This window comes from Artemia sp. Qi Xiang Cuo, chromosome 10, assembly GCF_049724085.1.
Source record: "Artemia sp. Qi Xiang Cuo chromosome 10, ASM4972408v1, whole genome shotgun sequence".
Taxonomy (NCBI): domain Eukaryota; kingdom Metazoa; phylum Arthropoda; class Branchiopoda; order Anostraca; family Artemiidae; genus Artemia; species Artemia sp. Qi Xiang Cuo.
In genome coordinates this window covers 26,983,523-27,100,440 of record NC_142803.1, presented here as the reverse complement: position 1 = coordinate 27,100,440, position 116,918 = coordinate 26,983,523, and the positions used below count along the sequence as shown (strand labels likewise).

The 116,918-nt window shown below is 35.0% G+C and overlaps 1 protein-coding gene across 1 annotated transcript; it reads left to right on the top strand.

Annotated features, from left to right (window-relative positions):
* Positions 1 to 42,772: 42,772 nt before the first annotated feature.
* On the top strand, positions 42,773 to 100,668 carry alpha-Catr (alpha-catenin related). The gene is made up of 7 exons (XM_089095740.1): positions 42,773 to 42,799; positions 44,344 to 44,511; positions 46,134 to 46,388; positions 74,990 to 75,244; positions 81,073 to 81,232; positions 94,019 to 94,140; positions 100,594 to 100,668. The coding sequence occupies exons 1-7, from the start codon at positions 42,773 to 42,775 to the stop codon at positions 100,666 to 100,668; spliced, it is 1,062 nt and encodes a 353-aa protein (XP_088951866.1).
* Positions 100,669 to 116,918: the final 16,250 nt, after the last annotated feature.

The following is a 116,918-nucleotide window of genomic DNA, read 5'->3' as shown; positions in this document are numbered from 1 at the left end:
AAAAAAACGAAAAGATTTAAAGTATTATTTTCTTTTTGTTTGAAAAGACTATGAAACAGTTCGTGGTAATGGACTGTAAGTAAGGAGCGACCCGGCTCAATGGCAACCGAAACTCTAAAAAATGGAATTTGATGCTAATAGATACATCAAAAGAATCAGATTGTAATGCTGATTTCGAATATATAAGTTTCATCAAGTTTTGTCTTACCCATCAAAAGTTACGCTCCTGAAAACATTTGGCTGATTTTAGAAAAACTCTTAGGGGGGAAAGACCCCCTAAGAGTTTGCCTTTCTCACAACTCGACTTTACACAGCAAGACTTTAGCGTAAAGAGCGAGGCGTTGAGGAGGGGACAGCCCCTTTTCACAACAGGACTTTAGCGTAAAGAGCGAGGCGTTGAGGAGGGGACAGCCCCTTTCATATACGGAATAATTTCTGTTCGTTTTAGGTTTTAACGTCGTTCCTTACTTTCAGTTATAAAAACTTGTTTTTTTTATTTAATGCCAATATAAAACGAACATAAATTAATTAAAAAAAACTTTTTCCACAAAATAAGTTTTTCAAAGAAGATTAAAGAACTCGATTAAACAAAAAATTAGCAAAAATCAAATCAAATTATCTATCAAGCGTGAAATTACCACAAATCAGCATTGATAAATAAATGAAACACAAAACGAATAGAAATTACAATAAATAACGGAGTCAAACTCAAAACGAGCAAAAATTAACATAAGTTGGGCTCAAAACCTCTATGCCTTCCCAAGGCCTGAATATAATTTGCACTTTACCGAAAAAAATACAAATGAATGTGCATTGTCAGTTTAATATACATATACTGATATTTAGTTATAAAAATGTTAATATTATTTGATTTATCGAAGTTATAAAAGTAAAAATATTTATATTTTTTCAGTAAAGTGCAAATTATGTTCTGGCCTTGGGAAGGTATAGAGATTTGAGCCCAACTTATGTTAATTTCTGCTCGTTTTGAGTTTGGCTCGGTTATTTATTGTAATTTCTGTTCGTTTTGGGTTTCATTTATTTATGGATGCATTTAGTTATGGATGTTTAATGGAGTTCTTTACTTTTCTTTGAAAATCTTATTTTGTGGAAAGAGTTTTTAATTAATCCATACACAAATTTGATTTCCCATGTTATTTGTTGTTAAAGGGGAGCTGCAAACCTCCAGCTAAGGGTTTTGTCAATGACGATTTCTTGTACTTTTAATTTCATTTGGACAACACTTAAAAGAGGTTTCATGTTTTTTTTCAAAACCCAGATTACAGATTACTCTTCAGTTTAATCTAAATAAAAATTGATATTACCAAATTATGCTATGTGGAAAATGTTTGTCACTAAACAGTTTCTATAGAAACACTTTTTTTTTTTTTTCTGTCATTATGGCCTGTGATTCACTCTTCACTATGTTGCCATTACTGCTACAACAATGATTCTTTACAGTCAGCTGCCGTTAGTCACTTCTACTTGTAGCAGAGTAACAACACCTTCTTTGTCAAGTAGATTGTTGTAGATTAGTTGGAATCCCTGTCAGCGCTGGACAGTCAAACTCTACGCATCGCTTACGCAGTAAAAAAAAGGAGACACGTCTGTGCTACCCGTGTAAAAATGAGAGGTTCCATATTTTTCAAGGAGGGGGACTGTATGCCTCCTGTGAAGGATGTTCACAGTGAAAATTGCTTGTACTTTTTATTTCAACAGGACATTATTTTAGAGGTATTTCAGGATTTTTTAAAAATATTCTCGTAGTTACAAATTACTCGTTAGTTAAAAAAAAAAAAAAAAAAAAAAAAAAAAAAAAAAAAAAAAAAAAAAAAATTGCCAGAATAGTGTTATATGGGAATACTTGTCATTAAACAGTTTTTGCAACTGTCGTCAGGTGAAACCCATCACATCAATTTGTCACATCAATTGGAACTTTATTGTGTTTCCAGATAAGAACTGAACCTTTTGTGAAGTATACATTCTTATCTATTGTCAGAAGTTTTTCAGAAGATGAAGTAATGGAGCAACAGTAAGTGGAACCTTGTAGTATCTGGGACAACATATTTTCAGGTATTTCAGGCCATGGTGGCAGCTGGCAAACTCCCCTTTTTTAATGCGAATTTATACAGCGTGACTGTAGTTTACTAGTTTCAACGTCCAATGTCCAAAACCCGTAAGAAGCTCAGAGAACCTAATGTTATTAGATCCGGCTGCAAATAACTGTTCAGAGCAAACTTATCGGAACTTACGTACCTTACGTATCGTAAACTTATCGTACAAGGTATTGAAATGAGGTTGCATCCTTCTATACATTAAATAATAAAAACATGTTTTTTAAACAGAAAGTAAGGAGCGAGATTAAAACTTAAAACGAACAGAAATTATTCCGTATATGAAGGGGGTTGCCTCCACCTCAAGACTTCGCTCTTTACGCTAAAGTCTTTTAGCACTTTTGAAAAAAAGCTTCTCGTTGTTCCAATTAAACAACATAGTGCTTGAGAAATCGTTCTTGAAGAATTGGGAGAAAATTCGCAAGTTACGTATATTTATTACTAATAAAAACGTTTGGCACCCTCCCCCACGATCAAAATTTTGAGAAAGCCATTTAGCAAAAAAAGTAAAATTAATATGCTCGTTTTAATTATTCATATACGGTTAGCTAATTTCAAAACCTGCATTAATTTAAAACCGTTCAGAAACTAAATAAAAAAAAACAAATTTTTAAATAGAAAGTAAGGAGCGAGATAAAAACTTAAAACGAACAGAAATTATTCCGTATATGAAGGGGGTTGCCTCCACCTCAAGACTTCGCTCTTTACGCTAAAGTCTTTTAGCACTTTTGAAAAAAAGCTTCTCGTTGTTCCAATTAAACAACATAGTGTTTGAGAAATCGTTCTTAAAGAATTAGGAGAAAATTTAAACTTTAGCGTAAAGAGCGAGGTGTAAAGGAGGAGGCAGCCCCCTTCATATACGGAATAATTTCTGTTCATTTTAAGTTTTGATATCGCTCCTTACTTTCTGCTAAAAAAAACTTATTTTTTTTTATTTAATTTCTGAACGTTATTTAATTCATGCAGGTTTCGAAATTAGATAACTGTATATGAATAATTAAAACCAAATTTGTATGGTAATTTTACTTTCTTTTGAACTAAATGGCTCTCTCAAAATTTTTATCGTACGAATTTGAGAAAAAAAGGGCGGGGGAGGGTGCCTAACGTTTTTATTAGTAATAAATATACGTAACTTACGAATTTTCTCCCAATTCTTTAAGAAAGATTTCTGAAACACTATCTTCGTTTAATTTGAACAATGAGAAGTTTTTTTCATTATAATACTGAATCAGCATTATAAGCCCATTCTTTTGACATAAACTAAATAAAAAAAAAAGTTTTTTTTTAACTGAAAGTAAGGAACGACGTTAAAACTTAAAACGAACAGAAATTATTCCGTATATGAAAGGGGCTGTCCTCTCCTCAACGCCTCGCTCTTTACGCTAAAGTTTTTTATTGTTTAAACAAAATAGAGTTGTGAGAAAGTCAAACTTTAGCTTAAAGAGCGAGGGTTGGGGAAGGGACAGCCCCTTTCATATGTGGAATAATTTCTGTTCGTTTTAAGTTTTAACGTCGTTCCATACTTTCAGTTAAAAAAAACTTGTTTTTTTTATTTAATTTTTGAACATTTTTGAATTAATGCAGGTTTTGATTTTGGCTCACTGTACATGAATAATTAAAACAATATTTGAATATTGATTTTACTTTTATTTGGTTAAATGGCTTTCTCGAAACTTGTTTAATTTAATTTAGGAACGTTTTTATAATTAATAAATATACGTAGCTTACGAATTAACTTATGTAACGAACTTCTATATTCATATATATTAATACGTATATTAGGGGTTTGCCCCCTAGTTAATACTTTGCTGTTTAAGCTAAAGTTCAAATTTTGTTCCAATTTTCTTAAAAGGACCCCTTAATCACAAAGGCCGTTAATTAGAATGAATAGCTCCTTTGAAATTACCAAAAGATCTTTAGCTTAAAGAGCGAGGCATTGACTAGGGGGTGAATCCATCATATACGTAATATTTTCTGTTGGTTTTAAGTTTTGATGTTGCTCCTTACTTTCAGTTGAAAACCTGTTTTTTTTATCTAATTTCTGATCTTTTTTTAAATGATGCTGGGAAATCCGGCACCCCCTTCATAGCAATTTCCCTTCCCCTATGAAAACTTCCTTCATGGAAAGATCCTCCCACATAACCCACGACCCCCCCACTACCAGAAAAAATCCCCCTGAAAACGTCTGTATACTTCCCAATAACCAATACTATATGTTAACATTAGTAGTGGGGCCATAAGGCTTTCTGTGACATCCCTAGGGACTACTCTTTTCTTCTATAGGTTCAAGAAGAATGTTTAACGGTGATTTCCTCTTTTGGCGACAAGGTGTCGCAATTTTAGGCAACATTCCCGCCCTTGGCAAGAGTTAAAAGGTTAGGTGACACACCACCTTTATTTTTCTGTGACATTACCTCCCTTTTCCATTAAATTTCTACGGCATGCCCTCTGACGTCACGACACACCTGTGCTTTTGGAAGTGGACTAGTCAACATCGAAAAATGTTTTACACATGTCCATTATGCTTGTATACTTTGGACAGCTGGTCATCCTGCGAGAATTGTACTTCTGCTGATGACTGTAATGAAAACGGTAAATCATACAATTCGTGTAAATTGCATAGAGGACGTGCATTGCAAATTACACGATTCAACTAATGTTTCGAGGAGATTTGTTAGTTTCATAATCGAGGATTTCTATGTTCCAATAGCCACTTTGACAAATACGACAAACGGGAAGATACTAGCCTTGGTATGCCCGTAAAAATTCTTAAGCTTGAGTTCAGTTTATTTTTAAGAGACTGGTATCGTCGTGGCTTTAAATTAATTTGGGAAGAAGAACCTGGTCTATGCTTCAATTGCTGGAATAATAAATGAGTCTGGTTTTTACGACATCGCTGTAAAGATATTGGCTACTTTGATTATTAACCTACAGACTTTTACTTGTCTGTTACAAAAAGTGATTCTTCATATGAAAGTTTTGTGTGTGACATTGCTTTAAATAAGCAAATTGAAACACGTGAATTTTATAATATGAATCAAAATAGTAATATTAATTTTATAAAGAGATATAATAAAAATGAAGCTACCCTGCATTGTAGAAAATCTAACCCTGACTTTGCACGTCAAGACGAACGCAAGTTGAATCCTGAGGAGCTACCACCACTTACCGTTTCAGATGACTATCTATACGTAGAAGAAGAAATCTGTAGAACACACTGTTTTGTATACAAATTTTATTAATAAAAAAATTTACATACATTTCAAAAGCTTTTCACTTTTAGGGCACCGAAATTTATATTATAGTGGTAAGAAAGAGTATTTTCAACTAGATAGTCGTTCAATCGAGGATTGTCACCATTAATCTTGATAAATTCCATGTAAGTATGTCCAAGACTTCGAAATTTACAATATAATAGGGCGTGAAAACCACAGCCTTTCGTTGATAGATCTTGTATCCCCTTCCGATATTGAATAATAGATTTTCCGCTCTGCCCAAGAAAATTTGTAATAGGAGGTGTGTAGAATGTATACGGCCAGCCAAGGGGATCAAAAAATTCTATACTGCTTCTTGACTGAAAGATGCATAGCCAGTGCCCCGTCTTTATACTGGATGGACTGCTATTAACAATGATATGGGTATTTTCAACATTTTGAATATGCTCCAGGAAATCTGAAGGTATGCGATAGGATTTATATTTGGATATGTAAAGGTCCATGTTAAATACATCAATTCTTTGTTCCGTCTTCAAGGTGCCAAGTCTAATATAACACTGTCGTCAGGAGTAATTTCCCAAAAGGTTTGAAATTTATTAAGTGAGAATAATGCGATGCTTTCCACCAATGGTTTTGCAAAGTTACACTCTATCTCCAGATTTCATGTCCGGGAAATACTCATTTCTTGGATACCGAAACTATTCAATACAGTGATACCATACTTATCTGCAAGCATTTCTTCACTTGCACTATATTTGAATAATTGAAATTCTTGATCAGGGGATTGAATTATCAGTACATAGAGAGTCCTATGAGATTCATCAAAGAACCAATTGTAGAGTGGGATTCCATTTACTTTACATACAAGGGATGAAAGTCCAAATAATTTGAATATATGCGGGGAATCTGTCCATGATCCAACAGCATTAGCACTTTTTACAAAGGCCAATACCAATTTTGAAGGAATTTCGCCATTGATAAATGATGAATCGGTATAGGTACGCGTACCTGTAGCAACATGACGCTGATTTGTGATTGTATAAGGAACGAACACTTTGATATTATTTTCAGAAGTTCTTAATTTTCCAGCTGCCGATACAACGAAACTCGTAATTTGTTGTATCCGTATATATATTAGTGCCGACGTGAGAAAGACTGTCACATTGTGTGCTGTTTTCAATATTTTTTGCATAATATAATTGTACGGTGCGAGTTGTAGTTTTATATCACTATTTACATTGGGAGGCAACCATTAAGGTATATTAAACATATCATGATTAGTTTCCCCACTAAATGTAAATCTTTAGTTGTCGCCTCTCTAGAATATTGATAGTATCAGTATTAGTTTTGTATTCATATCCAATTGTCATACCTCTCTACTGCTTATAGGACATAGGTGTCATCAACATGAATTGCATATAACTTGAATAATTTGAAAGATTATTTCTACTGCTCACCAAAGTTCCATTTATATAGACGCTTATTTGTCGAAATAAATCATGTAGTACACAATTTTCGTAGGATATCCCCTCGGCGGCATTTGGTATTTCATTGTTCGGTTTCTTAACAACGATATTTAAATCTATAAATGTCGAATTCAAATCGATAAAGTAATCTTCATTAGAGTAAATTTGAAAATAAACATTTTCAGAGAGCGGTTGTTGCGGATAAAATGGTTCGTAATATCCATGTTATACACTGACATCTACATTTTTCGCATTGAAAAAACTTAGAGATGAGTTGACTGAAGGATAAGATTATTTGTGTGGTAGATATGTCATCTTAGGAAAAGAAATCCTTTTTGGGTCTTTTTACTTTCTTTGATGCTTTACGCTTCCCGGCTGACTTGAGACTGATGAGTGAAGAGGTCTTTCCTTTCCTTTTTAAACCTTTTCCCCTCTGTTTCAATCGCTTGCCGAGGAATTTTTGTTCGACCAGAGATTTTGCGAAACACTTTCTTGAATATCTTTCCCAGAGAATCATGTAATGTAGAGGACGCATAATCTGCTGCAACCGGTGCAATATATTTCTAGCCAAGGGTAGTGTAGAGCGAAAAAGCTTAGCAAACCAACTGCCGAGACCGTACCCGAATATTGACAAACGACCCCTATAATAGTCCATTCCATGTCCCAACTGGCTTGGTCCAAGACTAGCAACATAGCAATCAATATCAGGACCTACAAACTGAGTTCTATTAGCCATTTCTCTGAATGGGTAAGAAATGACATGTAATCACGGCCAAACCCTTTTTTATTGCGAGAAGATCACCCAATTCGCTTCTTAATGTTAACTGACTGAGCCCAAATACGAAGTGTTGACTAAAACGTATTGAAAGTGCTTTATATTATAATGGTGAATGTGTTCACTAGAGTTTTTTCGTTCAAGAATACGTAGGAGGGGGTCATTGTTATTACCGACTCTTCATCTGTCAACAAAGGATGCATAAAGAAATAAACAACTGTCCGAAGAGAAGACGGGTCTATAGTCTGCATAGATAACATTGTCAATGCCACTGAAATTTTCTGTCTTAATAATACGATTTTTAAAACCGAGAACCTCACGTAAATTCTTATTGAGGAATATTTTTTTCATTCTCAAATGGATTGGTAATATAAATTCTCCTTTGTTCCATAGAATAATTGAATTGAAAGGCACCATTTTACGAGCGGAAATTTTTTGTCGATAGAACGACAAAACTCATGCATATTATTGTATTCCCTGTAGGGTATGGTAGCAATAGGGTAATCATTAGAGTAAAAATTGCCATTGCACCTTTATTACTGAATTCAAAAGGTCGTATTTTATGTCATATGTATGATCCCTTCTTAGGATATCATATGTATTTTTAAGAAAACAATCGACAAGAGCAACTTCATACCTTCCCTCAAATTTAATAGCTGGGGAAAGTTTTGTCCAAATATCGCTCGTTTTATTCAAATCGTCACATAGATGATCAGAAACATTGGACATGAATGTTACCTAAACACCTTCATACATTATGAATGTCTATAACGGGTATCCACGATTCAAAATCAGAGTTGTATCCTAGCCATGCATAAAGAAATATACAACTGTCCGAAGAGAAGGCGGGTGCATAGTCTGCATAGATAACATAGTCATTGCCACTGACATTATCTGTCTTAATAACACGATTGTTAAAACCGAGAACCTCACGTAAATTCTCATTGAGGAAAATTCTTTCATTCTCAAATGGATTGGTAGTATAAATTCTCCTTTGTTCCATAGAATAATTGAATTGAAAGGCACCATTTTTACGAGCGGAAATTTTTTTGTTGATAGCACGACACAGCTCATGCATATCATTGTATTCTGTGTAGGGTATGGTAGCAAGAGGGTAATCATTAGAGTCAAAAGTTGCCATTGCACCTTCATCACCGAAATCAAAAGGTCGTATTTTTATGTCATATGTATGATCCTTTCTTAGGATTAAATAAAAAAACAAGTTTTTTAAACTGAAAGTAAGGAGCGACATTAAAACTTAAAACGAACAGAAATTATTCCGTATATGAAAGGGGCTGTCCCCTCCTCAACGCCTTGATCTTTACGCTAAAGTTTTTTATTGTTTTAAAAAATAAAGTTGTGAGACAGAGTCAAACTAAACTTGATGAAACTTATATATTTAAAATAAACATTAAAATCTGTTTCTTTTGATGTATCTATTGGTATCAGAATCCCGTTTTTTAGAGTTTTGGTTACCATTGAGCCGGGTCGCTCCTTACTTACAGCTTGTTACAACGAACTGTTGTATTTATTGACATCAAAATTCTGCTTTTTAAGGTTTTGATTACTATTGAGCCGTATGCCTTGTTTTTTTATTGTTTTTATTACGTATATGTTATTCCGTATATGAGGGGGTCGCCCCCTAGTTAATACCTCGCTCTTTAAGCTTAAGTTCGAATTTTGTTTGAATCACAAACTACTGAATCACAAAGGCCGTATAATTAGAATAGATAGCTCTTTTCAAAGTACTAAAAAAAAAACTTTAGCGTAAAGTGCGAGGTATTGACTACACACTAGGTATGGACCTCATATACGTAATGATTTCTGTTTGGTTTAAGTTTTAATATTGCTCCTTACTTTCACTTGAAAAAACTTGTTTTTTTTATTTAATTTCCGAACATTTTTTAAATACTGCTGGGAAATCCGGCGCCCCATTCATAAAAATGCCCCTTCCCCCAAGAAAAAACCATCCATGGAAAGATACTTCCACGTAAACCCTTCCTCCGACCCACCCCCCACCAGAAAAAAATCCCTCCTGAAAGCGTTTGTATACTTTTCAATAACCAATACTATATGTAAACAATGGGTGAAGTTCATAACTTGCAGCCCTTCCCCTGGGAGCTGTGGGGATTAAGTCATCCTCAAAGACAAATTTATTATATTTTAGACTATGCTGAACAAAATCGCTATCTCAAAATTTTGATTGTGTGACTTCGGGAAAAACATGAGCATGGGAGGGGGCCAAGTTGCCCTCCAATTTTCTTGGTAACTTAAAAAGGGCACTAGAACTTGTAACTTCCGTTCGAATGAGCCCTATCACGATATTCTAGGATTACTGGATTGATACGATCACCCCTGAGAAAAAAACAACAAAAAACAAACAAAAAAATAAACATGCATCCGTAATCTTTCTTCTGTCCAAAAATACAAAATTCCACATTTTTTGCAGATAGGAGCTTGAAACATCTACAGTAGGGATTTCTGTTACGCTGAATCTGATAGTTTGATTTTCATTAAGATTCTATGATTTTTAGGGGGTGTTCCCCCTTTTTTCGAAAAGAAGGTAAATTTTTCAGGCTCGTAACTTTTGATGGGTAGAACGAAACTTGATGAAACTTATATCTTTTAAATCAGCATAAAAATCCACTTCTTTTGATGTATCTACTGGTATCAAAATTCCATTTTTTAGGGTTTCGGTTACTATTGAGCCGGGTCGCTCCTAACTTACAGTTCGTTACCACGAACTGTTTGATATTCTCAAACAATTATAAACTTAATTTCTGTTGCAAAAATTCGGGTCTTTTGCACTTTGATTTTTTTTTTTATTATTTAGAACGTACAGTTTTTGCTTAGCGGTAACAAGAAGGGTGCTTTGGTGTGTAGAACGGTTAGAATTTTAGATGACGGAATGTTTTTAAATTAAAGCGTAAAAACTATAGATATTATAGAAAAATTAATCAAATTTTTGAATTTGGCGAGCAATTTGCGCTAGGGTGACTTTTTCAAGCTAAAGACAAGCCAGGTTTTTTTTTTAAGAAAATGGAAAAACTATAAAACTTTTAGAAATTATTCAGATAGGGAAAAATATTTCGAGAAGGAATTTAAAGTCAACATTAAAATTCCAATGAAAACCACTTATTTCTTGTCATTAAATCTGTTCACGATCGTAGAGCTTAATCTGTTCACTGTTCACGTGTAACAGTGAACAGTTACACGTGAAGATTAACAGTGAACATTAAATCGGTTCACTGTTCACGTGTAACAGTGAACAGTTACACGCGAAACATTAACAGTGAACATTAAATCTTTTCACTGTTCACGTGTAATTTTCAAAAAGCCAGTATAATTTTAAGTTTCAAAATTCTTAAACTAGCAAAAAAATAAAATCAAAATAACCAACTTAAAGACTGATGAGACAAAAGGTGAAAATTTTGAGAATGAAGCTGTCTATCAGTTACAAATTAGAAATTAGTTTAGCTGAAAAAAAACCGCTTCTGGTGATAGCACCAGCAAAATGCTGGTGGGAGTATGTATGAACTTCTGGATAAGTCCAGACATAATGGAATAACGGTCTCCCTACCTGTGAAAGCATCTGGTTGACTGGACAATAAATTGCTGTTAAGCTTTTTTTTTCATTAGAAAAAAGTCAAGCTGATCGTTTCTGTTTCGTATTTTTACAATCACAGAAGCCAGCTTTAGTGTTTTATCTTTGCATTCTGTTAAAGTTTAAATTTAGACTTAAAAAATTATCGTCTCAACATAAACGCTCAACAAATTTTAAAAAAGGAGTTTTTTGGCTAAAGCTAAGAAAGGGTTGTACAATGGGAACAAAGTTTAAATTTTTACGACTTGGCTGGAGTTCTTCATTTTTATTAAGTTATACCTCCATTTGAAGAATGGCATCAAATAGAAGTGGAGAGAGAGGGCCCTGAATTTTATCTCCCCGTCCCCCAGGTTCCCAAAATACCTTTTTTTGCAATTTCATTCGAAAATGGCTTTTTTGTATTTCCATTGATAAAAATTAAAAAAATTGCGCCCTAGATTTTGAAAAATATATTTTTGCCTCTCCCTCCTACATTTCTGTGAAATAACGCCACTGAGTCACAAAGCTTCTCTTTGGGGCCCAATCCCTATAATTAGCGCTTCAGAGGGTTACTTTTGCACTTGATCTCCCCTCTCAGTTCGGGCCTTTTTTTTTCCCAGTGTGTCTCCACTTATCTTTAATCATATTCCTTTTGTTTTATTTCTTCTATGTCATAATTTGGCAAGACAGTTTTGCTTAAATAAAGAACATAAATAAAATTTCCATAATAAATTGCTGACACTTCTGGTGTATTTAAACCAGAAGTATTCCTCTATTACATCCGTTATATTTTCCATTAAAGAAATAAAGCTCCTAACATCTTAGTCGCCCATTCCAAAGCCCCTTTACAATAACATCCCGACAAAGATTCAAAAGCTAATGTAATTTAGTAGGACGTGTTGTCTAGAATATGAGGTCATAAAATACAAATTATGAAACTTTTCACGTTTATGATTATAATTTTCAAACCTATTGTCATTCTTTTCACGATGTTTAAGAATAGCGTTGTATAATTTATACGATTTGAAAAGTTACTGTGACTCATTTTTAGGGGGTAGGAAAAAAAACACTCGGAAAATAAATGAATATATATTATATCTGTATTTAATTTGATGTCTACTTAGTACAAGGGCTAAATGAAGCCTCAAGGCATGCGAGTATTTATCATAATAGATATTATATACAATCAATGTGCTTCACTGAAAGACGACGAATTTTATATCACCTTAGGCAGATAGAAAATATGGAACTTTAAATCATGTCATTGCAATCTAAAGTTACCTTTAATAAAATTTTTGTAGTAAGGTAGTACCAAAGATAGTCAACCCAATCAAGTTAATTTCTGAGCAGAAACATCTCTAAATCTAAGCAATTTAATTGGCTAGTCCTTAGCAGCTAATCCGATAACAGGGGTCACCTGCAAAAAACCGTAGCTTTTGCATAGTTCGGTAAAAATTAACCGTCGAGCAGAGAAAAAAGGATATGTTGTCATTATCAGAAAGTTTAATATTAAGATTACGGCTTAGTGCTGCCTTAACATTGATTTTTATCTAAGCTGCGTCTGATAAAAGATTCCTGATCATTAGATTCTGATCAAAATAAATTGTTTCATTAGCTCTTGGTGAAATTATTTCTTTTGGTCTTACCTTATAGCCGTATCTTCGACAAAAAAAAGAAGAAAAAATCTATTAGAATTCCTATTTATATGATTAATTAAACAATTCTTACATAGCAAGGGCGGATCCAGGACTTTTTTTTAGGGTGGGGGGCCAAATAGGTTGATCCGATAAACTTGCGTTAGGATTGAGTTTGATTAAGGTGAAATTGGGCTAATTAAGAAAATTACACTACATTAGATTACGTTAGGGGGTGCCCCCTTATCCCCGATGGATCCGCCACTGTTACATAGATTACAAAGATCCTGTTTCGTTTTGTTATGAAGCTTTATTTGTTGTATTTGGGGGTTGTAGTCTTAGATGCATTTATTCTCCCTTTATAGGGGAGATAAACTCTGGCCCTAAGGTAATTGAACTTTGGTAGCGTGCCTTAGGCTATGACCGAACTAATGAGGCGTACCGACTGGGGATGTTCGAGAGGCTAAAAATAGATCGTAGACAGTTTGTCTAAAATACAATACTTTTATTCATTTACCATATAATAAAATCGGATATATTCTGGCTACTGGGACTGGCTGTCCCAAGTAGCCCACAAGTCTCAATAAAACAACAATAAAATACAAATAAGATACTTAGACACTTACGATTATAAGACAAAGTCCAAGGTATTTCTAATGAGAAAACAAACGGGCAGAGGTTCACCCGGCAAGTCAAAAAGTCTGCCTTCAGTCCCAAAAATCGGGGTATATATATGAAAAACCTAACCACGTCCTTCCGGTAAATTGACGCATTTAGCCAGGACATTGGTTATTGAGCAAGTTCCCTCCAAGCCCACGCATTCCACGATTTGTATCCTTATCTTAAAAAGTGGTATTTTGAAAACTTTATATTTGCGTCATATATATTTTTACTAATTTAATAATTAACTAAAGTAAAAAGCTTTACCATAGTTTTGTTACTAGCATAAACTATATTGCTAATACTGTACTGGAATCGGAGATTTGTACCGTTAGATAACCGACTTATAATTAAACTCTTCCACTTCTTAAAGAAATCATGGTTCATTCGCCTTTGATTAATTAAAAAAAGCTTTTTCCACAAAATGAGCTTTCAAAGAAAAGAAAAGAACTCCATTAAACAAAAAATTAGCAAAAATAAAATCAAATAATCTACCAAGCGTGAAACTACCACAAATCAGCATCGATAAATAAATGAAACCCAAAACGAACAGAAATTACAATAAATAACCGAGTCAAACTCAAAATGAGCAGAAATTAACATAAGTTGGGCTCAAAACCATTATACCTTCCCAAAGCCAGAACATAATTTGTACTTTACTGAAAAAAATATAAATATTTTTACTTTTATAACTTTAATAAATCAAATAATATTAACATTTTGATTACTAAATATCAGTATGTGTATATGAAACTGACAATACACATTCATTTGTATTTTTTTCAGTAAAGTACAAATTATGTTCTGCCTTTGGAAGGCATAGGGGTTTTGAGCCCAACTTATGTTAATTTCTGCTCGTTTTGAGTTTGACTGGGCTATTTATTTTAATTTCTGTTCCTTTTGGGTTTCATTTATTTATCGATGCTGATTTGTGGTAGTTTCACGCTTGGTAGATTATTTGACGTTAAATTTGCTCATTTTTTGTTTAATGGGGTTCTTTACTTTTCTTTGAAAAACTTATTTTGTGGAAAAAGTTTTTTTTTATTAATTTCTTTTTTTTATATTGACATAGTCTTTTCAGAGAAAAAGAAAATAACCCTTTGAATATTTTCGTTTTTTTAAAACTTATTGGTTCGGCTCGCTATTAACTCGATGGAAAAAATATTCCAGCAATTTTTAATAACTTACGTCCTCTTAAAAATCTGGATACGAATAGTGGCGTTTATCATAATTTCATACCTCCTCTAGTTGCTTAGAAAAGGTCCACTTGACGACATGCGCAAAAAAATATGTCTACCTCATTTGATTGCCTGAGCATACATACACTCTTTCTATTTGGTTAAATTCTAAGAGTAGCCCCGAAGGTTTGAACATAATACCCTCAGTCGTTCTTGGGATACTGCTGAGATGCCTTATTGGGAATTAGCATTAACACAGTGCATTTTGATTTAATCTTAAGGCAACATTTAGTTTTTAAACATAAAGGCAAATGCGATGGTGGGCGTGGGAGGGGGATTAGCTTCCCTTCAATCACTTTCAACTATTAAAAAGGGCATCAGCCCCTTCTATTTTCAATCGAATGCGCCCTTTTCGAAGTTCCTAAGACAACTCCTTCGATACGAAGTGCCCTAGTTTAAACAGCAAAAAAAAAAAAAAAAAAAAAAAATAATAAATTATGCCCACATCCATCTTTACTATAAGAATGTCAAGCTTTCCAATCACTTTCGACTATTAAAAACACCACTAGGCCTTTCGATTGCCAATCAAATGAGCCTTTTTTGAGTTTCTACGACAGAGCTTTCTATAAACACCTTATATGCCCCCAGTGCATAAATTACAACCCTCTCCATAAGGGCTGTGAGGGTGATTGTCATCCTCTAAGACATAATTTCCAGAACTTTCAACTACGTTAAACAAAATGGCTACCTCAAAATTTTGATTAGATGTGTTTGGGAAAATGGTGGGCGTAAGAGTTGGTCGCTCTCCAATCACATTCAACTATTAAAAAGGCACTAACCCTTTCAATCTCAAATTAAATGAGCCCTTTCGAAGTTTCTACGGCAACACTTTCAATAAAAACCTTACATGCCCCAAGGGCATAACTTGCAACCCTTGCCCTGAGTGCTGGGGGCTTTCATCCTCAAATACCTAATTTCCAGAACTTTCTACTACGTCGAACAAATTGGCTACTTCAAATTTGTGATTGGACGTGTTTAGGGGAATGGTGGGCATGAGAAGGGGGCTAATTACCCTCCAATCACTTTCGACTATCAAAAAGGGCACTAGTCCTCTCCATTTCCAATTGAATGAGCTCTTTTTGAAGTTTTTACGACAACTCTATCTATAACACCTTATATGCCCCCAGGGCATAACTTACAACCTTTACCTTGGGGGCTCTGGGGGGTTTGTCATCCTTAAATTAATAACTTCCAGAACTTTCAACTACGTTGATCAAAATGGCTATCTCTAAACTTTGATTGAATGTGTTTGGGGAAATGGTGGGCGTGAAATGGGGGTTAATTACTGTCCACTCACTTCCAATCAAATGAGCCCTTTTTGAAATTTGGCAACAGGGCATAACTTACAACCCTTGAACTGAGGGCTCTGATGGGGTTATCATCCTAAAAGACATAATTTCCAGAACTTTCGACTACGTTGAACAAAATGAATATCTCACAATTTTGATTGGATGTGTTTGGAGAAATGCTGGGCGTGAGAGGGGGGTTAGTTGCCCTTCAATCACTTTCAACTATTAAATGGCACTAGCCCTTTTAATATTCAATTGAATGAGCCCTTTTTGAAGTTTCTACAAAATCGCTTTCTGTAAAAACCTTATATGCCCCCAGGGTATAACTTACAACCCTTGCCCTGAGGGATATTGGGGGGAGGGGGAGGGGTTGTAATCCTTAAAGACGTAATTTCCAAAACTTTCAACAACGTTGAATAAAATGGCTATCTAAAACTTTTGATTGGATTTGTTTGGGAAAGAGGTGGGCGTGAGAGGGGGTTAGTTGCCCTAAAATCACTTTCGGTTATTAAAAAGGGCACTAGCCCTTTGAATTTCGAATCGAATAAGCCCTTTTTCAAGTTTCAACGACAAAGATTTCAATAAAAACTTATATGCCTCCAGGTCATAACTTATATCCCTTGCCCTGAAGACTGTGGGAGGAGTGTCAACTACGTTGAACAAAATGGCTATCTTAAAATTTTGATTGGATGTGTTTTGGGAAAAAGTGGGCGTAAGAGGGGGTTAGTTACCCTCCAATCACTTTCGACTATTAAAAAGTCTACTAGCCCCTTGAACTTCCAATTGAATTAGCCTTTTTTGAAGTTTCTATGACAAAACTTTCTATAAAAACCTTATATGCCCCCAGGGCATAACTTACAACCCTTGCCCTGAGGGCTGTGGGGGAGTGTCCTCCTCAAAAACATAATTTCTATCTGGAAATCAACTACGCTGAACAAACTGGCTATCTAAAAATTTTGATTGGATGTGTTTGGGGAAAAGGTGGGCGTGAGAGGGGGTTAGTTGCCCTCAAATCACTTTTGACTATTAAAAAGGACACTAGACCTTTGAATTTTCAATCAAATGAGCCTTTTTTCAAGTTTCTGTTCAAGACAATGATTTCAATAAAAAATTATTATATTCCCCCGGGGCATAACTTATAACCCTTGCTCTGAAGACTGTGTTGGAATTGTCTTGCTCAAAGGTATTATTTCCTGAACTTTAAACTGCGTGGAACAAAATGGCTATTTAAAATTTTTGATTGGATGTGTTTGGGGAAATGGTGGGCGTGGAAGGGCTGTTAGTTGCCTTCCAATCAATTTTGACTATTAAAAAGGGCACTACCCATTTCAATTTTCAATCGAATGAGCACTTTTTTGAAGTTTCTACGAAAACGCGTTCTATAAAAACCTTATTTGTCCCCAGGCCATAACTTACAACCCTTGTCCTGAGGCCTTTGGGGGGGGGGGGGGTATCATCCCCAAAGACCTAATTTCCAGAACTTTCATCTACGGTGAACAAAATGGCTATCTTAAAACTTTGGTTGGATGTGTTTGGGGAAAAGGTGGGCGTGAGAGGGGGATTAGTTGCCCGCCAATCACTTTCGACTATTAAAAAGGGCACTAGCCCTTTGAATTTAAAATCGAATGAGCCTGCTTTTGAAGTTTTTACGACAACGCTCTCTATAAAATCCTTACATGTCCCCTGGGCGTAACTTACAACCCTTGCCCTGAGGGCTAGGGGGAGTGTCCTCCTCAAAAACATAATTTCTATCTCAAACTTTTGATTGGATGTGTTTCGGGAAATGGTGGGTGTGGAAGAGGTTAAAGTAGCTTCCAATCACATTCGACTATTAAAAAGGGCACAAGCCACCCAATTTCCTTTTGGATGAGCCCTTTTCAAAGTTTCTACGACAACTTCTTCGATACGAAGTGCCCTGGTTTAAAGGAAAGAAAATGATAAATAATACCTTGCGACAACATCGTTCTTATATGCCCTCAGGACATAACTTAAAACTCTTGTCCTGAGGGCTGTGGGGGAGTGACCTCCTCAAAAATATATTTTCTATCTGGAAATCAACCACGCTGAACAAAATGGCTATCTCAAAATTTTGATTGGATGTGCTTAAGGAAATGGTGGGCCTGGAAGGGGTGCTAGCTGCCTTTCAGTCACTGTCAATTCTTAAAAAGGGCACTAGCCACTCCAATTTCCCATCGAATGAGCCCTTTTCGAAGTTTCTACGACAAATCCTTCGATACAAAGTGCCCTGGTATGAAAGAAGAAAAAAACAATAATAATACATTGTGCCAACATCGTTCTCTACTTAGACAGCGCGATTGCGCTGCCTATATGCCTATACCCCTTTTGACAACAAATTATTATATTTAATATTATAACCCAATTTGGAGACATTTTTATAAGATTTTAGATATCAATATTACCAATAACAGATAAATTACGTGTTGAATGTCACTTTCGTGCAGAAATTTTGCAACTGGCATTAAAACACCTCTGAGATATCCACCGAAACCACTTTCTAAGCTATTTTCAAAGGGAGGACCGGCAGAGAAATCTATATTCAATCAACATTTGATCCAACTTATCTGCATTGTCAAGCCTTCTGATAACTTTCCGACTATTAAAAAGGGCACTAACCCTTCCAATTTCCAATCGAATGAGCCTTCTTTGAGTTTCTACGACAACGCTTTCTATAAACACCTTATATGCCCCCAGGGTATAAATTATATCCCTTGCCCTTAGGGCTTTGAGGGGGTTGTCTTGCTCAAAGACCTAATTTCCAAAACTTTCAACTAAGTTCAACAAAACGGCTGTCTAAAAATTTATATCGGATGTGTTTGGGGAAATGTCAGGCGCGAGTTAAATGCCCTCCAATCACTTTCAATTATTAAAAAGGGCACTAGCCCTTTTTCATTTTCAATAGAAGGAGGTCTTTTTGAAGTTTCTACGACAACGCTTTCTATAAAAAACCTTATATGCCCCAGGGGATAACTTACGACCTTTTCCCTCAGGGCTGTTAGTGGGTTGTCATCCTCAAAGACATAATTTCCGGTTGTTTCAACTACGTTGAACAAAATGGTTCTACGAAGTTTCTACGAAAACGCGTTCTATAAAAACCTTATTTGTCCCCAGGCCATAACTTACAACCCTTGTCCTCAGGCCTTTGGGGGGGGTGTCATCCTCAAAGACCTAATTTCCAGAACTTTCAATTACGTTGAACAAAATGGCTATCTTAAAATTTTGATTGGATATGTTTTGAGAAAAGGTGGGCGTGAGAGGGGGTTACTTGCCTTCCAATAACTTTCGACTATTAAAAAGGGCACTAGCCGTTTTAATTTCCAATCGAATGATTCCTTTTTGAATTTTCTACGACAATGTTTTTTATAAAAAAAAACCCTGTGGACTTCAGAGGGAGTGTCATCCTCAACAATATAATTTCCGGACCTCTCAACTACTTTGAACGAAATGGCTATCTCAAAATTTTGATTAGATATGTTTTGATAAATGGTGGGCGAGGAAGGGGTGTTAATTACCTTCCAATCACTCTCAACTATTTAAAAGGGCACTAGCCATTTCAATTTCCAATCAAATGAGCCCTTTTTGAAGGTTCTACAGCAATGCTTTCTATAAAAACCTTGTAAGCCCCCAGGGCATAACTTACAACCCTTGCCCTGAGGGCTGTGGGGGGTTGCCATCCTCAAAGACCTAATTTCCAGAACTTTCAACTACGTTGAACAAAATGGTTGTCTCAAAATTTTGATTGGATGTGTTTGGGGAAAAGATGGGAGTGAGAGGAGGGTTAGTTGTTCTCCAATTCCGTTCGACTATTAAAAAGGGCACTAGCCCTTTGAATTTCCAATCGAATGAGCCTTTTTTGAAGTTTCTACGACCCCCAGGGCATAACTTAAAATTCTTCCCCTGAGGGCTGTGGGGGATTGTCCTCCTCAATAACATAATTTCTATCTGGAAATCAACTATGCTGAAGAAAATGGCTATCTCAAAATTTTGATTGGATGTGTTTGGGGAAATGGTGGGCGTGGAAGAGGTATTAGCTTCCTCCCAATCACTTTTGACTATTAGAAAGGGCACTAGCCACTCCAATTTCCAATCGAATGAGCCCTTTTCGAAGTTTCTACGACAACTCCTTCGATACGAAGTGCCCAGGTATGGAAGAAGAAAAAAAATAATACATTGTGCCAATATCGATCTTTACTTAGGCAGCGCGATTGCGCTGCCTATGATACCATTTTTGACAACACAATTATTATATTTAATGTTATAACCCAATTTGGAGGTATTTTTATAAGATTTTAGATATCAATATTACCAATAACAGATAAATTACGCGTTGAATTTCACTCTCGTGCAGAAATTTTGCATCTGGCTTTAATACACTCTCTGAGATGTCTACCGAAACAGCTTTCTAAGCTGTTTTCAAAGGTAAGACTGGCAGAGCAATCTACATTCAATCAACGTTTGATCCTACTTATCTACATTGCCTGACTCCCTCTATGCCCCTGCCCCATCATAGTCACATCTATCGTTAAAAAAAAACAAATATCATGAATGACACGCCAATTTTCTTGATTTTAGCGTCCCACTTGTACTTAAAAAGCAAAAAATTAAAATTGCAAGAAATTAGTTTAAAGAGTTTGCACTAACAGCAGTTTGTGTCCAACTGTTCGCTACTATTTCTAATGCCCGTGCCACATCATAGTCACATCTATCGATAAAGAAAGCCAAATATCATGAATGACATGTTAATTTTCTTGAATTTAACGTCACCCTTGTATTTTATTGAATAAAAAAACAAGTTTTTTAAACTTAAAGTAAGGAGCGACATTAAAACTTAAAACGAACAGAAATTGTTCCGTATATGGAAGGGGCTTTCCCCTCCTCAACGCCTCGCTCTTTACGCTAAAGTTTTTATTGTTTTAAAAAATAAAGTTTTGAGACAGAGTCAAACTTTAGCGTACAGAGCGAGGCGTTGAGGAGGGGAAAGCCCCTTCCATATACGGAACAATTTCTGTTCGTTTTAAGTTTTAATGTCGCTCCTTACTTTCAGTTTAAAAAACTTGTTTTTTTTATTTAATTTGTGAACATTTTTTAATTAATGCAGGTTTTGATTTTGGCTCACCGTGCATGAATAATTAAAACGAAATTTGCATATTAATTTTACTTTTATTTGGTTAAATGGCTTTCTCGAAACTTGTTTAATTTTATTTACAAACGTTTTTATTAGTAATAAATATACGTAACTTACAAATTAACTTACGTAACAAACTTCTATATTCATATATTTTTAATACGAATATTAGGGGGTTTGCCCCCTAGTCAATACCTTGGTCTTTAAGCTAAAGTTCGAATTTTGTTCCAATTCTTTAAATATGACCCTTTAATCACAAAGGCCGTTAATTAGAATAAATAGCTTTTTTGAAAACACTAAAAAAACTATAGCGTAAAGAGTGAGGTATTGACTTGGGGGAGAACCCCCTCATATACGTAATAATTTTGTTCATTTTAAGTTCTAATGTTGCTTCTTACTTTCAGTTGAAAAAACTTGTTTTTTTAAAATTTAATTTCTGATCGTATTTTAAATAATGCTTGGAAATCCGGAGCCCCCTTCATAGAAATGTCTCTTACCCCAAAGAAACATCCTCCACGGAAAGATTCTCCCGAGTAACCCCCTCTTTCAGCCCCCCCCCCTACCAGAAAAAATTCTTCCTGAAAATGTCTGTACACTTCCCAATAACTAATACAATATGTAAGCAATGGGCGAAGTTCATATCTTGCAGCCCTTCCCCCGGGAACTGTGGGCGATTAAGTCATCCTAAAAGACATATTTAATAGATTTTCGACTATGCTGAACAAAATGGCTATCTAAAAATTTTGATCGAGTGGCTTTGGGAATAAATGAGCGTGGGAAGGGGACTAGTTGCCCTCCATTTTTTTGGTCACTTAGAAAGGGCAATAGAACTTTTAATTTTTATTCCAATGAGCCCTCCTACAATATTCTAGGACCTTTGGGTCAATACGATTATCCCTGGGGAAAACAAAAAAAAAACAAATAAACACGCACTCGCGATCTTTCTTCTGGTAAAAAATGCAAAATTCCACACTTTTGTAGATAGGAGCTTGAAACCTCTACAGTAGGGTTCTCTAATACATTGAATATGATGGTGTGATTTTCATTAAGTTTCTATATGTTTTAGTGGGTCTTTCCCCCTTTTCTCGAAAATCAGCCAAATTTTCTCAGGCGCGTAACTTTTGATGGGTAAGATTAAACTTGATGAAACTTATATATTTGAAATTGGAATTAAAATCTGATTCTTTTGATGTATCTATTGGTATCAAAATTCCGTCTTTAGTGTTTCGGTTACCATTGAGCCGGGTCGCTATTTACTTACAGTTCGTTACCACGAATTTTTCGAAAAGCGAAAAATTAAAATAGCAAGAAATTAGTTTAAAGAGGATGCTCCAACAGCAATTTATGTCCAACTGTTCCCTAATAATGCTATGTCTTATTAACTTTTGCCAGATTCCTCTCCCAGATAGAAAAACCGCTGTTCTAAGTTACCATCTTTTCTAGTTTCAAAAAGTATGCCTTAAACGTTGACTCTGATTGGTCAGTCAAGAAATTTATGCTTGAAAGTTGAACAATGTTCAACTCGAGACATTACGAACGGCGAACGTAAAAACGGCGTGCGTAATTTTGATTTTATCGACAAGTGTGACTATAATGTGGCACGGGCATAAGTATTCTTAACTTTTGTCAGATTCCTCTTCCAGATGGAAAAGCCGCTGGCCTAAGTTTCCATCTTTTCTAGTTTTAAAAAGTGTGCCTTAAGCGCTGACTCTGATTGGTCAGTCAAGAAATTCATGCTTGAAAGTTGAACAATGTTCAACTCAAGAAATTACGACACGGCGAACGTAATTGGCGCTGTTGTCCGCGTAATTTTGATTTTATCGACAAGTGTAACTATAATGTGCTACGGGCATTAGTATAAATTGACAACCCGTTTTTATCAGTAATGTTAGAAGTATGAGTTCAGATACACCCTTTAAGCATGACAGTGACGCATTGCTGATGGTTACGATTCACAAAAACGAAAAAAAGTGTTCATACACACAAGAAGATTTTCAATTAAAATTTGACCTATTTTTATAAGAATTAAGTCAATGTTTTACACAGATCGTTTGGATGTATTAGATCTTTTTTTATTTAATAGTGAGTAACGTTAACGTTTTTTATCAGTTTTCTAGTCAAGTTTAGAGAGAAAAACAATCGATTGTTCTTCTGGTTAGCATCATTTGAATTGTCTCTTTTAAATGTTTTCTTGATCTGGCTAGGACACTAATTGAATCATAAAATAAACTCATTTCGAGCCCTTATCTCATTTTTATTAAGAGGAGAAAAATTTTACCAGGATTAAAAAAAAAAAAATCACACAAGACACAGATTATTTCAATTTCGTCCTTTGGAATATAAAACACGGTTTTGTGTTTTTGCTCTATGGCCCCCGATCTAGGTTTTTTTTGTTTGTTTAATTTCTCGCGGTAATTTGACTGAACATCTTATATAATCAGAGAGATAGTCGTGTTGAGGGACCTTGTGTCTCCCTTAAAAAATACTTGTTGCCCATGCAGCTAGAGTTATATGAGCATCTTCGCATTTACTCTTCGTTATTTGTGCCTGACATTTGTGTTTTGTCACAGGTGAACAAGGCCGTATCCAAGGGTAGGTGTTTGAACTCCTTTCTCGCCTGAAATGTTTGTCCGATCGTAAAAACGTAACAAAATGGATATGAAATATTTTTGAATGGCTTTAAATAAATTTTCTTTGCACCCCCCCCCACAAAATAACCTTTTGTAACCCCCCCCCCCCAGGAAATAAATCCTGGATACAGCCCTGCAGGTGGAGTATCACAATAATAGAAAAACTGTGTAAAACCAGAAAAAATATAATTAAGAGACAAAGGTGTCCATATTTGATTGTACTGGCAGTTACTTAGATATATTACGCTCAGTCAATCATTTTAGTGTATAAAGATTTTTCTATACAAATATAAATTTTTAATCGTGGCATTTTTTTTTATGTACGAGGAAATTTCTGATAAAAAGTTGAAATAATACAGCTAACTATTGGTTTGAATATTACTCATCATCTCGCCAAGAAAATATATAGCCGCTTTACCATATTTATTCCAGCCCTCAACAGCTGCTCAACGGCAGAACGAAGTCGGTCGCATAAACAAAGAATCGACTCTCGATGCTCATGGCTGGTGTAAGCGCTGTCTGTAAAGTCCTGTGTTCTTTCTGATACAGCTTCAACAGCTTCGTTCAATTCTGTCTTGACAAGGCGTCCCAACCAATGTAAGTCTTGTCATTTCAACGATATCGTCCAGCTGCTGCAAGGCCCCAGAAGCAGTAGCCGTAGCATCCCAGTCTTCCTGTAATGATTCCGACTTATTTGCTAGATTTGATCAAGTTATAACTTTCTCATTTAATACATTCTAATTCTACATTAAATATGAATACAGTATTGGATTTAAATAGCGAGTCATTATAAGTGATACACTCAGTCATTCCCTCCAGTTCCACGGTATGTGTTGATTTATATCCCTGATTTTACTTAAACACTGACATACAGATTGCTTTATGTTGTTTAATTATTTCTTAATTTTCCTTGGCATGTTAGTTAAAAAAGCTTGACAATGATTTGACACGTTCTTGTTTTTTAATCTAAGGTAGTAGAATACAATCAGAAGTTTGGGGAAAAAGTAACCAAGTGTGAATACTCGGTTTCTGCCGGAAAGGAAAAAATCCTTGGTACGCATGTCCTTCAAAAATCTGTTGCTTTCTGCATACCATGCCTTCAAAACGTTTTATTTAGAGGGGGTATTGATGTTTGCACATGTTTTATTTATGTTGTATAGCAAGAGTAGCTTTAGTATATAAAGATAGGATAAAATCAGGGCACCCAAGATCAGCTGGATACAAGGTATCTTTTGGGACTTCTTGGTCCCAAACGGACTTGATGTTTTTAGGCCTCTTGGAGCTGACCAAGTTAAGAATTTTAGACGGAGTTAGATGGTAAAAGTGTGTTCGAAATTGCGATGGCCTCTGGCTAAAAAATTCAGCATGTTTGAACAATTAGTAATGTTTATTTTGATGAGATTTGAACGTTTTAAACGCTCATTTTAAACGCTTTTATTTAACTTTGTCTGTTTAGTTAGATGATCAAATCTTCAACGACTCAACGTTCAAAGATCCAGTACAGAGAAATTCAAATACCTGTTTACAAGTATTTCATTTATCATATAAAATGTCATGACCAGTTCGGAGTTGCTAACAGTCGCAATTTGGTGATCTTTGGTTTGCACTGTCGTATAAGTGACTCTTGTATGTATGAAAAGAGTGTCTAAAGAAAAAGGTGATATAATATACATATATATATATATATATATATATATATATATATATATATATATATATATATATATATATATATATATATATATATATATATATATATATATATATATATATATATATATATATATATATATATATATATATATATATATATATATATATATATATATATATATATATATATATATATATGTGTGTGTGTGTTGTTCAGAATGTCCGAAATTCGTGAATGGAATATATTTTTTTTCTCCTTGTATTTACTCAGCGTTGCCAGTCAACTTTTTCAGTTTAATGCAAGGTTTGGTGATGACAGATTAGGTTACATTAGATTAGGTTTGGTTAAGTTCGGCTAGGTAAGGTTGAGTTAGGTTTTAACCCATTTCTGATATTTATAACCAAATTTAACCTAACCTTATCTAACGTAACCTCAAATTAACACACCCTATCCTAACGCTAACTTTTACCGTTATAGCTTGCGTAAGACTGTACATTTTGGACGTTCACCGGTGAATGTCGACATTAACCAGATTTCGGACATTCACGGTAACATACATTGATATTTTATTCTGTAAAATTCAGACGATACTTCTAACTTTTGGAATAGCTATAAAATTCAGTTACCTCTTTAGCAATTTGATTTATATGAGTTTTTGAGTTCATTCCATCAACAACTCCAAGAACTCCTTCTTGCACAACGTAGTGAATGAGATCAATTGCCCGCCGCATTTGGCAAAAAACGGCATCCCGATTTTCCCTGGCTGAATTGCAATCAGGATGTCTAAGACAAGTCTAGAAAATAAATATCAGGGTCAATGAAATAATAGAAAATTCACTCTTTAGTTATCAACAACCATAAATCACGTCAAATGCAATTTTTCCTGTTAAAGGAAACAATGTTAGTAATTCAGTAGCAATTTTTTATCCTGACAGATGCATCCATTGTTCCCTGTCCGCAAGAAATACAATAATAGGCAAAGCGATTCAGTGGCAACATTAGCCTTTCGGAACCACATGCTTTGGAATACTTTGCGCTGCTAGGGCAAGTATGTTTTAAATGAGTAAAACTTGCAATTTTCTTGTGAATCAGTGAAATATAACTTTATGCAACAAAATTAAATAAGAAAAACAAGTTTTTTTTCAACTGAAAGTAATTTACAACATTAAAACTTAAAACCAACAGAAATTATCACGTATATTAGGGGGTTGCCTCCTCAGCACCTTAATCTTTACGCTAAGGTTTGACTTTTTGTTCCTATTATCTAAGAATAACTATTCAAAAAATAAGTTTTTTGAATAAAACTTTTTTTAAAAGTTTTAAATAAACTTTTGCGTTAAGAGACAGGTATTGAGGAGGGGCAACCCCCTCATATACGTAATGATTTCTGGGTTTTGATGTTGCTCCTTACTTTCAGTTGAAAAAATTGTTTTTATTATGTAATTTCTGGTCGCTTTTTAAACAAACCAGGAAATCCAGCTCACCCTCCATGGAAAATTCCCTACCCCTACGACAATTCCACAATGGAAAGATCCTCCCGCATAATCCCCCCACTAGAAAAATCCCCAGAAAATTATCTGTATCTGTAAATATCAAGATAAAGTATTATTTGAAGCTATCAAAGTTTCCCACATGTTGCTTCATTACTTTATCTCAGCTTGCCCGCTGAACTGTCTTTATTAATTAATTGATTATTTCTAATCAAATTTTATTTAATTACAGAGAAATCACCTATTCACATATGTATTCTGTAACCCCCAAGGAATAAGACATTTAGAATAAACAAGACAATTGGTTATTTTATGTCTTTAAATGTTTTATTTATCATTTTTGTAAGCAATTGTGCCTACAAGATGAAAGAGCTTTTTTAAATTTTGCTTTCTTCTGAATAATTTCTGAATAAAATTACTTTTAGTGTCTACTAATGTGCAACTTCTGAATTACTGACATTCTAGCACCAAATTATTTGATTGAATGCGAAATTTAAATATTGACAAGAAAAGCCTTTACAAATCAGAGATGAAAGACCCCAAAAAAATATTTTTTTCGTTCAAATGCCCATTTTTTTTTTGTAATTTAAGAGGTGGGTTAAAAAACCTACCTCTTCGCCTCTCAGTGACGACAAATTTTTAAATTCAAAATACATCTAAGTTTAACTTTAAACGTCACCTACTCTTTTATTAAACAGTAGCCGAACTGGACACACTTCAGGTCACCATATACTACCAAAAACCATCCAATAAAAAAAAAAAAAAAAAAAAAAAAAAAAAAATTGCCATGCCCGTGGAAAAGGGCGTCCTCCCCGAACAGGAAGCAATTCATACGGTGGCTATTTCTTACCATACCAAATGCCATACAAATGTCCATTTGAACATATTTTCCTTGTTATAGCCTACACATAAATTAAATAAAAACAAAAAATAAATGAGCTTTGTGAAATATAAAGTTTTTCCACCAGATTGTTGCTATAATATTATAACCAAAAACAAAATTGTATTTTCTTCGTCCGAATTGAAATGAAAATCCGTCCCCTCCTACCAACTCAAGTGTGTTGAAATATCACAGTAAAATTAAGATCAATAATAACTACTCAGAGGTGTAAAAGATGTTACGATGCCTGTACATTCATTTAATATTTTCGACAATGCAATAGTTTGAATTGTTCAGGATACAAAATATTTAATACAATATTACATTCTAAACACTCTTCTTAGAGCTAGGTCAGTTTTCCAAGCTACCTTTGAAGAGATATGAAAAGTAATTTCTTTGTTTTTATTTATTGTTGGATGAAAATTGCATTAATGCTAATGGTCTAAACAAACTACTACTGATACTTTGTGAAAAAATACGGTTCAAGAGTACATAAAAATAATATATTATGGTGGTTGTGTATTATTATGGTACACACTCGAGAAGTGAAGTTAGGTTAACCCTGACAAAATATACAAAAATACGATGGAAATACAGCATTTTAGTTAGAAAATTATGAAAACTACAAAGAATTTTGGTAGGGGACACAGAACACATATTAAATATTTAACCTAACCTGACCCAACCAAAATACCATCTCTATTTATTGAATATTTAAAAAGATGTTTTTATTTTTTAAAAAAGATTTAATTTCATTAAATCTACAACGTAGAATTCAACTGAGCCTGAGCTAATTTTCTTCAACTACTGACAAGTATAAGCCGGTTATTGTCTGATCTGTAGAACAAAATTCTCGAGTGGGTATCATATAATACACAAGTACCTATATTATTTATTACTATAAATACTCATATGTCTGGATTTTCAATAGCTTACAACCAGTTAAAAACATACTTTTCGCACCATATCCTACCAGACTGAAATTTAAGACATTTGAATTGACAAAAAGAAGCAGTCAAAAGCCAAATAAATTTACTCCGTAGTATAAACAGCCAGAGGTACCAATAAGCGAAAATGTAGGGGGAGTAGTAGGATACTGATTTTTTTAAATGAGGATACAAAAGAAAGCATTTTTAAATAAAATACACCAAAAATAAGTATTTTTCACAATCCGGGGGGGGGGGTGATTCAGCTCCCCACCGAAAAGAAATTGGTACCTCTTTAAAAATCAGAGAAAATACAAAGAAAATACTTCACTAAGCGAAAAATTAAGCAAGAAAAAATATGATATAATAATATCATAAATATAATAATAAATAGTACGTCGGCTTGTTGTTTTTACGTATATTTGTTAAAGACATTTAAAAGACAACGAAATTCCCCTCCCAGGACTCTAAAGAATACTCTTCTTTAGAATAATATAATATATAATACAATATAGAATAATATAAGAATATAATAATAAAATAAATATAATAATAAATAGTACGTCGGCTTGTTGTTCTTACGTATAATTGTTAAAGAAATTTGAAAGACAACGAAATTCTCCTCTCTGGACTCTAAAGAATACTCTTCTGCAGAAAAATATAATATAATAATATAATAAATATAATAATAAATAGTACGTTAGCTTGTTGTCTTTACGTTTATTTGTTAAAAAAAATTTAAAAGACAACGAAACTCCCCTCCTGGGACTCTAAAGAATACTCTTTTGCAAGAAAAATAAGCAAGAAAAATATAATATAATAATATAATATAATAAATATAATAATAAATAGTACGTCGGCTTGTTGTTTTTACGTATATTTGTTAAATAAATTTAAAAGACAACGAAATTCCTCTCCCTGGACTCTAAAGAATACTCTTCCTTAGAATAATATAATACAATATAGAATAATATAATAATAAAATAAATATAATAATAAATAGTACGTCAGCTTGTTGTTTTTACGTATATTTGTTAAAGAAATTTAAAAAAGAACGAAATTCCCCTCCCTGAACTCTAAAGAATACTCTTCTTTAGAATAATATAATATATAATATAATATTGTTATAGAATAATATAATAATATAATAAATATATTAATAAATAGTACGTCAGCTAGTTGTTTTTACGTATATTTGTTAACGAAATTTAAAAAAACAACGAAATTCCCCTCCCTGGACTCTAAAGAATACTCTTCTTTTGAATAATATAATATATAATACAATATAGAATAATATAAGAATATAATAATAAAATAAATATAATAATAAATAGTACGTCGGCTTGTTGTTTTTACGTATAATTGTTAAAGAAATTTGAAAGACAACGAAATTCCCGTCCCTGGACTCTAAAGTATACTCTTCTGCAGAAAAAATATAATATAATAATATAATAAATATAATAATAAATAGTACGTTAGCTTGTTGTCTTTACGTATATTTGTTTAAAAAATTTGAAAGACAACGAAACTCCCCTCCTGGGACTCTAAAGAATACTCTTTTGCAAGAATAATAAGCAAGAAAAAAATATAATATAATAATATAATATAATAAATATAATAATAAATAGTACGTCGGCTTGTTGTTTTTACGTATATTTGTTAAAGAAATTTAAAAGACAACGAAATTCCTCTCCCTGGACTCTAAAGAATACTCTTCTTTAGAATAATATAATACAATATAGAATAATATAATAATAAAATAAATATAATAATAAATAGTACGTCAGCTTGTTGTTTTTACGTATATTTGTTAAAGAAATTTAAAAAAGAACGAAATTCCCTCCCTGAACTCTAAAGAATATTCTTCTTTAGAATAATATAATATATAATATAATATTGTTATAGAATAATATAATAATATAATAAATATATTAATAAATAAAGTACGTCAGCTAGTTGTTTTTACGTATATTTGTTAACGAAATTTAAAAAAACAACGAAATTCCCCTCCCTGGACTCTAAAGAATACTCTTCTTTAGAATAATATAATATATAATACAATATAGAATAATATAAGAATATAATAATAAAATAAATATAATAATAAATAGTACGTCGGCTTGTTGTTTTTACGTATAATTGTTAAAGAAATTTGAAAGACAACGAAATTCCCGTCCCTGGACTCTAAAGTATACTCTTCTGCAGAAAAATATAATATAATAATATAATAAATATAATAATAAATAGTACGTTAGTAGAGAGGGGTCTTATACTCGTGACATTACCACGTGGTGTATGGTTTTCTCACTGAGAATTAAAAAACAGGAATTTTCTCACTTGAAAAAACATGAACTTTGTCACATTTATTGTTGTCAAAATAAATTATTTTCTTTTTTATTTTTTTCTCAGTTATAATTAAAAAAAATTAACTTTCTCACTTGGAAAACAATAAACCACGTGGTCATGTCTCGAGTAGCACCTGTGAACTTGATTTACATAATCGCTAGGGGAAATTATTGATTCACGAAGAGGGAATTAGGAAACATTAAGGCTTCTTTAATCTTTATGCCTGTCACGAGTAGCACCTGTGAACTTGATTTACATAATCAGCTAGGGGAAATTATTGATTCACGAAGGGGAGAATTAAGAAACATTAAGGCTTCTTTAATCTTAGGTCTGAGGGATAAACGTTCTTTAGGTCAGAGAGAAAAATTAATATTCTATTTTCAAATAGGGCTTCATTGATCTTTAGTATCAGGAATCATAATTGACATCACTTGTTATCTTGGAATTATGCGGGAGTCTAAAGAGATAGAAATTCTATTTTTAAATACGGCTTCACGGAGCTTTAAGTCGGAGAGGTAAATTGATATTCTATCGAAACCCTAATAGTTTAGCTAGGAAAATTTATGAGATGAAGAGATTAACGTAGGAAAGGATTTCCTAGAAATTTGAAATGCGTTAGCGCAGAGATGCCATACAAAAGGAACACGCTGAAATTACGTTTAGAGATTATTTGGGCGAAACCGTTTTATCCATTTTATGGGATTATTTTCAGCGAAACCGTTAGAGACATTTTGAAAGAAGATTTTAGAAAGGGTTTTAGAAGAGGTTTTGAGTGTGGTCGTTATAATACACAAGTTCCATTTGAACAGTGTTGTGAGGTCCTCTACCCCAACCCCAAAGGATTCCGATCCCCCACCACAACCCCGAAGGAAGCCCCCGGTACTCAAAGGCCCCCCAAGCTCCCATAGAGCCCCAACCCCCCAAACGCCCTCCTCAGACCCTCAAAGACCCTCCTCTGGTCCTCAAGGGCCCCCGGACCCCCAAAGGGTACCCCCAGACCCCAAAGGGCACCCCGGACCACAAAGGGCACCCCGGACCCCAAAGGCCCTCCCCGGTCCTCAAAGGGCCCCCCCTGGCCCCAAAGGGCCCCCTCCCTCTTCCTCCCTCCTCCCCTCCTCCTCCTCCTCCTCCTCCTCCTCCTCCCCTCCCTCCTCCCTCCTCCTCCCACCTCCCCTCCCTCATCCCTCCTCCTCCTCCTCCCACCTCCCCCCTCCCCTCCCCTATTTTTTATACTTTTTTTGTGCATTGAGACACAGAAGGGACATCCCTCCCCCAAGGGTCCCCCAAACACCCTCCCCGGGCCCCACCCCAAAGAGTTCCCCTCTCCATTTTTTTTAATACTTTTTTATGGCTTGATTATATCTTTTCTGAACAAGTTCCATTCATAATGTCATTCCTAAACCCATTTTCCAACCTCAAAGAGTCCCCTCCCCAATTTGTAAATACTTTCTTGAATTTTTTAACATGGTATTTTTTTAACTTTTTTACGTATCTTAAAATGACATGAAATATGCTTACGGTTCTACCAATCATACTCTGCGCTTGTTCATGGACACGACGTGGCTTTCCCACTGGTACTCTATGGCAGGTTATCGACACTACCTAGTTTATTGCATGCATTAAATCAGTATTTTTTACGCAGTGGAAGGATAAACACACAATTCATATCTGTCAAAAAGTGAGGATGAATTATTCGACGAACGTATGTGCACATGAAAAAATCATTGTCGTATTGAATGCTGACAAGGAGAAATACCTGAACTATGAAACGAGTGTAATCGGAAACACTCTTGGAAATGGATGCATGCGTTGTCATGACAGCGAGAAGTTAGATTTCTTTGGAGCACCCAAGAATTTCAATCGTGTAAACGGTGGATATTCAAGAGTATCATTACCAGAGAAATTAGTGCTCAAAGAGAATGCAAACTTAAAAATAATTGTCGATGATCGGGGACAACTCCTTGCTACGGCTTCTGGTAACACATTACCTGTTGATAAATCCTATCATCCTCTTTCCGGTATTAGTATTTTAAAGAGAACAAGAAGAAGACAAGCATACTCCTGCACCAACATCATAAATCATATCTTGTCAATGTGTCAAAACTGCCAGCTATGTAAAAATAATGTGACAATAGACAGTGAAATCGCAGGCAGAATAAAAAGGACATTAGCAGACAATATCATCAATGAATATAAAGATGAATTGACGGAAAGTGAAGCGCAAGTGTACTAATAATGTGTAATAATTTATTTAACGTATTTTTATATTAATATTCTACATGTAATCATTTCATTAAAAATATTTTATGCATTATTTTGTTAAGTGTTCATTATTTTTAGGGTTTGGCAGAAATTTAACGTTCAGAATATCTAGTAAAAAGTTCAGAGATGAAAGAAAAAGAATTTTTAGAGAGAGATGCTACTATCAGACTCAATTTTTAACTGAAGATAAAAAAGTTCAAGTTCTCGTCGGAATTTTATCAAAGAAAACAATTCATTTCTAATTTCTACAGAGAAAATAAAAATCTGCCACTACAGTTCTCTTTTTCACAAAGACATACAGAAATTTCAAGTTCAATTCTAAATTTTCGGTGGAAGATGGAATAAGTAATACCATACTTGTGAATATTTTCCCGGAATATATAAAAGCTCTAGTTCAATTTAAAATTTTTTCAACGAAGAGAAGAAAAATTCAAGTTCTCTACTGAACTTTACCACAGACCACGCATCAAGTTTAATGTCCACAGAGAAAAAAAAACTCGTCCACGTCATTTCTTTATTTCACACAGACGTGCAGAAATTTAAAGTTCAATTCTAATTTTTTGGTGTCAGATAGGAAAAGTTATACTATGATTTTGATTATTTTCTATGAAGGTAAAAAGTTATAGTTCATTTTTAAATTTTATCAACGAAGTGAAGAAAAGTTCAAGTTCTCTTTGGAATTTTACCAAAGAACACACTTTAATCCTAATTTCTCCAGAGAAATCTAAAATCTTCCACTTCAGTTTTTTATTTCACAAAGAGATAAAGAAATTTAAAGTACAATTCTAATTTTTCGGTTGGAAGATAGAAAAAGTAATACCATACTTATGAATATTCTCAAGGAAGATAAAAAGTTCTAATTCAATTTTAAATTTCCTCAACAAAGTGAAGAAAAATTCCAGTTCTCTTCTGAATTTTACCAAAGAACGCACTTCAATTCTAATTTTTTCAGAGAAAACAAAAATCTTCCACTTCAGTTCTTTATTTCACAAAGACATAAAGAAATTTAAAGTTCTATTCTAATTTTTCGGTGGAAGATAGGAAAAACAATACCCTACTTGTGAATATTTTCACGGAAGATAAAAATTTCTAGTTCAATTTGAAAAATTTTCTCAACGAAGTCAAGGAAAGTTCAAGTTCTCTTCGGAATTTTACCAAAGAACACGCTACAATTCTAATTTCTCCAGAGAAACAAAAATCTTTCACTTCAGTTCTTTATTTCACAAAGACATAAAGAAATTTAAAGTTCTATTCTAATTTTTCGGTTGGAAGATGGAAAAAGTAATACCCTACTTGTGAATATTTTCATGGAAGATAAAAAGTTCTAATTCAATTTTAAATTTTCTCAACAAAGTTAAGAAAAAGTCCAGTTATCGTCTGAATTTTACTAATTACGTCACTTAAATTATCAGTTCAACATTGAAATCAAAACTAGAAAAATCAATTTATTTATAAAAAAAATGACAATATTCCTTTACTGAGAATTAATAATTTTTCTGTTTGATATATTAAATTATCGAAAGTAAGCGTGAATAATTTAAAGGACGATAAAAAAGTTATAGGTAATGTTTTAATTTTCTAAAAGAAGTCAATTACAGTTCAAGTTCTCTTCTGAATTTTACCAAGAACACGCTACAATTCTTAATTTCTCCAGAGAAAACAAAAATCTTTCACTTCAGTTCTTTATTTCACAAAGACATAAAGAAATTTAAAGTTCTATTCTAATTTTTCGGTTGGAAGATAGAAAAAGTAATACCATACTTGTGAATATTTTCATGGAAGATAAAAAGTTCTAGTTCAATTTAAAATTTTCTCAGCGAAGTCAAGAAAATTCAAGTTCTCTTCTGAATTTTACCAAAGAACAAACTTCAATTCTAATTTCGCCAGAGAAAACAAAAATCTTCACAACTTAGAGACTTGTTTATCTTCCATGAAAATATTCATAAGTATGGTATTGCTTTTTCTATCTTCCACCGAAAAATTCAGAATTGACTTAAATTTCTTTATGTCTTTGTGAAATAAACAACTCAAGTGGAAGATTTTTGTTTTCTCTGGCGAAATTAGAATTGAAGTGTGTTCTTTGGTAAAATTCCGAAGAGAACTTGAATTTTCCTTGACTTCGTTGAAAAATTTTAAATTGAACTAGAACTTTTTATCTTCCATGAAAATATTCACAAGTACGGTATTACTTTTCCTATCTTCCACCGAAAAATTAGAATAGAACTTTAAATTTCTTTATGTCTTTGTGAAATAAAGAACTCGAAGTGGAAGATTTTTGTTTTCTCTGGCGAAATTAGAATTGAAGTGTGTTCTTTGGTAAAATTCAGAAGAGAACTGGAATTTTCCTTGACTTCGTTGAGAAAATTTTAAATTGAACTAGAACTTTTATCTTCCATGAAAATATTCACAAGTACGGTATTACTTTTTCTATCTTCCACCGAAAAATTTAGAATAGAACTTTAAATTTCTTTATGTCTTTGTGAAATAAAGAACTGAAGTGGAAGATTTTTGTTTTCACTGTCGAAATTAGAATTGAAGTGCGTTCTTTGGTAAAATTCAGAAGAGAACTGGAATTTTTCTTCACTTTGTTGAGAAAATTTTAAATTGAATTAGAACTTTTATCTTCCATGAAAATATTCACAAGTATGGTATTACTTTTTCTATCTTCCAACCGAAAAATTAGAATAGAACTTTAAATTTCTTTATGTCTTTGTGAAATAAAGAACTGAAGTGAAAGATTTTTGTTTTCTCTGGAGAAATTAGAATTGTAGCGTGTTCTTTGGTAAAATTCCGAAGAGAATTTGAACTTTCCTTGACTTCATTGAGAAAATTTTAAATTGAACTAGAACTTTTTATCTTCAGTGAAAATATTCACAAGTAGGGTATTGCTTTTCCTATCTACCACCGAAGAATTAGAATAGAACTTTAAATTTCTTTATGTCTTTGTGAAATAAAGAACTGAAGTGGAAGATTTTTGTTTTCTCTGTCGAAATTAGAATTGAAGTGCGTTCTTTGGTAAAATTCAGAAGAGAACTGGAATTTTTCTTCACTTTGTTGAGAAAATTTTAAATTGAATTAGAACTTTTTATCTTCCATGAAAATATTAATAATTATGGTATTACTTTTTCTATCGTACAACCGAAAAATTAGAATTGTACTTTAAATTTCTTTATCCCTTTGTGAAATAAAGAACTGAAGTGGAAGATTTTAGCTTTCTCTGGAGAACTTAGGATTAAAGTGTGTTCTTTGGTAAAATTCAGAAGAGAACTTGAACTTTCCTTGACTTCGTTGAGAAAATTTTAAATTGAACTAGAACTTTTTATCTTCATAGAAAATAATCAAAATCATAGCATAACTTTTCCTATCTGACACTGAAAAATTAGAATTGAACTTTAAATTTCTTTATGTCTTTGTGAAATAAAGAACTGAAGTGGAAGATTTTTTTTTTCTCTGTTGAAATTAGAATTGAAGCGTGTTCTTTGGTAAATTTCAGAAGAGAACTTGAACTTTTCTTCAATTCGTTGAGAAAATTTTAAATTGAACTAGAACTTTTTATCTTCCATGAAAATATTCACAAGTATGGTATTACTTTTTCTATCTTCCACCGAAAAATTTAGAATTGAACTTTAAATTTCTTTATGTCTCTGTGAAATAAAGAACTGAAGTGGAAGATTTTTATTTTATCTGTAGAAATTAGAAATGAATTGTGTTCTTTGATAAAATTCCGACGTGAACTTGAACTTTTTTATCTTCCGTGAAAAATTGAGTCTGCTAGTAGCATCTCTATCTCTAAAAATTCTTTTTCTTTCATCTCTGACCTTTTTAATAGATATTCTGAACGTTAACGTTCTGTCAAACTCTAAAAATAATGAACACTTAACAAAATAATGCATAAAATATTTTTAATGAAATAATGACATGTAGAATATTAATATAAAAATACGTTAAATACATTATTACACATTATTAGTACACTTGCGCGTCACTTTCCGTCAATTCATCTTTATATTCATTGATGATATTGTCTGCTAATGTCCTTTTTATTCTGCCTGCGATTTCACTGTCTATTGTCACATTATTTTTACATAGATGGCAGTTTTGACACATTGACAAGATATGATTTATGATGTTGGTGCAGGAGTATGCTTGTCTTCTTCTTGTTCTCTTTAAAATACTAATACCGGAAAGAGGATGATAGGATTTATCAACAGGTAATGTGTTACCAGAAGCCGTAGCAGGGAGTTGTCCCCGATCATCGACAATTATTTTTAAGTTTGCATTCTCTTTGAGCACTAATTTCTCTGGTAATGATACTCTTGAATATCCACAGTTTACACGATTGAAATTCTTGGGTACTCCAAAGAAATCTAACTTCTCGCTGTCATGACAACGCATTCATACATTTCAAAGAGTGTTACCGATTGCACTCGTTTCATAGTTCAGGTATTTCTCCTTGTCAGCATTCAATACGACAATGATTTTTTCATGTGCACATACGTTCGTCGAATAATTCATCCTCACTTTTTTACAGATATGAATTGTGTGTTTATCCTTCCACTGCGTAAAAAATACTGATTTAATGCATGCAATAAACTAGGTAGTGTCGATAACCTGCCATGGAGTACCAGTGGGACAAGCCACGTCGTGTCCATGAACAAGCGCAGAGTATGATTGGTAGAGCCGTAACCATATTTCATGTCATTTTAAGATACGTAAAAAAGTTAAAAAAATACCATGTTAAAAAATTCAAGAAAGTATTTACAAATTGGGGAGGGGACTCTTTGAGGTCGGAAAATGGGTTTAGGAATGACATTATGAATAGAACTTGTTCAGAAAAGATATAATCAAGCCATAAAAAAGTATTAAAAAAAAATGGAGAGGGGAACTCTTTGGGGGGGGGGGCCCGGGGAGGGTGTTTGGGGGACCCTTGGGGGAGGGATGTCCCTTCTGTGTCTCAATGCACAAAAAAAGTATAAAAAATAGGGGAGGGGAGGGGGAGGTGGGAGGAGGAGGAGGAGGGATGAGGGGAGGGGAGGTGGGAGGAGGAGGAGGAGGAGGAGGAGGAGGAGGAGGAGGAGGGGAGGGGAAGGGGGAGGAGGGAGGAAGAGGGAGGGGGGCCCTTGGGGGCCAGTGGGGGCCCTTTGAGGACCGGGGGAGGGCCTTTGGGGTCCGGGGTGCCCTTTGTGGTCCGGGGTGCCCTTTGGGGTCCGGGGTACCCTTTGGGGGTCCGGGGGCCCTTTGAGGACCAGAGGAGGGTCTTTGAGGGTCTGAGGAGGGCGTTTGGGGGTTGGGGCTCTATGGGAGCTTGGGGGCCTTTGAGTACCGGGGGCTTCCTTCGGGGTTGTGGTGGGGGATCGGAATCCTTTGGGGTTGGGGTAGAGGACCTCACAACACTGTTCAAATGGAACTTGTGTATTATAACGACCACACTCAAAACCTCTTCTAAAACCCTTTCTAAAATCTTCTTTCAAAATGTCTCTAACGGTTTCGCCGAAATAATCCCATAAAATGGATAAAACCGTTTCGCCCAAATAATCCCTAAACGTAATTTCAGCGTGTTCCTTTTGTATGGCATCTCATGCGCTAACGCATTTCAAATTTCTAGGAAACCCTTTCCTACGTTAATCTCTTCATCTCATAAATTTTCCTAGCTAAACTATTAGGGTTTCGTTAGAATATCAATTTACCTCTCCGACTTAAAGCTCCGTGAAGCCGTATTTAAAAATAGAATTTCTATCTCTTTAGACTCCCGCATAATTCCAAGATAACAAGTGATGTCAATTATGATTCCTGACACTAAAGATCAATGAAGCCCTATTTGAAAATAGAATATTAATTTTTCTCTCTGACCTAAAGAACGTTTATCCCTCAGACCTAAGATTAAAGAAGCCTTAATGTTTCTTAATTCTCCCCTTCGTGAATCAATAATTTCCACTAGCGATTATGTAAATCAATTTCACAGGTGCTACTCGTGACAGGCCTAAAGATTAAAGAAGCCTTAATGTTTCCTAATTCCCTCTTCGTGAATCAATAACTTCCCCTAGCGATTATGTAAATCAAGTTTACAGGTGCTACTCGTGACAGGACCACGTGGTTTATGGTTTTCCAAGTGAGAAAGTTCCTGTTTTTTCATTCTCACTGAGAAAACCATAAAACAGACATGAATTCGCTTGTTGACATCCATAAATGTGACAAAATTCATGTTTTTCCAAGTGAGAAAATTCCTGTTTTTTCATTCTCACTGAGAAAACCATAAACCACGTGGTCATGTCACGAGTATAAGACCCTCTCTACTAACGTACTATTTATTATTATATTTATTATATTATTATATTATATTTTTCTGCAGAAGAGTATACTTTAGAGTCCAGGGACAGGAATTTCGTTGTCTTTCAAATTTCTTTAACAATTATACGTAAAAACAACAAGCCGACGTACTATTTATTATTATATTTATTTTATTATTATATTCTTATATTATTCTATATTGTATTATATATTATATTATTCTAAAGAAGAGTATTCTTTAGAGTCCAGGGAGGGGAATTTCGTTGTTTTTAAATTTCGTTAACAAATATACGTAAAAACAACTAGCTGACGTACTATTTATTAATATATTTATTATATTATTATATTATTCTATAACAATATTATATTATATATTATATTATTCTAAAGAAGAATATTCTTTAGAGTTCAGGGAGGGGAATTTCGTTCTTTTTTAAATTTCTTTAACAAATATACGTAAAAACAACAAGCTGACGTACTATTTATTATTATATTTATTTTATTATTATATTATTCTATATTGTATTATATTATTCTAAAGAAGAGTATTCTTTAGAGTCCAGGGAGAGGAATTTCGTTGTCTTTTAAATTTCTTTAACAAATATACGTAAAAACAACAAGCCGACGTACTATTTATTATTATATTTATTATATTATATTATTATATTATATTTTTTCTTGCTTATTATTCTTGCAAAAGAGTATTCCTTTAGAGTCCCAGGAGGGAGTTTCGTTGTCTTTCAAATTTTTTAAACAAATATACGTAAAGACAACAAGCTAACGTACTATTTATTATTATATTTATTATATTATTATATTATATTTTTCTGCAGAAGAGTATACTTTAGAGTCCAGGGACGGGAATTTCGTTGTCTTTCAAATTTCTTTAACAATTATACGTAAAAACAACAAGCCGACGTACTATTTATTATTATATTTATTTTATTATTATATTCTTATATTATTCTATATTGTATTATATATTATATTATTCTAAAGAAGAGTATTCTTCAGATTCCAGGGAGGGGAATTTCGTTGTTTTTTCAATTTCTTTAACAAATATACGTAAAAACAACTAGCTGACGTACTATTTATTAATATATTTATTATATTATTATATTATTCTATAACAATATTATATTATATATTATATTATTCTAAAGAAGAGTATTCTTTAGAGTTCAGGGAGGGGAATTTCGTTCTTTTTTTAAATTTCTTTAACAAATATACGTAAAAACAACAAGCTGACGTACTATTTATTATTATATTTATTTTATTATTATATTATTCTATATTGTATTATATTATTCTAAGGAAGAGTATTCTTTAGAGTCCAGGGAGAGGAATTTCGTTGTCTTTTAAATTTCTTTAACAAATATACGTAAAAACAACAAGCCGACGTACTATTTATTATTATATTTATTATATTATATTATTATATTATATTTTTCTTGCTTATTATTCTTGCAAAAGAGTATTCTTTAGAGTCCCAGGAGGGAGTTTCGTTGTCTTTCAAATTTTTTTAAACAAATAAACGTAAAGACAACAAGCTAACGTACTATTTATTATTATATTTATTATATTATTATATTATATTTTTCTGCAGAAGAGTATACTTTAGAGTCCAGAGACGGAGAATTTCGTTGTCTTTCAAATTTCTTTAACAATTATACGTAAGAACAACAAGCCGACGTACTATTTATTATTATATTTATTTTATTATTATATTCTTATATTATTCTATATTGTATTATATATTATATTATTCTAAAGAAGAGTATTCTTTAGAGTCCAGGGAGGAATTTCGTTGTCTTTTAAATTTCTTTAACAAATATACGTAAAAACAACAAGCCGACGTACTATTTATTATTATATTTATGATATTATTATATCATATTTTTCTTGCTTAATTTTTCGCTTAGTGAAGTATTTTCTTTGTATTTTCTCTGATTTTTAAAGAGGTACCAATTTCTTTTCGGTGGGGAGCTGAATCACCCCCCCCCCCGGATTGTGAAAAATACTTATTTTTGGCGTATTTTATTTAAAAATGCTTTCTTTTGTATCCTCATTTAAAAAAATCAGTATCCTACTACTCCCCCTACATTTTCGCTTATTGGTACCTCTGGCTGTTTATACTACGGAGTAAATTTATTTGGCTTTTGACTGCTTCTTTTTGTCAATTCAAATGTCTTAAATTTCAGTCTGGTAGGATATGGTGCGAAAAGTATGTTTTTAACTGGTTGTAAGCTATTGAAAATCCAGACATATGAGTATTTATAGTAATAAATAATATAGGTACTTGTGTATTATATGATACCCACTCGAGAATTTTGTTCTACAGATCAGACAATAACCGGCTTATACTTGTCAGTAGTTGAAGAAAATTAGCTCAGGCTCAGTTGAATTCTACGTTGTAGATTTAATGAAATTAAATCTTTTTTAAAAAATAAAAACATCTTTTTAAATATTCAATAAATAGAGATGGTATTTTGGTTGGGTCAGGTTAGGTTAAATATTTAATATGTGTTCTGTGTCCCCTACCAAAATTCTTTGTAGTTTTCATAATTTTCTAACTAAAATGCTGTATTTCCATCGTATTTTTGTATATTTTGTCAGGGTTAACCTAACTTCACTTCTCGAGTGTGTACCATATAATACACAACCACCATAATATATTATTTTTATGTACTCTTGAACCGTATTTTTCACAAAGTATCAGTAGTAGTTTGTTTAGACCATTAGCATTAATGCAATTTTCATCCAACAATAAATAAAAACAAAGAAATTACTTTTCATATCTCTTCAAAGGTAGCTTGGAAAACTGACCTAGCTCTAAGAAGAGTGTTTAGAATGTAATATTGTATTAAATATTTTGTATCCTGAACAATTCAAACTATTGCATTGTCGAAAATATTAAATGAATGTACAGGCATCGTAACATCTTTACACCTCTGAGTAGTTATTATTGATCTTAATTTTACTGTGATATTTCAACACACTTGAGTTGGTAGGAGGGGACGGATTTTCATTTCAATTCGGACGAAGAAAATACAATTTTGTTTTTGGTTATAATATTATAGCAACAATCTGGTGGAAAAACTTTATATTTCACAAAGCTCATTTATTTTTTTGTTTTTATTTAATTTATGTGTAGGCTATAACAAGGAAAATATGTTCAAATGGACATTTGTATGGCATTTGGTATGGTAAGAAATAGCCACCGTATGAATTGCTTCCTGTTCGGGGAGGACGCCCTTTTCCACGGGCATGGCAATTTTTTTTTTTTTTTTTTTTTTTTTTTCTATTGGATGGTTTTTGGTAGTATATGGTGACTTGAAGTGTGTCCAGTTCGGCTACTATTTAATAAAAAGAGTAGGTGACGTCTAAAGTTAAACTTAGATGTATTTTGAATTTAAAATTTGTCGTCACTGAGAGGCGAAGAGGTAGGTTTTTTAACCCACCTCTTAAATTACAAAAAAAAAATGGGCATTTGAACGAAAAAAATATTTTTTTGGGGTCTTTCATCTCTGATTTGTAAAGGCTTTTCTTGTCAATATTTAAATTTCGCATTCAATCAAATAATTTGGTGCTAGAATGTCAGTAATTCAGAAGTTGCACATTAGTAGACACTAAAAGTAATTTTATTCAGAAATTATTCAGAAGAAAGCAAAATTTAAAAAGCTCTTTCATCTTGTAGGCACAATTGCTTACAAAAATGATAAATAAAACATTTAAAGACATAAAATAACCAATTGTCTTGTTTATTCTAAATGTCTTATTCCTTGGGGGTTACAGAATACATATGTGAATAGGTGATTTCTCTGTAATTAAATAAAATTTGATTAGAAATAATCAATTAATTAATAAAGACAGTTCAGCGGGCAAGCTGAGATAAAGTAATGAAGCAACATGTGGGAAACTTTGATAGCTTCAAATAATACTTTATCTTGATATTTACAGATACAGATAATTTTCTGGGGATTTTTCTAGTGGGGGGATTATGCGGGAGGATCTTTCCATTGTGGAATTGTCGTAGGGGTAGGGAATTTTCCATGGAGGGTGAGCTGGATTTCCTGGTTTGTTTAAAAAGCGACCAGAAATTACATAATAAAAACAATTTTTTCAACTGAAAGTAAGGAGCAACATCAAAACCCAGAAATCATTACGTATATGAGGGGGTTGCCCCTCCTCAATACCTGTCTCTTAACGCAAAAGTTTATTTAAAACTTTTAAAAAAGTTTTATTCAAAAAACTTATTTTTTGAATAGTTATTCTTAGATAATAGGAACAAAAAGTCAAACCTTAGCGTAAAGATTAAGGTGCTGAGGAGGCAACCCCCTAATATACGTGATAATTTCTGTTGGTTTTAAGTTTTAATGTTGTAAATTACTTTCAGTTTAAAAAAAACTTGTTTTTCTTATTTAATTTTGTTGCATAAAGTTATATTTCACTGATTCACAAGAAAATTGCAAGTTTTACTCATTTAAAACATACTTGCCCTAGCAGCGCAAAGTATTCCAAAGCATGTGGTTCCGAAAGGCTAATGTTGCCACTGAATCGCTTTGCCTATTATTGTATTTCTTGCGGACAGGGAACAATGGATGCATCTGTCAGGATAAAAAATTGCTACTGAATTACTAACATTGTTTCCTTTAACAGAGAAAAATTGCATTTGACGTGATTTATGGTTGTTGATAACTAAAGAAGTGAATTTTCTATTATTTCATTGACCCTGATATTTATTTTCTAGACTTGTCTTAGACATCCTGATTGCAATTCAGCCAGGGAAAATCGGGATGCCGTTTTTTGCCAAATGCGGCGGGCAATTGATCTCATTCACTACGTTGTGCAAGAAGGAGTTCTTGGAGTTGTTGATGGAATGAACTCAAAAACTCATATAAATCAAATTGCTAAAGAGGTAACTGAATTTTATAGCTATTCCAAAAGTTAGAAGTATCGTCTGAATTTTACAGAATAAAATATCAATGTATGTTACCGTGAATGTCCGAAATCTGGTTAATGTCGACATTCACCGGTGAACGTCCAAAATGTACAGTCTTACGCAAGCTATAACGGTAAAAGTTAGCGTTAGGATAGGGTGTGTTAATTTAGGTTACGTTAGATAAGGTTAGGTTAAATTTGGTTATAAATATCAGAAATGGGTTAAAACCTAACTCAACCTTACCTAGCCGAACTTAACCAAACCTAATCTAATGTAACCTAATCTGTCATCACCAAACCTTGCATTAAACTGAAAAAGTTGACTGGCAACGCTGAGTAAATACAAGGAGAAAAAAAAATATATTCCATTCACGAATTTCGGACATTCTGAACAACACACACACACATATATATATATATATATATATATATATATATATATATATATATATATATATATATATATATATATATATATATATATATATATATATATATATATATATATATATATATATATATATATATATATATATATATATATATATATATATATAATATATATATATATATATATATATATATATATATATATATGTATATATATGTATATCACGTTTTTCTTTAGACACTCTTTTCATACATACAAGAGTCACTTATACGACAGTGCAAACCAAAGATCACCAAATTGCGACTGTTAGCAACTCCGAACTGGTCATGACATTTTATATGATAAATGAAATACTTGTAAACAGGTATTTGAATTTCTCTGTACTGGATCTTTGAACGTTGAGTCGTTGAAGATTTGATCATCTAACTAAACAGACAAAGTTAAATAAAAGCGTTTAAAATGAGCGTTTAAAACGTTCAAATCTCATCAAAATAAACATTACTAATTGTTCAAACATGCTGAATTTTTTAGCCAGAGGCCATCGCAATTTCGAACACACTTTTACCATCTAACTCCGTCTAAAATTCTTAACTTGGTCAGCTCCAAGAGGCCTAAAAACATCAAGTCCGTTTGGGACCAAGAAGTCCCAAAAGATACCTTGTATCCAGCTGATCTTGGGTGCCCTGATTTTATCCTATCTTTATATACTAAAGCTACTCTTGCTATACAACATAAATAAAACATGTGCAAACATCAATACCCCCTCTAAATAAAACGTTTTGAAGGCATGGTATGCAGAAAGCAACAGATTTTTGAAGGACATGCGTACCAAGGATTTTTTCCTTTCCGGCAGAAACCGAGTATTCACACTTGGTTACTTTTTCCCCAAACTTCTGATTGTATTCTACTACCTTAGATTAAAAAACAAGAACGTGTCAAATCATTGTCAAGCTTTTTTAACTAACATGCCAAGGAAAATTAAGAAATAATTAAACAACATAAAGCAATCTGTATGTCAGTGTTTAAGTAAAATCAGGGATATAAATCAACACATACCGTGGAACTGGAGGGAATGACTGAGTGTATCACTTATAATGACTCGCTATTTAAATCCAATACTGTATTCATATTTAATGTAGAATTAGAATGTATTAAATGAGAAAGTTATAACTTGATCAAATCTAGCAAATAAGTCGGAATCATTACAGGAAGACTGGGATGCTACGGCTACTGCTTCTGGGGCCTTGCAGCAGCTGGACGATATCGTTGAAATGACAAGACTTACATTGGTTGGGACGCCTTGTCAAGACAGATTGAACGAAGCTGTTGAAGCTGTATCAGAAAGAACACAGGACTTTACAGACAGCGCTTACACCAGCCATGAGCATCGAGAGTCGATTCTTTGTTTATGCGACCGACTTCGTTCTGCCGTTGAGCAGCTGTTGAGGGCTGGAATAAATATGGTAAAGCGGCTATATATTTTCTTGGCGAGATGATGAGTAATATTCAAACCAATAGTTAGCTGTATTATTTCAACTTTTTATCAGAAATTTCCTCGTACATAAAAAAAAATGCCACGATTAAAAATTTATATTTGTATAGAAAAATCTTTATACACTAAAATGATTGACTGAGCGTAATATATCTAAGTAACTGCCAGTACAATCAAATATGGACACCTTTGTCTCTTAATTATATTTTTTCTGGTTTTACACAGTTTTTCTATTATTGTGATACTCCACCTGCAGGGCTGTATCCAGGATTTATTTCCTGGGGGGGGGGGTTACAAAAGGTTATTTTGTGGGGGGGGGGGTGCAAAGAAAATTTATTTAAAGCCATTCAAAAATATTTCATATCCATTTTGTTACGTTTTTACGATCGGACAAACATTTCAGGCGAGAAAGGAGTTCAAACACCTACCCCCTTGGATACGGCCTTGTTCACCTGTGACAAAACACAAATGTCAGGCACAAATAACGAAGAGTAAATGCGAAGATGCTCATATAACTCTAGCTGCATGGGCAACAAGTATTTTTTAAGGGAGACACAAGGTCCCTCAACACGACTATCTCTCTGATTATATAAGATGTTCAGTCAAATTACCGCGAGAAATTAAACAAACAAAAAAACCTAGATCGGGGGCCATAGAGCAAAAACACAAAACCGTGTTTTATATTCAAAGGACGAAATTGAAATAATCTGTGTCTTGTGTGATTTTTTTTTTTTTTAATCCTGGTAAAATTTTTCTCCTCTTAATAAAAATGAGATAAGGGCTCGAAATGAGTTTATTTATGATTCAATTAGTGTCCTAGCCAGATCAAGAAAACATTTAAAAGAGACAATTCAAATGATGCTAACCAGAAGAACAATCGATTGTTTTTCTCTCTAAACTTGACTAGAAAACTGATAAAAAACGTTAACGTTACTCACTATTAAATAAAAAAAAGATCTAATACATCCAAACGATCTGTGTAAAACATTGACTTAATTCTTATAAAAATAGGTCAAATTTTAATTGAAAATCTTCTTGTGTGTATGAACACTTTTTTCGTTTTGTGAATCGTAACCATCAGCAATGCGTCACTGTCATGCTTAAAGGGTGTATCTGAACTCATACTTCTAACATTACTGATAAAAACGGGTTGTCAATTTATACTAATGCCCGTAGCACATTATAGTTACACTTGTCGATAAAATCAAAATTACGCGGACAACAGCGCCAATTACGTTCGCCGGTCGTAATTTCTTGAGTTGAACATTGTTCAACTTTCAAGCATGAATTTCTTGACTGACCAATCAGAGTCAGCGCTTAAGGCACACTTTTTAAAACTAGAAAAGATGGAAACTTAGGCCAGCGGCTTTTCCATCTGGAAGAGGAATCTGACAAAAGTTAAGAATACTTATGCCCGTGCCACATTATAGTCACACTTGTCGATAAAATCAAAATTACGCACGCCGTTTTTACGCTCGCCGTTCGTAATGTCTCGAGTTGAACATTATTCAAGTTTCAAGCATAAATTTCTTGACTGACCAATCAGAGTCAACGTTTAAGGCATACTTTTTGAAACTAGAAAAGATGGTAACTTAGAACAGTGGTTTTTCTATCTGGGAGAGGAATCTGGCAAAAGTTAATAAGACATAGCATTATTAGGGAACAGTTGGACATAAATTGCTGTTGGAGCATCCTCTTTAAACTAATTTCTTGCTATTTTAATTTTTCGCTTTTCGAAAAATTCGTGGTAACGAACTGTAAGTAAATAGCGACCCGGCTCAATGGTAACCGAAACACTAAAAAACGGAATTTTGATACCAATAGATACATCAAAAGAATCAGATTTTAATTCTAATTTCAAATATATAAGTTTCATCAAGTTTAATCTTACCCATCAAAAGTTACGCGCCTGAGAAAATTTGGCTGATTTTCGAGAAAAGGGGGAAAGACCCACTAAAAAATATAGAAACTTAATGAAAATCACACCATCATATTCAGTGCATCAGAGAACCCTACTGTAGAGGTTTCAAGCTCCTATCTACAAAAATGTGGAATTTTGCATTTTTTGCCAGAAGAAAGATCACGGGTGCGTGTTTATTTGTTTTTTTTTTTCTTTTTTCCAGGGGTGATCGTATTGACCCAAGGGACCTAGAATATTGTAGGAGGGCTCATTGGAACAGAAATTAAAAGTTTTAGTGCCCTTTTGAAGTGACCAAAAAAATTGGAGGGCAACTAGGCCCCCTCCCACGGTAATTTTTTCCCCAAAGTCACCCGATCAAAATTTTGAGATAGCCATTTTGTTAAGCATAGTCGAAAATCTAATAAATATGTCTTTTACGATGACTTAATCCCCCACAGCTCCCAGGGGAAGGGCTGCAAGTTATGAACTTTGCCCATTGCTTACATATTGTATTGGTTATTGGGAAGTGTACAGACATTTTCAGGAAGAATTTTTTCTGGTAGGGGGGGCTGAAAGAGGGGGTTATTCGGGAGAATCTTTCCGTGGAGGATGCTTCTTTGGGGTAAGGGACATTTCTATGAAGGGGGCTCCGGATTTCCAAGCATTATTTAAAATACGATCAGAAATTAAATTTTAAAAAAACAAGTTTTTTCAACTGAAAGTAAGAAGCAACATTAGAACTTAAAATGAACAAAAATTATTACGTATATGAGGGGGTTCTCCCCCAAGTCAATACCTCGCTCTTTGCGCTATAGTTTTTTTTAGTGCTTTCAAAAGGGCTATCTATTCTAATTAACGGCCTTTGTGATTAAGGGGTCATTTTTAAAGAATTGGAACAAAATTTGAACTTTAGCTTAAAGAGCTAGGTATTGAATAGGGGGCAAAACCCCTAATATATGTATTAAAAAATCCATGAATATAGAAGTTCGTTACGTAAGTTAAGTTGTAATTTTCGTATATTTATTTCTAATAAAAACGTTTGTAATTAAAATTCAATAAGTTCCGAGAAAGCCATTTAACCAAATAAAAGTAAAATTAATATGCAAATTTCGTTTTAATTATTCATGCACGGTGAGCCAAAATCAAAACCTGCATTAATTAAAAAATGTTCACAAATTAAATAAAAAAAACAAGTTTTTTAAACTGAAAGTAAGGAGCGACATTAAAACTTAAAACGAACAGAAATTGTTCCGTATATGGAAGGGGCTTTCCCCTCCTCAACGCCTCGCTCTGTACGCTAAAGTTTGACTCTGTCTCAAAACTTTATTTTTTAAAACAATAAAAAACTTTAGCGTAAAGAGCGAGGCGTTGAGGAGGGGAAAGCCCCTTCCATATACGGAACAATTTCTGTTCGTTTTAAGTTTTAATGTCGCTCCTTACTTTAAGTTTAAAAAACTTGTTTTTTTTTATTCAATAAAATACAAGGGTGACGTTAAATTCAAGAAAATTAACATGTCATTCATGATATTTGGCTTTCTTTATCGATAGATGTGACTATGATGTGGCACGGGCATTAGAAATAGTAGCGAACAGTTGGACACAAACTGCTGTTAGTGCAAACTCTTTAAACTAGTTTCTTGCAATTTTAATTTTTTGCTTTTTAAGTACAAGTGGGACGCTAAAATCAAGAAAATTGGCGTGTCATTCATGATATTTGTTTTTTTTTAACGATAGATGTGACTATGATGGGGCAGGGGCATAGAGGGAGTCAGGCAATGTAGATAAGTAGGATCAAACGTTGATTGAATGTAGATTGCTCTGCCAGTCTTACCTTTGAAAACAGCTTAGAAAGCTGTTTCGGTAGACATCTCAGAGGTGTATTAAAGCCAGATGCAAAATTTCTGCACGAGAGTGAAATTCAACGCGTAATTTATCTGTTATTGGTAATATTGATATCTAAAATCTTATAAAAATACCTCCAAATTGGGTTATAACATTAAATATAATAATTGTGTTGTCAAAAATGGTATCATAGGCAGCGCAATCGCGCTGCCTAAGTAAAGAACGATATTGGCACAATGTATTATTTTTTTTTCTTCTTCCATACCAGGGCATTTCGTATCGAAGGAGTTGTCGTAGAAACTTCGAAAAGGGCTCATTCGATTGGAAATTGGAATGGCTAGTGCCCTTTCTAATAGTCAAAAGTGATTAGAAGGAAGCTAACACCCCTTCCACGCCCACCATTTCCCCAAACACATCCAATCAAAATTTTGAGATAGCCATTTTCTTCAGCATAGTTGATTTCCAGATAGAAATTATGTTATTGAGGAGGACAATCCCCCACAGCCCTCAGGGGAAGAATTTTAAGTTATGCCCTGGGGTCGTAGAAACTTCAAAAAAGGCTCATTCGATTGGAAATTCAAAGGGCTAGTGCCCTTTTTAATAGTCGAACGGAATTGGAGAACAACTAACCCTCCTCTCACTCCCATCTTTTCCCCAAACACATCCAATCAAAATTTTGAGACAACCATTTTGTTCAACGTAGTTGAAAGTTCTGGAAATTAGGTCTTTGAGGATGACCACCCCCCACAGTCTTCAGGGCAAGGGTTATAAGTTATGCCATGGGGGCTTACAAGGTTTTTATAGAAAGCATTGCTGTAGAACCTTCAAAAAGGGCTCATTTGATTGGAAATTGAAATGGCTAGTGCCCTTTTAAATAGTTGAGAGTGATTGGAAGGTAATTAACACCCCTTCCTCGCCCACCATTTATCAAAACATATCTAATCAAAATTTTGAGATAGCCATTTCGTTCAAAGTAGTTGAGAGGTCCGGAAATTATATTGTTGAGGATGACACTCCCTCTGAAGTCCACAGGGTAAGGGTGGTAAGTTATGCCCTGGGGGCATAACTATACAAGTTTTTTTTTTATAAAAAACATTGTCGTAGAAAATTCAAACAGGAATCATTCGATTGGAAATTGAAACGGCTAGTGCCCTTTTTAATAGTCGAAAGTTATTGGAGGGCAAGTAACCCCCTCTCATGCCCACCATTTCGCCAAACACATCCAATCAAAATTTTGAGATAGCCATTTTGTTCAACGTAGTTGAAAGTTCTGGAAATTAGGTCTTTGAGGATGACACCCCCCCCCCCCAAGGCCTGTGGACAAGGGGTGTAAGTTATGGCCGGGGGACAAATAAGGTTTTTATAGAACGCGTTTTCGTAGAAACTTCGTAGAACCATTTTGTTCAACGTAGTTGAAACAACCGGAAATTATGTCTTTGAGGATGACAACCCACTAACAGCCCTGAGGGAAAAGGTCGTAAGTTATGCCCTGGGGCATATAAGGTTTTTATAGAAAGCGTTGTCGTAGAAACTTCAAAAAGACCTCCTTCTATTGAAAATGAAAAAGGGCTAGTGCCTTTTTTAATAGTTGAAAGTAATTGGAGAGCAATTAACGCCCCTCTCACGCCCACCATTTTCCCAACACATCCAATCAAAATTTTTAGACAGTCATTTTGTTTAACGCAGTTTAAAGTTCTGGAAACTGGGTCTTTGAGGATGACAACCCCCTCACTTCCCTCAAGGCAAGGGTTATAATTTATCCCCTGGGGTCATATAAGGTGTTTATAGAAAGGGTTGTCGTAGAAACGCAAAGAAGGCTCATTCGATTGGAAATTGGAAGGGTTAGTGCCCTTTTTAATAGTCGGAAAGTTATCAGAAGGCTTGACAATGCAGATAAGTTGGATCAAATGTTGATTGAATATAGATTTCTCTGCCGGTCCTCCCTTTGAAAATAGCTTAGAAAGTGGTTTCGGTGGATATCTCAGAGGTGTTTTAATGCCAGTTGCAAAATTTCTGCACGAAAGTGACATTCAACACGTAATTTATCTGTTATTGGTAATATTGATATCTAAAATCTTATAAAAATGTCTCCAAATTGGGTTATAATATTAAATATAATAATTTGTTGTCAAAAGGGGTATAGGCATATAGGCAGCGCAATCGCGCTGTCTAAGTAGAGAACGATGTTGGCACAATGTATTATTATTGTTTTTTTTTCTTCTTTCATACCAGGGCACTTTGTATCGAAGGATTTGTCGTAGAAACTTCGAAAAGGGCTCATTCGATGGGAAATTGGAGTGGCTAGTGCCCTTTTTAAGAATTGACAGTGACTGAAAGGCAGCTAGCACCCCTTCCACGCCCACAATTTCCTTAAACACGTCCAATCAAAATTTTGAGATGGCCATTTTGATCAGCGTAGTTGATTTTCAGATAGAAAATATATTTTGAGGAGGTCACTCCCCCCCAACCCTCAGGACAAGAGTTTTAAGTTATGTCCTGAGGGCATATAAGAACGATGTTGTCGCAAGGTATTATTTATCATTTTCTTTCCTTTAAACCAGGGCACTTCGTATCGAAGAAGTTGTCGTAGAAACTTTGAAAAGGGCTCATCCAAAAGGAAATTGGGTGGCTTGTGCCCTTTTTAATAGTCGAATGTGATTGGAAGCTACTTTAACCTCTTCCACACCCACCATTTCCCGAAACACATCCAATCAAAAGTTTGAGATAGAAATTATGTTTTTGAGGAGGACACTCCCCCTAGCCCTCAGGGCAAGGGTTGTAAGTTACGCCCAGGGGACATGTAAGGATTTTATAGAGAGCGTTGTCGTAAAAACTTCAAAAGCAGGCTCATTCGATTTTAAATTCAAAGGGCTAGTGCCCTTTTTAATAGTCGAAAGTGATTGGCGGGCAACTAATCCCCCTCTCACGCCCACCTTTTCCCCAAACACATCCAACCAAAGTTTTAAGATAGCCATTTTGTTCAACGTAGATGAAAGTTCTGGAAATTAGGTCTTTGGGGATGATACCCCCCCCCCCAAGGCCTCAGGACCAGGGTTGTAAGTTATGGCCTGGGGACAAATAAGGTTTTTATAGAACGCGTTTTCGTAGAAACTTCAAAAAAGTGCTCATTCGATTGGAAATTGAAATGGCTAGTGCCCTTTTTAATGGTCAAAAGTGATTGGAAGGCAACTAGCACCCCTTCCACGCCTACCATTTCCCCAAACACATCCAATCAAAATTTTGAAATAGCCATTTTGTTCCACGCAGTTTAAAGTTCAGGAAATTATACCTTTGAGCAAGACAATTCCAACACAGTCTTCAGAGCAAGGGTTATAAGTTATGCCCCGGGGGAATATAATAATTTTTTATTGAAATCATTGTCTTGAACAGAAACTTGAAAAAAGGCTCATTTGATTGAAAATTCAAAGGTCTAGTGTCCTTTTTAATAGTCAAAAGTGATTTGAGGGCAACTAACCCCCTCTCACGCCCACCTTTTCCCCAAACACATCCAATCAAAATTTTTAGATAGCCAGTTTTTTCAGCGTAGTTGATTTCCGGATAGAAATTATGTTTTTGAGGAGGATACTCCCCCACAGCCCTCAGGACAATGGTTGTAAATTATTACATGGGGGCATATAAGGTTTTTATAGAAAGTTTTGTCATAGAAACTTCAAAAAAGGCTAATTCAATTGGAAGTTCAAGGGGCTAGTAGACTTTTTAATAGTCGAAAGTGATTGGAGGGTAACTAACCCCCCTCTTACGCCCACTTTTTCCCAAAACACATCCAATCAAAATTTTAAGATAGCCATTTTGTTCAACGTAGTTGACACTCCTCCCACAGTCTTCAGGGCAAGGGATATAAGTTATGACCTGGAGGCATATAAGTTTTTATTGAAATCTTTGTCGTTGAAACTTGAAAAAGGGCTTATTCGATTCGAAATTCAAAGGGCTAGTGCCCTTTTTAATAACCGAAAGTGATTTTAGGGCAACTAACCCCCTCTCACGCCCACCTCTTTCCCAAACAAATCCAATCAAAAGTTTTAGATAGCCATTTTATTCAACGTTGTTGAAAGTTTTGGAAATTACGTCTTTAAGGATTACAACCCCTCCCCCTCCCCCCAAAATCCCTCAGGGCAAGGGTTGTAAGTTATACCCTGGGGGCATATAAGGTTTTTACAGAAAGCGATTTTGTAGAAACTTCAAAAAGGGCTCATTCAATTGAATATTAAAAGGGCTAGTGCCATTTAATAGTTGAAAGTGATTGAAGGGCAACTAATCCCCCTCTCACGCCCACCATTTCCCCAAACACATCCAATCAAACTTTTGAGATATACATTTAGTTCAACGTAGTCGAAAGTTCTGGAAATTATGTCTTTTAGGATGATAACCCCATCAGAGCCCTCAGTTCAAGGGTTGTAAGTTATGCCCTGTTGCCAAATTTCAAAAAGGGCTCATTTGATTGGAAGTGAGTGGACAGTAATTAACCCCCATTTCACGCCCACCATTTCCCCAAACACATTCAATCAAAGTTTAGAGATAGCCATTTTGATCAACGTAGTTGAAAGTTCTGGAAGTTATTAATTTAAGGATGACAAACCCCCCAGAGCCCCCAAGGTAAAGGTTGTAAGTTATGCCCTGGGGGCATATAAGGTGTTATAGATAGAGTTGTCGTAAAAACTTCAAAAAGAGCTCATTCAATTGGAAATGGAGAGGACTAGTGCCCTTTTTAATAGTTAAAAGTGATTGGATGGTAACTAACGTCCCTCTCACGCCCACCATTCCCCCAAACACATCCAATCAAAATTTTCAGATAGCCATTTTGTTCAAAGTAGCAAACGGTTCTGAAAATTAGGTCTTTGAGGATGACAACCCCCCAGCCCTCGGGGCAAGGGTTGTAAGTTATGCCCTGGGGGCGTATAAGGTTTTTATTAAAAGTGTTGTCGTAGAAACTTCAAAAGGGCTCATTTAATTTGAGATTGAAAGGGTTAGTGCCTTTTTAATAGTTGAATGTGATTGGAGAGCGACCAACTCTTACGCCCACCATTTTCCCAAACACATCTAATCAAAATTTTGAGGTAGCCATTTTGTTTAACGTAGTTGAAAGTTCTGGAAATTATGTCTTAGAGGATGACAATCACCCTCACAGCCCTTATGGAGAGGGTTGTAATTTATGCACTGGGGGCATATAAGGTGTTTATAGAAAGCTCTGTCGTAGAAACTCAAAAAAGGCTCATTTGATTGGCAATCGAAAGGCCTAGTGGTGTTTTTAATAGTCGAAAGTGATTGGAAAGCTTGACATTCTTATAGTAAAGATGGATGTGGGCATAATTTATTATTATTTTTTTTTTTTTTTTTTTTTTTGCTGTTTAAACTAGGGCACTTCGTATCGAAGGAGTTGTCGTAGGAACTTCGAAAAGGGCGCATTCGATGGAAAATATAAAGGGCTGATACCCTTTTTAATAGTTGAAAGTGATTGAAGGGAAGCTAATCCCCCTCCCACGCCCACCCTCGCATTTGCCTTTATGTTTAAAACCTAAATGTTGCCTTAAGATTAAATCAAAATGCACTGTATTAGTGCTAATTCCCAATAAGGCATCTCAGCAGTATCCCAAGAACGACTGAGGGTATTATGTTCAAACCTTCGGGGCTACTCTTAGAATTTAACCACATCAAAATAGCGTGAGTGTATCCAAGCTATCAAAGAAAGTAAACAGATTTTTTTGCGAATGGTATCAAGTTTTCCATTTCAGGTCAACTAGAGGAGGTATGAAACTAAATTAAACCCTACTATTTGTGTCCAGATTTTTGAATGGGTGTATTTTGGTAAAAATTGCTGAAAATTTTTCTCCAGTATACAAATACCAGGCCAAACTATAAAGTCTTAAAAAAAAAGATTTAAAGCATTATTTTCTTTTTCCCTGAAATGACTGTCAATATAAAACGAATAGAAATAAATTAAAAAAAAACTTTTTCCACAAAATAAGTTTTTCAAAGGAAATTAAAGAACTCCATTAAACAAAAAATAAGCAAATTTAACGTAAAATAATCTACCAAGCGTGAAACTACCACAAATCAGCATCGATAAATAAATGAAACCCAAAACGAAGAGAAATTACAATAAATAACTGAGTCAAACTCAAAACGAGCAGAAATTAACATAAGTTGGGCTCAAAACCCCTATGCCTTCCAAAGGCAGAACATAATTTGTACTTTACTGAAAAAAATACAAATGAATGTGTATTGTCAGTTTCATATACACATACTGATATTTAGTAATCAAAATGTTAATATTATTTGATTTATTAAAGTTATAAAAGTAAAAATATTTATATTTTTTTCAGTAAAGTACAAATTATGTTCTGGCTTTGGGAAGGTATAATGGTTTTGAGCCCAACTTATGTTAATTTCTGCTCATTTTGAGTTTGACTCGGTTATTTATTGTAATTTCTGTTCGATTTGGGTTTCATTTATTTATCTATGCTGATTTGTGGTAGTTTCACGCTTGGTAGATTATTTGATTTTATTTTTGCTAATTTTTTGTTTAATGGAGTTCTTTTCTTTTCTTTGAAAGCTCATTTTGTGGAAAAAGCTTTTTTTTAATTAATCAAAGGCGAATGAACCATGATTTCTTTAAGAAGTGGAAGAGTTTAATTATAAGTCGGTTATCTAACGGTACAAATCTCCGATTCCAGTACAGTATTAGCAATATAGTTTATGCTAGTAACAAAACTATGGTAAAGCTTTCTAATTTAGTTAATTATTAAATTAGTAAAAATATATATGATGCAAATATAAAGTTTTCAAAATACCACTTTTTAAGATAAGGATACAAATCGTGGAATGTGTGGGCTTGGAGGGAACTTGCTCAATAACCAATTTCCTGGCTAAATGCGTCAATTTACCGGAAGAATGTGGTTAGGTTTTTCATATATATACCCCGCTTTTTGGGACTGAAGGCAGACTTTTTGACTTGCCGGGTGAACCTCTGCCCGTTTGTTTTCTCATTAGAAATACCTTGGACTTTGTCTTATAATCGTAAGTGTCTAAGTATCTTATTTATATTTTATTGTTGATTTATTGAGACTTGTGGGCTACTTGGGACAGCCAGTCCCAGTAGCCAGAATATATCCGATTTTATTATATGGTAAATGAATAAAAGTATTGTATTTTAGACGAACTCTCTACGATCTATTTTTTGCCTCTCGAACATCCCCAGTCGGTACGCCTCATTAGTTTGGTCATAGCCTAAGGCACGCTACCAAAGTTCAATTACCTTAGGGCCAGAGTTTATCTCCCCTATAAAGGGAGAATAAAGGCATCTAAGACTACAACCCCCAAATACACCAAATAAAGCTTCATAACAAAACGAAACAGGATCTTTGTAATCTATGTAACAGTGGCGGATCCATCGGGGATAAGGGGGCACCCCCCCTAACGTAATCTAATGTAGTGTAATTTTCTTAATTAGCCCAATTTCACCTTAATCAAACTCAATCCTAACGCAAGTTTATCGGATCAACCTATTTGGCCCCCCACCCTAAAAAAAAGTCCTGGATCCGCCCTTGCTATGTAAGAATTGTTTAATTAATCATATAAATAGGAATTCTAATAGATTTTTTCTTCTTTTTTTTGTCGAAGATACGGCTATAAGGTAAGACCAAAAGAAATAATTTCACCAAGAGCTAATGAAACAATTTATTTTGATCAGAATCTAATGATCAGGAATCTTTTATCAGACGCAGCTTAGATAAAAATCAATGTTAAGGCAGCACTAAGCCGTAATCTTAATATTAAACTTTCTGATAATGACAACATATCCTTTTTTCTCTGCTCGACGGTTAATTTTTACCGAACTATGCAAAAGCTACGGTTTTTTGCAGGTGACCCCTGTTATCGGATTAGCTGCTAAGGACTAGCCAATTAAATTGCTTAGATTTAGAGATGTTTCTGCTCAGAAATTAACTTGATTGGGTTGACTATCTTTGGTACTACCTTACTACAAAAATTTTATTAAAGGTAACTTTAGATTGCAATGACATGATTTAAAGTTCCATATTTTCTATCTGCCTAAGGTGATATAAAATTCGTCGTCTTTCAGTGAAGCACATTGATTGTATATAATATCTATTATGATAAATACTCGGATGCCTTGAGGCTTCATTTAGCCCTTGTACTAAGTAGACATCAAATTAAATACAGATATAATATATATTCATTTATTTTCCGAGTGTTTTTTTTTCCTACCCCCTAAAAATGAGTCACAGTAACTTTTCAAATCGTATAAATTATACAACGCTATTCTTAAACATCGTGAAAAGAATGACAATAGGTTTGAAAATTATAATCATAAACGTGAAAAGTTTCATAATTTGTATTTTATGACCTCATATTCTAGACAACACGTCCTACTAAATTACATTAGCTTTTGAATCTTTGTCGGGATGTTATTGTAAAGGGGCTTTGGAATGGGCGACTAAGATGTTAGGAGCTTTATTTCTTTAATGGAAAATATAACGGATGTAATAGAGGAATACTTCTGGTTTAAATACACCAGAAGTGTCAGCAATTTATTATGGAAATTTTATTTATGTTCTTTATTTAAGCAAAACTGTCTTGCCAAATTATGACATAGAAGAAATAAAACAAAAGGAATATGATTAAAGATAAGTGGAGACACACTGGGAAAAAAAAAGGCCCGAACTGAGAGGGGAGATCAAGTGCAAAAGTAACCCTCTGAAGCGCTAATTATAGGGATTGGGCCCCAAAGAGAAGCTTTGTGACTCAGTGGCGTTATTTCACAGAAATGTAGGAGGGGAGAGGCAAAAATATATTTTTCAAAATCTAGGGCGCAATTTTTTTAATTTTTATCAATGGAAATACAAAAAAGCCATTTTCGAATGAAATTGCAAAAAAAGGTATTTTGGGAACCTGGGGGACGGGGAGATAAAATTCAGGGCCCTCTCTCTCCACTTCTATTTGATGCCATTCTTCAAATGGAGGTATAACTTAATAAAAATGAAGAACTCCAGCCAAGTCGTAAAAATTTAAACTTTGTTCCCATTGTACAACCCTTTCTTAGCTTTAGCCAAAAAACTCCTTTTTTTAAAATTTGTTGAGCGTTTATGTTGAGACGATAATTTTTTAAGTCTAAATTTAAACTTTAACAGAATGCAAAGATAAAACACTAAAGCTGGCTTCTGTGATTGTAAAAATACGAAACAGAAACGATCAGCTTGACTTTTTTCTAATGAAAAAAAAAAGCTTAACAGCAATTTATTGTCCAGTCAACCAGATGCTTTCACAGGTAGGGAGACCGTTATTCCATTATGTCTGGACTTATCCAGAAGTTCATACATACTCCCACCAGCATTTTGCTGGTGCTATCACCAGAAGCGGTTTTTTTTCAGCTAAACTAATTTCTAATTTGTAACTGATAGACAGCTTCATTCTCAAAATTTTCACCTTTTGTCTCATCAGTCTTTAAGTTGGTTATTTTGATTTTATTTTTTTGCTAGTTTAAGAATTTTGAAACTTAAAATTATACTGGCTTTTTGAAAATTACACGTGAACAGTGAAAAGATTTAATGTTCACTGTTAATGTTTCGCGTGTAACTGTTCACTGTTACACGTGAACAGTGAACCGATTTAATGTTCACTGTTAATCTTCACGTGTAACTGTTCACTGTTACACGTGAACAGTGAACAGATTAAGCTCTACGATCGTGAACAGATTTAATGACAAGAAATAAGTGGTTTTCATTGGAATTTTAATGTTGACTTTAAATTCCTTCTCGAAATATTTTTCCCTATCTGAATAATTTCTAAAAGTTTTATAGTTTTTCCATTTTCTTAAAAAAAAACCTGGCTTGTCTTTAGCTTGAAAAAGTCACCCTAGCGCAAATTGCTCGCCAAATTCAAAAATTTGATTAATTTTTCTATAATATCTATAGTTTTTACGCTTTAATTTAAAAACATTCCGTCATCTAAAATTCTAACCGTTCTACACACCAAAGCACCCTTCTTGTTACCGCTAAGCAAAAACTGTACGTTCTAAATAATAAAAAAAAAAAATCAAAGTGCAAAAGACCCGAATTTTTGCAACAGAAATTAAGTTTATAATTGTTTGAGAATATCAAACAGTTCGTGGTAACGAACTGTAAGTAAGGAGCGACCCGGCTCAATAGTAACCGAAACTCTAAAAATGGAATTTTGATACCAGTAGATACATCAAAAGAAGTGGATTTTTATGCTGATTTAAAAGATATAAGTTTCATCAAGTTTCGTTCTACCCATCAAAAGTTACGAGCCTGAAAAATTTACCTTCTTTTCGAAAAAAGGGGGAACACCCCCTAAAAATCATAGAATCTTAATGAAAATCAAACTATCAGATTCAGCGTAACAGAAATCCCTACTGTAGATGTTTCAAGCTCCTATCTGCAAAAAATGTGGAATTTTGTATTTTTGGACAGAAGAAAGATTACGGATGCATGTTTATTTTTTTGTTTGTTTTTTGTTGTTTTTTTCTCAGGGGTGATCGTATCAATCCAGTAATCCTAGAATATCGTGATAGGGCTCATTCGAACGGAAGTTACAAGTTCTAGTGCCCTTTTTAAGTTACCAAGAAAATTGGAGGGCAACTTGGCCCCCTCCCATGCTCATGTTTTTCCCGAAGTCACACAATCAAAATTTTGAGATAGCGATTTTGTTCAGCATAGTCTAAAATATAATAAATTTGTCTTTGAGGATGACTTAATCCCCCACAGCTCCCAGGGGACGGGCTGCAAGTTATGAACTTCACCCATTGTTTACATATAGTATTGGTTATTGAAAAGTATACAAACGCTTTCAGGAGGGATTTTTTTCTGGTGGGGGGTGGGTCGGAGGAAGGGTTTACGTGGGAGTATCTTTCCATGGATGGTTTTTTCTTGGGGGAAGGGGCATTTTTATGAATGGGGCGCCGGATTTCCCAGCATTATTTAAAAAATGTTCGGAAATTAAATAAAAAACAAGTTTTTTCAAGTGAAAGTAAGGAGCAACATTAAAACTTAAAGCAAACAGAAATCATTACGTATATGAGGTCCATACCTAGTGTGTAGTCAATACCTCGCACTTTACGCTAAAGTTTTTTTTTTAGTACTTTGAAAAGAGCTATCTATTCTAATTATACGGCCTTTGTGATTCAGTAGTTTGTGATTCAAACAAAATTCGAACTTAAGCTTAAAGAGCGAGGTATTAACTAGGGGGCGACCCCCTCATATACGGAATAACATATACGTAATAAAAACAATAAAAAAACAAGGCATACGGCTCAATAGTAATCAAAACCTTAAAAAGCAGAATTTTGATGTCAATAAATACAACAGTTCGTTGTAACAAGCTGTAAGTAAGGAGCGACCCGGCTCAATGGTAACCAAAACTCTAAAAAACGGGATTCTGATACCAATAGATACATCAAAAGAAACAGATTTTAATGTTTATTTTAAATATATAAGTTTCATCAAGTTTAGTTTGACTCTGTCTCACAACTTTATTTTTTAAAACAATAAAAAACTTTAGCGTAAAGATCAAGGCGTTGAGGAGGGGACAGCCCCTTTCATATACGGAATAATTTCTGTTCGTTTTAAGTTTTAATGTCGCTCCTTACTTTCAGTTTAAAAAACTTGTTTTTTTTATTTAATCCTAAGAAAGGATCATACATATGACATAAAAATACGACTTTTTCAATTCGGTGATGAAGGTGCAATGGCAACTTTTGACTCTAATGATTACCCTATTGCTACCATACCCTACACAGAATACAATAATATGCATGAGCTGTGTCGTGCTATCAACAAAAAAATTCAGTTCTTAAAAATGGTGCCTTTCAATTCAATTATTCTATGGAACAGAAGGAGAATTTATGCTACCAATCCATTTGAGAATGAAAGAATTTTCCTCAATGAGAATTTACGTGAGGTTCTCGGTTTTAAGAATCATATTATTAAGACAGAAAATTTCAGTGGCATTGACTATGTTATCTATGCAGACTATGCAGCCACCTTCTCTTCGGACAGTTGTATATTTCTTTATGCATGGCTAGGATACAACTCTGATTTTGAATCGTGGATACCCGTTATAGACATTCATAATGTATGAAGGTGTTTAGGTAACATTCATGTCCAATGTTTCTGATCATCTATGTGACGATTTGAATAAAACGAGCGATATTTGGACAAAACTTTCCCCAGCTATTAAATTTGAGGGAAGGTATGAAGTTGCTCTTGTCGATTGTTTTCTTAAAAATACATATGATATCCTAAGAAGGGATCATACATATGACATAAAATACGACCTTTTGAATTCAGTAATAAAGGTGCAATGGCAATTTTTACTCTAATGATTACCCTATTGCTACCATACCCTACAGGGAATACAATAATATGCATGAGTTTTGTCGTTCTATCGACAAAAAATTTCCGCTCGTAAAATGGTGCCTTTCAATTCAATTATTCTATGGAACAAAGGAGAATTTATATTACCAATCGATTTCAGAATGAAAGAATTTTCCTCAAAGAGAATTTAAGTGAGGTTCTCGGTTTTAAAAATCGTATTATTAAGACAGAAAATTTCAGTGGCATTGACAATGTTATCTATGCAGACTATAGACCCGTCTTCTCTTCGGACAGTTGTAAATTTCTTTATGCATCCTTTGTCGAGAGATCGAGAATTGGTAAAAACAGTGTCCCCCTGTTGTTTGTTCTTGAACGAAAAAACTCTAATTAACAAATTCACCACTACAATATAAAGCCCCTTCAATACGTTCCAGTCAACACTTCGTATTTGAAGCTCTGTCAGTTAAAATTAAGAAGTGAATTGGGTCATCCTCTCGCAATAACAAAGGGTTTGGCCGTGATTACATGTCATTTTTAACCCATTCAGTGAAATAGCTAATATAACTCAGTTTGTATGTCCTGATATTGATTGCTATGTTGCTACTCTTGGACCAAACCAGTTTGGTCATGGAATGGACTATTATTGGGGTCGTTCGTCAATGTCCGGGTACGGTCTCGGCAGTTGGTTTGTTAAGTTTTTTCGCTCTGCACTACCCTTGGCTAGAAATATATTGCACCGGTTGCAGCAGATTATGCGTCCTCTACATTACATGATTCTCTGGGAAAGATATTCAAGAAAGTGTTTCGCAAAATCTCTGGTCGAACGCACAATTCCTCGGCAAGCGATTGAAACAGAGGGGAAAAGGTTTAAAAAGGAAAGGAAAGACCTCTTCACTCATCAGTCTCAAGTCAGCCGGGAAGCGTAAAGCATCAAAGAAAGTAAAAAGACCCAAAAAGGATTTCTTTTCCCAAGATGACATATCTACCACATAAATATTCTCATTCTTCAGTCACCTCATCTCTAAATCTTTTCCATGCGGAAAATGTAGATGTCAGTGTATAACATGGATACTATGAACAATTTTACCCGCAGCAACCGCTCTCTGAAAATGTTTATTTTCAAATTTACTCTAATGAAGATTACTTTATCGATTTGAATTCGACATTTATAGATTTAAATATCGTTGTTAAGAAACCGAACAATGAAATACCAAATGCCGCCGAGGGGATATCCTACGAAAATTGTGTACTACATGATTTATTTCGACAAATAAGCGTCTATATAAATGGAACTTTGGTGAGCAGTAGAAATAATCTTTCAAATTATTCAAGTTATATGCAATTCATGTTGATGACACCTATGTCCTATAAGCAGTTGAGAGGTATGACAATTGGATATGAATACAAAACTAATACTGATACTACCAATATTCTAGAGAGGCGACAACTAAAGATTTACATTTAGTGGGGAAACTAATCATGATATGTTTAATATATCTCAATGGTTGCCACCTAATATAAAGATTGATATAAAACTACAACTTGCACCGTCCAATTATATTATACAAAAAGTACTGGACACTGAACCTGATGTAACAGTCTCTCTCACCTCGGCAATACTTCATATACAAAAACAACAATTTATGAGTTCTGTGGCTTTGACAATTGAAAAATTAAGAGCCACTGAAAACAATATCAAATTGCTCGTGTCTCAGACTATCACGAATCACCGTCATATTGCTAAAGGTATGCGTACCTATACCGATTCATCATTTATCAAAGGCGAAATCCCTTCAAAATTGGTATTGGCCTTTGTAAAAAGTGCTAATGCTGTTGGATCATGGACAGATTCCCCGCATATATTCAAATTATTTGGACTTTCATCCCTTGTATGTAAAGTAAATGGAATCCCACTCTACAATTTGTTCTTTGATAAATCCCATAGGACCCTATATGAAATGATAATGCAATCCCCAGATCAAAATTCACAGTTTTTCAAAAAGGGTATAAGTGAAGAAATGTTTTCGAAAACGCATGGCATCATTGTATAGATTGGTCTGGTACCCAAGATATGAGTATTGTCCGGACGGGACATGTAGGGACAGAGTGTAACTTTGCCAAACCGTTGGAGGAAAGCATTGCATTAATCTTACTAAATAAATTTAAAACCTATTCGGAAATTACTCCTGACGACAGTGTTATATTAGACTTGGCACCTTGAAGACGGAACAAAGAATTGATGTATTTAACATGGACCTTTACATATCCAAATATAAATCCTATTGCATATCTTCAGATCTCCTAGAGCAGATTCAACATGTTAACAATACCCATATTATTTTTAATAGCACTTCATCGAGTATACAAACAGGGCACTGACTATGCATATTTCAGACAAGAAGCAGTAAAGAATTTTTCGATCCGCTTGGCTGACCGTATACATTCTACACACCTCATATTAAAAAATTTTTTGAGCAGAGTGGAAAATCTATTATTCAAAATCTGAAGCGGGTACAAGATCTATCAACGAAAAGCTGCGGTTTTCATGCCCTATTATATTTTAATTTTCGAAGTCGTGGACATACTTATATGGAATTTATCAAGATTTATGGCGACAATCCTCGATTGAACGACTTTCTAGTTGAAAATACTCTTTCCTACCTCTAAAATGTAAATTTCGGTGCCTTAAAAGTGAAATGCTTTAAAAATGTATGCAAATTTATTTATTAATAAAATTTGTATACAAAACAGTATGTCCTTTCAGATTTCTTCTTCTACGCATAGGTAATCATCAGAAACGGTAAGTGGTGGCAGCTCCTTAGGATTTAACTTGTGTTCGTCTTGACGTGCAAAGTCAGGGTCACATGTTCTACAATATAGGGTAACTTCATTTTTATTCAATCTCTTTGTAAATTCAATAATACTATTTGGATTCATATGATAAAATTTACGTTTTTCAACTTGCTTATTTAAAGAAATAACACATACAAATGATTATCTAAAAAATTACTTTCTGTTACAGCCGAATGAAAGTCTTTAAGTTTATAATCAAAAAGTATCCAGTATCTTAGCAGCAATGTCATAGAAAAAGGACTCTTTTATTGTTCCAGCAATTAATGCGTAGATCAGGTTCCTCTTCCCAAAATAATTTAAAGCCACGACGATACCAGTCTCGTAAAAATAAACTGAACTCACGTTTAGGGTTTTTCGCAATCAAGCCAGGATAAGTATTTTCCCATTGATCGCATTTATCATATTGACAATTGGAGCATAAGAATCCTCTACTATGCGAGTCACAAATCTCTTCAAGACATGAATCACAGCCTTTAATTTGCACTTCATATTCTCTATGCAATTCAAATCAATTGCATAATTTAACCTTTCCATTATACTCATCAGCAAAGCTGCAATTCTCACAGGATGATCAACTGCCAAGTGTATACAGGTGTAATGGATGTGTAAAACATTTTTCGATGTTGACTAGTCCACTTCCAAAAGCACAGGTGTGTCGTGACGTCAGAGGGCATGCCGTAGAAATTTAATGGAAAAGGAGGTAATGTCACAGAAAAATAAAGGTGGTGTGTCACCTAACCTTTTAACTCTTGCCAAGGGCGGGAATGTTGCCTAAAATTGCGACACCTTGTCGCCAAAAGAGGAAATCACCGTTAAACATTCTTCTTGAACCTATAGAAGAAAAGAGTAGTCCCTAGGGATGTCACAGAAAGCCTTATGGCCCCACTACTAATGTTAACATATAGTATTGGTTATTGGGAAGTATACAGACGTTTTCAGAGGGGATTTTTTCTGGTAGTGGGGGGGTCGTGGGTTATGTGGGAGGATCTTTCCATGAAGGAAGTTTTCATAGGGGAAGGGAAATTGCTATGAAGGGGGTGCCGGACTTTCCAGCATTATTTATAAAACGATCAGAAATTAAATAAAAAAAAGGTTTTCAACTGAAAGTAAGGAGCAACATCAAAACTTAAAACCAACAGAAAATATTACGTATATGATGGATTCACCCCCTAGTCAATGCCTCGCTCTTTAAGCTAAAGATCTTTTGGTAATTTCATAGGAGCTATTCATTCTAATTAACGGCCTTTGTGATTAAGGGGTCCTTTTAAGAAAATTGGAACAAAATTTGAACTTTAGCTTAAACAGCAAAGTATTAACTAGGGGGCAAACCCCCTAATATACGTATTAATATATATGAATATAGAAGTTCGTTACATAAGTTAATTCGTAAGCTACGTATATTTATTAATAATAAAAACGTTCCTAAATTAAATTAAACAAGTTTCGAGAAAGCCATTTAACCAAATAAAAGTAAAATCAATATTCAAATATTGTTTTAATTATTCATGTATGGTGAGCCAAAATCAAAACCTGCATTAATTCAAAAATGTTCAAAAATTAAATAAAAAAAACAAGTTTTTTTTAACTGAAAGTAAGGAACGACGTTAAAACTTAAAACGAACAGAAATTATTCCACATATGAAAGGGGCTGTCCCTTCCCCAACCCTCGCTCTTTAAGCTAAAGTTTGACTTTCTCACAACTCTATTTTTTTCAAACAATGAAAAACTTCAGCGTAAAGAGCGAGGCGTTGAGGAGAGGACAGCCCCTTTCATATACGGAATAATTTCTGTTCGTTTTAAGTTTTAACGTCGTTCCTTACTTTCAGTTAAACAAAAACTTGTTTTTTTATTTAGTTTATGTCAAAAGAATGGGCTTATAATGCTGATTCAGTATTATAATGAAAAAAACTTCTCATTGTTCAAATTAAACGAAGATAGTGTTTCAGAAATCTTTCTTAAAGAATTGGGAGAAAATTCGTAAGTTACGTATATTTATTACTAATAAAAACGTTAGGCACCCTCCCCCACCCTTTTTTCTCAAATTCGTACGATCAAAATTTTGAGAAAGCCATTTAGCAAAAAAAAGTAAAATTACTATGCAAATTTCGTTTTAATTATTCATATACGGTTAGCTAATTTCAAAACCTGCATTAATTCAAAAACGTTCAGAAACTAAATAAAAAAAAATAAGTTTTTTTTAGCAGAAAGTAAGGAGCGATATCAAAACTTAAAACGAACAGAAATTATTCCGTATATGAAGGGGGCTGCCTCCTCCTTTACACCTCGCTCTTTACGCTAAAGTTTAAATTTTCTCCTAATTCTTTAAGAACGATTTCTCAAACACTATGTTGTTTAATTGGAACAACGAGAAGCTTTTTTTCAAAAGTGCTAAAAGACTTTAGCGTAAAGAGCGAAGTCTTGAGGTGGAGGCAACCCCCTTCATATACGGAATAATTTCTGTTCGTTTTAAGTTTTTATCTCGCTCCTTACTTTCTATTTAAAAAATTTGTTTTTTTTTATTTAGTTTCTGAACGGTTTTAAATTAATGCAGGTTTTGAAATTAGCTAACCGTATATGAATAATTAAAACGAGCATATTAATTTTACTTTTTTTGCTAAATGGCTTTCTCAAAATTTTGATCGTGGGGGAGGGTGCCAAACGTTTTTATTAGTAATAAATATACGTAACTTGCGAATTTTCTCCCAATTCTTCAAGAACGATTTCTCAAGCACTATGTTGTTTAATTGGAACAACGAGAAGCTTTTTTTCAAAAGTGCTAAAAGACTTTAGCGTAAAGAGCGAAGTCTTAAGGAGGAGTCAATCCTCCTCAAATACGTAATAATTTCTGTTCGCTTTAAGTTTTAATCTCGCTCCTTACTTTCTGTTTAAAAAACATGTTTTTATTATTTAATGTATAGAAGGATGCAACCTCATTTCAATACCTTGTACGATAAGTTTACGATACGTAAGGTACGTAAGTTCCGATAAGTTTGCTCTGAACAGTTATTTGCAGCCGGATCTAATAACATTAGGTTCTCTGAGCTTCTTACGGGTTTTGGACATTGGACGTTGAAACTAGTAAACTACAGTCACGCTGTATAAATTCGCATTAAAAAAGGGAGTTTGCCAGCTGCCACCATGGCCTGAAATACCTGAAAATATGTTGTCCCAGATACTACAAGGTTCCACTTACTGTTGCTCCATTACTTCATCTTCTGAAAAACTTCTGACAATAGATAAGAATGTATACTTCACAAAAGGTTCAGTTCTTATCTGGAAACACAATAAAGTTCCAATTGATGTGACAAATTGATGTGATGGGTTTCACCTGACGACAGTTGCAAAAACTGTTTAATGACAAGTATTCCCATATAACACTATTCTGGCAATTTTTTTTTTTTTTTTTTTTTTTTTTTTTTTTTTTTTTTTTTTTTTTAACTAACGAGTAATTTGTAACTACGAGAATATTTTTAAAAAATCCTGAAATACCTCTAAAATAATGTCCTGTTGAAATAAAAAGTACAAGCAATTTTCACTGTGAACATCCTTCACAGGAGGCATACAGTCCCCCTCCTTGAAAAATATGGAACCTCTCATTTTTACACGGGTAGCACAGACGTGTCTCCTTTTTTTTACTGCGTAAGCGATGCGTAGAGTTTGACTGTCCAGCGCTGACAGGGGATTCCAACTAATCTACAACAATCTACTTGACAAAGAAGGTGTTGTTACTCTGCTACAAGTAGAAGTGACTAACGGCAGCTGACTGTAAAGAATCATTGTTGTAGCAGTAATGGCAACATAGTGAAGAGTGAATCACAGGCCATAATGACAGAAAAAAAAAAAAAAGTGTTTCTATAGAAACTGTTTAGTGACAAACATTTTCCACATAGCATAATTTGGTAATATCAATTTTTATTTAGATTAAACTGAAGAGTAATCTGTAATCTGGGTTTTGAAAAAAAAACATGAAACCTCTTTTAAGTGTTGTCCAAATGAAATTAAAAGTACAAGAAATCGTCATTGACAAAACCCTTAGCTGGAGGTTTGCAGCTCCCCTTTAACAACAAATAACATGGGAAATCAAATTTGTGTATGGATTAATTAAAAAACTCTTTCCACAAAATAAGATTTTCAAAGAAAAGTAAAGAACTCCATTAAACATCCATAACTAAATGCATCCATAAATAAATGAAACCCAAAACGAACAGAAATTACAATAAATAACCGAGCCAAACTCAAAACGAGCAGAAATTAACATAAGTTGGGCTCAAATCCCCTATACCTTCCCAAGGCCAGAACATAATTTGCACTTTACTGAAAAAATATAAATATTTTTACTTTTATAACTTCGATAAATCAAATAATATTAACATTTTTATAACTAAATATCAGTATATGTATATTAAACTGACAATGCACATTCATTTGTATTTTTTTCGGTAAAGTGCAAATTATATTCAGGCCTTGGGAAGGCATAGAGGTTTTGAGCCCAACTTATGTTAATTTTTGCTCGTTTTGAGTTTGACTCCGTTATTTATTGTAATTTCTATTCGTTTTGTGTTTCATTTATTTATCAATGCTGATTTGTGGTAATTTCACGCTTGATAGATAATTTGATTTGATTTTTGCTAATTTTTTGTTTAATCGAGTTCTTTAATCTTCTTTGAAAAACTTATTTTGTGGAAAAAGTTTTTTTTAATTAATTTCTGTTCGTTTTATATTGGCATTAAATAAAAAAAACAAGTTTTTATAACTGAAAGTAAGGAACGACGTTAAAACCTAAAACGAACAGAAATTATTCCGTATATGAAAGGGGCTGTCCCCTCCTCAACGCCTCGCTCTTTACGCTAAAGTCCTGTTGTGAAAAGGGGCTGTCCCCTCCTCAACGCCTCGCTCTTTACGCTAAAGTCTTGCTGTGTAAAGTCGAGTTGTGAGAAAGGCAAACTCTTAGGGGGTCTTTCCCCCCTAAGAGTTTTTCTAAAATCAGCCAAATGTTTTCAGGAGCGTAACTTTTGATGGGTAAGACAAAACTTGATGAAACTTATATATTCGAAATCAGCATTACAATCTGATTCTTTTGATGTATCTATTAGCATCAAATTCCATTTTTTAGAGTTTCGGTTGCCATTGAGCCGGGTCGCTCCTTACTTACAGTCCATTACCACGAACTGTTTCATAGTCTTTTCAAACAAAAAGAAAATAATACTTTAAATCTTTTCGTTTTTTTATAAATTTATAGTTTGGCCTGCTATATGTATGCTGGAGAAAATTTTTCAGCAATTTTTAACAACATACACCCTCTTAAAAATCTGGACACAAAAAGTAGTGTTTAATTTAGTTTCAGACCTCCTCTAGTTGGCCTGAAATGGAAAACTTGATACCATTCGCAAACAAAAAATCTGTTTACTTTCTTTGATAGCTTGAATAAACTTACGCTATTTTGATTTGGATAAATTTTAAGAGCAGAAGCAGCCCCGAAAGTTTGAACATAATATCCACAGTCGTTCTTGAGATACTGCTGAGATGCCTTATTGGGAATTAGCATTAACAAAGTGCATTTTGATTTAATATTATGGCAACATTTAGTTTACTTAAACTCAAATAGGAGGATAAGCGTGGGAGGGGGATTAGTTTCCCTCTAATCACTTTCGACTATTAAAAAGGGCGTCAGCCCTTTCTATTTTCGATCGAAATAGCCCTTTTCGAAGATCCTACGACAACTCCTTCGATACAAAGTGCCCTGGTCTAAATAACAACACACAATATTACATTATACCCACATTGATTTTATTATAAAAATGTCAAGTCTTCCAATCACTTTTGACTATTAAAAAGGGCACTAGACCTTTCGATTTCCGATCGAATGAGCCCTTTTTGAGTTTCTGTGACAACACTTCCCATAAAAACTTTATATGCCCCTAGGGAATAAATTACAACCCTTACCCTAAGGGCTGTGAGGGTGGTTGGCATCCTCTAAGACCTAATTTCCAGAACTTTTCAACTACGTTAAACAAAATGGCTATGTCAAAATGTTGATTGACTGTGTCTGGGAAAATGGTGGGCGTGAGAGGGGCGTTAGTCTTTCTCCAATGACTTTAAACTATTAAAAACGGCACTAGCCCTTTCAATTTCCAATCAAATGAGCCCTTTTGAAGTTTCTACGACAACGATTTCAATAAAAACCTTACATGACCCAGGGAATAACTTACAACCCTCGCCCTGAGGGCTGAATGGATGGACGGGGGTTGTCATTCTTAAAGACCTAATTTACAGAACTTTCTACTACGTTGAACAAAATGGCTATCTGAAAATTTTGATTGGATGTGTTTGGGGGAATGGTGGGCATCAGAGGGGGGTTAGTTACCCTCCAATCACTTTTCAACTATTAAAAGGGGCACTAGCCCTCTAAATTTCCAAGTGAATAAGCCCCTTTTGAAGTTTCTACGACAACTCTATCAATAAAAACCTTATATGCCCCCAGGGCATAACTTACAACCTTTGCCTTGGGGACTCTGGAGGGTTTGTCATCCTTAAGTACATAATTTCCAGAATTTTCAACTACGTTGAACAAAATGGATATCTCTAAACTTTGATTGAATGTGTTTGGGGAAATGGTGGGCGTGAGAGGGGGGTTAATTACTCTCCACTCACTTTCGACTATTAAAAAGGGCAATTTCAATTTCCAACCAAATGAGCCCCTTTTGAAATTTCTGCAACAACTTTCTATATAAACCTTATATGCCCCCAGGGCATTACTTACAACCCTTGCAGTGAGGGCTCTGATTGGGTTATCATCCTAGAAGACCTAATTTCCAGAACTTTCGACTATGTTGAACAAAATTGATATCTCAAAAGTTGATTTGGATGTGTTTGGGGAAATGGTGGGTTCAAGAAAGAATCTAGTTGCATTTTAATTACTTTCAACCATTAAAAGGGCACAAGCCCTTCCAATTTTTAATGAAATGAGCCCTTTTGTTATTTTGGCATCCTAGCTTTCTATAAAAACCTTGCACACCCCCACCGCATAACTTACAGCCCTTGCCCTGAGGTTTTTTTGGGGGGGATGGGTTGTCGTCCTTAAAGATCTAATTTCCAAAACTTTCAACTACGTTGAATAAAATGGCTATCTAAAAATTTTGATTGGATGTGTTTGGGAGACAGGTGGGTATTAGAGGGGTTTAGTTGCCCTCAAATCACTTTCGAATATTAAAAAGGGCACTAGCCCTTTGAATTTTCAATCAAATGAGCCCTTTTTCAAGTTTCTACGACAGATTTCATTAAAAACCTTATATGCCCCCAGGGTATAACTTATAACCCTTGCCCTGAAGACTGTGGGTTGAGTGTCCTGCTCAAAGGTTTAATTTCTTGAACTTTAGACTACGTGGAACCAAATGGCTATTTAAAAATTTTGATTGGATCTGTTTGGGGAAATGGGGGGCGTGAAAGGGGTGTTAGTTGTCTTCCAATCGCTTTCGACCATTAAAAAGAGCACTAGCCACTTCAATTTCCAATCGAATGAGCTCTTTTTTAAGTTTCTAGGACGACACGTTCTATAAGAACCTTATATACCCCGAGGGCATAACTTATAACCCTTGCCCTGAGAACTGAGGGGGGGTGTCCTCCCCAAAAATATTATTTCTATCTGGAAATCCACAACACTGAACAAAATGGCTATCTAAAAATTTTGATTGGATGTTTTTGGGGAAAATGTGGGCGAGAGAGGGGGGCTAGTGGCCCTCAAATCACTTTCGACTATTAAAAAGGGCACTAGAACTTTGAATTTCCAATCGAATGAGCCCTTTTTCAAGTTTCTACGACAAAGATTTCAATAAAACTTTTATGTCCCCAGAGCATAACTTATAACCCTTACCCTTAAGACTGTGGGGGAAGTGTCCTGCTCAAATGTATAATTTTCTGGACTTTAAACTGCGCAGAGCAAAATGGCTGTCTAATAATTTTGATTGGATGTGTTTGGGGAAATGTCGGGCGTGGAAGGTGTGTTAGGTGCCTTCCAATCACTTTCGACTATAAAAAAGGACACAAGCCATTTCAATTTCTAATCGACGCGTTCTAAAAAACTTTATATGGCCCCAGGGCATAGCTTACAACCCTTGTCCTGAGGGTTATGAGGGGATTGTCATCTTCAAAGACCTAATTTACAGAACTTAAAACTACGTTGAATAAAATGGCTATTTCAAAATTTTGTTTGGATGTGTTTGGGGACCCTTGCCCTGAAGGCTGTGGGGGAGTGTCCTCCTCAAAAAAAAAAATTATTTGGAAATCAGCTACGCTGAACAAAATAGCTATCTTGAAATTTTGCTTTGATGTGTTTGGGGGAATGATGGGTGTGGAGTGGGTTAGTTGCCCTCCAATCACTTTTGACTACTAAAAAGGGCACTAGCTCTTTGAACTTCCAATCGTATGAGTCTTCTTTGAAGTTTCTACGACAAAGCCTTCTATAAAAACCTTATATGCCTCAAGGTCATAACTTACATTCCTTGCCCAGAGGGCCGTGGGGGAGTGTCCTCCTGAAAAACATAATTTCTATCTGGAAATCAACTACGCTGAACAAAAGGGTTATCTGAAAATTTTGATTGGATGTGTTTGGGGAAATGGTTGGCATGTAAGGGGTGTTAGCCTTCCAATCACTTTCGACTATTAAAAAGGGCACAAGCCACTCCAATTTCCAATTGAATGAGCCCTATTCGAAGTTTTTTTCGACATCTTCTTCGATACGAAGTGCCCTGCTCTAAAGGAAAAAAAAAATTATACATTGTGCCAACATCGTTCTTATATGCCCTCAGGGCATAACTTAAAACCCTTGCCCTGGGGGTTTTGGGGGACTGTCCTCCTAAAAAACATATTTTCTATCTGGGAATCAACTACGCTGAAAAAATGGCTATCTCAAAATTTTGATTGGATGTGTTTGGGGGAATGATGGGCGTGGAGGGAGGGCTAGTTGCCCTCCAATCACTTTTGATTATTAAAAAGGGCACTAGCCACTCCAATTTCCAATCGAATGAGCCCTTTTCGAAGTTTCTACGGCAAGTCCTTCTGTAAAAACCTTACATATCCCCATACAAAACTTAATACCCTTGCCCCGAGGGTTGTGGTGGAGTGTCCTCCTCAAAAACATATTTTCTATCTGGAAATCAACTATGCTGAACAAAATAGCTATCTCAAAATTTTTATTGGATGTGTTTGGGGAATGATAGAAGTGGGGAGGGGGGCTAGTTGCCCTCCAATCACTTTCGATTATTAAAAAGGGCACTAGCCACTCCAATTTCCAATCGAAGGAGCCCTTTTTGAAGTTTCTACGACAAGTCCTTCAATACGAAGTGCCAGGTATGGAGAAAGAAGAAAAAAAAATAATACATTGTGCCCACATCGTTCTTTACTTAGGCAGCGCTATCGCGCCGCCTATGATAGCTCTTTTTTCTAGTGAGAGAGTCGTGTGGGCAGTGTACTTGATTATTTGTAAAATTTGCTGATTTTTTTACAATTACTCAAACGGGTTGCTTAAATTAGAAGATATAATCAATACAAAAAATTTTACGAGAATAAGACTCAGGTATCACAAATATCAATACTCTTCTTTTATTTAAGGAAAGGCAACAAAATGAGCCTACTTCACCATCTGAAGAGCTGGAACTGTCAATACGTAATGTCTTGGATATTTCCCGTGATCTTCGACTAGAACTTCAAAAGACCTCATTGGATCAAGTCAGTGACTTACTAAAACTGTTTAAAGACACAAGTGATCTCATTGCATCTGTGAAAAATGCAGCAATGGCTGTCGATTCAGATCGACTAGAAGAAGCATCCATGTGGTTCCAAGAGCATGTTGACCATGTTCAAGAGGTAGGGAACGTAAAAGAGTAAGGATTTGTTGGAGGGTTATAAGTAAGTCTGTATCCAGGGGGATTAAGCGGTTTGATTCCCCCCCCCTCCCCTCCCGAAATTTTTGTCCAATTCGCAAAATTATCAAATTTTTTATACTTTTTTAAAAGTCTTTTGGTACCCCCCCCCCCCCGAAAAAAAATTCTTGGATAACCGCCTTGGTGATAAGGAATGCTAATTGGCGAGATTATAGTGTCCTTGTATATAGTTTTTTGTTGACAGCAACGAGTGCTTTTTTGATTAGATTTTAATTGAAGCAATCTAAATAGCTTTGAAATATAAAGCACTGTATACCCTATCAAGATCTATATAGATTAGCTATACAATTTAGGTGATTCTTGGTGATCTTATGGTTTTTGGTTATAGAGTTTATGTTATCCTGTCACTCAACTATTCATTCCAGGATTGAAATCCTATTAATCGTTGACGGATTTTTGAGCCTGGAACCTTAAGGATAAGTGACCTTACTTGTTTGCTAATCAGTATTGTCGTATGCTTCTGCTTCTCCTTGTACACCTTCTGCGGTAAATATTTTAATTTTATCTTGAAATTCTACAGCCTATGAGGTTTTACCTAACGCTCTTTACAAAACAATTCTGTTCATTGAAAATGGTAAAAAAGTAAATTACGGTTCTTGCCAGGGGTTCGGCATAGAGAACGATGAGACGTGGTGCCTTAAGGTTGACATATTGCTTGCCACGCTTGCGGCTTCTTCCACTGGGATGTAGGCTTGGGCGAGGAGTACGTTGGCTTTGTCTTTTCACCAAGTGGGGGGCGACCTCTGTGAAGTTTTGACCTGTGCAGGGTAGGGTCAAAGTCAAACACATCCGTGCTGGGTTGTCATGTGGCATAAGAAGGAGGTGGCCATACGAGCGAACAGTTTGCTGGGCAATCTGCTTCGAGAAAGGAGTTTGCGAAGTACGTTCCAGGAGCCTGACTTTGCTAGCTGATGTTAACAAAGTCGGTCTAGTGATTACCCTTGATTCTTCGAAGATGGTCTGAGCGACATCGAGGGTATTGAGGACAGATTTTGTGGCTGGCCACGTCTGCGCTTCATATAGTAGTATGGTGCTGACTGATGTGTTGTAAATACGGTAAAAGCTTAAGCTAAATCTATAAATAAAACCTCTGTTTGTGGGCTTTTTCTTATTTTACGATGAATATACCCAGAACTTTTGATCAAAATATCTATCATAGGCAAGGAAATAGTAAGGAATCAGTAAGAAGTTGTCTCCCTGGTGATTGTTTGCTAGGTCTTATTATTTAGAACGGATGATCATGGAAAATTCTTGGGGGTGGTCATTAAAACCCGAAACAAGCGGTTCCCGAAACAAAAACCCGAAACCCGAAACGGTTAAAACCCGAAACAAGCGGAGATTGGTTCTTATAAGAAAGAATTTTAAGCGAAGAACTATTACCAGGAATGAAGAAACAAAATTCAAAAATAACACAAGCTTCACCAGAATGTAAAATCGAACTTAAATGAAAAGATAAATGCCGTTGTTATTGTTACCCCACTCCAACTCCTTTATAAACTAAAATATGAATTGTGCTTTACTGGAAGCAAATTAGATAGCTTATTTTACCCAAGTGATATCTATAAATCTCAGAGGAACAAGCCTAAAATGAAGAAAATGTCAATAAAAAATTGATTATATAATTGACTAATTATATTAAATGAATTTTTAAAAATACAGATATCGTTACAAAGAGTTCCTAGAAGTTTGAGTAGTATGTAATTTGTTGATGTTATTATGAAAAGTTATGATGTTATCTGTCTTCTATCTTGTGTAAGTATTGGTTCGCGGTTGCCACGAGGTTTATTTCTTATTTATTCATATCATTGCTTCTTTTTTTTTCAATATATTATGTAGTAAGTGATTAAAATAGTGAGTCCTGCCACAAACAAATCTGTATAGATTTTCACGTGGTAGGTCTGTTTGATATAATTTTTTTTGTGAATATTGGTCTTTAATAAAAATGAATTTCTCTCTCTCTCTCCCTCTCAAAAGTAATGTGTATTATTGCGAAAAAATGTATTTTGTCTTCAGTAAAGTGCAATTGCCCTTAGTATTTGGGAGTTGGTGGGGGGTGGTGGGGGGAGGTGTAATTTCTGCTCCTTTTTAATCTTGGTACTCTCTTCATTGTAATATCTCCCTCAGGTTTCCTATTTTCATTCATAGTAATTCCTGCTTGTTTTAAGTTTTATACATTGCATGCATGAGAAAATTTATACTCATTTTAAGTTTCACACTTGCTGTTACTTTTCATACAAATCTGAATACTTTTTTTCTTGTTTGTTTTTTATATTATATTTTTATAAATTTTAATAGTATTCATGTTGCCTCTTAAGTTTTGTAATACCAGAAGTATAGTAGCTGCACAATAAGTAAAAATTAATAGTAGTGGCACAATGATTTTTGCAATATTAGTTTCATCAAACAGTTCGTGGTAACGAACTGTAAGTAAGGAGCGACCCGGCTGAATGGTAACCGAAACTCTAGAAAACGGGTTTTTGATACCAATAGATACATCAAAAGAATCAAATTTCAATGCTGATTTCAAATATTTAATTTTCATCGAGTTTACTTCTACCCATCAAAAGTTACGTGCCAGAGAAAATTTGACTGATTTTCAAAAAAAGGGGGGAAGGCCCCCTGAAAGCTATAGAACCTGGATGAAAATCCCACCATCAGATTCAGCGTATTAGTAAGCCTTACTGCAGTAGTTTCAAGCTCCTGTCTACAAGAAAGTGAACTTTTGCATTATTTACCAGAGGAAAGATCACGGACGCCTGTTTATTTGTTTTTTTGTTTTTTTTTGCTTTTTTTCCCAGGGGTGACCATACCGACCCAGTGGTCCTAGAATATCGTGGGAGGGCTCATTGGAACTGAAATTAAAATTTCTAGTGCCCTTTTAAGTTACCAAAAAAAATGGAGGGCAACTAGGCCCCCTCCCACGCGTATTTTTTTCCCAAAGTCACCCGATCAAAATTTTGAGATAGCCATTTTGTTCAGTACTGTTGAAAATATAATAACTATGTCTTTTAGGATGACTTAATCCCCCAAAGTCCCCAGGGGGAGGGCTAAAAGTTATGAACTTTACCCAGTGTTAACATTTGGTATTGGTTTTTGGGAAGTATACAGAAGTTTTCTGGTAGTTTTTTTTGTGTTAGGGGGAGGTATGGGGGGGTCGAGGGTTATTTTGGAGGATCTGTCCATGAAGGAAGTTTTCCTGGGGGAAGGGAAATTGCCATGAAGGGGGCGCCGGACTTGCCAGCATTATTTATTGGTTATTGGGAAGTATACAGACATTTTCAGGAAGGATTTTTTTCTGGAGGGGGGGGCTAGAGGAGGGGGTTACTCTGGAGAATCTCTCCGTGGAGGATGTTTCTTTGGGGTAAGGGACAGTTCTATGAAGGGGGTGCCGGATTTCCAAGCATTATTTAAAAAACGATCAGAAATTAAATTAAAAAAAACAAGTTTTTTCAACTGAAAGTAAGAAGCAACATTAGAACTTAAAACGAACAGAAATTATAACGTATGTGAGGGGGTTCTCCCCCAAGTCAATACCTCGATCTTTACGCTACAGTTTTTTTAGTGCTTTCAGAAGAGCTATCTATTCTAATTAAACGGCCTTTGTTATTCAGGGGTTTGTGAATCAAATTTGTTTTAACTTTTAACTTAAAGAGCGTTGTATTGACTAAGGGGACAACCCCCTCATATACGTAATAACATATACGTAATAAAAAAAACAATAGAAAAAACAAGCGATACGGCTCAATAGTAATCGAAACTTTTAAAAACAGAATTTTGATGTCAATAAATGTATCAAAAGAATGTGTTTATAATGCATTCTAAACGTATAAATTTTATCAAGTTTAGTATTACTCATCAAAGGCTACGAGCCTGAGAAAATTTACCCGATTTTTTAAAGAGGGGGGAAACATCCCCTACAAGTGAAAGAATTTTAATGAAAATCACACCTTCACATTCAGCGTATCAGAAAACCCTATTACATAGGTTTCAAGCTCATATCTGCAAAAATCTGCAACTTTGTATTTTTTTGCCAGAAGAAAAATATACGAATATAGAACTTAGTTACGTAAGTAAATTTGTAAAGACATCCATTTAGCAAAAGAAAAGTAAAATTTTTATGCAAATTCTGTTTACTTATTCAATGACGGTTAGCCAAAATAAAAGCTGCATTAACTAAAAAACGATCAGAAATAAAATATAAAAAAAACAAGTTATTAAAACTGAAAGTAAGGAGCGACATTAAAAATTAAAACAAACAGAAATTATTCCGTATATGAAAGGGGCTGTCCCCTCCTCAACGCCTCACTCTTTACGGTAAAGTTTGACTCTGTCTCACATCTTTATTTTTTAAAATAATAAAAAACTTTAGCGCAAAGAGCGAAGCGTTGAAGAGGGGACAGCCCCTTTCATATACGGAATAATTTCTGTTCGTTTTAAGTTTTAATGTCGCTCATTACTTTCAGTTTAAAAAACTTGTTTTTCTTTTTATTTAATATTTGTAAGAAACAAGCTCATTAATCCTCAAATTTTAACTGATAAAAGTCAAACACTATTTATGTAATGCACAGCCTACTAGCACAGTTGAACATTAGACTTGGGTTTTAGCTATGCAATATAAAAAACCCTTAAATTCCAACTTCGATTAAAATCAAACATCATATTTGAGCTATATGCTCAATTTGTTCTGGTATCGTACTTTTATGTTAAAATAGTAACTTTTTTAAAATATTTGCCTCAGATTCTTCTTCAACAATATCGAAAATCGCTCAATATAACTTTAATGATAATCATGGACTCTTGGTGAAGAATGTTCTTAATGTGTTTTGATTTTGACTAAGGTGGGCATAGGCAAATTAGATAAGGTCGTATTTATTAGCCCCATGGAGGGAGAGAATATTGAACCAATTTTGCCCATTGTCGACTAAAAGGGTTTTAGAGGGAGTGTACAAATTGTTTACTAAAGGACGATAGAGGATCTCATTGGCCAGATTTGTGATTTAAAGAAAATGAAAATCTTACACATTATAGATGTAAAAACTATAGGAACCATACAAAAAACATAAAAACGGATGAGCGATCCTGCTCAGAACTAAGTTAGCGTAAAGAAAAGTTTAAAAAAAAGACCACATAATATTCTCTCATGGTTAGCCTATATTCTAGACATGAAGACTAGCTGGTTTGTACAGGACGCTTCTGATTTTTTTTTCTTTTTTATATTGCAACCGAACCCCATAATTTTAAAAGTCAAATAAAAGGTTTTTGGTTCAAATGCTCGTTTTTGGGCTCCCCTCCTCCTTTCAAATCTTCACTCAATTTGTATCACCAAATAGACTTGATTTAAGACTAAGTCTTTTTGTCGGCGGAAAATAATGTGTACTTCGAAGCGTGTACAGTTTGTATTATTTCTTTTTTTTAGAAATTTACACTTTTCTAAGAAATTGGAAATACACAGGATGTTATAATGTGATAATTCGTTTCTTTCCTTTAAAACACACACTCACTTTGTTTTGCTTATAATCTAAAAATAGGAAGCTAGTTAGTTTCTTTCAAAAAAGTAATTGGACACATTTAGGCAGGGCTTACAAACTCTTTTGTCTTCAAGGCCATTATTTATTTATTTTTATTTTCTTTTACAGTCAGCATTGTGACTTTCTTATTAAATAAAATCAAATTTGGTGCGAAAATTGGTCGAAAACAAAATCAAATTTGGTGCGAAATTTCTTTACTTAACATAACTTGTGTATGTTTTAGGTTTGCAAAATTTTACGTCATGTAGTAACAAATGATGGTTTGCAAGTAGCGTCAAAATCGGCCGAAGAGAGTTGTCGAATACTTGGACCTCAGATTTTAATAGCAGCTCAAACATCACTTAGATACCCTAATTCAAAAGTGGCCAAAGAAAACTTTGAAGGTAATTTTTCATTTATATAATATATATATATATATATATATATATATATATATATATATATATATATATATATATATATATATATATATATATATATATATATATATATATATATATATATATTTATATATATATATATATATATATATATATATATATATATATATATATATATATATATATATATATGGTCTATTTTTTCCAAATGCATCCGCTAGAAATTAATCCGATAGAAATTATTTGGTCTATTTTTCTCCAAATGCATCCGATAGAAATTTTGAGACAGCTGATTGTTCAAAAATGGTCCAAAAATCCCATAACAAGGCCTTTGGGGTTACACAATTCTCCAGAGCATGGGGACAAGGGCTGTAAGTTATGCCCCGTGGGCATATAAGCTTTTTATGTAAGGTATCGCTGAGTGAACTTAAGAGGAGGCTCATTTGGTTGGAAATTTAAAGTTCTAGTTCTCTTTTAAGAGTCAAAAGTGATGGAGGGGAACAAGCCCCTCCCCTTTATGACACTTTCTTTTCCCCAAATGCATCCGATCAGAATTGTGAGATAGCCATTCTGTTCACAGTAGTCCAAAGAGTATATTTATTGATTGTGTTTTTTGGCAGTTTTGCGCTTGGAAGATTATTTGACTTTATTTCGGCTCATTTTTGGCTTAATGGAGCTGTACGTTTCTTTCAAAAATCAGTTTTTTCTCTCATTGACATAGTCTTTTTCTTGGAAAAAAATATTTTATATCTTTATGGTTTTTTCTATAAGAATCCATAGTTAAGCTTGCTATTTGTATGTTGGAGAAATTTTTTACCAATTTATAATCCTAACACAGATAGTATTGTTTAATTTAATTTTATACCTGCTCAAGTTGACCTGATAAATAAAACATAGTATATTTCCTAGAAATTATTTCTATGCTCTTTGACAACTTGGATACATTTACACTCCTTTGATTTATTTGAATTGTAAGAGCAGAAGTAGTAATAATAGTAGCCCCGAAAGTTTCAACTTAATATCCCCAGCTGTTCTCGATATATTGCTGAGAGTGCCTTTTGATTCAGTTTTAAGCAACATTTAGTTTTAAAGCATAATGGGCCGATAAAATAATTGTGAGGGGGGTTGATATACCCAATATCCCTAGAGACATAGTTACTCGACTGTTCTACTATGTTGAACAAAACGACTGTCTTAAAATTTTTGGTTGGATGTGTTCAGAAAATGAATGGGCTTGGGAGAAGAGCTGCTTGCCAATCTCTTTTGATTCTTAAAAATGATACTAAAACTTTTTGATTAGGTTCAACACCCGCCTAAATACTCCTTGAAAGCTTCACTTTAGTGCTTTTAACGTGCGTAGCAGCAATAGTTATATCAGCACTACTAGCAATATCCGACCAGCACCTTTGGTTTCTTCAAGATCCCCTTCAACACACGCTGAAAGTTAAACCTTAATATCATGGTCCTAACCTGAAGCATTGCTGATACGTCCTCTTAACAACTTGTGTGGGCATAGTGTGTTTCGATTTGGTTCCATTCAGTTTCAATATTTCCCGAATTTTTCACCTTAATGCCCTTAGTTTTAGTAGCAGTAATAGTAGTAGTATCAGTAGAATTAATAGCAGTAGCCTTATCTCTAGTGACAGTAGTAGTAGTAAAAAGGAAGCAATAATATTAATAGTAGTAGTTTGAGTAGAAGCAGTAGCAATAGGATGCAAATATTTTCTTTTGTTTAGTTCAACATAGACCCTGGCACCGCGCCGGCAGACCGACCGAACACCGCCAACCAGAGGCCCGATCGACCGCCGTCAAAGTGTCGAAGCGACGCAGGAGCGCCGCAGGCGCGCCGCCGCTAGCACAGGCGGCGGCGTTCGGTCGACGTTAAATTAATTTTGCGGCAATTCTTTATTGCGTCAACCGCAAAGTCGGAGCTTTTCCTTCTCGTGTGGTTTAGTATTTCGAATTTCCTGATTAGAAATCAAGCAGGGCTTGCACTATCCCCGAATTTTCGGGTATTTCCCCAAAAATATATGCTATGCCCCCAGGGCATAGCTGTAAAAGGGTTGTCATAAAAGAATAGCTGTAAGGTGGTTTTATAGAAGGCGTTGTCGTAGAAACTTCAAAAAAGGCTCATTCGATTGGAAATTCAAAGGGCTAGTGCCCTTTTTAATAGTCAAAAGGCAACTAGCCCTCCCTCCACGCCCATCATTCCCCTAAATACATCCAATCAAAGTTTTGAGATAGGCATTTTTTCAGCGTAGTTGATTCCCAGATAGAAAACATGTTTTTGAGAAGGACACTCCCCCAAAACCATCAGGGCAAGGGTTTTAAGTTATGCCCTGAGGGCATATAAGAACGATGTTGGCACAATGTATCATTTATTATTTATTTCCTTTAGAGCAGGGAACTTCGTACCGAAGAAGTTGTTGTTGAAACTTTGAAAAGGACTCATTCATTTGGAAATTGGAGTGGGTTATGCTCTTTTTAATAGTCAAAAGTGATTGGAAGGCAACTAACACCCCTTCCAAGTCCACCATTTCCCGAAACACATCCAATCAAAATTTTGAGATAGCCATTGCGTTCAGTGTAGTTGATTTCCAGATAGAAATTATGTTTTTCAGGAGGACACTCCCCCACGGCCTTCAGGGCAAGGAATGTAAGTTATGCCCTGGGGGCATATAAGGTTTTTATAGAAGGCGTTGTCGTATAAACTTCAAAAAAGGCTCATTCGATTGGAAATTCAAAGGGCTAGTGTCCATTTTAATAGTCGAAAGTGATTGGAGGGCAACTAGCCCCCCCCCAACCCCATCATTCCCCAAAACACATCCAAGCAAAATTTCGAGATAGCTATTTTGTTCAGCGTAGTTGATTTCCAAATAGAATATATTTTTTTTTTCAGGAGGACTCTCCCTAACAGCCTTCAGGGCAAGGGATGTAAGTTATGCCCTGGGTGCATATAAGGTTTTTAATTATATGGAATTAAAGTTTTTTTTTGTTTTTTTTTGTATTTTACCAGAAGGTATTTTTCGCTATGTATTCATGTTAATGTGTGTTTGTAATTTGCTCTGTTGTAATTTTTCTATTTTCATATTTTTTGTGTGTATATGGCACTTGGGCTTTTGAAATACACGATCTATCTATCTATCTATCTATAAGGTTTTTATAGAAAGTGTTGTAGTAGAAACTTAAAAAAAAGGCTCATTCGATTGGAAATTCAAAGGGCTAGTGCCCTTTTTAATAGTCACAAGTGATTGCGGGGCAACAAAACCCCCTCTCACGCCCACCTTTTCCCCAAACAAATAGTCATTGAAATAGTCATTTTATTCAACGTAGTTTTAAGCTCTGTAAATTAGGTCTTTGAGGATGACAACCCCCTCACAGCCCTCAGGACAAGGGTTTTAAGCTATGCCCTGGGGCATAGCTTACATTTTTGACAACCCCCTTACAGCTATGCCTGTAAGGGGGTTTTCGGTCACCCCGAAAAAAAATTTGGTTCCCCGAATCCCCAAAAATGACGCAATCACCGTGCCCCCTCTAGCGATTTATCACCAGTGACTTTCCCTGCTAAATATTACTTTGCATACCATAATTCTTCACTACTCTCTTGTTCATTAATTTTCGTCTCTTTTGTTACTTTGCATAAAAACCGACAGATGCAATATGCAATTGCAAACATTGCAATATACACAGTTCTTCATATGTTGACAAAAAAAGTATGGTCTTTATGAAATGAGTTCAAATCATTTCGAATGCAGTTTCCCAATCGCTATGTCTTACATCATTCGTAGTCAAGAATTTTATTTTCAAGTTGAATAGAATTATAGAACGTTGAATAGAATATATTTTACTACTATACAGCTTCGCCTTCAGTTGGATTTTGAAATTGACAGTCGACAGATTGTTTCTACAGCTGAATTGTAAGTTTGCAGAATTTTTTTTTTTTTGGCTGTTTTTAGATAAGATTTTCTTAATGTTTAATACTCAATTGTTGAACGCCTGATAGAAAATACAGTCTTCTTTCTGAAAAATTTCCACCCCCCTCCCTCCCCAAATAAAGTTACCCAAAAATATGATTCATAAATAAACTGTAAATTATTGCCTATAGGGGGGGGATAGGGGGCTATCATTTTTGAATGATAATACCTCATTTTTTTATTGAAAGCAGGGATGTCAAAAACACAATTATTTTTTCATTTAAAGTGGAGACAGAACAAAGTGATATCAAATTCCCTGGGAAACCAACGAAATATTTTGATAGACCCAGGGCCCTCCATTGGGACTTGTTCATTGTCCTTGATATTTTGTGATTTCTCATAGGCTACTGGCCTAATTTGGCTTTTGTGTGTGGTCCCTTTTAATTAGATTCTTTGGATCTTATTGAATGCCACGGCGAATCTATGACTCAGTTTTCCGATAATTTGAGGTATATCTGGATAATTTCGACATTTTTGTTGTTGTCTTTGTACACCTTTACTCATACCCTCAATTTTTTTCAAGGAACACTAAGCTCTTTAACGGTATTTTGCGTGTTTGTTTGAACCATATAGTTAACCTATATGGTATGGCTATAGTTTGACCTAGTTAATTAGTAAATAAATTATTTTTCTAATTTAAAGCTGAGACAGTATCCTATAAAGGTATCCAGAGGCGGGGGTAGTCACCTATCATATAAATGATAATACCTAGATTTTTTTTTTGAAAGCAGGGATGCCAATAAGTTAATTATTATTTTTTTATTTAAAGCAGAGAAGGTATCCTATCAAGATGGTATCCAAAGGGGGATGGGGCATAGGTAGTTATTATATTTAAGTGATAGCATCTTGATTTTTTTTTATTGAAAGCAGGGATGCCAAAAAATTGAAAAGTTGACACAAATTAACAAGATTTTCGTGAGTTATACTTGATACAGCACTTGTATAGTTTTATCGTCCAAAGGGAAGGGGACACATACGTCCAACCTGTTTTTTTTCTTATTGATGAAACGGATTTACTTTGAAAACATTCATTCATAAGTACCAGACAGAGTCACACTAAAACGAATTGGTGTGACGAAAGCGATATCGGCATACCAACCTAACGTTGCGCTCCAGTGACAGTGGCGCCCGTGGTCAAGTGCCCAAGTTACATTAAAAGGCCAGGTCATAATAAAAGCTTTTAATTTGGGAGGTTCAAGGAGGAGTCTTTGACTGTCTTATGACCTCAGGGTACTAGATGTTGCAACGTTCTTACGTATCTACAGTTGTTTAAAAAATTCAATCACCCCACAATTGATTACCAAAAATATGCACAAATATAACAAATGCAACACTTGGAATTTTATAACACTTTTTTTCAAAGCTTTGAAGAAAAGCGAAAAAGGCTGTGACCATAGCAGAAGCTTTGAGCCTGGGTGGGGATCAAAGAGGAGTCTTTGAGTATTTTGACCACAGGTGACTTATTGTTGCGACTTTCTTAAATTTAGCAATTTTTATGAGCATTTGGAAATCAAAGCTTAAACTCAATAACTGATACTAATGTGTCCTAACATTTTGCTTGGATTAAAATTGACGAGCTAGGAAGAAAATTGGAGCTACTTCAGTCTGTATATTATTTCATTTAATTACATTTAAAACGGATGAGCTTTTCATTTTTTACCTAAGAAAATAGCTGGCACTTCATTTTTCTTCGTACCGAATAAACCATTAAGTGTTTTTTGTTTCATTATAATTGAAGTGTTCTCATGTGAAGTGTTCATCATGTATTTTTCAATATTATAAATTTATTCCTTTCAGATGCAGTTTATAATTTGACTGATATTAGGTATTTATGAGTTTATAATTTGGAATGAATCCCCAAAAGAAAAAATTGAATAATATCCGAAAGAGCAGCCAAAAGTAATGAAAAAGTAGCAGTTCAGCCTTAACCTACATGACATATATTCTATAAAGAAGCCAAAAAAAAACTTTTAAATACATTTTTTTTAAATTGTTATTAAAAACCAGTTTTTAATACAAGAAGGCTTTTTAGGAATCCAAAAGAGCAAAAAAACAATCAATATCAACGTGCCCATTTCCACTGTTTTAAAGGTAACAAAACAGTTATAGGCAAAGGGCATTATGAACAAATTAAGCTTCTAAGTTCAAAGTTATATTCAAAGTTTTTACCCAGATAACTGACGAATCTTGTGATACGGTATTTGAAGTTTTGTATGCAGTAATGCTCGATGAAAAGAAAACTACTAATTTTAATAATTGTTTATGTTAAGAACACATAGCTAATAGATACTTCAACCACCCGTATTATGCAAGGGTTCTGAAACGCCACAGCCATTTCGTTACTACCAGATTTCCACTTCTCTTGATGAATAACGAAGAAGATCAGTGTCCAGCCAGCGACTTGTAAATTTTTGAACTCATGAATAGGCTCGAATCTGTTGTAAATTTAATCTGTGATTTGAGAAAGACTGAAGAAAACATTAATGTTTGCGGTCAACATTGATCGCGCCGGCGGCGCGGCGCCGACATCTTACCAGTGGTGCGGCGGCGGAGCGCTGTTTTGACCCCACCATTGCCGGTCTTCCCTCATCGGCGCGGCGCCGGGGTCTAGTTTAACATGCCCCACAACAAACCCTGTTATTTTAAACTTTACACACCAAACAGCTCCTAAGATATTGCTCTTACGCCCTTTTGATGAAATGCATGCAGACGGCGTGTTGCGATTAAGTTCACCCCCCCCCCCGAAAAAATCCTTGAAAATTTCACCTTCATACCCATAGGCATAGTTTTAATAGTAGTCATGGTAGTAGTATTGTCAGGGGCAAATCTCCAGTATTTAGGGGAGGGGCTAGTTGCCCTTCGATCACTTTGACTCAAGAAAGGGCACCAGAACTTCTGATTTCAAATCCAATAAATCCCCTCCGAAGTTACTACAACCATCCTTTCCATAAAAATTCTTCCATTCCCCCGGGGCATATCAGACAACTCTTGCTTTAAGGTTTGTGGTGGTGGGGGGGGTGTCAGCTTCAAAGACATAATTAGTGGATCTTTGAACTACGCAGAACAAAATATCTATCTCAAAATTTTGATTGGACGTATTTGGGGAAGTGATGAGCGTAGGGGGGAGGCTGGTTGCCCTCCTATCACTTTAGACTAAAACGGTACTAGACTTTGCAATTTCCAATCGAATGAGCCCTTTTTGAAGTTTCTACAGCAACTCCTTCTATACGAAATACCCCGGTCTAAAACCAAAAAAGGGGGAAGAGGGATAGCAGCCCTCTAATCACTCTGACTCTTACAAAGGGCACTAGTACCTCTGATTACCATTTCTACGAGCCCCCTCCGAAATTTATACGACCACCCTTTCTATCAAAATCTTACATGCCCCTAAGGCATAACTTACAACCCTTGTCCTGAGGGTTGTGGTGGGGGGGGGGTTGTCATCCTCAAATACATAATTTCTGGACCTTTCAACTACCGTGAACAAAATGACTATCTCATATTTCGATTGGATGTGTTCGGGGAAATGATGGGTGTGGGGGGTGAATGCTCTCCAATCACTCTCAACCATTAAAAGGGGCCCTAGCCCTTTCGATTTCCAACCTAATGAGCCCCTTTCGAAGTTTCTACGACAGCTCCTTCTATACGAAGTGCCCTGGTCTAAAATAAAAATAAGTAAATAAATAGTACACTGTGCCCATATCGCTATATATGATAATATTTTGTTAATATAACGGTATATAATACGGTATATAATGGTATTTAATATGATATATAATAAGGCCGTATCCAGGATTTTTTTTCGGAGGAGGTTTTACTTTTTTTTTGGGGGGGGGGGGAGGGGTACACAAAAAAACATCGAAACAAGCATACAAAATTTGTTTATGTCTATTTTTCTTACGTTTTTAAGACTCGGACAAACATTTTGTTTTTTTTTTTTTTTTTTGGGGGGGGGGGGGTCAAACCCCCTAACATCCCTCCCCTGGATACGACCTTGATATATAATATAGTATATAATATGGTATATAGTAGGCTATGTTTATTATCTTAATAGATCTATGTTTTCATTTAAGAAGTGTTTACCCTAAAGTAATCGGTTGATGTGGCACACTCTGATTCGATTCAGCTGAAAGTCATACCGAATGCAATTATTCATTCACACCAAATTATTGCTGCCAGTAGGACCTCGGGCGTAACCATTATTTTTTGGGGGACAGAGATATTTTTTGTGAGGATGGGCTTATAAAAAAGATTTAACAAAATGGATCAAAATTTATTTATGTGCATTTATGTTACTTTTTTGCAAGTCCGACAAAAAGAGAGTTGGTCCGACAAAAAGAGAGTTCGAGAGTTGTTCAAACCCGGTAAAACCCCCACCCCTGGATACGGTCCTCCCCATTACTATGTGTAAAATTTTGTTTAAATCCCCCTCCCCCCTAGTTAAGTGCTGGCATATCTCTTTAATAACAAATAATGATATTAAACTACTGGACGATAATAAAAGTTCATTAACATACACGTTTCTTTTTCCAATTTTGTTATATAAGCTAATAAAAATGGAAAAGATAGAAAGATTCCAAGGAAGACGGATTGCAATAGAACTTCTTGCAAAGTTTCATATGTCCGAAAAAATTAAGCTATTCAAAGTGAAGATGGTAATGTAACAACCGATTCAGTTTTATGTAAAAAAAAAATATGTACACATATAAAAATACCTTAATTGGATAAAATTTCTAGGCGAAAAATACATTTCTAAAGAAATACTTAGAATGGCCTTAATTTCTGTTAGTTTTATAGCTATATAATTGTAAATGTAGCTTTATTGCATCTTTATGAAAAATTTTCGGTAGTTTCTAGCAAAGTGATAAACTTCAAATTGTGTGTTGCTTAATAGAAACCTACTGTTAATGTTTAACGCATGCATAATAGTATTTACTCGCCTGAAATCATTGGCGTAATTTCGACAAAATTCTGTGGGGGGGGGGGGCAAAGTTGGAGCCAATTTCCCCAAGTGAATATAACAGTGAAAAATGAAAAATTAGCCATATAATACCTCTCATAAAGGCAAAGATGTATTAAAGAAAATTGACCTATTTCTCTGGATGCTTGAATTATGCAGGCTTATCTTTGTTTTGACAAGATTTTTTTGCAGAGACAAAATCTCCGCCGGAGGGGGGGTTACTACATTCTGGTGGGGTGTAATGCGGTCTGGAAAGAGGGGAGGGGTTCAAATGAATATCTGGAGTGACAGTTGTCCCCTGCCCCGTAGCAAATTACGCATTTACCTGAAATCATAGCAATTAATGCTTTTAGTGGTTTCCAAAGCTAGTAAAAATAGCTTCATTAATTAGTAATGTGGATTCAGGTCCAGGCTGAGTCAAATAGCGAATAATAATAATAATAATCTGTATTTAAAAGCCAATTAAAGCCATATACAAAAAGACAAATACTAAAGAAAAAATATACTTCATTTGACATCCTTCCCATCAATACAAAATTTCCTGCTGCCACAATATTTCAGGGAGTCCTAGACCTCATTAACTCACAAAGCAGCCTATCTTCCCCCTCCTGGATAATTAATCCCCTTAAAATAGATAGTTGCTTACACCGGAGGAGGAAATGGCCCAACCCATAATCATTTTCCCCACATCTCAGGCAACTACACCCGGCCTCCGGACCTTCCCTCTTTTTCCTTGCAACCTTAGTATAAATTGGAAGACAATTTGCTCGAATCTGAATCCAAATCCTCAAATATTTAATGGGCAATCCCAGCTTGAAATAAAACTCCTGACCGAAATTCTCTTTTACTTCTCTATACAAAGTAAGACTCGGAGATTTGTCCACAGCTGCTTGCCATAGTTGCACTTCTTGGTCTTGAAGTCTTGCACTAAATTCCTTGAAGAACTTTTCATGATCCTCTGGCCCTTTTCCCTTCTCTAACGAACTTCAAAATCCATTCTCATCTAATATCCTTTTGATTTGTGCTGTCCATGATGTTTTGTTACACTGAAGGAGAAGATCTTCATTTGCTGCTCGGGCAAGTCTAGTCTGGGGAAGTTCTAGAAGTCTTAACCAAAATTTGATTGATTTGGGTATATCTTTTCAATTTCAGGTTAAATATACCAAGATCACCTTTTAAAACTAACGTATGTGTTGTATTGTGTAGGCCAAAAACTCGTTTATAATATTGAAGTTGAAGGATTTCTAGTTGCTTTGCCGGCTGATACCCCCATATTTCTGATCCGTAATGTAGGATAGGCATAATTTTAGTCTTAAATATATGTTTGTGGAGGCATCTTGAACAATCTTGTTTTTTGAATAATTAGCATTTTAATGAAGCCATCTGTCATACCTAATCAATATAATTATTTCTAAGACCAATAATTTCATGCTTATTAATAAGGTTGATTGACCCTTCGTTTGTCTTGCCAGACCTGAAAAATGGACATCAAGAAACTATAGTGGCTACGAAGTTAGAGGTACATTACTGAACATTCTAAATAAGGTTTAAAAAAAGGAAGCTGCTAGTGAATTAAACTTCTTTTCAAGAAAGGTGATAGAGTAAGCGTGGTAATTACAGAGGTGTTAGCTTTCTAATACCTCTGATTATTATATAATTATTATATTAGCTTTCTAGAGGTATTATAATTGTATTATAATATATTATTATTATTAATATATTATAATATATAATAATATATTATTATTATATATATTATTATAATATATAATTATATTATAATATAATATATACATATATATATATATTAGTTTTCTAGAGGTATTAGAGGTATTTGATTTCTGTAGGAAGCAAATTACTTAGTATGGCGATTCATGAGAGGTGCTGATTGAGCATGAGAGATTTAATGCTACTAACAAAGGGGAAATTCAAAAACTAGACCCCTTTGCCACTGGCAGATTTTTCAGATGAGAAATGTGGTTCTCGTACCACTGGAAACAATATTAATAACAACAACTCATCAAGCCTAGGGACAGCCTATATATACCAATCAGGTGACCACATTTGTCCACTATGCATCATCAGCTTCACCTACTGAATACCCTTTATACTGAAAAAGAGTATTGATTACTCTTTATACTCTTTAATACTGAAAACCCGCCCAGAATGCTCTTTGTGATATTTTACGGCTAGTGATAAACTATATTAAGTAATTTTACAATCTAGGTCTGCAAAGCTTTCCATTGGAGATGGTCGAGTCCTCCAATTACTTTCAATCAATCAGTGTCAGCATTTGTAGTTGACTCCTATCTGTCTGTTCCAGACAGCCAAGAAGAAATAGTGTGAAATATCAGGGCCATCGAGTGAATGAATTTGATTGATTGCCGCTTGCGAGCTTTTTATAATATTATCAACTACGTCATAAAGCATATAGTTATTTATGCTATTATTGATAAGTTACCTAAATTTCTTTTAAATACAGCAGAAGAATAATCAAAGCTTCACAAATATATTATTCTTAGAAATGACTGTCGCTTTGCTAATGTTTGAGCTTTTTGGATTGTGCTTTTCTGAGCGCGTTTCCGGGCATACTCCAGAAACTCTAGCAAAGTTTTAGATTGTGTATGCCCCACATTCATTACGGTTGTTTTCTTTGCTAGGATAAGGATAAAATGTAAAGTAATTTCTGTGATACATTTTCGGATCCTTTTGAACATTGCTTTGAAAAACCAAATTTTTCTTACGGATATAAAACGCAAAGTTATAAGCAAACTTAAAACGAATGAAAATTACTGTTTCGCCGATTACGCAAGTTATATTTACAAAACTGGTTCAAACACACTGCCCTGTTGTACTTTTCAATATCTGTAGATTTCTAAACGCTAGTGCTATACTGAAAACACAAAACCTTCTCCTCAAAAATAGGATGCTCTCTTAGGAGCACAAAATTCATCAACTAGACTGCACAAATCAAACCCCAATTTATAAGTCTGTCGGTAGTCTTTTAGTGACTGTGACATCGATAACTTTTAGTAAACAATGAAAATTCTCTGAAAAACTCAAGCACGCTAAGTTTTCAGTAAAGTGCTAGTTTGTCGAATTCAACGGATATTGAAAATTTCACTAGTCAATTAATTTGAGCTAGTTTCATAAATACATCTCGTGTAATCGGCAAAGCAATAATTTTTTATTCGTTTTAAGTTTCAAGGCTCTTTACTTCCGTAAGAAAACTTTGCTTTCTCAAGCTGATTTTTTTCGTCTTCTTTAAATATACACAAATAAGCTTTACAAAAGGTTTTAAATCAAGACTCTAAAGTGTATGAAATTAGAAATTTATACGTGAGAAATTCAATTATTTTAGATGAAATGGAAATAAAATATACATTTGTTTATTGTGCAGTTTCTTTCCAAAATGCCTTTCTTTAGTTTTTTACTTACTAAGGGGTGTGGGAGGGAATTATATGAAAAGCAGAACTGCAAACCCCCGGCCAAAGATTTTCAACCATGGAGATTAAAACAGCACCTTTGATGCGTTTCCCAGCCTTTCTACTACAGAAACGTTCTATTTTTCAATTCTCTGAAGAAGCCTTAGAAATGGACGTTTTCTGCGGAAAAAAAACGACTTAAAAGTCTTAAGCGACTTCATCTAATGAACTTGTTTTTCAATTCTCGGAAGAGCCTAGAATTCACATTCAACGATCTTATGTACTCATAGGAAGGGGTTCAATTGGAACTAATTCTCCATAAGAATCTATTTCCCCCATCTTTCTCTCTACACTCTTGCTCTCTCTATTTCTCTTACTTTCTCTCTTTTTATTCTTTCTGCTTCATTCTCAATCAATTGTTATTTTATAGTCTTTTCTGATGGCTGGCAGACACTCTTGTCGGAAGTCGAAGAAATAATAAAAGAATCAGCGGACTTTATAAGAGGTCGAGCTCCAGAAAAACAAGTTTATATGTCTCTTCCACGCCCTGGGGTAAGTTGGCGTTATTCCTATGGTACATTAATTGGTAAACTAGCATTAATGTTACATGGTTTCTGTGACCTTTCTCTTTAAACAGGACCTAAACAGCAGAAATTAAGATCGGATAACACAGGCACGGGCAAGATTACGGTTGTACTTGTAGTGCGGTTTTGAAAATGTCTCTTCCACGCCCTGGGGTAAATTGGCACTATTTCTATGAACAATTAATTGGTAAATTAACATTAACTTTACATAGTTTCTGTGTCTTTTCCCTTAAAACAGGACCTAAATAGAAGTAATTAAGATCAGGTAACACAGGTACGGTTAGTAGTACGGTTGTACTTGTAGTGTGATTTTGAAAATTGAAATAGACTTTTCGGGTTAAAACGTCTGGGGTAAGTTGGTGCTATTTCTATGGTAAACTAATTGGCAAATTAACATCAGTTGCATAGTTTCTGTGACGTTTCCTTTAAAATAGGACCTAAATAAAGATCAGGTAACACAGGTACGGTTAGTAGTACGGTTGTACTTGTAGTGTGATTTTAAAAATTGAAATAGACTTGTCGGGTTAAAACATCTGGGGTAAGTTAGTGCTATTTCTATGTTAAACTAATTGGCAAATTAACATCAATGTTGCATAGTTTCTGTGACTTTTCCCTTAAAACAGGACCTAAACAGCAGTAATTAAAATCAGGTAACACAGGTACGGTCAGTAGTACAGTTGTACTTGTAATGTGATTTTAAAAATTGAAATGGATTTTCTAGGTTAAAACGCCTATAAACCAACCAATTAATACTTAGAGGTAAACAAATTTGCTATCAAAAATAGTGTATTATTTTGTTCAAATTATTTAATTTTCATAATTTCCCTAGTTATACATGGGAGTCAGTATTTTTTATTTTTTCTTCTTCTTCTTCTTCTTCTAATACTACTACTACTAACAACTCACCACAGCACCAAGCCGCCTGAGGCCAACACAGCTACGCACGCTCCTCCTCCACCCCAATCTATTCAAAGCCTACCTTTTTTCACCTGCCCGCGAAGTTCCCATTTCCTTTAAATCTTTCTTTATGACGTCCTCCCACCCCAGACGGGGACGACTTGCTTTCCGTTTACCCCTAGATGGTTGGCCGAAAAGAACAATCTTCGGCAATCTGTCATCCTTCATCCACACAACGTGCTTTAACCACCTCAACCTTTCTTTCATTATAGCCCTAGAGAACGGTATTGAACCACATTTTTCGTACAGTTCATTGTTTGAAATACGGTCAGTCAGCCGGGTACCCAGAAAAATCCTTAAGCAGTTTCTCTGGGAAACATCTAGCAAATCTTCATCCCCTTTTCGGAGCGTCCATGCTTCAGAGCCATATTTGACCACTGTCATCACTGTGCCTTCTAATATTCTAATCTTGGTTTGCAGACTTATCTTCCTATTCTTCCAGACTTTTTTTAACTGTGAAGAAACACCCTGAGCCTTGGCTATTCTATTTTTAACATCTTCACTGCTCCCGCCATCTTTACTAATAATACTACCAAGGTAAGTGAAGCTGCCCACCTGATCAATCTTTTCATTACCCAACGTCACCTTTTCATCTTAACTTATTCCTAGTCTTAGTGACTTAGTCTTCCTAACATTAATTTTCAAACCAATTCTAGCACCCTGAACTCTCAAAACCTCTAAAACTTCATTCATTTTGCTCACACTTTCATCTAGGATGCTTAAATCATCAGCATAATTCAAGTCCAGGAGACTTTTTCCTCCCCATTTGATTCCGTGGTCTCCCATTGCCTGTCCTGTGCTCCTTAAAACAAAGTCCATCAAAATAATCCATATAAAGGGGGATAGAACACAACCCTGCTTAACTCCTGATTTAATACAAAACCAGCTGCTAACCTCATTTCGTACAGAGACGAGACTAATGCCTCGATAATTACCACACTCACATTTATCACCTTTCTTATAAAGTGGCTTAATTAAGGTTTTCCTAAAATCGTTAGGTACTTCCCCTTTTTCAAAAATCATATTCATAATCTTCAATAACTTACTTCTGAACTCAGAGCCACCATATTTAAGAAATTCATTTACCACCCTATCAGCACCTGGAGCCTTATTATTCTTTAATCCTTTTAGTGCTGTTGCTAATTCCTCCTCACAAAACAAATCTTCCTTCACATCCAAGGCATCACAAACTCTTTCATTTTCCTCTGTATTTTTTCCTGCAACTCTATCTTGGTTAAGCAAGTTCTCAAAATGTTCGGCCCATCTCTCTTTAGTTTTTTCCTTATCGCTAATTGCGACCCCATTCTTATCTTTAACTGGGACAAGTCCAGATTGACTACTCCCTCTCAATTTGTTAACATGCCAGTACAATATTTTACTATTATGCCGTCTAGCTGCATCTTCCAGATCCTCGGCAATTTTATCCATGGCTTCCACTTCATACCTCCTTTGTTCATATTTTAATCCTTTCTTCAAGTCCAGGAGACTTTTTCCTCCCCATTTGATTCCTTGGTCTCCCATTGCCTTTCCTGTGCTCCTTAAAACAAAGTCCATCAAAATAATCCATATAGAGGGGGATAGAACACAACCCTGCTTAACTCCTGATTTAATACAAAACCAGCTGCTAACCTCATTTCGTACAGAGACGAGACTAATGCCTCGATAATTACCACACTCACATTTATCACCTTTCTTATAAAGTGGCTTAATTAAGGTTTTCCTAAAATCGTTAGGTACTTCCCCTTTTTCAAAAATCATATTCATAATCTTCAATAACTTACTTCTGAACTCAGAGCCACCATATTTAAGAAATTCATTTACCACCCTATCAGCACCTGGAGCCTTATTATTCTTTAATCCTTTTAGTGCTGTTGCTAATTCCTCCTCACAAAACAAATCTTCCTTCACATCCAAGGCATCACAAACTCTTTCATTTTCCTCTGTATTTTTTCCTGCAACTCTATCTTGGTTAAGCAAGTTCTCAAAATGTTCGGCCCATCTCTCTTTAGTTTTTTCCTTATCGCTAATTGCGACCCCATTCTTATCTTTAACTGGGACAAGTCCGGATTGACTACTCCCTCTCAATTTGTTAACGTGCCAGTACAATGTTTTACTATTATGCCGTCTAGCTGCATCTTCCAGATCCTTGCCAATTTTATCCATGGCCCCCATTTCATACTTCATTTATTCATTTTTTAATGCTTTCTCCACTTTCTTTACATTCCTTTTGTCTTCATACGATCTATCACTCAGATAATTCTTGTACAAGTCCTTTCTCCTTTTTATTAAACATAAAGCTTTTTCACTAATATTCTTAGCTGCAGTTCTAGCTTTCTTCCCTAATACACCATCAGCGACTTCACAAACTATTCTCCTAAAATTATTCCAACCATCTTCTACATTATCAAATTTTAAACTCTCCAGTTTAGCATTCAACCGTTTCTGGAAATTTTCTCTCATATTTTCACCCTGGAATCTATCAATGTCATAGCTTCCCGGGAGGTTGCTACCCTTCCAATATTTCAGCTTTAGATTAACTCTAGACAATACTAGATGGTGATCTTTAACTTTAAAAACAAAAACAGCACTCCTATATACCCTAGTATCTTGTATTGATCCTGCCAGTCTTCTGTTTACTATAACATAATCAATAAGGTTTGCTGTCTTACCATCACGTGAATACCATGTTAACTTATGAGCCGTTTTATGACCAAACACCGTATTGGTTATAACTAGACTGTTATACCTACAAAATTCCAAAAGTCTGTATTCATTACTGTTTTCTTTTCCTACACCAAATTTACCTAGGCTGGGATACCATCTATCCCTATTTCTACCAACCTGGGCGTTAAAATCTCCGAGTAAAAACATCATATTTCTACATGGGGCCTAGTCAATTTGACCCTGTAACAACGAGTAAAATTTATCTGATTTGCCAGTGCCGTTGTCAGCCAGTTATGCATGGGCCTATACTGCTATAGCTGACACCCTGAACTTTTTCGTAATAAACTAAAGAATACGTGTTCTTTTATTAATACTTTCCCATCCTAAACAAGATTTAGCAGCTTCCTTATTCATCATGAGCCCTACTCCCTGTATATGTACCCATCCTTCCTGCCTGAGTAAACAAATTCTATATCACCTAATTTCATGCTTCCTACCCCTGGGATATGAGTTTCTGAAACTCCTAATAAATCCAGTCCGAATCGTCTGAATTCGTCAGTCAGAATATCGATACGATAGTCATTTTTAAATGTCGTAACATTCCAAGTTCCAATTTTCAAGTTCTTTAAATCATTGAAATTATTTTCGCCTCAAGAAAAGCAATGATCCCGGATACCAGTACAGGACGGGGATCACATATCTTCTCAAGTCTACACCGAAGTGCTTAGAACCGGACAGCAAGAAGTCCCTGGGACCTCCATGAATGGAGGCTTTGTGCAATCCTGGGCCCATCTTGGTCACAACAGGGTTTTCAGCCCTTGGTGATACTGTTTTATCAACAAGAGTCGAAGTCATGCAGAGACAGTCTCAAGCCAATTACCTCTAACTCATTATAAATTCATGCCTTTAAACTCTATGCTACAACGGGGTGGTAACTCATAATAGATAAATTAGCTAGGAAGAGGTTTTTTAGCCCAAAGACGCCCATCAAAACATACCAAGCCCAGAAGAATTATCCATTAGTCAGAATCCCGTGCGAATGCTGTGTCATTTACTAGGCTATAATTTCCTCGAGGGGCGCCACTCCTCTAGTGGGAATAGAGTTGACCGCAAGGTCCCCAGTCTTGCAGGTACCCCGAAAAGGTCGAGGCAGCCCTTTGCAAAGGCCGTTGTCCATAGATCTGGATCTTACGCCCTGCCACAGTTGTCCTCCTATAGAAGAACCTCCCGCGATGGTGTTCCGCATCACTATGCAATTTAACCCAGTACTGGGAGAAGGTTTGCAACTCATGGGACTTGTGGACAAACCAGTGGGCCCTTTTGAGTGTACATTTGAGGGGCCTTCTTCCTCCTCCTCCTGTATTTATGACCCCGGGCGACGGTGCCCCAGATTCTATTATGGACCCCCAGGGACAAGGTCCCCCCTTGGTCCGTGCCTCCTATGGAGGTACCCTACATATCTGTAGAGCGTTCCCCTATCGCCACCTGGGGACACGCTGAATGGCTTGGGAGAGGCCGGATAAACTGACAAGTCTCCTAAAGCTTATTCTAGATTTTTCAACACAGGCTTGGGCCAGAATTCAGTTTGTATAGTTGCCAAACTTCTGCTCATTGTGAGTTCGAATCCTATTAATTCCCAAAACTACCTGGATTTTGAACAAAATCCGAAGTTTTAGTATTTTGTGATATCGGTTAAGAATGAATCAACCTACATCCACTCATAATTCTATCTCATCATTAATCTATTCACTCTATATAAATTGTCTAGTTAAAAACTAACACAAAAATGAAGCAAAGCAACTAAAATATTCAGTAAAATAATAGTTTTACTGCAATAATAGTTAAATAATAATAGTAAATAATAGCTAAATAATAGTAAGGTAATTGTTATAATGTGGTAGGATTTATGGATTTGAAACCCAAAGTTTTAGCATCAATTGTCTCTGCATTGTATACTCAAAATATCCATTTTATTTGCCTGAAACATCACCGTTGCTACTCCCTTTTGATTTTTTTTTTCAAATTTATTAGTGCAGTAGTATTTCACTTTAAAGCCATATATCGAAAAATAAATTCACCTATAACTGGAATATTCAATTATACAATGCACCTTAGTAGAGATGGGGGTGCTACTCCCACCGGGACTCCTTATATGGGCATAGAGTCATTAGTGAGAATGATTGCGTAATCGGTCAATGACCTCTTTCTCCAGGTGTGTTTTTGGCACGCTCTTAGCGAATGTCAATGTTGTTATTGTTTCCGAGCCAAATGTCAAGGTCAATGTTGTTGTTGTTTCTGAGCCAACTTTCTTTTCAGTCTAGATTTGGCAGTCAGAGTGAAAGGATTGAAAAATGAATAAATTTGAGAAAGAGAGAATCATGTGGTTCTTATAGAAAAACATTTGATTTTGGATGATGATTTTCTCGTCTTATCTCTTCAACTCTTAAAGTGCGATTCAAATACTTAAACCCAATTTATTGATATCTTGATAACGACACGTCAGAATGATATCATGGATATACATTCATATAAATATATATAACTCACTGACTATATAAGTTATATACAGAAATATATAACTAACTGACATATTTAACCTACTACTTACAAATACATATAACTCACTGACTATATAAGTTATATATATATAACTTATATATAAGTTATAAGTTATATAAGCTATATAAATTATATATTTTAACACTTCACTACATTTACATAAATAAAAACAAAAACAAAAAAAAGAAACATAATACCATAAATTTTATTCACAGAGATGAATAAATTGTTCTTTTTTTAGCATGCTGTTAGCAGCTGTAACAGCCATTTTTCTCCCACTGGCGGAAACAATGATTGGACTGGGCATTTTAAGTGAAATATTTGGTTTCAGTGTTGGCTCTTGGTTCTTAATGGTTCCTATTTTATTGACCGACTATCATGGAGTATATATAATACCAGCATCTTATGGACTAGTCAGGTTGTTCCAAGGTGGCGTTACACTAGGAATTCCTCCTTTGATTGGTAAGTTAATTTTTTCACTGGAAAAAAAAGATAGCTTATTAGTTTTAGTTTCAGGCTTGGCAAGAATTGATGTATGTTCCCATCTTGATATGATTTTGAAACTAATTAGTTTTATGTTTCTCCAGAAATAAAGAACAATTTGATTACGTCACGCAGAGAAAATAGTCAAATGAAACATACTTTTTAACTTGTGGGAATATGAACAGTAACTTTCTTTTTAAACTTGAAAAAATCCACAAGTTTTAAAAAAATGCATTTTACTTATACCTAGAAGCAAAGCTGACTGATTTGAAAATCAGTTCATTCACATTAATCTACACATCGTTCATGGTACATTGCACTAAAATTACAAATCTTAAGCGGCAAGTTCTACCACCACTACAACTACTACCAACAACTCGTTTCTGCACCAAGCCAAATGAGGTCAACACAGGTCAGTGGCGGATCTAGGGGGAGTGATCCCCCCCTAACGTAGTCTAAAGTAGTGTAATTTACTTAATTGATGCAAGTTTGTGTTAATTTAACTTGCTCCTAATGCAAGTTTATCGGATCAACCTACTTTGCTCTCTCCCCCTAAGAAAATACTGGATCCGCTCCTGACACAGCTGAGCACACTCCCCCTCCAGCTCAAACTGTTCAAAGTCTCCCTCTTTACAACCTTCCAAGAAATTTCAGTTTCATTTAAATTGTTTCCTACGACCTCATCTCACCCCATTTGGCAACGTCCTGCTTTTCGTTTGACCCTAGGTAGAAGGCCGAAAAGGACAATCTTTCGCAATCTATCATTTTCCATCTGAAACACGTGTCGTAGCCATGTTACCCTTTCTCTAATTAGATCTTTAGAAAGCGATATAGAGCCATATTTTACGTAGACCTTACTCTTTGAAATACGTTCGGTCATACGGGTACCAAAAATAGTTGGGTGGCAATATCTCTAGAAAACATCGAACATATCCTCCTCCGTCTTCCAAATCACCCACGTTTCAGAACATTATTTTACTACTGCCATCACTGTAGCTTCCAATATTCTATTCTTGGATCGAGTAATTATCTTCTTGTTCCAGGAGGTGGAGTTCGGGTTTGAAACACCCTCAAAATAGTTTTTTGGCTCGTAAATAGGTTTTAAAAACGCAGGTAAAAAAATTCTCCTTAGAAAAAAAAATTCAAACTCGTAAATTGGTCTTAAAAATGCAAGTAAAAATGACATATTTGAGCCCGCAAGATAAAGTTCACAGGAGGTAAACTAAGGTAACCAGGAAATACGGAACTGAATTTACGTCAATAATGGCCTGATAGCCATACTAGGCCTGACCCTAAACTGATCTGGTCAGCAGGATAATTCCTTCAAGAATTCTTATGTATATAGAAAAATGGTACTCAAAGGAATATACTCGGTCAACAATTGATTATGAGGAGAAAAACAAACCCCACGCCTGGGACCAAAGAGGGACTTTAGACCCCTAAACAATATTGATTGACATGGAAGCAAGGACCTGAATCTATTCTATTAATGGCCTGATGACCATAAAGGTTTGCACCATGGCTTGATACGACTAGCAAGAAAATGTATTATGGACTTTCTAATGTGTAAAGGAAACGATAGACAAAGGAATATACACATTCGACTATTGACGAGGAGGAGAAATAAACAATAAGGCTGGGTCCAAACAAGGAATTTAGGCCTCTAAATAGTACTGATTGACATCGAAATAAGGAGCTGAATTTATGTCAATAGTGGCCTGATAGCTATGCTAGGCCTGACCATGGAATGATATGGTCAGTAGGATAATGCTTTCGGGACTTCCCAATGTATATAGGAAGAGGGTATCCAAAGGAATATACTCGGTCGAGAATTGAAAAGCAGGAGAAAAACAAACCACACGACTGCGACCAAAGAGTGAATTTAGACCCCCTAAATAATACTGATTGAGATGGAAGCAAGGATCTGAATTTATACCAATAATGACCTGATGGCCATAAGAGGTCAGACCATTGCCTGATGTGGTCAGTAAGATAATTTATTATGGACTTTCTAATGTGTAGCCAAAATAATATACTCAGTCAAAGATTGAAGAGGAAAAGAAGCAAACAACAAGGCTGGGTCAAAATAGGGAATTTAGGCCCTAAATAGTACGCATTGAGATGGAAGCAAGGATCTAAATATATACCAATAATGAATTGATGACCATATGAGGCCAGACGATTGCCTGATGTGGTCAGTAATATAATTTATTATGGCCTTTCTAATATGTAGGCAAAATAATATACTCAGTCAACGGTTGAAGAGGATGAGAAGCAAACAACAGGGCTGGGTCAAAATAGAAAAGATATTGACATGGAAGCAAGAATCTAAATTTATACCAATAATGGCCTGATGGCCATAAGAGGTCAGACCATTGCCTGATGTGGTCAGTAAGATAATTTATTATGATCTTTCTAATGTGTAGGCAAAATAATATACTCAGTCAACGGTTGAAGAGGATGAGAAGCAAACAACAGGGATGGTTCAAAATAGTAATTTAGGCCCTAAAAATTACAGATTGACATGGAAGAAAGAATCTAAATTTATACCAATACTGGACTGATGGCCATATGAGGCCAGACCATTGCCTGATATGGTCAGTAAGATAATTTGTTATGGTCTTTCTAATGTGTAGGCAAAATAATATACTCAGTCAACGTTTGAAGAGGATGAGAAGCAAACAACAGGGATGGTTCAAAATAGAAATTTAGACCCTAAATATTACATATTGACATGGAAGCAAGAATTTGAATTTGCACCAATAATGGCTGAATGACCATAAAGGTGTGGAACATGGCCTCGTACGGCTAGCAAGATAATGTATTATGAACTTTCTAATGCGTAATTGAAGCGGTAGACAAAGGAATATACTCAGTCGACGATTAAAAAAGAGGAGAAATAAACAATAAGGCTAGGTCCAAACAGGGATTTGTACCATTGACTTATATGGTCAACAAGATAATGCCTTCAAGACTTTCTAATGTATATAGGAGAATGGTTTCCAAAGGAATACCGTTCGACAATTGAAAAGGAGGAGAAAAAGAACAACAAGCCTGGGACAAAAGAGGGAATTTAGAACCCTAGATAATGCTGATTGAAATGGAAGCAAGGATCAGAGTTTATACCGATAACGGTCTGATGGTCATAAAAGGCCAGACCATGACATGATCAACAAGATGATGCATTATAGATGTTGTAATGCGCAAGGGAAGCAGTGGCCAAAGAATTACACTTGGTATGTGATTGAGGAGGAGGAGATGAATAAACAACATGGCTGGGTCCGAACAGGGAATTTAGACTCCAAAATAATACCAATTGACATGGGAGTAAGGTGCTGAATTTACATTAATAATTGTTTAAGTACTGCTTTTTACACCTTCAGATGTAGGTAGACTTCGGTAAATATAATAATAATGTTGCATTTTCTTCAAGGTATTTTTGTTTAATATCCCTGATGCAAGAGATGTCTCTTAAATTTTAATTTTAAGAACAAAATTATTAAAAATTAAAATTATTCATTTATTGCCCCTCAAAAAAAGGAACATTGACGGAGCAATCCCTAAAGTAACAAAGAGATAGAGAAAAAAAAAACACAAACACGCATCGAAATTTTTCATTAACTTTTAGCAAAATAATCCGTCTCAGATTTTCATTCTTCAGTGGAATCATATTTCTTGCCCGGTTTCAATTTGGTAGCTTCTTAGTACTGGTGCGTGTCCAGGGAGCTTACATTTTTTTGATCTTTTTCTACTAGGGAATAATTAACTTCTGCCATGGGAATGATCATGGAAGGCAATGATCGAGTTCATCGTATATTTTCCTTGCGGCTATTTGTTTTTCTACTTTTGTTTTGCTGAAGGTTTCTTAATATTTGTCATTACCATATGCAATGTAGATCATGATAGATTGTAGTTCGTGTAGATCATGCATATCTATGCATATTTACAGATTAGACATACACAAATGGTAGGCTAGAGGTTTCTAACAGCTGTGCTAGAGAAAGCATAAAGTAAGGTCTATTCAAATGTACCAATTGGAGTGAGGGTGGATGGTAGTCCCCGAAGCCGCGCCACGCCGAAATGACGGTGGCGAATGTGTGATTCAGTATCGGCGGTGGTGCACCGCCAGGCGCGCCGAATTTTTTTGGCGGCGCGCCGCCAATTTTAGACCGGCGGCGCGCCCCCGCGCGCCGATTTTTATTATTAAAAAAAAAAATAAAAAATACACATCACCAAGCACGTTCAACCTCGATTTTAGTAAAGATTTTTAAATGGTTGGCTAAAAACATACAAGAACAATATGACAAAACAGGAATTTGTTGGGCCGTGCGGAAAGTGTTTATGTTCACCGTCGATCAGACCAAGTAGAATTCTCATTTTTAGCCACTAGACCCGGTGAAACCTATGTTGTGTTTATGTTTTACATCGCATTGTTCCTATAAAATCCCGTGTTTAGTCATTTCCTTCTTGTTAATGATTTGGGATAATTTTTGTATAAATTTAAAAGTTTTAAGTTCAAACATCTCCTGTTCATCAAATACATACTAAAAGGAAGTGAAAAAAAAACAAACAAATAACAACATCGAAAAAACACTGTATACAAATCAGATACCATGGCTTAACAACACCAACTATTTTAAATCAGCGGTTACATCACTTCAGTTACAATTCATGTAACAAAAGTGAGTTTGTTCACTCTGCCTGGAGCCATTGATCTTTTTGCAGTCACTATCAGTCCTGTCGTGCTAAAAAGCCGTGTAGCTGGGGCACATGTGGCCGGTACAGCCAGAACTTGACGAGCGTAAACTGCCACTCGCGGGATCTGATACTAGTATTGGACCTTGGGGTCCCACAAAATGCCGCAAATGGGCTTCTTCTTTATATCTGCTGAAATAAGTTGTTTTATAAGGGAGAACAAACCTGCGCCTTCACCATAGGGCTTCTGCGCCCTACACTACAGGAGGAACTAAACTGCACCTTTACCCTCTTTTCTCACCAACATGGAATAACCCTCCGAAATTCTTTTCTGAAAGAAGTGGTCAAGTTATAACGTTTCAAGTCAAAGTTTAAGGCTACTTCAACTTCAGTGTGCTCTGCTAACTGTTTAAAAAAAAAAATGTAATTCGTTTCTATAGATATATTTCTATACTAGCTCTAGATAATCTACCAAGTGGGAAACTACCGCAAATCAGCATCGATAAATAAATTAAACCCAAAACGAACAAAAATAACAATAAATAACTGAGTCAAACTCAAAACGAGCAGAAATTAACATAAATTGGCCTCAAAACCCCTATGCCTTCTCAAGGCCAGAACATAATTTACACTTTCCTAAAAAAATATAAATGGTTTTACTTTTATAACTTTAATAAATAAAATAATATTAACATTTTGATTACTAAATATTAGTATATGTATATTAAACTAACAATGCATATTCATTTGTATTTTTGTCTGTAAATTAAAAATTGTGTTCTGGCATTGGGAAGGCATAGGGGTTTTGAGCCCAACTTATGTTAATTTCTGCTCCTTTTGAGTTTGACTCGGTTATTTATTGTAATTTCTGTTCGTTTTGGCTTTCATTTATTTATCGATGCTGATTTGTGGTAGTTTCACGCTTGGTAGAATATTTGATTTTAATTTTGCTCATTTTTGGTTTAATGGAGTTCTTTACTTTTCTTTGAAAAAACTTATTTTTTGGAAACAGTTTTTTTAATTAATTTTTGTTCGTTTTATATTGACATAGTCTTTTCAGGGAAAAATAAAATCATACTTAAATCTTTTCGTTTTTTTAAGAATTTATAGTTTGGCCTGCTATTTGTATGCTGGAAAACAATTTTCAGCAAAATTTAACAACACAGACCCTTATAAAAATCTGGACACAAATAGTGGTGTTTAATTTAGTTTCATACCTCTTCTAGTTGACCTGAAATGGAAAACTTGATAACATTCGCAAAAAAATTTGTTTACTTTCTTTGATAGCTTGGATACACTTACGCTATTTTGATTTGGTCAAATTTTAAGAGCAGAAGAAGCCCTGAAAGTTTGAACATAATACCCTCAGTCGCTCTTGGGACACTGCTTAGATGCCTTTTTGGTAATTAGAATAAACACTGTGAATTTTTTTTTAATATTAAGCAAAAATTTACTTTTAAAACAAAAAGGCAAATGGTGGGGTGGGCGTGGTAGGGGGATTAGTTTCCCTCCAATCATTTTCGACCATTAAATAGGACATCAACTTTTTCTATTTTTAATCGAATGAGCCCTTTTCGAAGTTCCTACGACAACTCCTTCGATACGAAGTAACCTGGTCTAAACAACAACAACAACAACAAAGTGATAAATTATACCCACATCGATCTCTACTATAAAAATGTCAAGCCTTCCAATCACTTTCGATTATTAAAAAGGGCACTAGGCTTTTCGATTTCCAAACTAATGATCCCTTTTTGAGTTTCTACGACAACGCTTTCTATAAATACCTTATATGCCCCCCGGGCATACATTAAAACCCTTACCCTAAGGGCTGTGAGGGCGGTTGTCATCCTCTAAGACCTAATTTCGAGAAATTTCAATTAAGTTAAAAAAAATGTCCATCTCAAAATTTTTACTGTTCTTGTTTCGATAAATGATGGGCATGGAGGGGGTGATAGTTGACTTCCAGTCCTTTTTAAATATTCACAAGAGACAGATCGAATCCAATGACTAATTGAATGAGCCCCTTTCAAAGTTTCTACGACAACTTCTTCGATATGAAGTGCCCTGGTCTAAAGGAAAAAATAATAAATAATACATTGTGCCAACATCGTTCTTATATACCTACAGGGCATAACTACAAAACCCTTGCCCTAAGGGTTGTGGGGGAGTAACCTCCTCAAAAAACATATTTTCTCTCTGGAAATCAGTTACTCTGAACAAAATGGCTATCTTAAAATTTTGATTGGATGTGTTTGGGGAAACGGTGGGCGTGGAAGGGGTGTTAGCTGCCTTTCAATCCCTTTCGACTATTATAAAGGACAGTAGTTATTCCAATTTCCAATCAAATGAGCCCTTTTTGAAGTTTCTACGACATCTCCTTCGATACGAATTGTCCTGATATGGAAAAAAAAAATAATACATTGTGCCAACATTGTTTTTTACTTAAGACATCTCGATTGCGCTGCCTATGACAACATCCTGAATTGCCTAATGCTCTTTTACCTACCTCTTTTCATCCGAAAAATCAGAAAGAAAAATGAACAGTATTTTAAAGTGGAAGGTAGAAAATTTGTTTCAAGAAAAATTTCTTCTTCTCCTTCATATTAACCGATATCCATGGCGAGCCCAATATGACATTATTTATTTTTAATAAACATATTAGCCGGGTTGACGTTTTAAGCCCTGAGGTCGATATCGATAACCAAAAAAGAGAAAAAAAAAACGGCGGCGTATTAGTGACGCCGCCGCCGATAGACGCAGCGGCAGCGTCAGCGCGCTGATGCAAGGTCGGCGGCGCGCCGCCTTTTTTGTTTCGGCGGCGCCCCGCCGACTTTTCGGCGCGGCTTCGGGGTCTAGTGGATGGAAAATTGCCTTCTCTTATTAAATTTTACTAAATTGGCACTACTGAGTCTGTTGCAGAATTTAATTATATAGAAAATAATAGGGTTACTTTCTTGCTTTTTTTTAATTCTTTAAAATCGTGTTTAAAGAAGAAATGAATAATAGGGCTCTAATTGGATCTAAAATAATATTTTTTTTACAAAAATCTAGTCCTTCATAGATGCAAGAAGAACAGAAAGTTTCTGACTTTTCTTCCATTCTTCTTTAAAATTTGTTGCGCAGTTTAACGCCATCTGAGTTACCGCAGACGGTGTTAGTACTTCTGTTAAATCAGCTGAGCTCTGTCGTACTGGGGACTACTCCTGTTGGAAGGAGCCTATACGTAGTAAAGAGCTAGATAATAAAGCCAAAGGATCACTATTGCTAAATTTTCAGAGGAAATATTTTTAACCACTTTGAATTTGTATACTTTTATTAGAAATTTGGTAACGATTCTGAAATAGAACAGGTTTTGTTAGGTCCACATTGATGTTGAACTAAAACATTGATATTGAACTTATTTTTAAAAAATATATGAGAAATAACCAACGCCCATTATAACCAAAATTTAAATCCATTTAAAAAATAGTCTAATGAGAAAAAATACTATTTGTTGCAGATTCAGAAATGGTAACTGTTATTTCGATTAATCTTAATTGTGAAATATTATTTTGAAAACATGTTTCTGGAAATTTCAAAAATTAGCCTAAAACCTCCCGTAAATGTTATTGACTTGAAACAAAAAGTACTCCATTGGAAGTGCCATTCCCGAGAACCCTATACCAGAACTCACAGTCCCCAACCTTCAGCAATAAGGAAAATCACTTTTTTGAATTGGTAGTATTTGTGTATATTTTCGGGGGTTTTATAAGAACAAACACTAACACGCCCAATATACAAAAACACTATCAAAAATTTACCATTTGGTACGCATTGTTTTCATACATATCAAGTTTTTTTTTATTGCTTCGGAGCTATGTACAAAGGTTTATTTTGTGTGAAACTTATTTGCTAAGGTTTAGCGTGCTGTTTGGTGTGCCATGTGTATTCAATATTCACAAAACTATCCATATGGAAGTTGGAAGAATCCAGTCTTATACATATCTTTACAGTACATATTTAAAAAAAAATGTGCCAATAGCAGAGTACTAAGTACATTTATACGGAAATAGATAAATACATAAATAGAATTTTCTCGTCGGATTAGCTTCAAACCCAGTAGCCGTAGAAAATGCTATTCCTGCCGATCCTAGCTTTACATCGTAGGCCAATTTTATCCCACCTAAGAAATGCTAGTCAAAGTTTAAGTATCAATGAATAATTGCCAGTTATAGCCTCATGGCAGATCCATGTAAACTTGCTTCAGCTTATTTGAAGCTCAGCAAAAAGAAGGAAAAAAGGAAAAATATTTTATGCAAAAGTGTGGTGCTACAAGTACATGAACAAAGCTTGTATAAATACAATTCCTCAGACTGAAAAAAAAATAAATTATAATGCTGATTCAAAACAGAAATGAACCAATTATTCGCCTCTTTGAATCTATAGATGTCCTCAGACGGACGAAAAATCCAGTGGCCATAGCACAATTTGTATCCTTTATGTAGTATAAAAACGTATGTTCCTTTTTGTAGGATACTTTATGCATCATTTATTCCCTAATGTAGTTTTATTTTGCAAGCTGATCTTGTCCCACAAAAAAAAAAAAAAAAAAAATCATTTATTGCCCGGTAAAGCCTTTTGACAAGACAGTATAAGGTTGTTGCGAGTAACTTGAGCTATGACAGGAAAATAATAAGAAAGAATTCCTTTTGCAGAAGTGTAGTGTTACAAGTGCATAAACCTGCAGCTTTGTAAACACAATTTCTGAGGAGAAAATTAATTTAAAAATTCTAATCCACAAAGAACAAAATATTCACACATTCAAAGATATATTATTTGTCTGATGGACTTTAAATTCAATGTTTAGTGCGAAATTTAAGTCATATAAGATCTAGCTTAATTTTGTAAGCCAGTTTTGTTTTACCAAAAATTGCCAGTTGAAGCCTTTTGGCAGATTAGTGCGAGCAAGGTGCAATGAACTCGAACTCCGGCAAAAAAAAAATATAAGAAAAAATATTTTTGCAAACGTGTAGTCCTACAAGTACATGAACATAAATTTTCCATAACCACAATTTTTCTGATCTGAACTATAAATTTTAAAATACCAATCCGAAACAGAACTGAGCTAAACATTTGCCTCAGTGGCTATATTTGTCTAGTTAAATGGACTGCCGAAATTTTCCTAGATTGAGTAAATTGGCTACAGGAACATTTCAGCTATCTAATCGGTTGCTAAAAGCTATTGTCAGCAGCTATCTGCCAGTAAACAGAAATACAAAACTTTTAGCAGAAACCGTTGACTCAATCTCATCCAAATCTGTGGAGTGGCAGCAAATGATCTTCCATATCCTTTTTGTACTCATTTCTCGGCTACACACAGTTGTCATTCAAGAATGCTGAAACCGGTGAGGAGATGTGCCAAATTTAAATTTACATAAAATGGTCTCATGCCTTATGTGTGCCCGATGAGGCCGAAATGACACACAAACCGTTTTTCTGAATTTTTTATTATATTTACAAGGGCTCCTGTTGACTAACATTAAATATAAAACTATTTAATGTAAGAAAATCAGATTTTCGAACACCTCAGTTACTACTGAGAAACCAAACAATTTAAAAAAAGATTAAAGTTAAAAACTGTTAACTTCAGTTTGTATTAAGTTATATAAATTATATAAATTTTGCTCAAATTTTATTCGTAAATTTTGTTTTATTTTAAACTTATTCATAGGTTTTATTTACAAATATTATTCATTTTTATAAATTAAATAAATTGCAGATACATTTTATAAAACCATTAGACATTTAGCTATTTTAAGGCATCAATGCATAAGAAAATAAGTATTGACGGACACTTATTGGGCTTCGAGATGCACGGCTAAGTTTACTTCGGAAGCCATATATGTATGACATGTTTGGACTTACTATAGCTAAGAAAGCTCAAAACATCCAATGGTCCAAAAAATTATCTTACCCTTATAAATGGTTTTAATTATGGATTTTTCTAATGTTTATTTTCAGACTTTTTTAATTCAAGATTAATTTTACCAAAAATATTAAAAACTGTTAATGGTAATCACAATTAGAAACAGTGTGTACCCAATTATTCGGTTTGGGACGGGGGTCAGTGGCGCGACTTTGTAAGCCTAGCCAGAGTCAACCCAGCTTTAAATAAGTACCAGGAGAAATCTGGGGAAGGTAAACAGGAAGGGTGTGCGAAACCACAGGATGGTTGGCCCTCAATCCCCCATTTCACTTCCTGGCTGAAGGGCAAAGAAACGGAGATTTGGACTGTAAGGTCCAATGCCATATTCTTTACCCTCTTTACCTTTTAATTAGAAACAGTATCCGAGTAAACTGGTCTCGCTCTTTAGAAAAATGAAGAAAATTTTAACTAACTATATACAAGATATACTATAGTCCAATTGATGAGTTCATAGTAAAGGGGAAAAAAGGAGATGACTGTCCTGTATTTCCATGTTATAAATCATGCTTTAAATCCATTGGTTTAGTTTGGTTACGTATTTTCACAAGCAAATCAAATTTTGTCTTAATTTGGAGGCGGGAAATAGCCCCACCTTTAATAAATCGAGTTGGCTATTGTGCTGGGCTGACTAATACTGAGCAACAAATGTAGATTGATAATACTTTGAAATTTTGAGAAAGATTAACAACCCCAAATTCTGAACATGATTGGTTCTTTCGTGAAAATGCTAAGCCAGTAAAAAGGACAAAAGGTTTTTGAGTTCCAACATTTGTTAAAAGTAGACTCTTTATTTCTCTGTGGTATAGCATGTGATCCACCAATAGAGATTTCCGCCCCATCATTCCCTAGTCCATCTCTTTATTCAAGTTCACTGTTGTATAATTGTGGTGTATTCTCTCTTTTCTTATGGTTTTACTCCAAAAGTGTCTTTTATTGTATATGATATTGGCTAAAAAAATTAAATAAATATTTGAGACGTTCGTAGAGGATGCTCTGCTTAGATTAGGTTGCTACCATCACCTTATAAGTTTTTTGTGGCAATTGCTGTTAGTGTTTTATTAGTTGATCTTTATCTTTTTCTATAATGTTTGTTTCGTTTCTGGTTCTTTCGTCCTATTTTGCTTTTCAATTAGTCAGCGAGTGTAATGTATTTTTGTACGATATGGGTTATAAATAAGATATATTATTATTAAATCAATTACTACTACTACTACTACTAACAACTCATCGCATCACCAAGCCGCCTGAGGCCAACACAGCTACGCACGCTCCTCCTCCACCCTAATCTATTCAAAGCCTCCCTTTTTACACCCTCCCACGAAGATCACATTTCCTTGAAGTCTTTCTTTATGACGTCCTACCAACCCAGCCAAGGACAACCTGCCTTCACTTTAGCCCAAGACGGTTTGCCGAAAAGAACAATCTTCGGCAATCTTTCATCCTTCATCCACACAACATGCCCTAACCACCTCAACCTTTCGTTCATTATAGACCTAGAAAGCGGTATTGAACCACATTTTTCGTATAGCCTATTGTTTGAAATACGGTCAGTCAGCCGGGTACCCAGAACAATCCTTAAGCAATTTCTCTGGAAAACATCTAGCAAATCTTCATCCGCTTTTCGGAGCGTCCATGCTTCAGAGCCATATTTGACCACTGTCATGATTATTTATTTTTTTTTCCATACCAGGACAATTCGTATCGAAGGAGTTGTCGTAGAAACTTCAAAAAGGGCTCATTCGATTGGAAATTGGAATAACTACTGTCCTTTATAATAGTCGAAAGGGATTGAAAGGCAGCTAACACCCCTTCCACGCCCTCCGTTTCCCCAAACACATCCAATCAAAATTTTAAGATAGCCATTTTGTTCAGAGTAACTGATTTCCAGAGAGAAAATATGTTTTTTGAGGAGGTTACTCCCCCACAACCCTTAGGGCAAGGGTTTTGTAGTTATGCCCTGTAGGTATATAAGAACGATGTTGGTACAATGTATTATTTATTATTTTTTCCTTTAGACCAGGGCACTTCATATAGAAGAAGTTATCATAAAAACTTCGAAAAAGGCTCATTCAATTAGAGAATTGAGTGGCTTGTGTTCTTTTTAATAGTTGAAAGTGATTTGAAGGCAACTAACAACCCGTCCACGCCCACCATTTCCCGAAACACATCCCATATAAATTTTGAGGTAGCAGGGTTGTTCAAAATAGTTTGAATTTCTGGACATCATGTCCTTGAGGATAATAGCCGCCCTCACAACCCTCAGGGTAAGGGTTGTAATTTATGCCCTGGGGGCATATTATGTGTTTGTAGAAATTATTATCGTAAAAACTCCAAAAGGGCTCATTAGATTGGAAATTGAAAGGGCTAGTGCCCTTTTTAATAGTCGAAAGTGATATACTCTTATTTGCAATCACAGGAGTAACTAGACCTGCACTGCTCCATGCACTTAGTAATGATATGCTTTGCAGGAACCGATACACATGCTGTCATAAATGGCATCAAATCTGGCATCAAATATTTCATCAAGTTCTGACTCAGAACTTGGAGAGGGCCCTCCATCAAAGAAAGTCAAGTTCTGGGAGCAACATGGGACCAGGAATAAGGGAGCAGCTGTAATTACCTGCAATTACTGCAAAAAGGTGTGAAGTCAACAAAGGGGGTCTGCAACATCGTTTAAAAATCACCTTATGGTTAAACACAAAATTGCTGAACAACCTAAACCAAGTACTGTTCCAAAGAAGTCACATTCTACAGCCTTGTCTCAGCTCAGCATGCCGATCAATCATGTGAAACTAACCCAACTCGATTTGAAGGCACTGGAAAGAAAAGGGATATAAGAAATTTTTTGAAATCAACAAAGCAGCAGCAGCTGAACAAGTTGTGTAGCAAAACGGTTTGCATTGACAAGCTTCCTATTTCAATATTTGAAAAACCAGGAGTAAAGGCTCTAATCTATAAACTTACAGGAGGTCTTACTGGCCCCTCAGCTCGTACTGTTGCAAGACATCTAGTTACAGCAAGGAAAAGGAAGGTCAAGCAGCTTAAAGCTGAACTCCAGAAAGTCCGGAAATTGAATTTGACACTAGACTGCTGGTCTTCAAGAACGGGGTCTGGCTTTCTAGGTATTACAGCTCATTATGTGATGAAAAGCACTGATGGCAAGCTCACTCTGGTGCATAGAATCCTTGAGTTTGAGACTAAAAGTTGCTCAAACTAGTGCCAACATTCTTCGTGCAATCCGTAGTAGCCTCCAGAAGTTCAGAATTCTACGGAAAGTCTACTTTATAATTACTGATTCGGGAGCTAATATAGTAAAGGCTCTCAGAGACGGTGACATTATGCGAAGCTCATGCTTTGCACACAACCTGCATAACGTGGTGACTAATGCCCTTAAGCTGTGGGAATGCAGAAACCCGGCAGATTTAGTGAGTGTTCCCCACCTAAATGATTCAGGATCCGGTTCAGAATCTGATGACAACGTTGATACTGCTGAACAAGATGACTTTCGTGACCTGATTGTAGGAGATGATGACATTGAAGAAACTGGGTATACCGACTGCAGTAATGATGATGATAGTAGCTCCGAATTAAATGATCCAGACCTTGACAGCGATAGTGAGAGCTCAATACCTAGACAAAGAGGCGTCTCTAGTGAAGTATTGACGCTGGGACCAGCACTGGTAAAAATACGAAAGCTGGTTAGAATCCTGAAAGTATCTTCCAAATCCCACGATCTTTTTGAAGGTATCTGCAAGACATATAATCTTAGTCCATCCATCACAAAAGACACGAATGTTCGATGGAACAGCACACTTACCATGATAGAAATGTATTGTGCCCGAAAAGAGCCACTGCGCGACTTCTTCAACCAAAACCTACGTGACACTAAGATTAGAGAGCTCGAACTTCACAGCAATGAGTGGTCCATCATGGAGATGTCATGGAAGTTCTTCGCCCGTTCAAACAGGCAACAGAGATAGCTAGTGGATATAATTATGTTTCGGCAAGCAAAGTCGTGCTGATGATTAAGGGATTACTGTTGTTTTGTCAGACTCCAGATACTAGTATTATGGCTGAGTCAATCAATGGGCTGAAGGAACTTCAAGTTTTTCAGCTCAGGAGATATTTTTCAGCCAGTCCTAAGTTTGATATGATGCTCTTCACAAGAGCTGGCTTTTTGACCCTGCAATTTATGAAAAAATAACACATGTAGACACAGAGTCAGCTCGTCAGTCCATCTCCTCGCTTCTCCAGCAATTCATCTCCGAGCAGAGAAGAACAGAAGAACTCGATCCAATCCAATTGAACTCCACATCTTTCCCTATTGACGTCGCTCCTACTAAGGCAGGGACTAACCGAAAAGGGTCACCAGAGACTCTTGATCAAGAAAACAGCTTTTTTTCTAAGTTTCTTGACACGACTGGATTACGGATGAACTATACCAGGCTAAATGCCAACAGTATGAGCATTGACCGCGTGGCAGCAAATATTATCAGGGCATATGAGGAGAGAGTTCCTGTGTTTTTGAGCGAGAGACGAAGATCAGGACAAAATAATTCTGATCCACTAGAATTTTGGTCTGATTACTTTTACACTTACCCGGAGTTAAGTGAAATTGCATGTATGCATCTATCAGTCCCTGCAACTTCACTACCCAGTGAGATTGTATTTAGTATTGCTGGGTACTTTACGCGAAAGCAGTGCTCACGAATGACTGCAAAGTCACTTGAACTCCGAATGTTTTTAAGTGACAAATTTTAATTTATGTGGTCTTTTTGTATATTTGGTCTTTTTGTATATTTGGTCTTTTTGTATATTTGGTCTTTTTTATTAATCTATATAAATAAATATTCTTTTAACTCTCTTGAATCTAAAGAAACTGAAAAAAAAAACCAGAAATATCTGTTAAAACGGCTGTTTTTTAATTAAAAACAGGTCGTGTCTGTTTTTAGGTAAAAAAACGGAAAAACAGAAACCGCTTTCCGTTTTTTATAACCGTTTTCGTTTCTGTTCCGTTTTTTCATTGCCGTTTTTTTCCGTTTCTGTTTTTGCCAAAAACAGAAACGGTGCCGACCGCTATTCGGGACGTATAAATGTATGTCATTAGTGCCACAAAGTCAACTGCGTCCAGCAATCTCATCAGAAGAGTTTTCTGCTGCTCATTTATAGTGGATAGAAACGATGTGGTAATCTCTTTCTGTATTGGTAGAGGATATTTTGGATCAAGCCGACTCACCAGCTTCTGAATCTTGGTATTTTCAGCAGCAAATAGAGGCTGCATATCAGCAGCTATACAGTTTACTGGTACAAAACTGATTCTTTCTAGAATTTTGGAGAGTTTAATGAAGAACACAAGTACTATATTCTATGATCTTTGCATGTTTTTACTTGTTCGGAATTTGATTGGGAGAAGCAGCATT

Bases quoted from the DNA above. Each gene is read 5' to 3' on its own strand.
- alpha-Catr (XM_089095740.1), top strand. From the start codon at position 42,773: ATGGACATTTGTATGGCATTTGGTATG. The intron at 81,233-94,018 runs GTAATTTTTCAT...GTTATTTTATAG, and splicing joins GGCCAAAGAAAACTTTGAAG to TCTTTTCTGATGGCTGGCAG. The intron at 94,141-100,593 runs GTAAGTTGGCGT...TTCTTTTTTTAG, and splicing joins TGTCTCTTCCACGCCCTGGG to CATGCTGTTAGCAGCTGTAA.